Source organism: Macrobrachium rosenbergii, chromosome 50, assembly GCF_040412425.1.
Source record: "Macrobrachium rosenbergii isolate ZJJX-2024 chromosome 50, ASM4041242v1, whole genome shotgun sequence".
NCBI classification, from domain to species: domain Eukaryota; kingdom Metazoa; phylum Arthropoda; class Malacostraca; order Decapoda; family Palaemonidae; genus Macrobrachium; species Macrobrachium rosenbergii.
The window spans coordinates 24,869,701-24,991,722 of NC_089790.1; the positions used below are offsets into that span (position 1 = coordinate 24,869,701).

At 36.8% G+C, this 122,022-nt stretch overlaps 2 protein-coding genes across 2 annotated transcripts; one reads left to right on the forward strand and one right to left on the reverse strand.

The window, feature by feature from the left end:
- Window positions 1-21,390: 21,390 nt before the first annotated feature.
- On the reverse strand, window positions 21,391-69,236 carry LOC136832764 (FHF complex subunit HOOK interacting protein 2A-like). The gene is made up of 16 exons (XM_067094297.1): window positions 68,755-69,236; window positions 64,590-64,762; window positions 62,018-62,164; window positions 59,889-60,107; window positions 58,368-58,490; window positions 54,441-54,614; window positions 51,728-51,927; window positions 45,965-46,070; window positions 45,532-45,709; window positions 40,882-41,015; window positions 38,465-38,612; window positions 32,343-32,412; window positions 30,322-30,421; window positions 27,396-27,563; window positions 25,922-26,169; window positions 21,391-25,735 (listed from the first exon to the last, which is right to left on the reverse strand). The coding sequence occupies exons 2-16, from the start codon at window positions 64,713-64,715 to the stop codon at window positions 25,627-25,629; spliced, it is 2,250 nt and encodes a 749-aa protein (XP_066950398.1). The 5' UTR covers window positions 64,716-64,762; window positions 68,755-69,236; the 3' UTR covers window positions 21,391-25,626.
- Window positions 69,237-73,387: 4,151 nt separating this feature from the next.
- On the forward strand, window positions 73,388-119,262 carry Nup43 (Nucleoporin 43kD). Its single transcript, XM_067094304.1, has 8 exons — window positions 73,388-73,765; window positions 79,344-79,439; window positions 92,752-92,875; window positions 94,028-94,141; window positions 95,675-95,817; window positions 103,643-103,781; window positions 113,155-113,292; window positions 118,645-119,262. Exons 1-8 carry the CDS (start codon window positions 73,640-73,642, stop codon window positions 118,815-118,817), a joined length of 1,053 nt encoding a protein of 350 aa, XP_066950405.1. The 5' UTR covers window positions 73,388-73,639; the 3' UTR covers window positions 118,818-119,262.
- The last annotated feature ends 2,760 nt before the right edge of the window (window positions 119,263-122,022 follow it).

The following is a 122,022-nucleotide window of genomic DNA, read 5'->3' on the forward strand; positions in this document are numbered from 1 at the left end:
TCATTTAGAGCAATGAAATGTCATAATTTTTCATCAGCATACCTCACTTAGTGGATAATCTTGAAAGCGTTGACATTACGCCTCCTACTTTAAGTATTCTTACGAGTGCATTTCTTTATACCGAGAAAAACCATAATGATTCATCTGGGTTTTAAAACAAAACATATTACAATACATTATGAAGATTAAAATAAGGATGGAAATTCATTCTGATCACTGTTTTTTAAATTAAAACTTTTTACGTGTCTTGTGTTATTGTCACTAGAAGGACAAGAACTTAAAGGTTTATGACAGATTTTGTCAAAGTACGACTATGGATCTTCGTAATCTAATATGATATAACGTGCTGTTGGAGGTCGAGCTTATTAGGTCTTGATGACGTAATTCCAAAACTTTAAAGAGAATGCAGAGGGAGGAGCGAATTCAGAGAAAGGTGTCAGAGCGACTGTAGACCTAGTAGGCATTTCAGTAGTAGGCATTTCAGAGGGAATATGACCTAACCAGAAACTATTAAGTATCATTTGTGGCAGTACCAAAAGTATTTTGAAACAACAATGCATCAAAATGATGAATGATGAATCAAAGTTCCTGCACAAGCCATACATGAGAACTGCGGAAGTTATGACGATTAATGAGTCAAGATGAGTAGCTAAAATGTTACACGAATGCCTTGACTTGGAATTCTTCACTTTTTCATCCTAAACGTAGGGACTGCTTCATACCACATTAATAACTTCATTTTTTCATAAATAATGGCCGGTAATGAGTGAAGATGAACAGAAATAAGGAGGCAGAGTATGCACTCAATGCTCCATGATATAAAACAGTAGGCCTACATAAGAAGAAGAAAGGAAGCATAGGAGTTGGAATGAGCGAATAAGTGGTAGATCGAATAACTGATGGGAATGAGAGGAAAAAGATACAACTGAGAGAGAGAGAGAGAGAGAGAGAGAGAGAGAGAGAGAGAGAGAGAGAGAGAGAGAGAGAGATCCCAAGCTAGCTACAGGAATGCTTGCACCGACTTGCATGTTTACTTCTTCATCCTAAAACACAGGAACACTTTTTTTCCTCCTGCATCAATATTCATAATATATTATAAACAATGAGTAAAGTAGTGTAAAATTACCACATGAAGTTTTCGATTTTTTTTTTTACTCGAAAACCTACTTATTGCTTTCTATGAGTATTTGAGTGTCACGCTTCTGGTAGTAGTAACGCTACATATCCTATAATCAATCAATCACTCAGGTACTGATAACTACAATACATAGATTAAACATGATAGAAAAATTCGTGTTATGCAATCCCCAGCTAATAATAAAATAACTAGAAAAGACGTGAAATTATTAGACTTTTTACCATTCATTATCAGTTGGGGTAAGAGAAGGCTGCCGCTTGGCACGTACTACTTACACTCGTAGAATTGACAATCTTGTTACGATAAAAACATTACGTTTTCTGCGTTATTGTGCGACCATTCGTCTTTACAGGTATGCCACTATCGCCTAGGGACTGATTCATTAATCAGAATGCACACAACGATAGGCAAACGGAGCACAATATCACAAAATACAGAGATCGGATAAGCACAATCAAACACCCAGTTTGAAGGGAAACTGGGCTTGTCGCTTTGCTGTTTCCCTCCCAGATCAGTTCTGCTCTGCCTTGTGTTTAGTTAAGACGGCGTAACGCCCGTCTGCTGGTTAACTGGCTAGCTGGTGGAGAGCCGTACTCCTGATTGAGTGGTGAGTATCCTTTAATGCAAAACTCAAGTCTTATATTTGTTTTGTGGTTATTACGGCTAATAAGTGACCCTTACATTGTCGAATTTTTACGCGATTTGTAATACGAAAAGCCGATTATACAAAACTGCACACGACAACCAGCAATACTACTAAATTATATACTAGGAACCGTTGGCGCTGAAAAAGAAAGTAATTTCCTGAAGTGTGGTTACCAAACTGAAATATTTTCCGAGTTAGATATATTATTACGTACGGAAATCAATCTGCAAGCAAACATCATATTCTCAATATCTTGTTGTTTTTAGTAATATACCAAGCTATTTATCATAAGAAAATTATCTTAAAGCAACTTTCTCATTTCTGCAATGCCCGAGTCTTTCAAAAAACAAACCATAATAATTATAAAGGCCATATGAATGAACAACATGGAAATACATTAATCAGAGGGCCCTATGTACACTAATTTGGGGTTGCATTTGTGTTGCATACCACAGATCTTTTGACATATATTAGGCAGTTTATCATGCTTCTAACACCCACACCTACAAGGTATTCTCGTTATATTAATTACCTGACACATACTAAAATCATCTTCCATCTGATGAGCTTGAGAGAGAGAGAGAGAGAACGTTGAACTGGTGCTCCTACCGGTTACGCATGTTGTCATTGCACAATTTCCCTGTAATAAGTAACGAAAACGAACAGATGGGAAACATCACCGTGTAATAGCGTTTAGACTCTCACTTTCTCAACGAACGCTAAAACTTCACTGACAAGAACAGCGGTCCTTGTCATTTTACCTTCGACATGAGCCTTAGTAATAAATTGGAAATTGGAATATCATCTGTTTGTGTATGTTAGCATAAACCACAGACAATGTATTGTACTAGGCACAACTTTGAGTTTTGGCAGTTTATGTCCTTAATGAAAACTTCATTCGAATATTCTAAAATGGCCTGTTATGTTTCGCTGTGTTAACATTTATGACCTTAGACACATTTATATTTAGGCGTAAAACATCAATGTTTTCGTTTCATCTTAATAAGCTGAAAAATTACTGGGGCTATTAGATAAAAAAAAAAAAAAGAAGACGTCTAGGATGAGACTAGCATTTGTGGAAAGTTCAAACGTTTCCTCGAGAGGGATATAATGTTCAAGGAAGCAAAGTTATTCGGACTGTAATATCGAGTTCGCCTTCGAATTTTTTTTTTTTTTTTTTTTTTTTACATTCGTTTTGAAAGTTTTTGAACAGAATAGTTTCGATGGTACTTCATGTAAATACCCAAAATACTTCTTTCATCTGTCGATGATGGTATAGGTTTTCAATATACTTATCAGTTTTTTTTTTTCTCGTAACGCATTTGCAAGTTTTTGAATTATTATTGATCGAATGAGCGTTATCCAAGGGGAGACAAACATTACATAGTCAAATGCTCTCGCTGTCTCGAACTGATCGCGATTTCATATGAACGTAAGCATAAAATTAAGTGAATATCATAAATTTTATTTTGAAAAACAAAAAAATAGGGTAGTCAACGTATTCTTCACCATCCAGCCAACAAGTTAGTGTGTTTACAGGGTACTTAGGCTACGTTATAGGTTACCTCACCGATCGATTTGCGCTGAAGTTAAAAGCAAAGCAAAGCAGTGTAAATTTATTAATATTCTCCAACACATGTTTTTCTTTAAATGTCTTAATATATATATATATATATATATATATATATATATATATATATATATATATATATATATATATATATATATATATATATATATACACAGTATGTAATTCTAATAGCCTCCCAGCCCGAGAAGAACCCTAAAAGAGTTCAGAGGTCTGGTTAAACAAATCATTTATAACTAACTAACTAATTCTAATAGCCACAATGCCCTCTTAACCTTGTGGCTATTAGAATTACATGTGTCTGGTAAAAGTGACCAGTAGATTCTACATATACAGTATATATATATATATATATTATATATGTATTATATATTAATTATATATATATATATATATATATATATATATATATATATATATATATACACACACACACCTACACGCACATATATATATATATATATATATTTTATAAGACATTTAAAGAAAAAAATGTGATGGAGAATATAAGTCAGTTTATACTTCTTTGCTTTTAACTTGAGCGCAAATCGATCGGTGAGGTAACCTCTGACGTAGCCCAAGTACCCTTTAAACACGCTAACTTGGTGGTTGGATGGTGGAGAATGCTTTTGACTACCCTATTTTTTGTTTCATATTTTTTTACAGTAAAATTTATTATATTCGCTTTATTGTATGCCTACGTTCAGGTGAAATCGCGATCAGTATATACAATATGTGTGTGTATATATGTATATATATATATATATATATTATTTATATATATATATATATATATATATATATATATATATATATATATATATATATATATATTAAAAGATAAGGAAAAAATGAGATTGATAATATTAATCAGTTTATAGTGTTGCATATATATATATATATATATATATATATATATATATATATATATATATATATATATATTAATTTGTGTATGCGTCACATCTGTGATTGCTTGTGCGTATGTGTGCATTGTTGTCATTATCAATGATAACCCTAACAAAAAGTAGATGTAAGGTTATATTTGGATTGGAGTTATTAATAAGTGCGTGGGTGTTTGTATACAATTATGTGCGCTCATGTGATTATGTGGTGCTCTTACTGTTACAAGCCTAGACATTACGTGACAGTGTGTGTATTCAAATGTGTGTAATTTTACTTAATGCTTTTCCAGGTGTTTCTGCGGTTTTTGTTACGAATCGGTCAGTGATATTACATAAATAATCGTAGTTAGCTCAATGGAAAATGTTGATTAAGTGATTAAGCGATCTTCTTATGAAAGCAACGCTTGTATTATTATTTGGAGATTGGATCGGGGTAAGATAGAGTATCAGACAGGTAATCACTTGTCATCATGGCTGTTAAATATCAGAAAATATTAGAAAAATGGATGAAGTGATGAAAGAGGTCAGTTAAGCGACTGGAGATACAGTTAATAGTTTGTGAGCAAAAAGGGGACAGGTTCTGAGACCGACATGTGGAGTGACTGGCAAAACAATGTTGGTGATAATGAAGAAAAGTTGCAAAGAACGGTGAAATAGTGGAAGGGTTCTATAAATGGAGAGAGTGGGCATCGAAAGTTAGCAAGAGTAGATGGAATCTAGTATGATGGTATGATGTACGGATGTTATAGGAATGGAAGCGGGCGATTCGTACAGGTCTCAAGTGGCAGTGAAGCAGATGGCGGCAAATGAGAGAAGAGGTCATTCACAGAACAGGTGAAAAATCACGGTCGCTGCTGAAGACTTAGAAGAGAAGAGAAGCATCTGATGAAGTTAAAGTTAAGTATACCTTAGTTTAACCAGACCACTGAGCTGATTAACAGCTCTCCTAGGGCTGGCCCGAAGGATTACATTTATTTTACGTGGCTAAGAACCAACTGGTTACCTAGGACCTACAGCTTATTGTGGAATCCGAACCACATTATACCGAGAAATTAATTTCTATCACCAGATATAAATTTCTCTAATTCTTCATTGGCCGCCGGAGAATCGAACGCAGGCCCAGCAAAGTGCTAGCCGAGAACGATATCGACCCTTCCAACGAGGAACTATCTGATGAAGCAAAAGTTATGATGAACAAAGGTATTGCTGACCCACTTTCATCGTTGGAGATGAAGTGCGGATGTTAATGCGAGTGTAAGAGGACCGGAAGGAAGATTAATAAAGGTAAACGAAGAGCGGGTGAAAAGTTTAGCATAGTTGAAGGAAGGGTCATTGTCCAAGGGTACTTAGAACGCGTGGCGAGAAAGGGGTCGATAGTTTGATAATACTGCGGCCCTCGGCGAGAAAGGCCGACGACCAGTGACACTTTTACCAACGAATCATGAATGAATTTCCTGTGCAGTTGAATTATTCAACAACAGCAATTTTATACGCTTACAGCAGCGTGTCAAACACCATAAACACTGCGCCACGCACCTCTGTCTTGCACACACTATATATATATATATATATATATATATATATATATATATATATATATATATATATATATATATATATATATATATTATACATATATATATATTATATATACATATATAAATATATAAATGCACAGTATATGTGTGCATTAAATATTTATATATATATATATATATATATATATATATATACATATACAGTTATATACAACATATATATACGTATATTCATATATATACATTATATATGTATTTATTTGTGTTATACCTGTCGCCAAATACCCTACAAAAAATCTAAATAAAAACTAGGGCGCAGCGTCGATTAAAGCAAAAAATTAAAGTGAAATCCGCATTTTCCTTATGTGCATTTAGCAGTCTCACACAGGGTATATAAAAATCACCATAAAAAAGCGAATATCTGTTGAAATATGAAACGCCTTTCATTATGCAAAAACTTGAAAACCATTCTGAACTTTTTTTGTTCGCTAGAACGTCATCCCAAGCACTCGAAGTTAATTGGAATCCTCATAGAGAGAGAAAGCATGGGCAAAATACGTGGGAGTTTCCCGAGTCCCGTTCATTCTGGCAACAGTTATTCTGGAGAGTAGAATGTTTGATTCTGGCCTTGTCAAAAATTAGTTGGATCTTCTGAATACTTTATATATATATAATATATAATATATAATATATATATATATATATATATATATATATATACAATATATATATATGTGTATAAATCTATATCTATATAGCTGTATATATATATATATATAAATATATATATATATATATATATATATATATATATATATATATATATATATATATATATATATATATATATATAAATATATATATATATATATATATATATATATATATATATGTATGTATAAATATGAATATGTTCTATCTATATATGTATATATATATCTATATTTACATATTTAGCCTATAAATATATATATATATATATATATATATATATATATATATATATATATATATATATATATATATATATACACATACATATACATACACATATATATCATGCATTACCACAGGTAAAAAAAATAAGAGAAGGGGTGTAGGTCCCGACCAGTTGACTTTTATTTCCAAGCCACTGACGAAGGCTTCGTCAGTGGCTTGGAAATAAAGTCGAAACCGGTCGGGACTTACACCTTCTCTTATTTTTTTTACCTGTGGTAATGTGTGATAAACGATCCACAAGTTGAAGTTATATTATATATATATATATATATATATATATATATATATATATATATATATATATATATATACATACATATATATTATATATAATAAACATATATTATATATACATATATGTGTGTGCATATGCTTATGTGCGGGGAGAGGAACCACATGACAATAGCGGACTCAGTTCAAAGAGCCACTGCATAGGAGGAAGAAGGAAAAAGAGAAGGATGTGGCTAAGCGAAGAGAATAAAGACATGGGGACCGAATCCCGAAGGAAGTAAAGGATATGGTCCTAGATCGATGGAATAACGATTTAGGATATCCTTTCAAGCAATCAGTTGTGGAGGGAATTTTTTTGGAGCAGAAAATTAAATGCTACTTGGGGGCACAGATAAAAAAATACTGTCTCCCAGAAATAAATCGATTCAAATGAAAAAGCGTTTCTCTAACAAGAAAAATAATTGTCACGTGTTTCTTGGAAAGAGAAAATTGCTAAAAACGTCCATTTTAAAATGTTTGACCTTAAGATTTAACGAGAAAACATAAAAATCAAGACGAACGCAAACTGCAAACGAAAATGATCTACATAAGAGATTGATTATTAGAACAGAATACAGAATTTAGGCCAAAGGCCAAGCGCTGGGACCTATGAGGTCATTCAGCGCTGAAAGGGGAAGTTGATAGAGAAGGTTTAAAGGTGTAACAGGAGGAAAACCTCGCCGTTGCACTAGGAAAATATTTTTTAGAGAGGGTGGAAAGTCAGATGGAAGAAAGAGAGCATGAACGGAGGTACAGTAAAAGAAATGGGAGAGGTTGCAGCTAGGGGCCGAAGGGGACGCTGCAGAGACCCTTAAGTAATGCCTACAGTGCACCACGTGAGGTACACTGATGGCCCTAACCCCCTACGAGGGAGGACTGATTATTACCCACAAGGAAAATATCTCAGTCGTGTCTAATGTTAGCTATACAGTAGTCCTATGGGAGACCTTCCCCTCACAACTCTCACCAATTTCATTATAATTTGATGTAAGTCGTTAAATTAGGCGTCTTAGTCAAAGGCTGACACAGACTCACTAAAGTTATGTCGATGGAATGCTCCAAGTTGAAACTATTGTAAACCCCCGCTTCGCTCTCTCTCTCTCTCTCTCTCTCTCTCTCTCTCTCTCTCTCTCTCTCTCTCTCTCTCCATAAGGACCTAAGGTAAAACTATCCAAAAGCTCTAACTTTGACCATCAAAAGTTACAAAGCTCATCTTTGAGCACGTCATGTCTTCGAATATACGAGAGAGAGAGAGAGAGAGAGAGAGAGAGAGAGAGAGAGAGAGAGAGAGAGAGAGAGTTATCTCATACCACAAATCCATTACACGAATTAGATGAAACATCTTGTAAACGGTGACAAGCCTCCTTAACAACGAAGAGCGGAAAAATTTGACAGCTCTAAAATGAATTAGTCTTGGCTTTCAGAACCACAAAGAACAATTACATTTGATGTATTACAGCACAAGTATAATAATTGGGTCGTATATAATAATGCCTTTAATCTGGATTGTCCTCTACCACGAGGTAATTATGTCATATAATTCAGTCATAAATTCAAAGCAGTTTGATATAGTGTTGCCAAACGATACCGTTATATCGTAAGAGCGGATGATCATAACAGATCGTGCTAACACAAATATACTGTACAGTATATACATACATATATATATATATATATATATATATATATATATATATATATATATATATATATATATATATATATATATATATATATATATATATATATATATGTGTGTGTGTGTGTGTGTATTATATATATTTACATTTATATGTGTGTATATGTATGTACATATGCATGTATCTTGTGCACTATCTTCCATAAGCCTCCACTCATCTCCAGCCCCCGTCTCTTACTTCGCTCCAAGTAGGGCTGGGTCTTCTAACTCTTCTGGTGCCCGCAGGAGCCCAGTTGACAATATTATTTACTCTTCCCCCTGGGGCTGTGCGAAGGACATGTCCGAGTCATCAACATCTCCCTTTCATCATTGTCTCGTCGACATATGGAACTTGCGCATCATTTCTAACTCTGTCCTGCCATCTGACTCCTAATATTCTTCTCAAGCTTTACTCTCATATAGACAAAATCTTTTTTATACAGTTTCACTGCCATACCATGATCCATGTTCGTAGAGTAATACAAATCATACTAGACTTATGTATAAATAGTCATACTTTCGTATGTAAATTCATGTTCGTAGAGTAATACAAATCATACTAGACTTATGTATAAATAGTCTTACTTTCGTATGTAAATTCATGTTCGTAGAGTAATACAAATCATATTAGACTTATGTATAAACAGTCTTACTTTCGTATGTAATTTCATTCTATTTGATTTCTCACTGTTTGATTTACCTTTTTATTTTATTTTATGTATTTTTTTTTTTTTTGGGGGTGTCTTTCACTAACTTCCAGCTCACGAGAACCAGTACTGGATATCATTGTACCTAGATATTTAAAAGATTCAACCTCAGTAATCCTTTTTCCATTCGATATATTTCTTGCCTTTGCGCGTAGGCCTACTCAGTCCTCATTACGTCTGTTCTCAGATTTAATTTGGGTACAATTTCACTAGATATATGATGCACTCTGTCAAGCAAGCTTTGTAAATCATGTGTTGCTTTGCTAATTAAGACAGCATCATCTGCATATTCTGAGGCTGTCAAGATTTCGATAACTGCTCCTGCTCCGGCCGTTTTAGTCATTATGAAATCTGTATGAAGAGAAAACAGTCGACGTCAGGTAACATTCCTTTGTAGTAACCTAAAATGTACAGCAAATTCTCTTTACAAGACCGTATTAACATCACCTTGCTTCTACTTCGTCCGTTGATAATTTTAACGAGCTTTACAAATTTCACGGGAATGCCATAGTAATGAAAGACCTTCCATAATATTCTTCTGTAGGCGCTGACACCCTTCTCGTAATCGACAGAAACCATGAGAAGAAGAATTAAATTTCATACACTACTGCACAGTATGCCTTAAATCAAATATCTGACCTATGCAACTCCTACTTAAAAAAAATTAACCTCAAAGTTGTTTTATACAAATTTCTTTTCCATCCAGCTGGAGAATGAGCACGGAGAATATTTTCAGTACAACTGACGTAACTGCAGCTCTACAACAGTTGCCACATTCAGTCAGTTCCCCTTTCCTTGGTACATTAGCCATGACTTCCAATTCCCACTCATCAGGATTTATTTCCGTATTCCACTCTAGTTTTGTGTTGGTATACGACGTGTCATTTTAGTTTCAGCTAAAATCATCATAGCCTGAAGTTTTCCCCTCTCCCAAGTTTCTTTCACTTTAAACTCTGAATTCATTCATAAGCACATTCAAGCCTTCTTAATTTTCGGGTATATTAGTCTGTTGAACCCCCTTCACATCACTCATTCATCTCACAAAAGTGTCCCTCCCAGTGTTGTCTTCCTACTTCTTCGTCTGATATTATTCTTCGTCTCCTCCCTGAAATTTGTCAACATTTATTGACTTTTATATATTCATTTTAGTATCTCTGGTTTCATTATTTTGTTATCAACGTTTTGTCTTGTTACATATCTGATTACTTCTTACACAGAAGTGATCCACATACTTGAAGTTAAACTAGTCTTCGGGTGTGGTTTCTTGGGCTGTAAAAGTATTTCGACATTCAGTTGCAAAAACCTCTTGATGTTCATCTTCAAGAAGCTTTCCTTGGTTGGGCGCTTTTATTTTCAGTTCTAGTGTGGCAGTCACAAGTTGGTGATCACCGCCAAAATTTGCCCCTCTGTAGCTCCTAACATTCCTTAGTGTTCGCTCTCGATTAATAACTGTGAATGACCCCTGGTTTCTATGAATGACCTCTGAGGATGCCAAAGTGTATTTTACGAATGTCTAATTACCAAAGTACGTTATATATGTGTGTCTATACATACACACACACACACACTATATATATATATATATATATATATATATATATATATATATATATATATATATATATGCACCATATGCTCATTTACTCCTAGAAGGATGATACAAGAAGGTATTACCCTTTAGGTCCATAGCAAGAGGCTCGCAGACGACATCTTATCTTTCTGATGGTCACTCACTCCAACGTTGCTTAACTGCAGATCGGACAACCATCTCTCTCTCTCCCCTTGTGTGTGTGTGTGTGTGTGTGTGTGTGTGTGTGTGTGTGTGTGTGTATAAAAGCAGTAGCCACGAAGGGAAAAGTGAAACACGGAGTGGTTGCTTAGGCCTTTCGACTTACTGTCCTTTACTTTGCAGTCCGCTAAGCAAAGGACAGTAAGTCGAAAGGCCTAGCAACCACTCTGTGTTTCCTTCTTTTTCTTCGTGGCTATTGCCTTTATTTATACATTCATCACATTCCATTCTTCGTGATTCAGTTATACATACATACATATATATAAATAAATATATATATATATATATATATATATATATATATATATATATATATATATATATATCCATATGTGTCTGTGCATGTATCTGTCTGTCTTACATAGAGGGAGACCGTAGCCCCAAGGTAAATTACTGCACAATGGAAGAACGGATAATTGCCTTAATTAAAAGATATTTCAAGAAAATGGATACGGGCCAAACTTTATACAGAATTTTTTTTCATAACCAATTTCCTTGATCTTTAAACAAAAACTGATCGTCACTTATGGATTATTGGTTAATACAAGAATCTTTTCCAGCTCAGCTATTTCCATTTCGTTTACATGAATAAATATTTTGATGTGATGTATGCTACCAGAACTAAGATGCAATGGATCGTAAGTGTTTTGGATTATAATACTATTCGATAGATGAACTCTCATATTCATTCGAGACACACCTCATTACTGGGAAATGGGTTTAACTGTCAGTGCAAATTAGAACATTTGTTATGCAACATGAGGTTAAAATTAGCCCCAGAGTCTGACGAAGAAACGGAACACGCTGTAATCGAATCATTCTTGTTCTCGGAAAAAGGACAAATGAAGTACACTAGAATATCGGCTTTGCTCTAGAAAATGATTGCATTTTCTAGGAACATCGTTAAATGGAATTATATTTCTTCATATACCGAGTTCCGAATCGCTCTGCAATTTTTTTAGAATAATCTCATTCCTCCATGTTTTATGCATTAAATCAAATAGAGTATAATTTACATAGCCTTCAGGAAACCTTATGACATTCATTATGCGGGAAAAGTTTGTCACATAAAAAAAAGAATGTAAGACTTACAAGACCCTTTACTAACAAAGTGACTGTCTTCGAGTACGAAAATATTTTTCATGTTATTTATCGTTTAAATTAGGAGACTATTTATTGTATGGGTACATCTGTCAATTATGTATTAGTCAGTGTTTACTCACCACAATTATTAATGCTAATATTCATATAATTTGGCGTCGATAACCTATGGTGTTGTGACTCCAGTTAATCGTATTCATAAATCAACCACGTATTTCGTATACTGTACACCCATACGTGCAACGGTCATAACACATTTATTGTTTTACTGAGACTAATGACAGTTCCCATACTTAGCATCTGAGACACCAGAAAGACCAAACGATGTCTTTAGGGTCCGGTGAAGTTGTCTGACAAAATTTCCCTAAAACAGTCACATGGAGGTCATTATTGATAACGTTGTGATGAGCTCCAAATATGTTTATTAAAATATTTGCTGAAGATGGTAAATTTCCACGGCATCTTATTCGCAAATTCTCTGTAGGAAACTTACTTACAATTACTAGCCCCCAAGCGCAATACTTGAAAGTTGGCCAGTGATCTTTCAGCGTTCCATTATCTTCCAAGTCATCTATGCGAACTTCCATCAAGGCAGGCAAAATCAATGAACAAAACAGATTCGCATAAAGAAAACGCTGGAAATGAAGATACACAATACCTTTTCAGTTTACTTCTATACTCTAACGTTTTAATACTTGTTCTGCTATCGTGCACTCTGTCTGTGACAAGTCTTATGGTAATCTTAAAGAAATTGAGATTTACTGTGAGCAATCAACTTAAAACTCCATGACTTCTGTGCTGTTATGGTACAGTACTCGGAGAGTAGTAAAGCGAAATGAAGTTTGGAAGGGAAACTTCTTGATCAAGCTATCCTTGTCCCTGCCGGGGCTCTTGCTCTTGGATCAGCCGTATCAAACCTGCCCTTTATTGCTGTGGCCATCAATTGTACTTAAAACATATCTCAGTTTTTTAATTTATTCTTTAATAATTAACATGGTAACAGAACGCTCCATGGTTGGAATGGACCAAGTGAGACAGTATTATACCAAATGACAAGTTTTCGTCTTTTCAGGACAAGGTTGCATAATTTTCTTATACTTAACAATAGATCCATCGAATCAAAACTATTTCATTTGATAAAAGTGAAATTTTAAAATAATTTAATAAAGTTTACCATTTCTAATAAACTAGGCGAAACTACGGTTTTTTTTTTTAAGGCCCGTGGCGTATATCAGCATCATGAGGTGTAGGCTGTATGCTGTCATGTTCGATGGTAGTAGGCTATAACCCAAAGGCCTACTTCGTAAACTTAGTGCATGAACCACTTATGTTTCCGAACAGTTATTTTGTTTTTATATAGGTAAAATATTACTTTAAACCATTGTCGTATGGTATGTTTTAGGAGTGCGTTTATCAACGTTTCTGACGTTCGTTTCGTTGGCAAATGACCCAGCCAACCACACCTAACCTAACCCAGGGTACCCAGTCCTCACCCAAGTTCATGATATTAGTTTAAAAACATTCCATAAACTTACCTTAATCTGAATGAGAACTATCAGTGGAATTGCGTTTCTTGTATTTCATTCGCTTTTGTGTATTCAGTGGAATTACGTTCTTTGTATTTCATTCGTTTTTGTGTATTTATCCACCAAAAAATTGGCTTTCTCACTTTGGTACCCAGAATTGTAGGACATGAGGGTCGGGTCCAGTAACTCAAAAGGTGCTCATTTGCAAATGAAACGAATATCAGAACCATTCAAAACACACTAAAACAGGAAACTATATTTGTAAGTCCAAAATGCGATAGCGGTTTAAAGTAAAAAATGCATATATGCTTTTTTAGCACATAGGCTATTGTTGCTGCAAATTAATTTTTGTTTTCTGTCCCCCCTCCCTTATCCAACAATTATGAGGGACTCCAGTTGGAAACTGAAGTATTTGAGTGGGAGAAAGAAAAGAACAAATGTAAAAAAAACTAAGAAATGCATAAAACACAACTTAATAAAAAAAAAATACCTAGTTCAGACAAGTCGAGTAAAAATTTAAAAAAAATGTTTAAAACAAGAAAATCTAGTGAGGATAGTTACAAGGATGCATCTAAATCTAGCTTAATCTAGATAACTGGTTCTGTAAGGACTAGGGATTGAGCAACATACTGGCTGGGTGTTTATTGGTAGTTCCTTACTGAGATTTTTGTACATTGTTGTTTTAGATTTAGCTGGCCTTGTGCCAGCACGGGCTCTTGCTCCTAGAGAAAGTAGCGTCTACACACAGACAGGTAAAACAGATAAAAGATTCAGACACCGACAAAACAGATGGCGATATTGAGACACATAATAAACGTACGGTGTTAAAACATACATCAATGGAACGGCCAGGAAATTCTACATTTGGCTAATTGCATGAGATTCAAGACAGATTAATGAATACAATGCAGTAGCATAATATATGTGAAATGGCGAGACGTTTGTCGTCTTCACAAACAAATATACATACAGTTTGATACAGAAGATTCGTTGGAACATTATGAGTACATGATTGGAATGCTTGCATGGCAATGCAAGTAGTGGTGGTTGTACATACATCAAGACAACAATGGTTAGGGAGAAACAGACGGAAATATTGTATGGTTGAAATCGCGTTCCATTAGAGAAAGAAAACGAGATGCTCTTGTTGTCTTGTCCGCTCCGATGGACGACGAACACACACACACACACACACGCGCGCGCGTTTGGAAGAGACGGCGTCAGGCTCTTACAGTTCCTTACCTGGCCCTTCAGCCTAACCTGAACTACAGTGTCATAAATCACAGAGTGAAATTCAAGGTAACACCCTTGCCTCACCTTCCCTACACAATATAACCCCAGTTGCTGGAACCTTACCTGGCAGGGGGAGCCTTTCTTGGACCTCCCCACCCAACTTGACGTAGAAGGCCATAAAAAATATTGCACTGACTTACGCAATTGCATGAACACCAGCCATTTGCATGGACACTCACCAGTTACATTACATAGATATATAACATTTCTTACCTTAAGTCTGGGTGTGGGTACAATTTTGTGACCTCCAGCAGAACGCCCTCCCTCTTGTTCTTGTGAATTTATTAGCAGCACCAGCGGCACCTAGAGTCCCCCCATGAAAAATAATGGAAAAATAGTAATACTGAAGATTTAGATACTAATAACATAAATGAGAAATATAAAAATGGGAGAAAAATAAAATTTTGATAAAAAATAACTAATAATAATAACAATAATCCTAATGATAATAATAATGGACTCGGTATGTATGTATGTATGTATATATATATATATATATATATATATATATATATATATATATATATATATATATATATATATATATATATATATATATATATATATATATATATATTATAATTATAAATTGGTGCCCCCATGAAATTTTTCTGGATCCGCTAGTGTTTGCAAGATTTTAATTTTGTCATTAAAAATGTTTTAATCCAGACAAAATCTTGTTGCTAACATATATTTTATTTGGTGGATAAAGATGTAGCTGCATATACTGTATATTATACTGTATTTGGAAATATCCCTCCTTTACTCTACGAAGGAGAATGTTGCTGTTGTCACCTTGCCACAGGTTTTCAGTGTTGTGGGTAAATGTTTGTATTAAAGGATCCACAAAGTGCTGGTTAACTGTGAATTACTCATACGCCTCACTAGCTGAGCTCTGTGGCTCCTCCATTTGCCACTGTGCATTATGCTCCCAACCTGGATAAACCTCGTTATCAAGATCAAATAGCCTAATATCAATATTCCTGGGTTGCGCATGCATGGCAGTGCATGTGTGTGCCTGTACACCACATCCATTGCTAGTTCAGCCAACACTGTTCATGGAAGTTATCCTGATCGTTTGACCACAGCATGGAATTTCATTCTGTCTAACTTGAGCCGGCTAATCTCATACCTTTAAAGACAAGAGGTTTCTTCACAAATAAGAAGAGTGCCCAACCTGTTTTTCTTAGTGTGGTAGTGAGTGGGTGCACACACGGGACTTACAAGTGCCAGAATGAGCTGTTTGTATGCAGTCAAGTTGATCTCAGATCTGCTAGTGGTTTGTTACAGATCTGGAGTTGGTTTTATGTCCTCAAGTGGCCACACTTAGCTTATGGCTATGCTTCTCCTGAAGTCTACGGAATTGAAATACACTACCCTCTTGTTCAGTGTGTGCGTGGTGCTTTACAATGTGCATGCAAACATGATGTTTGCTGATTGTGTGTGGTACACCACTTACAATAGATGTTCTAGTTTGTTTATTAGTTTTACTAGTATGTACTTGCGTGCTAGCTCACCTGAACATGTTTGCAGCAGTTATTTGGTTATGAAAAATCTTACAGAAGTGAGGATTATCAGCCATGATGGTGAGAGGTTATGAGTTATCCTAAAACCCGTTACCTGTATTGAAAAAAGTCCATATTAGAGTGGGGTCAAGGCACACACTTTGGAGGGTCATTCATCTCAGGTGTTTGGGCTGAGACAGCCCTCTTATGAACATCATTTTTTGGAAAGGCAGTTGTCACTGTTAGCCCTGTAACTCCAAAACTACTTGACAAGTCAAACCATTGTTTAGTGACAAGAAGTCCATAGGGACTTACGTAAACAAGCAGAGGGGAGAAGACACTTTCCCTTCACCCCTGGCAAATGAAGACGTGAGTCACGTAAGTAAATGGCTTGCCACACCTTTGAGCTAACCAGAGAAATTCCAGATCGAGGAATGTTTTGACAGGCAAGTTCAACTTATGCTCCTGCAGAACCCATTTAGATTTGATATGGTCATTAAGTGAATATTGGAATGGAAATGACCACTTACCAATTCACTAACAATATATTAAAAATCCCCTATTGAATAGCCTCTGAAATGGAAGGCTGAGGAGGAAGATGAGAGCAAATTCAGTGAGTGTTGTGCTGGACTGAGAATTTGAATCTTTCAGTTTGCATGTTGAATCTTCACATTTTTTTAGTGAAATAACCTTGAAAAGTGCTCATATTGGTATACCAAAAACTAAAGGGAACCCACTCAGGGTTGCGGTTCCATGAGCCTGTACACGTTTATAAAAGTCTATCATTGCCTTCAATAAATGGGTTGATGAACATAGTTTTCAATTTTCAATATCCAATCCCACTGCCATACAATTTACTGGATGTAGATGTACTGAAGTATACCTATCCACTTTGTTAAGTTATTGTTGTACGTTGTGATAAGGAAGCAAGATAATTAGGCGTGAAATTTGTTTCTAGATTTACGTGGTATAGTGACATTTATGACCTGAAATTGAATACAGCATTAAGAAATCTTCATAAATATTTAAAAACGTTGTAATCTGGCCTTAATTGGGCAGCAGATAAGAAGTTATTACTGAGGTTGTACAATTCACTGGACAGGTCCCAACTGGACTATGGCTATCAGATAAAGTACACAGCCAAAGTATATTATTCTGCACGTCAAGCTACTGTAAATTAAAGGAACTTGTACGCAAAATGGACCTTAGAATATGCTCAGATGCATTTAAGACCTGTACGCAAAATGGATCTTACAATATGTTAGGTGCATTTAAGACCTTGCCTGTTGAGAGCATTTATGTGAAAATTAATGAATTGCTACTTGATTTCTAAAGGGAAGAGTTAGGGCTGCAGTAGGCTACTCGTATTTGTGTGGAATTAAATCTGCTCCCTGTAATGCTTCCTTTGAGGTCTTGAAAGAAGCTGGTGACAGAGATTATGTGAACCAAGGTCATCACATCCCACTTTGAATCATATCTGAAATTTCCCCTGTGCCCAAAATCTTACTCATAAAAGAATGTTCCCATAGAAGAGGCTAACTCATGATGCTCTTCTTAAAGATCACATGAAGCTACAGTATATGCAAATGGTTCAAAGTCAGAGAATGGTGTTAGATGCGCTGTACGTAATCCAAAAGTGTGAGTCATATATAAATAAGTTACCTTAATATGGCCCTGAATTACTTCAAGGGTTGGCAGTATTAGCAAAGCTGTGAAACTCATCATAATAGTAAGGAATAATGCTTTGTCATAGGATGGCATTAGATTCTCAAAGTTTTTAATAGTTTCCATCCTTTAGTTCTAAAAGTTCAAGAATGACTTTCCCATTTCTTGTTGGTACAAAACTTTTAATTTCTGCTGGGTTCCCTCTCTTGTGGGAATTCGTGTTAATGAGGTAACAGACAGGGAAGCATAAGAGTCCATTTTCAATTATGGTTATGCATTTCGCTGAATTTAGAAATTGTACAGTCGTGTGTGTTTTATGTAAAACAATAATGGCTTTTATGTTTTGTGTTGGTCATGCAGCGGAAATATACAAAACAATATAATATAAAAGTAATATTGCGTAGCAGCGCTGTCTCTATGTCTGAGTGGAATATTATAAAAAAAAAATCTGATTTTACATATTTGTTGTTAATTTCATTCTTTGCCCATTTCAGATCCTCAGTGGATTGAGGATATCCCCAAGGAAAACTCTGAAAAGGGTAAACTTGTCCTAATTAACCTGAGAAGTCATATTTTATGAATGTTGTGGTATTACCAGCATCATCTTTTGGACATTAAAGTTTTAGGTTTTTGGAAAGCGATGTTTGCTTTTTGGTGAAGATTTTTTGCATCATAATCAAATACATTGGATGACCTTCCAGAAATTCAGGTTCACATAACCTGATTAATATATAAAATAGAATGAGCAACACTAACACTCTTGGGTTTATGTTACACACATCAGATTGACTACATGGCTTGATATTGGGCTACATAATTTCATGAATGTCAATTTTTTACCCTTTTGTGTGATGTAGCTTATGGCATTTTGTCATATACATGCTTTTTCTTTTAACCTTGTGAACTAAAGGTTGATATCCAGTTTCTGCTTGTTATTCACAGATTATTACAGTTGGACATGTGCTACTTTTTCAGTTTCCATTAAATATGAATGTTTTCTTTCCATTTGCCCAGTTGTCTCTCCAATGAAAAAAATTTTTGGAGTTGTACTATTATGAAAAGGATTTTTTTACCTATGATAGGTCTCCTCTTGTTACGAGTCAGTACTGGGTTGACACTCATGAGCGATTTGCTGGTTCCCTTTCAGCTCATGGTTCACCACTGGCACCAGGGTTGGTGTCCTTGATGGTGCGCTTGCTCGCTCTTCTGTACTCCTCTAGTTTGGTTGACACCAATTGTATGGAGCCTTACAAATCAGGCGGCTTGAAATGCCATTCTGAGTGCAAGTTTTATGCAGCCTTTGGTGTTTATTTCTCTCAGGAGAGTTTTCTCCTCAGGTGTTGAGGATCTAATGGACAGACAGCCCCTTGCCACCAGAACCTCAACCAACTGAGTTGGGGTGGCTATTGTGAGAGATTATTACACTCATATATTGTGGCTCAACTTGTGGTTGAACATATTGGTGGACTTTGCTGTACAGGTGTCTCATTCAAGGATAAGATGGTGAAGTTTAGGTTACTGGTGTTGGGAGGGAAGGTGCTGACAACAGCACGGCGGTAGGTTCATCATTACTTGAAGCGTAGCAAAGAGAAAATCAGATTCCCAAGATTCTTCGATCCAAAGGGTATTCGCCTTCAAACCCTTCAGAGTTTCGAGAACAACTGAGCTAATTATTCTGGTGCTGCCAAGCCTTCATGATCTGGGTCAGGAAGGAGCCCTTTTCCTCTTACACTTAAATCAGTAGCCCAGTCTGCCTCCTCTAGAAAAGGTGGGGAGCCTTTCCAGCTTTTTTGCTCTCCTCCCCAAGCTTTGGCTAAGAAAGGAGGGGAAGGGAAAGAAGAGAGGAGAAGGATGCCAAGGTTGGTAATCCTCCTTCTCAGCTGTTATGAGTAGGGGATGCCTGATGAGCCACTGGGCAATGTGGCAGAGAAAGGGGGCAGAACCCTGGACAGTTACAGTTCTTCAGAATGGTTACCACAGGCCCTTCAAGTTCCACTGCCCCACCTCTTGGTCTCTTGCCAGTACTATTCCAGGTACCTCTCCCAATTGGAATGGGCAACTAGTAACTGGAGACCAGTCATCAACCTCCTACCTCTGAAAAAGTTTGTCTCACACTTGTTTCAGTATGGGAAAGCATGTTCAGTGTTCCCAGGAAAAATATGGTTCATTAGATATGAAGGACATATTTGAAATTTATTTTGTTGGGCTGGTATAAGACAGGGTGTTACAATGAATGTTAGTTTATGTATATAAGATCCCAGATTGGGAGATACTTAGCAATGTCATTAAAAATTAATGGCATTTTAATGAAATATGAATATAACTTATATATTTTTGAGTTGGTCAATGCAAAACTCTTTAACTTCAGTTTACTTTTATTAGTGGAAGCATTAGTGACAAGGCTCTCACTTTTTTCATATTTGATTTAACCTTTTTCTTCCTGTTCATTATTACCTGTACGATTTCAACTGAGGGGCAGTTACTGTTGGACATGTGCCCTGATATGTACAACCCTGCTATTTTTAGAGTTTCCTGCTAGATATATATTCTTTTCTTTCTTATTTTACCTTTCACTAAGCCTGTTCCTTTCAGTAAGCCCATTCCTTTATTGATGTTGCCCCTTTAAAATGCTCTTACCACAACTACTACTGAATGTCCATTATTATTAATATATTACCAGTTTTACTACTGTACTTATCATTTGCATTACTATTGCCACCAATGCTCTGGCTGCTGTAAGTGTTATTCCTTATTTTGTCTTTCACTTCTGCCAATGAAGTTATGGTTTTAGATTGGTTTGCTTGTTTGTATTTTTTCTTTTTTGTCTTTCCATTTGTTTGCAGGATTACTCAGATTGTGTCTGTTTTACACAAACCAGCAGAGGTTGGGCACATGTTTTGGGGTAATTAGGGATAAGTTACCTTGCCATGTTTCAGGTGGACAAGACTTTAGAAACTAAAACCTGTGCATCACTGTGCCTTACAACTGACAGACTTATGCCAAAGTATATTTTAAGGTTTATAATTGGACAAATAAAAAGCATTTGTTGTTGCATTATATATTTCTTTGCATACACTCCATATGAAAAAGTACATGGAATTATTTGTATATTGTAATACCTTCTCACCTTCACCAGTACCAAAATAATTCTGTTCTCAACCAGAAATCCATCTCATTTGACACTTCAATCAAACTGAATCATGTAAATATATGAAGTATTTCAGAAACATATATAATTCATAAATACAAAACATTTCATTAGTAAAGCCTATTACATTTGGTATGAATGGATGAAAGACTCAAGGTTTACCAAGAAGAAGAACCTGTTCATCCAGGGGCTAGAGATAATCTCAAGTGAAGTACTACCTCAAAATTTACTCACCCCCTTATGTAGTATATACAGAGCAGAAGGAGACAGGACCTTGATGAGGGGCAGTGGTTTTCACCGACGAAATAATTTATTTTCGAAGAATTTCTCATATGAAGTACAAACAGTTGCCTTAAGAGAGCAAATATTTACCTAAGCAAGAAGGTGACTGAAGCAGGGAAAAGTTCCCTGATTTGTAGTGCTGCTTCATAGGGAGGGCTAGCACAGATTATAGCATCTTTGCAACACTTTCATAGTAAGCATAATGGTGCATGCTGACATAAGATGGATTGTTCCATGGACAAGATGACTTTGGTGTCAGCATCCAATCATTCGTGTTAAGCATAGCATGACTCTGGTGACTGGCAGTAAAGAAATTCTTCAGGTCAACAACAGACCAGTGAGGGAGAGACATGAAAAGAAAAACTATTTCTGGGTAGTAGCAAAAGGAAGTAGAAATACAGATGCAAAATGGAATGGAAGAGCAGGTGAAATAAAAAAGAAATAAGCAAGGTTGCTGTGTATGGGGGGGGACTGATATATGCTTGCCTCAGAGAATCAATCTAATTCTGTACAGAAGACATTTAGTTTTTGTATCAAGATCAAACAAGACTTGAGATTCTGACAGGTGAGGAGAGGAGAGAGAGAGAGGGGGTGACCCATGAACTTCCCCTTGCCTTGTACTTTTTTAATATCTCAAACAAATGACTCCTTTTGAAATTTATCCACTGAAGTCAGATTTGCACACATTAAACCTGGAAATTAGACTATACAAACAAATTTGTAATCCTATCAGAATTTACCCTTGATTCACCCAGGGCTGGGCATTTCCTCAGCATAAGTAAGAGGTCAAACACAAGTAAATTAGAAGTGAATACATATGTAATTATCAAACAGGATGGACTGCCATTTAATGCAAAATCCAGGTTTAATTCACAATTATCCTAATTCACACACAATATGGATAAAACTGCAAGAGTAAAGTATTACATTAATAAAGGCTAGCCTTTCAGTGAGTACCAACCAAATTAGGTCTACTCATAAGTTCCAGACAAAAAAAAGGATAATTTTTAGAAGAATGCTATAATGCACAAGTATACTCAGGCACTAATGACATATGGGTAGTAAGATGGCCACGAGGGAATTCCAGAGTAACACAAAGGCCACGAGAGAATTCCAGAGTAACACAAAAATAGATGGAAAGAAACAGAGCACCAAAAATTAAAAAACTGGTAAAAGTAAGATCTATGAAGCATGACAGGAACAACTGGCAACATCCATAAGCAAAAGCCTCATACTGAATCAGGGCATTGATAGATTGACGATTATACTTCACTCACTTTGAGTGTCACTCATGTCAGAAGAAAATGGGATGCAATATAGTGTGAAAAATACAACTGAGTAAAGCTACTGAAGCAAGCTGCAAAAAAGTGCTTGAGGAATGGCTGAGAATATCTAGTAGTATTTATGAATTATCAGTTTGGCTTTGCACCAGGGAAATCAGCAAGCGTTAATAATGCACAGGAGCAACTACAGTAGTAGTACCGTGCAAAATTAAAACGTATATATTATATATTTTTAGATATTAAGAAGGCACTAAAAAAAAAAAGAGAGAGAGAGAGAGTACCAAGACAAGCAGTAGATGGATATTAAAGAATCAAAAGGTAAAAGGAAGCCTATAATATCACAAGATCCAGAATGCTTAGATTGACAGGTATATCTTAAGACTTTGAGATAGAGATTGGTGCCATAGATTACCACCAAGTCCTTTACTGTTTTATCATAATAATAGAGGAGGCTGCAATGCAAAAAAGGATACCCTGAGAGAGGGAGAGAGAATCAGAAATAAATACAGTACCAAGTACCAGATTTCACTAATGGTATTACAGGAGATGCTCAAGATTCCAAAATATGAGCAAGGTAGGAATTTATTTAGCCCAAAATGGCTAAAAAGAGCGAACAAAAACAGGGACAAGGAAGACAAAGTTGAGGTTAGTAGAAGGCAGGCCTTGAGGTAAAAATCATTTACCTTGGCAACAAACTGGATTGTGAAGCTGTTATTAATAAGACAGTAAGAACAAAAATACAGCTACAGATTGAATAAAGTGGAGAGATTTCTGGACATATAAAAAAAAAAGTATCCCATTGGCAAAATCTGTAATGCAAGAATAAGGCCTATACTGAAACCCAAAGCAGGGATGTTGGCATTTATAATAAAAAGAAAAAAAAAATGGCAGGTTTCAAGCAGTGTTGCTATAAATGTTGAGATTCACTAGAATTCATGTGGAAGATCATAATACAGGTAAATATGAAGATTCTGCCAAAGGTGGTGACCTAAAGCTGAAAAATAAAGAGATTTCACAGATTAAGGTGGTTTGTGCATGTGATGACAAAGGAAAATACATTCAATTAGATGAATAAATAGTAGATATGGAAGAAGGCAGACAAACCAATAATATCAGTCAGAAAGAGCGTGGACCAAGACTTACCAAAAGTGAATTAAGAAAGTGCACAATGTAAGAAGACAGTGAAAAGACCACATTGCACATTTAACTCCTAAAAATGAAAATATGAAGTAAAAATATTTCTGACAATGACTGGTAAATTTAGTCAGTCATCCCTCTATACCAAAGTGAAAGGCTCCAGTAAACCAAGAGTTTGTACTTTTTATGAATACTTTGAAATATGGCTAATGTAATCACCACTAAGGATTAAGCATTGATGATATTAGTTACAGTCTTTGAAACAAAAACCTATTTTGTTTCTCTAAATATATAAAATCAAGCAAAACCTGAAATAGAACAAAAATTTATCCTATAGAAATATACTATAGAAGCATGAATATAACAACAAGGAAAGACATTCTCAATTATTCAAACTTCAAGCAAAAAAAAAAAAATAGAAAATGGAATTGATGACCATGAGCAAGCACATAATAATAACTTGAAAGACAAATCAAAGGGTGAAACTAATAACTTTCAAAACAAATTCTGTTTTGTAATGCAAACCACAACCTTACATACAACCACCCAATTTGACCCTTTAGGATGGGTACCATTTATAGTTTGCCAATGCAGCAAACTTTAGACAGTACTAAGGTTCTTTGCAAAGACAATTTGGCACTTAACTGAATCCCTCTTTTCATGTTACTCTAATCCATTTCCCTGGTCTCTTCCACTTAGCTGTCTAACTTTTTCAGCTTTACCTTCCTCCAATCTTTAGTTTTCATTTAAGAACAACCTTCCAGAGCAGCCTTACAACTTCCAAGATGTGACTCACCAGTTTTGGAAAAAGAGATGTTTTCCAACAATTAATCACCCATTTTGAAGAGAATTGTGAGGCTATGTAAGGAAGTGATTTGCATATAAGCACCTAACTACTTAGTTTATAAAACTACACAATTAAATACTTCAAAAACCTGTGAATAACAAAATATGAATTATACATTAACAGTACAGTATGATCAATTAATTCGACAATATAATTCAAAAGAGCAAACTTCATCTATTTCATGGAAATATACACCGCATAATATACATAATATATACATTAGCAATAATATATTATTTGCATTGTGCTAATAAAGACCAAAAACAAAATCTCTAAATGTAATTCTAATATGGAAAGTTTTAAAAGTGGTAGTTAAATTAATGTACAAACGTTGCACCTGTGCTTCAAGTAAGGCAAACAGTAAATAAAAAGCATGGCTTGAAATATAAGAACAGAAAAAAAAAAGTATTTTTGAAATATCTTCAGAATACTCATTAACACAATTGGAATAGTTGCAGATTTCTAAAAACTAGTGAAAATAAGAGATATGCCCAAGAAGCCTATGGATTTATGTACAATTTGCCTTACACAACCATATCTCCAGTTCCAAGCTTCTGTATTATTTACAAATTAATACTTTATCATGATGAGCCTTCTATACTATATTTAGCATATGCAATAGATGCTAATTCCTTGGTGAATTCTTCAATAACAATCAGGGCCTCAAATTTACGGTCGTCACTGTCTCTCCTGTTGATAAAAACAGCACCACTAAATTGATGGTCATGTAATTAATATCTAATGGTACATTATTTTAGTGAATATACAGCAAAAGGGTAAAAATGTAACATGAAAACAATATGTCAGCACCTAAAGGACTTTCTTATTAAAAAGTAAATGAAAGCAGCACTTTGTTAAAAGTCATTCAGTACTTACTCAAAGTCCAATTCCTCCATGGTGCCTAAAAGGTGATATCTGGTAACTTTTAGGTGATCAAGGTAATCCTCTCTTTCCATAATTGGCTTCTGAATTTTTGATACTACTGATGACAGTACAGTGTAAGGGGTTCGAACACCTCCAGTCAAAGGAAGAGTTGGGTTCAGCAAATACTCATGCAAATGAGGATGAGGGAGCAATGCCAAGGTGGCTACCAAGGACGTTACTTGAAGATTAATGTCATAATCCTGGGAAACAGAATTTCACATTAAATTCTTATACAGTATATTGTACAGATTCAATCATCCTGAAGGGAAAAAACTAAGAAAATCAGGTGCTAAAGTACCTTGCAAATATTTTTCTATATTACACCATGGTAACTTACAAATGTATAATAAACTGCTATATAAAGAAGAATATTAGTTCAAGACAATAAATTTAAAAATAAAATTATCTTATCTAGTTACAAGTACTACTGCATTTACAGGTTTCAAATAAAACTGAAATCAACCATCAGTATTGAGTGCCGTGCAATAAACATCTACAGCCACAGCATGTATTTATGTTGCAAGGCATGGCCTAAAAATGTTAAATGCCACTGCTTCATCCAACAAAATTCTATCAAATTTAAAACAAGTACTCCAATCAGGAAAATCAGCATGAATACTTGAGTAAATTAACAACACAGCAATAACAGTACTGTACTGTAATACAGGAATAAATATACAGTACTTGGTGTACTTTAGTTCTTGTACTAGTCTATATATAAGATAAAATATCTGTCACTGAAACTAAATAAGGATCATTTTAAAACACATTAAGACCACCATTAGCAGAGTTCTGGATACTGGTAAATGAATATTTTACACAAAACTACATTTACCATTTAAAACAATTCAACTCATATATATAAGTACTTTATGCCTGTACTTGTGAACCACAAAATGTATAAAGTGCAAAACAATTTTCTCCAATGTTAATGTACAAAATAATCACATCTTAACTTTATGATGGACATACTACTAAAAAATTAATAAGAATATTAATGTACTTGGCAACATCTCTCATCACATTCAGACCGAAATCAGGTAGTGAACAGTAAACCAATAAATGGAATGTTGTCAAGGGTACCATGGCATGCATTGACCAGCAAATATTTTTGATGCCATTTATCATACAAAAGTAGTCAAATACTGTACTGTACTAGGATAATTGGCATCTTTCCATTTTGCCACATTATTGCATCTCCATGGCAGTTCCAATCTGAAAGCTTTAATAATTTTCGGCTTACTAACAGCTAGGCTTTACAAGACAAGAAGTCAAATTTTCCTTAGGCTCCTAATACAAACAAAAATTTTGGCATGGCTACATCATCCTCAAGAACTGTTGGAGGCTGCATAATTTTTCATTACTTGCACAAACCATATTTCTAAGAATTTATAATAAAGTGTTAACTACATAAATAAAATCTTACCTGCTCATCCAAATGTTCTAAGAAATTCATTAACATACTTAGGAGAGGACCCTCATAATATGTGTTTCCATCTGACTCTGGACGAGATTCTCTAGAGGCTGTAGAAGATGTGTCCGATGGACACTCAGGAGTAACAGCTTCTCTTGGCCAACCAAATGATGCACAAGACTGTAAATGGGGAGAGTTGTATGATACCTAACATTTTACAAATTTGGTATTAAACTGTAACAGAACTGGTATTCAGGCTTCATGTCTATCAAAATGTATGCCATTTAAATTTTCTACATTACAAACTCAATTTGTGGTCTCCTCAAATTTATCAAGTCTGTATCCAAATTAAAAGAAAAGAAAAGTATTATCATCTGGTTGACAGCACAGTACATGCCATCATATACATCCTAAGGTCCTGGGTAGTGAGGAGCCCTACATTTTGGGTATTTGTTTTATGCAATTTAAGCTTTCAAACCAATCACTGGGGCATTTTTGCTCATTATGTTTGTCTATCCTTACACTGACAAGGTTCCTGTTTCCAAAACAACTGGCCAATATAATGTTACTGGTAATTATTTCCCTTTTCCATATTAATTTGAAAACTTATTTTTCTTATTTTTATCTCACTAGTGTACTGAACGCAAAGTTATTCATGGATTTCAGATAGATATCTTTCCCATTGCTGGCTGAAATGTTTTACAGCCTTTTTGCTGACACCCTCATTAGTGCTTAGTGAAACACAAATATTATAATTCTGGTTATACAGTGCTTAGTTCAGTAACTACATACTTTTAAAATGTAATTTTATACTTTGCATATCAATTCTATAATGTCTAAAATGAACTTTTTTTTTACTGAAATACTTTCATGCAGTAAGCCTTAGCTTTGGTAAATCTTGCCTTGTTTCCAATGATGTTTATATAGCATTTCATCTCTTAGTTAATTCAGTAAAAATTTTCAGCTGTTTTAATTATTACACTTTCTGTTTTCCGGTTCTTGAAAGCTGCAGTTTGTCAGGTTACAAAATTCTGCATCTTTTGTATGTAATTTATTTGTACTTCCACATCCTCAAGGAGGTGTGCTGAACAGCCATGTAATTTATGTAGTGTTAAGTTTTGAGAGAATTAATTGTTTATTGCTTCCCTGTAAATTACAGGTGGTTTTATAAATATTTACTGAAACAGAGATTATTTGTTAGCAGTGTTTAGTTGGTGAGCACTGCAATATTCTTGCCCATCTGATCTTTTATTTTTACTATTATGCAATATGAAACAGTTATTGATGTCATCATTTGATGTTATTTGGTCATGTTTTATAATTATATCTTTTGCTTCTTAGGAATTTCTCCCAACTATCATACAGAGAAATGTACGAAATCAGTTGGTACCCAATGAGAGAGAGAGAGAGAGAGGAGAAATAAGACAAATAATCCCCCTGCACTGGTGCAAGCCATCACACCACTGAGGGGCATACCAGCAGAAATCCCCCCTAACCTTCCTGATCAATAAAACCAAGGAGGTCCCAATGTCTTGGGATGCAAGATTTTTAGCAAAACCAATCTGGCATCGTAACTGACCAGTGACAATTTGACGTGAACGAGCTTTTGCTAATCTTAAACCCACTCCCCCGATATATATACCTACACCTTTGCTTCCTATTCATTCTTTCTGTAGATGACCACTTGTTTGTGTATTCATCAATATTTAAGAGTTAGTGCAGTAAATAAACAATGAGAGTGGATATACCCTTCTATGTCCTTTGGAAATTTATTATTTCATATCATCTACCTGATGATGAGAAGAATGTAAGAAGAAAAAGATAAAAGACTCTATACAAGCTGAATGACATCAAAATGGAAACTGTTTTCAATAACATTGCCCTTAAAGAGAGACTCCTCCCCAATGATGATAACACTAATGGTAATAACGGGTAAAATGTTATCAAAAAGGCTATCCTAAGCACTATATGCATAAGAGAAAAACATGCCAAAGATGTCAGCATGAGTGTAATTAATTACACTGTTAGGAAGATGTTAAGGTCCTGGAATTATGTCTCAAGAGTACTGCCTTATATGAGACTTTACTAAGAGATTCTATAATTCATTAACTGTAAACTTGAAACTTCTGTTCCAGCCATAATATCCTTTTCTGGTTTGCAAGGCAAACTACTTTTTCTATATCTGTATAAAATGAATAACAAATACTCATGAATGATATTTCTACTTCAACTTAAGGTAAATAATTCCAACAACTGAATTTCCCCCACCCTCAAGAGATTTCCCAGGATAAATGCCAAATACTTGTAAGATCAAATACTGAAGATCTTATGGTGCATTTCTTAATATTTAATCTCTAATTGCACAATAATCATTATGGCCATGTTCTCTACACTCATCTGTACTGGGAAGCACTACAACTCTACCATGAGTTTCCCAAATCTTATAAGCAATAAAACATTCATGATATTGAATGCACAGAAGTAACTTGAAAGTTATAAAGTTATCAAACATCTAACTCACACCAAGAATGATATATAATTTACACCATGATCTTATGGGAAGTACTCCATGATGACTAATTTTTAAATTAAAACATGAACAAATCATTAGTTTTTAAGCTTTACCATTTATAATTTGCTCAATATTCATTCCCATAAATCTTAACAAACCTTCCAACATTTTTCCATCCTCTACCAACCAAAGAAATATGTCTGATATGTTATCTCTGCAGCAAATTACTCGTTGTCTGAGAACATATAAAATTTCATAAGAATCTTAAGAATGGTCTTGTCACTGGAATTACACCTTGTTAAGAGTATACTGTAACTGACTACTTTTGCTAAGGAAACCACACAATCCTAGCAAACCAGTTTCCATACTTGGTAGATTCTTATGCACAAATAAAATATCTTTCCATTTAAAATCTTCATAACTTACTCGGCATGTATCTCTGTACTGTCGTTGGGCATCTGCCATATAACTCTCAAAGTCATCCTTTTTGGTTGATCTCAGTTCTTCAGGTACCACCATCAAGAATCTGTTAAAAATAAAAGAAACTTTTTTGGCTTAAGAAATCATAAATGCATGAGATTTGGTCAACTTATTATAACAGAAGTGTAACAGCAAAGGTCAATATTAATAAAGTCCATCTTTCAGACGGTAATGAATCATGGGCTTGTATATTCCAGGGTTACCAAAACAATGTTTTCAGTCACTTTTCATAGGTTAGTTAAGGATAAAATATTGGAAAATAAAAAAATGTGCTTAAAACTAAATTACAATTATTACTTTTAAAACTAAACAATATTGTGCACATCACTACACAACCCCTGAAATTCATCCTCAGCCTCACCATCTTACCATAAGCAGTACCAACTGACTATAAAATAATATGAAATACTAAGAACATAAAAGTGGCTCCTTCACAAATACACTAGTAGGGATTTGCTTTTCCTATAAAAATTCTGTAACCACAATAACAATTAGGTCATGTGATAAATCCCAAGTTACCAAATCACAAAATAAAGTGTGAATGTCACTCTAGGGCCATTTGAAACTCCTTGTTATTGCAGCTCTTATTAATGAAGTTAAAAATCAAATGAATTCTGATTTGCCAGTGTGTTGGAAGCATCATTTCTAGAAGCACAATGTTTCTGTTCCCAACATAATCATGTATTCTTCAAAAAAAGCTGAAGTTCCTTACAGCATAGGTTCAAATGTTATGACAGAAATATTGTCAAGATTACCTTAATATCTCAGAAAAGCAAAAGACACTATATTTTAAGGCTTATGACTGGCAAGTGTTCAGCAAAAATACAAGCTCCCTGATAAATTAATTTGTATTATGCTGCAATGAAGGTTTGCAAATCTTAATTGAAGAGATAACATGATATAAAGGTAAAGTTGCTTGGTTTCAGTTCTCCACCACCTTCAAGTGCTCAGGCAAATGTCAGCCAGGTTCCCCTAGTCCCCCACCACAGACCTCACACTGCAGCATGATACAGAGCCAGTGATTTTTCATTACCTTATGGGGGCCAACAACTCCTGACATACAAGTAGGATTCCAAGACACTAACCACTCTACCAGTGACTATGGGAGTAAATCCCTAGACTAACAACAAAATTCAAATACTGTATAAATGGTACATGGTTACATCAATTTCCAAACAAAGAAAATAAAACATTGAACTATTTTTCCCAGTTTGCTGGCATGTTGTTGTGGGGAAGTATATTAAAAATTTTTTTAACTTTAAGCCTCAAAATGTTTAAGATTAATTTGAAGTTTTGCATTAAAGAGAACAGAATGTGAAATCCTGTGGCTATGTTGGTGATGTCAACAGTGATAAACTGACAATGACCCCTACTCAAGCTTAAAAAACACCATGCAGATCCTGATTTGCAGGGTTACTGTAGCATCATTAAAAACACAAATCTGTTACTTTGATCATTAGGACTGTAAAAATTTCCAAAATATTTGCAAATTTCATGTTATGTTGGTGATTATAAACTAATTTATCAGCATTACAGTATATACAAAATCAGTTAGCTTCACTGCCTACAGTGTCTTACATCTCTTGGAGTAACTTCTGGAAATGACACATTCATTCAAAATGAAACGGAATGTAAAATTCAAACTAAGAGCCAAGCAACGGCATTTGCAAAATTTCATTGGAGCTGTTGCAGGAACAGTGCAAAAATGGTGGAATGATAAGATTTGTAACAATATACATAAGAAAATTAAATTCTTATTACTTTTTCATAAATAAAAATCTTTTTGTATTTCAAAAATACTACTAATACCTAGAGTATGTTCAAATTACAACCACAAAATAAAACAAACACCTAAAGTGACAGACCATTTTCCTTTTAACTCGAATTGTATCAGGTGTCCTATACCAAATCTACTTAAAAATGTCAACACTTATTGCTAAAAAAAAATGAGACATTCATTAACTTACTGTTTTACAATTTTGTTAATGTTTGCTGGAGCTAAAGTCCTGCTTATTGGTGGAGACCCTGAAGAATCCTCTGAAAATAAAGTTTTTGTAAGCTCACAAAAAAGATGATAAAGATTATAAAGATATATAAACATGACTATACTATAAAACAGTGCACCAATCTGCTTGATCTTTAAGTTACATAGTAAATATGATCCATCCAAATATCTAGTTCCTAAAAACAAAATTCATTTTTTCACACCAACATATGGACCCATTTATTTTCATTTTATTCTGAATTAACCAAGTACCAATGCTGGAACTGCTTAAACTTCTGCACTAATACTTATCATTACAATAATCAATTTAACAGCATTTCCCCTATATGCACTACACCCGTGACAGCACTTTTTCAGAGCAAATGGATACATGCACGCACATACTGTATGTTCATTAAGGTCAAGTACAATAATGTACAGTACAGTACTATAATAACAAACTTCACTGTACAGTTTTTAATTTGCATTACAACTGATCATAGCAAATAGAGAAAAAATGGTTCAAGCTTCGTTGTCCATATATTAATTTGCATAGCACTGGATCACAAGAAATGAAGAAAAATGTTTGAAGCTTCAATGTGGATTTTTTCATTTGCATGGCAGTTCATCATAGGAAACAGAGGAAAAATGCTTCAAGGTTCATTGGAGAGTTTTGAATTTGCATAGCTAATGATCATGTGGGAAAAAACTTGAAGGATACTTAATAGATCATCATGAAAATTCCCAATGTGATAATATATACATATACCTTGTAGCATTCATATTTTGTTTTGTAGCCAAGAACATCAGTATTTTTGATAAAGTATATGCCTTAAATAATTTTTTCAATGTTTGCTGGTAAGAGGCTTGAACATACAATGTCTCGGTCATGGCTCCTTCAGTATCATAAGCAAATGCAATGGTTTGTGGGACTGAACTAAATATGGTTGCTGAGAAATGCAAGGCAACACTCAGTTCAGTCAGGCCTCTGAAGGTTGGCTCTTCCATTTCAAACTTTTAGTAAGAAATTATTAACAGTAGGGCTCATGGCAAAGATAATGACAAGAAGATGGTCATATTAGGTATCATTTTTAGTTTTCTGAAAAGAAAACTATTGTGCCTGCTTTGTCTGTCCGTCTGCAATTTTTTGTCTGCAGTTTTTCTGTCCGCCCTCAGATCTTAAAAACTACTGAGGCTAGAGGGCTGCAAATTAGTATGTCGATCATCCACCCTCCAATCATCAAACATACCAAATTGCAGCCCTCCAGCCGCAGTAGTTTTAATTTTATTTAAGGTTAAAGTTAGCCATAATCGTGCATCTGGCAACAATATAGGCCAGGTCACTACTGGGCCATGGTTAAAGTTTCATGGGCCGTGGCTCATACAGCATTATACCAAGACCACCGAAAGATAGATCTATTTTGGTGGCCTTGATTATACGATGTACAGAAAACTCAATTGCGCCGAAGAAACTTCAGCGCATTTTTTACTTTTTTTTTTTGCCTCCTATAATGTCTATCATTCAATCAATGGACACGAGCACTGTATTACTGTCGGCAGCTGATCAAGGATCCTACATGAAGAGATGGTCATGTTCAAGGATGAGAAGGAGCTTCATTTGGATCCTTGTGATGAGTGGACTCTACAGAACCTGAGAAACTACTCCCCATCAAGTTAGCAACCCACAAATGAGTTCTTACTTGGAATACTGTCTCTGCTCTCACCTTTGAGAATGGCTGGCATAAGCTGTATGCAGGAAATGAGTGCTATCAATTTCTCAAAGTTCAAGGTTGTGGACTTCTAACAACGCTTCAGGAAAGTCAAAGAGGATGTTCAGAAAGATGATACTCATGACTGGTTAGATGAGGATGATAGTGATTCTGGGTATTAGACCATGTCTGATGAGGAAATTGCCACTGTTGCCCCTGCTACCCAGGATGCTGAGGATGACAACAGGGACTGCACCATTCCTATGACACCCAGTTTCAGCAAGGTGTGCAAAGCACTTAACAAATTGACCGAGTTTTCCAATAACCCAGGTTGCATGAGGGAATAGTTAGCAGAGGCCTTGGTCAAATTCCTAAGTATTGCAAGGAACATCATTAAGCTTCAGCAGCAGTAATCCTACTTTAGAGCAGACACAAGAATTTCTTCACAGTTGGCTACTGCAGCATCCATCATAAGCCACACCTAATTCCGAACAACAGTCAAGTACATCTGTTGTCGTTCTTATGTCAAACCCTTCGCCCAGTTCATTATTCATCCTAAAGTTAGACAATGCACTTTGCCTGCACTTAACACCTGACGCCTTAACATTTTCACCTGTTCCTACACCTGAAAGTGATGACTTGGGTTACTTGCAGGAACTGAGGTGAAATATCACTCGCCACATGGAATAAAGCTTCCAGGTATGCACAACAAGCTGTCAAATTTGGTAAGTCTTAGAATTACTCTCCTAGGATACCATTCTGAAAGGTGTACAAATGAAAGAGGGGGGCATGAACATTGTGTGGTATATTCATTTAAGTTTTAGTCTCAGAGCAAGAATTTTATATATGACCATAAATGTTTCCTCTATAACAAGTTTTAAAGTACAAGTGTTCACCTACGTATGCACTGTACATAAAAAATAGGACCCACAGAAAGTGTAAGTCTAGTAGCATCACAGTTACATTGTACACTACAGTTCATCTTTTGTGGTTAGTCCAGTCATTATGCTTTATTTTTTCTTATCTACTTGTACACAGCACTCATACATACCTGTACATTACATACACTACCTATGGATTGCATGTACAGTTACTAGAAGTAGCTGGGGCAGGCTAAGTTACAGTCTCAAAGTTCTTGAGTGAGACATTTTACTAGCTTAAGTGTCACAATTTTTGGGGTGTTTTGTGTGTCATACACTCTTATTGTAAAAAGACAATATGAAAAATTCTTATTTCTTTGGATTCTACTATACAGTATACACTTTTAGTTCGCATCATGTTTGCATAAGCTAGACAGGGTTGCTTAGGATTTTGGGATAGCTTAAAGGCAGCTTGTCCTAGGTTGATATTCACCATTACCATGTGGCAACTTTTGGATGTAACAACACCCCTCTTGGACCTAACATGCCCATTTTCATTTTTCTTTCATGATATTCCTTTGTAGTATTTGTCTTTATATGTAGTTAATAGTGAATACACTCAAGTTGTATTTCAGCTTGTTTTATACACTATGGTGCACCTGTATATTGCTGATAGCATTTCCATCAAATAACATACAGTACTGTACCTATACAGTATACTACATAGAAAAACGTACAGTACAGTACTGTTATATAAGTACAGTACAGTATGTCCACACCAACAGTGCCCACTTGATAATTGGGGAATATTTTCCCTGAATACATAAATGGGTAAATATAAGTTAAATGAATCTTGCTGTCTTTGTCATATGATATTATTCATCATTCTAGTAGGCAAAACCATTTTACTGATACAGTAATATTTCAAAACATCTTATCTACAAGACCCAGACCTACTTAGATGAGGACTATGAGGGAGGGAAGCTGGAGATGCATGGAGATGTGTGGAACATAAAAGCTCAGGAAAGACATGAGTGCAGAATTTCACAGAGGCCTTTTGCACCACACAGCATTGGAGATAAAAAAAAATAACTTCAACACAAAATATCTGTTGATCATAGACTAGTCTGTTTTCACTTGATTTGTATTTGTTTATTTAAGTTGCTTAAGTCATATGGTACTATTTCATTTCAATTTGAGTTAACATGCTTAACCTACTTGCTTTCTTATAGAGGGTTGTGCTATGAAATGCATAAGAAACCCCTTACTAATATAAGTGAATCATCATTAGGAATGCTGGAAAAGTAGATTTTTGGAAAAAAAAAAAAAAAAAAAAAAAAAAATTTCATAGAATATCAGGCTGCTGAGAATTTGCTATCCAATCCAAGATATTTCACATCTCAAAATGTTAACTAATTCATTCTCTGTTATTGCTAAATAATGAAAGCTTAATAAGCAAGATGCAAAGTATGATAACAAATGACAACTGTATCTGTATCTATGTGTCATATCATATTATCTTCAAGTACAATAGCAGGGCACAAACTATTTTTATATACTATTATAAATATTATACCACCATTGCCTCTATTCCAAGAATCCACAAAGATGGAGTCTCCTTGAATAGAATAGCTAAGACCAGGGGTGAGGTACACCCATGGAGCGACTCACAAATGGAGAGTTTTTGGGTGTAGTTTCGAAAAAGGTCAAGCCAGGTAGTAGGATTTAGTAATTCATTGGGGAACAGGCATACTAGTAGTCACTCTATAGCCTATCCTTGTCCCAAGACCTAAATCCCTGTGCACTCCTTTTGCTGGTTCTTAATTGTTTTCCCAGGAATGCCAGCCGATCCCTCCTTGAGACTCACCATTTCTGTGGCCTGAGGGTTTATAGGACAAACAACATCCAAAAAATTGGCCGAGAGAAACCAGTTCGCGCTCAAACTCACTAGAAGAAAGACCTCTGACCTGCTAAGTCCCAAATCTTGGGCCATATCTTTTGGCGGCTTGCCATCCACGGTATTGGGTCACAAGCAACCCAGACTAAAAGCAGTCCCCTCATTTATTAACTGAATACACAGTGGATCGTCTAGCTACTTTACAAATGTGCACTTGCAATCTGGATTGCCCGGTAAGTCTGAAATTAGCAATTGAGTACCAGTATACTGTTCTCTCATTAAATCTTTCATTTCCTTTTCACATAATTCATCTCCCAAAGTAAATCCCTTGGTTAAAGTTAAGTATACCTTAGTTTTACCAGACCACTGAACTGATTAGCAGCTCTCCTAGGGCTGGCCCGAAGGATTAGACTTATTTTACGTAGCTAAGAACCAATTGGTTACTTAGCAACGAGACCTACAGTTTATTGTGGAATCCGAACCACATTTATTGCGAGAAATGAATTTCTATCACCAGAAATAAATTCCTCTAACTCTTCATCAGCCGGCCAGGGATTCGAACTCCGGCCCAGCGAGTGCCAGTCCGCAGCTCTACCGACTCACCCAACGAAGAGGTCAAATCCCTTGCTGATAACAAGGTATTACTAACATGTGTGTTTCCCACATGAACTGAGTTTATTTAATGAAATAATCCTTTACTCAGGGACATAGAATTAATCACCCCTCCATTGTGATAGACTACTGCAAGTGAGAGAATCTTCCATGCACGAATCCTTATCTGGGAAATCTATTTCCAGAGAAGTGTTATCTTCTCCCCTCGTGTTTCTACTATCGACCTACCTGTGGGATGTTGCCTTGGAAGACAATTAATTCAACCTTACTACAAGCAAGCCACCTGCTTCTGCAACTGTTTGCAAGCTATTAACTGGGTATTCACGAGCCAAGGACTCCTGTTTGTGTTACTAATATGTAAATATTTCCCTTCTTTCTGATATCCAGTACCGTACTGTGAAGTTGTCTTAATTTTAGTGCTGCATTTGTCTTGCTGGATTGCATACCAGTCATGATTTATTTCCCCTGCTTGAACTATGTGAAATAGAGTAATTTAATGTAACTGCAGCTTTCAGGTGGCCTTTCCTTTCGTTTTAGATGTAACTCTGAGGTCAGTAATCTTGTGTGTTGCATTATATTACATATTTGGTTCTGGGCAAGTGGCCCTTAAAGCCAAAATCCCATCCCATATTCATTTCATTTTGCCATACCCAGACAAATATGTAACAATACCATAAGTTATGTTTCAATATATTCAGGAAGGATTATATGGAGCTTATTCTGCATGTAGTGGACTAAATAAAGCTTCACTACTAATTGTAAAAACCCATGAAAGGATCTAGGGCAGTAGACTAAAGTTTTTCAAAATAAAATCCATACAGGGGAAAAAAAAGGGGGGGTTAACAAAAATTGGAAAATACTTCTGGATCCCTTACCCAATTCACAACTCTGTTGTGGCTCAAAGTTAATTCATTCTGTGAATATAAAAAGCAAAAAAAAAAATGCTAAAATGACTTACAAGTAAACAACCTGACACCTTAAATGTTATTACATACTGTAAGTAATACTTAAAAATCTCTGAACTTACCATCTCTGTGTTTATATCTTTCATCCTCTTCATCTGACCAAGAACTCTGTTGATACTCTGCTGCAGAGGAATCATGGTAACCTCTGGTCATTACATAGTTCAGTGCTAATGACTGTGCAGCTAAACTTCCAGGTTTCTCAATCATTATCTGAAAATACATAAAAATGGAAAAGTAAGCATAGCTTGCACTGCCGTGGCAATGCATTACTGAATGAAATACAATTAGTAATTTCTGTTAACAAAAAAAATTGGGTACATTTCCCCATCCAGCATCCAATAATTTTCCCCCACAAAGATTGAATTTGCTAAAAAAACAGATTCAAGGCCTGAAATTAGCTTTTGGCTTAATACATCATCGATCTGTGAAGGGAACCCATATATATCCATCATCAACAGGAGCTCATATATAATATTCCATAAGTACTTTTGACTACCACTAACAAACCAAGCTTTTATTCAAAAATGAAAAAAAAATTTGGGCCTGGTCAGGATGAATAGTTCGGTAGTTAATGCACTATTGAGACTTCAGTAACCAATTTTTAAAATTATTTGTACACAGCTATGATGATACTAAGCATACAGCATTACTGTATTTAATAAATTTCTAGAGGGACATATTTTGACACAAAATCACTGAATCTGATGTCAAATTCCATTCAGTTAATCAGTCATTCAACCTTTCATGGAAACACAGATCCAGATATATACTAAAGGATTACTTAACATTGTGCAAATGACAGCGTATGTCATCAGCCAGAGATAACTACCCTGCACTCAGGAGTTGGGGTAACTAACCTACTGTCTTGAGTGCTAACATCAAACCACAACTTGGTTTGACTCATCACTTTTTCTCTTCCACTTAATACAGTACTGTTCATATTTTCAATTTACATTCTTTACAAGTTCAAAGCCATTATGTGCAGTATAGCAAAGTTTTTTAGTAAGACTCTTAGACCTTCACTGCAACTGATTCTGACTAGCAACAGACTTTCCTCATATTAATGGTGTTTATGTTTTTTCTTTGTTACATTTGCAACATGGTACTGTGATTAACTACTAATGCATCTTTCATCAGTGACAGATTTGGAGTCCTTGTTAGCAATTATATTTATTCTAAAGGTTGTTTGCTTTTATTTTACACCACGGGATATGAATCTCCCCCTTTTTTGGGTACAGTATTTTAACTTCAAGGGCTCAATGTGGGTTCTCAGTATAACTGAACTGACTTATCAAGCAATTTGAAAAGGTGGTTCCTTTTGGGTCACTCAAACCTCCCTCTCCCTGGACTTCAGAAATCTTATGATACCTCCATACATGCCAGTTCCAGAAACTTCTTTGCTGGATTTTGCACTGAAGATAGTCTTTACACTGAAATTTACAGAATGCTGTTGCCAAACTTTGACATTTAAGACAAACACAAAATCAGAATGCAGGACCCAAATTCTTGACATTTAAAAGAGGATTAACATCAGAATGCTGGAGCTGTGCTTGACACTGAAAAGAAACTTGAAATTAAAGCTGTAGTCAAACTTTTGATATTTTAAGAAGCATAAGACCAAAATGCTGAAGCTGAACTCTTTACCATGAAAAGAGAAATGAGATTAGAATGCTGATGCCAAACTCTTGAAATTTAAGAGAGACCTAAAATCAGAATGCTAGAGCTAAACTCTTGACATTTAAAACCAGTACCCAAAGGCACCTACCAAGAGAGTAAAGTAGTTACGTAGGGAATAGGCTGTCCGACAATTAAATTGCACAAAAGTCCAACTAAAAAGGTCATTATACAGTCAGTATTTGCTTTAATAATCATGCAGGTAAATCTCCCACTGAAATTATTATTTTAAAAAAACTGAAAATCTGGAGAGGAAAACTGGATGATGACAGAGGTAACTAATGGAAGAAGAAAAAAATAGTAAGTAAAACTTAGGATTTGAGAGATACTGAAAATTTATTTAGTTAACCCTACAGTATATGCTATGTAGGAACCACAGACAGGAAAGATTTGTATCACAGTTCATTACCATTACCAAATTTCATTCCTTGTATTTTTCATTTACTTTTTCGTGCCAACTAGCTTTAACTTCTACATTCATCCTATGGCATGTTTACAAACATCTGAAGTGTATACTTGTCCCATGCATGCTGCTACTTTGCCACTCTTTGAATTTTAGTTTCCTTTATATGTAAATTTCTTTAAACCTGTTGCCATTTTTGCTCTAATGGTTTGACAAACTACCATAATGACTTTTGTTTAGTTATAAGCTTAATTTTTGATGTCAAAACATTCATATACCAGTGGCTATGTAAAGCTGAAGAAAATACTCTAAATGGAAAGCAACAAGGCAAAAGTCTTGATTTTCAGTGAAGACTCAGTGTTGCAATGAACGGAAAATTGATGTTAAAAATATATATTTCACCTGTAAAAGCCTCAAAGCTTGAATTTGAAGATGATGAGGAGGTTTACAACAATAGGCCATGATATGTTGTCTCATACAACCATCATTCCCAACTAATTCTGTTTCATGGTCTTCTGTCAGCCATGAAATTATATCTGTAAATAAGGAAAATATAATTACATTGTAAATAAAAAATAAAATTATTATTACCAAGCCCATTTTAAAACATCAGAGCCACTCAAATTCCTGACACAAGGACAAAAGCAGGGAAACATGAAATACCGTGCTGGAAATTACTGAAAATCCATCTAATTTGACAATTCTGGCTGTCAGCCAATAACAAGCCTTCCTCCAAAGTAATTTTTTTATTATATTTACTGTAAAGCTCCTGTGTTTCCTGTCTGTATTCTTAGGACTGAACAAGCAATTTCTGTATTATTATTATTCACTGGATCACCAAGTCACTACAGTATTGACTGCTCTCACTGAGTAGGGTAGCTAAAAAAACTTGCAAATTTGAATATCCTTCTCAATTACTCTAATTTTAAGAGTGAAATAATTCACTACATTTTTAATGGATAAATAAAGACAGATAGGGTTTAGAAGAATAAATCAGTTGATGTAAACATATATATATATATATATATATATATATATATATATATATATATATATATATATATATATATATATATATATATATATATATATATATATATATATATATATATATATATATATATATATATATATATATATATATATATATATATATATATATATATATATATATATATATATATATATATAATATACTGTATATATTTATTATATTTTATAAATATATATATATATACAGTAATATATATGTGTGTGTGTGTGTGTATTGTGCACAAAATTTATATAAAATCCCAAATCCATGAAAAATTAAAAAAGTTCAAATTATGTAACTGATTTTTTATTACACTGTCCCAAATTTACAACATACTTAGTCCATCAGTAATAATGACCATAGAAAGTTCATAATAAATATAAAAAAAGTGTAAAAAAATCAATCCGTTATTCCTTTAATAGCACAAGAGAGCTGTAGTACATACTAATTTCTGCAAAAGAAAATAAGGTTGTCAGCAATGGTTTACATTTACTTTGTTTCATAACACAATTCTTTCTAAATATGGCCCAATCTTGTGTCTCCACAAAATTTCAGAAACATTATGAGCTCTTTGGCATTCAGTAGCCAACTCCCCCAGTTCTTGTCTCTTCCCTCAGTCCCAGTGTTTGCATGTTTGATTTTTTTTTCATTTTTTACCATTGCATCAGTGGAGTTTTTCACAGCCTCAGTCAATGTTAAGGATTATATATATGGCAATCAAGTTACTGTGAGTACTTTCTGATTTTCCCAAGGGATGCACTCACTTTGTAGCTCCAAGCTGACCTTTCAACAGGAAACATATCTACTTATTTCTATATTGCTTCATTTGATTTCAAAGCCTACTCATAAGTGGTTGCTCTATGTTTTATCTATTTAGTATCTATATTCTAGCTTTTTCTAGTCTGCTTTACTTTGTCAATTTTCATTCTGCCAGACTTATGAGTAAACTGTTATCCTCTGGGTTTTAGTTTTATTTTGTTACTGTATACATAGTGTGCAGTTATCTTTGCAATGTACACTGTACATTCTGGCAGCTTTTTTATGGATTTTATTATTATTCATAATTTTACTTTACTTTTGTATTCTACCTTCCCATCTTTGCTATACTGTACTGTATTCATCAAACAGATGCTAGAGCAAAGGTGTGCTACATGGCTTATATGCCATTAAATAATGAAGGTATATATTTCCTTCAGTTTTTCAGCAGTTCTTGGTGTGAGGTTATTTCTTCAGCCCCACCGTTTAGCTCTAGTCATCTTCCCAGAGGAACTGGTTTTTGCCTGGAGCCATTTCTAAAGGCATTTTATCAACAGTGAAGTTGTTAGCAGCAGCCAGACAATCTGATTCTCATTATGATACTGAAGTTCATGGCATTGACCTCCATTTGCTGACTCTCACTTCTCCCCTTGATTCCTTGTAAGTCCTATTGCCTTCACAATTTCTTCTGCTCCACCAAGAAACACTGTTCTGGCTCATGACCCTTCTTCAGGCCAACATCTTGACAGAAGTCACACTGCCAAACAGGCAACAGAAGTAGCTGCAACTACCATGGAAGTAGTGCTAGTAAGGATTTTTTGGGCATACTGCTTCTTTCTTATAATGTTGTGCTTGAAGGTCTAGCTGCTTAAATGGGCCACGTTTCAGTCTCTTTGATTTAAGAATGTTTACAATAACATATATTTATATATTTACATAATGTCGACAACAAAGAAAAATATGCATACACTCAAAATCATCACTTCTTGCACACTAGTCTCATCACAGCACAATGTAAAACAATAACATCAATACTGTCATAGAGAAAATATGAAATAGTAAGCTATTGCACAAGATGCTAGGTAACTTTTTGTGGTATGAAGCATTTCATGCTCACCACTTGGAAAAAATGACCAAGATAATCTGATTATTACATTTTGCCAGTGTCAAGAGTAGCCATACTGTATTAAATAATCAAAGATTTTTAAAGAGCAGGCCTCCAAATGTAATAATATCACCAAAAAGTTAGAAAGTTACCCCTACTAGTTTCTAGTTTTTGAATTTTAGACAATATATAGTTCTACAAATATATGGTTCACGATCCCTTAATACCTAAACCTTTTGCTTGCACTGCGATGGAGGAGCCGAAGGATGCATAGGTGATTTTTTCTTACCCACACAGCTTTGGGTTGGTAGGCAAACCTCCTCCCAGGTTAGGGGTGGAGGTGACTGAGACGGAAGTGCTGGGAGGTACAACCCTTCATCCTTCGGCATGATTTGGTACACAGGCAAACAGCTCTCTAAATAAGTCACTGAACTAACACACAGCAATCCAGAGCCCACTCCTGTAAGGATGGGGCATGGGCACACCCTCTCACAAGGTTATGGAATGCAAAACAATTGGTAAAGAAGAAAGAAAAAAATGAATATCCTTATGCACAAGAAATGGGAGGGTATACACATGGGTGGGTAGTTTTGTCAAAGGAGCGTTCACCAAGAACACTACCTGACTAAGTCTACCTGTTCCTCAAATACCTATTTCACATCAGAATAAACAACTTTCTTTTCCTATTTGCTTCTATTCTGCTCCTGTGCTTAATATACTGTTTCACAATGTTCATAGGCCAATCACTAGATATGAGGTAGCAATCTGCAATGCCACATGCTTTACCGATACACATCACACATTGTGAGTGGCTGTCATGCTTAGTCCACGATTAAAGGTTCCATAATGATTATTCCTCTAATATCTAACTTCAGGATTTGGCTTACTATACATTGAGGACATCCTAACTGTAAAAAAAGGTAGAACTATACCAATTTTCTAGCTCAGCACAAGAAAAACAATCGAATACTTTCCAACAACTAGAGTGTACTGCCAGTGACATCACAGGATACTAAGTTGCTCTCTCCTTACCTACTGGAGGGAAAGTAAATGGGAAGACAAGATAGGCTGATAAAACCAGGGACACCCCTCTATTTTCTTTTATTTTCCCCCAACTGCTGAGTGAGCCAGTGGCCTGAGACTTTAAGGCTATATGAATATTAGGTGAGATTTATAGATATAATAAATTTCTTGCAATTTTTCAGGAGCAAGGAAGGCATAATTATTAAATCCATGTTATAAGGCACTTATTATAAACTGGATCACTTACAATCTATTTTTGAAGAACTTACCAAAAGGATCACCTTACAATTTATTTTTGAAGAACTTACCACAATCATAAAGTGCCTGTAGCTAGCAATGTCACATGTGCCTCTTTCCCTAACTCTAATTATGTCTTCCAAGGATCTGGCATCTTCCTCAGCCGTCTTTCTTCTCTGCATTAAAGACCCTGAAATTCCTCCTTGCCATACCTATTCACAAGTAAAAGCCTTCTCGTTGCATATTTGGTTCATTTTACACCTTTCAAAGAAATTTTCATCTTATACTTTCTGTACATGCCATCTTGTAAATACTTTATTGTTAAAGAGCTTGGAAAGTGAATCCCTGCACTTTGGGCTATTAAGGTGAAAATATACTTGGAAGGATAAGTTTGCCTAACAAAGTTAGATGTGCTCTTTTGATGCAGCATTCACAACACTTATAAGCAGCTTCATTTTTATTCAAGACTTATCCATCCTTTTCTGGGATTATGTTATCATGTCTGTATAGAGAGCTTTATCAAAGGTTGTCCGTCTCATTAATGGCCTAGCTTTTACATTACATCTAACTTGGACTCACAACTCCTATGCTGATTTCAGTTTGTTATATATCTATTATTCTAGGAATTGTTCTTTAAAACTTACTGACTGTGCAGTCCCCACTTCCTAAACATACTGCACACACCAGACTTTTCCTCTCCATAAATATTAGGTGAGAACTGGAACTTGGCAGCAAAAATTTTAGATCACTTCTTTGTACTTTTCATAACAAAAATACAATGGGCAATAAATAGTTCTTATTAAGGAAGTGCAGTTTAAATCAAGTACTGTATGGCTGACCACTTTTACCAACTTCAACAAAAGGACCAAAGAATTTAACAAAACACAAGAAAACTTACTATTTACAAGAAGTGGAGAAGACACTGCCAAAACTATCTTGGTTGTCAGAGCAATGTATAGAGATATCATGTCTTCATTGTTACTTGTAAGAGAATGACGAAGAATGCCCTCCAAAAATACTTCTCTTACAGTGCTACAAATAGTTGAGCCTAACACTCCATCACTAGCGCTTACCACCTGAAATAAGCATTACAGTATACTGTATATGATTTTGTTAAAAAAGAAAAGAGCTTTTTATATAAATTCACTGTTTATAACTAGCCCATTCCACACTCCAAAATTCATTGCACACACTAAGTCCCACTTGCTTGTTTAGTGTCAAAAAGTCAGTTTCAACTAAATAACTGGTTTAGACACCAACATTAGTACTGTTAAGGCCCCTTTATAAAACAAAAGTTTCACCCCTCATGTAATTACAAGATAATTAATTACCTTATCACAGTAAGTAAGCCAATGCAAGAAGGTGACTACTTCAGCCCTGCCAGGAAATTCTCCCAATTCTTCTTCCTCATCACTGTCACTGTTTTCACTAGCCTCTCTAAAAAACAAAATACTGTACCATACAATGATAGAACTAACAAAGGCCATATACGTAGTAAAGAATGTTATTTGCTATTGTAGATTAGGTATACTTCATGTTTTTAGTTAAATTAGTGGAAAATGAAGTAAGTGTGATATAGAAGTAAAAAGTCACAACGCATTCTAAAATTTAATCTTCTCAAAGCAAACCCAATACAGTATGTTAACATAACATCTTTATGCAATGCAAGAAATTCCAGACAACTTATTCAATTGTAGAAGAAAAAAGATCAATTTGACTGGTTCACTGTGGTTTGCTGAGTCTCTCTATGTAGTCTGATTCAGTTACTAAAGAGTCATGAGGATGGAGCTCCTGGAAATAAGAGGATTAAAGAATTCAAAGCTCCAAGGGGAACAGTGGGTCAAGCTTAAAATATGGACTGAAACCCTGTTAGAATATGTGATATATGGCTGTAAATTACTAAGCAGCATTAACATTAACCTCTATCTACTGTATAAGATGTTAGTTAGTTATAAATGATTTGTTTAACCCTTTAACGCAGACTGGACATATTTTACGTCGACGAAAATTGTCTGTCGGGTGCTAAGTGGACGTAAAATACGTCGACTACAAAAAGTTTTTTTAAATATTTGCGGAAAAATACTTATAGGCCTAGTTTGCGAAAAATTTTAAATCACGCGCCTTGAGGGATGCTGGGAGTTCACACAACACGCTGTTGTTTTGTTTACAAGCGTGATCCAGCTGCGCATGTGCGAATTTCATTCTTCTCCCACTAGAAAGCATCAGCGACGCATCTCAGAAATTATTTCGTCACTTTGTCGTAATTTTTGCACCGTTTTAAATTAGCCGTTACATAAAGTTTTATATGTGAAAATGTGTGCAATTTCATGTAGAATACAACCAAAAACAACCCATGGTTGTAGCTTTTATCGGTTTTGAAATATTTTTATATAAATCACGATAAATGCCAAAATTTCAACCTTCGGTCAACTTTGACTCAACCGAAATGGTAAAAAAAATGCAATTGTAAGCTAAAACTCTTACATTCTAGTAATATTCAATCATTTACCTTCATTTTGCAACAAATTGGAAGTCTCTAGCACAATATTTCGATTTATGGTGAATTTTTGAAAAAAACTTTTTCCTTACATCCGTGCGGTAACTCGGCCGAAAATCTCAGAAATTCTTTCGTCACTTTGTCGTAATTTTTGCACCATATTATATTAGCCATTACATAAAGTTTTATATGTGATAATGTGTGCAATTTCATGTAAAATACAACAAAAACAACCCATGGTTGTAGCTTTTATCACTTTTGAAATATTTTCATATAAATCACGATAACTGCCAAAATTTCAACCTTCGGTCAACTTTGACTCAACTGAAATGGTCGAAAAACGCAATTGTAAGCTAAAACTCTTACATTCTAGTAATATTCAATCATTTACCTTCATTTTTCAACAAATTGGAAGTCTCTAGCAAAATATTTCGATTTATGGTGAATTTTTGAAAGAAACTTTTTCCTTGCGTCCGCGCGCAGTAACTCGGCCGAAAATCTCAGAAATTCTTTCATCACTTTGTCGTAATGTTTGCACCGTTTTATATTAGCCGTTACATAAAGTTTTATATATGAAAATGTGTGCAATTTCATGTAGAATACAACAAAAAATAACTCATGGTTGTAGCTTTTATCAGTTTTGAAATATTTTCATATAAATCATGATGCGCCAAAATTTCAACCTTCGGTCAACTTTGACTCGACCGAAATGGTCGAAAAACGCAATTGTAAGCTAAAACTCTTACATTCTAGTAACATTCAATCATTTACCTTCATTTTGCAACAAACGTGAAGTCTCTAGCACAATATTTCGATTTATGGTGAATTTTTGAAAAAACTTTTTCCTTACCTCAGCTCGCGGTAACTCGGCTGAAAATCTCAGAATTTCTTTAGTCACCTTGTCGTAATTTTAGCACTGTTTTCTATTAGGCGTTACATAAAGTGTTATACATGAAAATGTGTGCAATTTCATGTAGAATACAACAAAAAATAACTCATGGTTGTAGCTTTTATCAGTTTTGAAATATTTTCATATAAATCACGATAAATAGAAAAAATTCGCCCTTCGGTCAACTTTAACTTGACCAAAATGGTCGAAAACTTCAATTGTAAGCTAAAACACTTACAGTCTAGTAACATTCAATCAATTACCTTCATTTTGCAACAAATGGGAAGTCTCTAGCACAATATTTTGATTTATGGTGAATTTTTGAAAAAAACATTTTTTTTACGTCCGCTCGTTACGAATTCATGCATCATTTTGTGATAATATTTTCTCTGTGTTGCTTTGATTATTTTACAATTTGTTATATACCAAAATCATCGCAATTTAGTGTACAATACAATGAAAAAAAAATAACTCATTAGCTTTAACCGTTTTGCTCACAACGCGATTTGTACGTAATTATATATGAAATTTTTTTTTCGCGCTGTCATATATTTCAATATTCATATATGATAATATTTTTTTCATTTCTGATGGTTGCATACTAAACTTCAGGCAATGAAAAAAAAGGAGCCAAAAATGAACTCTTAATCTTAAAAACTAAGCTTGCTGTGATCTAAAAAAAACAAAACTTTTTTTCCGCTTCGGCGCTAACTCCCGAACGCCGCCGGCATACGGCGGACACTTTTGTAAATAGAGGCTCGGCATTTAAGGGTTAGCCAGACAATGTATAAGATGTAACCACTGAAAGTCATAAAGCCTTCACATCTAGCCAAATTGCAACATTTAATTTGACTGGAAAAAACTCATATAAGCAAGATAAATCATGTACTTTTAAGTAATCATGGCAGAGATGGTGAGAAAACTTGCACAGTATATACAAAACTAACTTGGTCAGTTCAACTTCCAAGGTGTAGTCAAAGACCAGCCAGTCAAAGGGAGAAAGATATCTGTTGACTTCCATAGCAGTCTGTGGGAAGGGTCACCAAAGAAAAAAACTAACTGCCTTGATTGGTCAGGGAAAAAGTCTTTCTCATTCTTGCCACAAAAGAAAGGGTCAAAAAGAAACTCAGTTACTTGAGGCATGAGACTTAACACCCAAATCCATAAAGAATGGCCCATAGTCTTGCTGACAAAAAAAAAAAAAAAAAAACAGTCTTTTAATGGATGGCTGAAGGGAGACTTGCATAAAAATTTTAACGAAGAAAATCATACCTCAACACCAGGGTAAAAGTCTAAAAGAATCTGATAAGCACTTCCTAACAAGCTGCTGGAATGAAGTCTTTTACATAACTAAAGTAACTAGTTTGAGGCCTCATTGCCTGGTGGTCCAAGAAAAATGTTGACCTGAATCATGAACTGAAGACACACAGCCTCCTCCACTACCAAAAAAGATGACCAAGGGACACTGAACAGACAAAAAACTCCTTCTGCTACAAGAAATCCATTTTGAAAAATACACTGATAGTATATATTATTAGGTCAGGAGATGGTCTCGAGCATATCAGTAGATACTACCATCTCCAAGAGTACTTCTAGGAAGGTCTCTAAACATGAAAACTATACTTTTCTAAGTGATGATTGAAAAAAACTGGTGCCAAAGTTGGCCCCATCTACAGAAGCTCCTGAATGCATGCAAAATGTTGATTATTTGTTCCATGGGATGTTGGTGCTAAACAATAATCTCAACTGGATGCACAAAATGGTCCCCCCTGCATGCTTGTCAAAACTAAACAGCCGCACTTGGAGAGGGACCTGGCCTCTTCTACTGGAGGCGTCTGCTACTACTGAAAGCTTACACTGAATGAATTTGGCTTAAACTATCATTCCTCCAGGCAAAAGTGATACCTGGCAGACCCAGGTTCCTGATTTTTTACTCCACTGAACTGTTGGTTAGAAAGCTGTTGCTGAAATGTCTGACCTAATGCTGCTCAGGTCCAAGAGACTGGCATCAAAATGCAGAAGAATCTTCAGAAAGAGGTGAGGTGCAAGAAATTTTCTCTTAACATATTGGAGACTAGTTGACAGAGGATCCTTATGAAAATTTTTAAAATTTCCTCTAAGTGAGATGTTACTGATCCAAAACTTGTTGGCCTGTGGAGTGAATAAGATCTGAAAAAGACTGGGGAGGACTAATTCCTTAGCAAGAAGGGCTGGCTGAAGACATATTGCTACCTCTTTACAGAAGGAACTGAATTTGAATAGTGTAAAAAAGTTTTCCTCCCATTAAGTAGACCTGGTTACTCATCGACCCTACGGAACTTAAGTTCCATCTGTAGATGTATCTTCATATTTGGAAAAATACTCATCTTGGTGCAAGTGTATGAATATCTGTAGAAATGGTCAAAGGTCTTTCACTGAAGTGGTTATAACATGCATGTCATTCAGCCATCAACAGTGCTTGAAGTCATATGTTCTTCCATGCAGTTAATGGCATACAGGCCTTAACGGAAACCTGCAGAGCGGTGGCTAACCTGAAGAAAGGAACATAAAGTGGAACTCATCCTATTACTCAAAAAAAAATTGTTTCCCAATTGCTGGGTGGACTGCAACTGATGTGCTATAGTAGGATGTTAGATTACTGGTCACCAGAATAAGAGATCCAGCGAAGGCATTTCTGATTTCCATGGGACCCAAAACTAGGTAAAGCATTTATTCCAAGTGCCTAAGGAGACAAAAAACTGACAGAATTCTGATGGGCAATTCTTCCTGTGACTGTGACTTTGGTCTCTGATGACCAACAGAAAGAAAACACCTGTTTTTAGGTCCAAATGTAAACAGCATGACTGCTAAATGGGTTTTGGACATAATATGTCATGCAGGACGTTTTTCCTTATATTTTATTGCACACTGCAGCTAATTACACAACTACAACAAACATGTAATTATCAACATTTCCTAAAAACAAAATTCTACTTAATACTTGAAATTGACAGATTATACAGTACAGTATATGAAACTTTATAGAGAGGTAACTTATAGAGGGGTAAAATGAAAAGCCACCAATATCTTGATGCAGAAGAATGACTCCAATTGATTTCCTTGGAAGTTGTTCCCTGGTTCTTTGAGCCTTTAAAGCAGTGTTACATTAATTTGATTGGCCCACTGTGGTTACGCTGTATCTGCAACTCAAAAGGTGCTTTGGCTTTTTTTCTTAGGCACATAAGCAATAACAATAGGGTGCACAGATATCAACAACCAAGGATTTAATGATAATCACGACAGATGATATAAAGAGCACAGAAAGGAAATGCTAAAATACAATAAAATTACAAAGAAATTACTAATCCTCAATGCTTCCAAAAATCTTGGAATCTCTGGGAACTGCTGACCAGTTGGCACATACACAAAAAAATTATCAGTCAACCCAGAGGGTTCTAAGGATACTCTGAGCATGTGCTAACCTACCAAAGCCAAATCTTCATCTCTTCTCCTACAGCTAATGAGGTGTTTTCAGTTTTCAGCAAAATGAGGAGTAGCTTATTTGAAAGTACAGTAATGGAAGTGCAAAGAAACAAAAGGAGTTTATAATAATCTCAAAATCCTAATATATAAAAGTTTTACTAAGAAAATTAGCCAATAAAACAAAAATTACTGATAATTAAGCATGTACAAATTCCATATCTATTTTACTGAATAATTTCCACAAACCTTGCTTTGTCTGACATTGGTATATCTTCTATAAGAGCTGGCTCTGAATCGACAGGAATTTCTTCTGCTGACGTCACAAGTCGTGTAGCCAAGTAATGAGGAAGCAGTGTATGCCTTGATATTGTGCTACTACTCTGACTTTCCCTGACACTGGCAATTCCAATAAGACATTCGTGTGCGCTGTTGGCTATTTTGCTGTCCTATAGCAAAACACAAATTTAGTTTTTAATGATACTACCCTCAGTTTAAAAAGAAAGTACAGTACCACGGTATCTGAGTTAAAAAATACAGCATTTATATCTTTAAGCTAGTGTACATGCCATGGAACTCTTGAGGACTAATGAGACTTTTATTCAAAAGGTGAAGGGAAATTATGTACATAATCAGCCATTTTCAAACTTATACCAGAACTGCATATTAACAATAAACAATTCATATTAAACCAATGCTTCTTGGCTGAAAACTACAAAACAAAAACAATTAAAACTTCTGTTCCATAAAAACAAACCTAATTTTTTTCCCACCTTGAGTTTCAAAGAAATGTGTTAGTATAAGAAATAAAATTTGTACAAAAGAATTACATTTATGAAACAAATGTAATTCTTTTCTACAAATTTCATTTCTTATACAAACTCATTTCTTACAATGTGAGAAATAGGATAAAGGTATAAGATAACTAATGTCAGGTTCAGTGCTCTGTCTGCTACATTCTGCACAAATAGCATTTCAGGTGTAAAAATCATCATCATAAACATATTGTTATGTCAGATTTTCAACATAAGGGGTTAACATCAATCTTAAACCAAAGAAATGAATGAAAGGAATAATAACAACTTAATTCCTTTGCCATGTACAATGTTATGAAATATAATATATATAAAAATGCTACTGGCATTGCACACAACATTTTCTCCAAGAATCTTCACATGGAGGTCCCTGCAACTCAGATAGGTAGTACCGGTTTTTAAAATCTGCAAGACTGGCATTCAGCTAGCAAATGCCTTAAAGTCAAAGGAACCAGCATGCATAGCAGTGCGGCTGATTCCCACTAGCCATCAAAAACCCATCACTGAAATGTGTGTCCTACACACAAATGGCTGATGACAGTTTCCCATCCCTTGGATAAATTGATGTGGTGTGTTTCCAAGGTGATACAACACTCTTGACTTGTTTCAATTTGTTCTGATTTACCAAATCTTCAGAAGTAAGATTCTGGCTTATGAGAAAAAATAATTACATGGAAGTAAATTAGTTCAAGTGCAGCTTGCTTTGCTAGTTTATACCACGTGTGAGTTCAAAAGTCATGAAGGGTATGGAGAACTCTTCATTTATTAAATTCAAAGGTTTCTTTAGTAGACAGATCATCCAGTCGCCCTATCTTATTTCCCATGTACTCCAATGTATGCTGGAACCCAACAAAATTTAATATGGACTTAGAAAAAACGATGAAGTGAATAAAGTGCCACATCATGCATAAAAAAAAAATTTCAGAGTCCATGTACTTACAGGGTACACAGTTCAATAGTAACAAAATAGTTAAAGAACTAACAGAACCAAATTTCTCTTGTTAATTGATTTTATGAAATTTTGGCTGTCAACCCAAGTACTGGGGTTCTTATGGCCATTCAACACCTACGATAGTGAAAAGGAGTTGCCATGGTTGGACAGCAAGATAAAGAGATTTTGAAAGTAAAGGCATAAAGTTCAAGGATGCAAAGGTGAAATTGGGCCAAACAGCCAGTTGCACGAAGACACAACAGTTAGAGAGGTTCAACAAGCAAGACTGAAGATAGGAACTGGGAATGGAAGTAAAGCAAAAGGCTAAAAGGTGGGTACAACAAGGGGCCAAAGATATGCTGCAAACACCCTTTAGTAATACCAATAGTGCACCACTACTGGCGGCATTAGCTTGCTATATAATTTGTTTCATTAATATAGAGCAAAAATGCAGATGGGCAAAATTGTCTACAAGGCAACCTAATCCTAAATCATCACAAACAATACTTAAAGGTAGTAATGAAATTCATTAAATATAACTTGTAAGAAAAAAGTAACAGCTTTTCGTTTGCTAATTAGCTACCACTAATCAATACCAATATACGGGCAAACTTAGCAAAAATAAACAATAACTGAAGTATATGCAGAACTGAAACTATGCTTGAAGTGCTAGTTGATCTACTCTTTGACCAAAACAAAAGACAATTGTATACATAAAAATGGGGCCATTATCCACCCATTATTATAATTCCCTTAAGTGTTCCAAAACTGACAAAAAAATATGCTAATAAGCATATTGCCTCTGAGCAACAAACATAAAAATAGCAATGGAAATGAATAACAGATAAAATTAACAAAGAATCGCAAAAGTGAAACATCTGAGGGTTTCACACCTGCAGTGAACACTTGCAGACACCAGCATAATACCTGCAGCTGTCTGGCTTCCTGAATGTCAACAAACTTGCAGTACTAGTGGTTGGCTGCTATTTCCATTACAGTATTATTTTTTAAAAAGTAATGAAGCACCAAGGATGGTTTTGGGCTAATTATAGGTACTTAATGGGTTTGACTTGAATAAATGCAAATAAAAAAGGATGTATTAATTGAGAATGAGCACTATTCTTTCATCAATTATGAAATCAAAACTAACAGAAATGGGTACTAGAGTACTGTATGACCAAAACTCATGTTAAAAAATATATATATAAGTACTTACAGCGCTATGGCACAAATTGAGTAAGGCATCTACTAAAGGAAATTTTGCCTGTAATTTATCTGAGGGTTGCTGTTGACTACTAGATGTTTCAGAGTTACTGGTATGAGTCGGTGTTTGGGGAAAACTATCTTCTGGGGTATATCCCGTGTGAACTCTTCCTGTTAGTGCAAGGGGCTGTAATGCAAGATAAATGACTGTTAATGTCCATAATATTTTTGACATAAACTCTAACACTTTTACACCATCAAATCACTTACTTGCTAGAGCAATAACCTACTTATCTACTTAATGAGGACATTATATACACAAATATATGTATGTAGTACTTTTTTTAGTAAAAGTAACTAAAAATGCTAGAAACAAACTCCATTCTCACTGAAACATGATTACAATTACTATATTTTCATCTATCATAAAATTTTTGTCATAAGGACAATGCTGCAAAAATTAAGCTATACTGTACAAAATTAGGAAAATGAGAAGAGAATATTAGTGAACTTTTCATCTTTAATACAGTACTGTATTGAAATCTAGCACTGCAGGTGAATATATAACAAATATACCAAACTCTGTTAAACATGATATACTCTAGTCAAAAAACCCAACCTTCCATAAATATGAGCAATCTCCTATCCACCTGATTACAGATTATACAGCAGTGAAATGGATTTTATATCACATCTAAGTCATATAAAGGTGCATGCAGTACTTTACAGTACTTTAAGACCACTATACTATGAGGTATTCATAGCTAGCACTATATGCTGCTACAGCACATAAATCTACAGCATCATACAAAATGTACTGAAACAAACCACAGCATGATAACATTTAAGCAGTGTTTGTTGGAAGAAATCCATTATTAATGATTAGCCTTGTTCATTATGAAACAATCCCATCCACAAGGGCCTGAAGAGCTGAAAAAAGTAAAGTTCCACCAAGCACACCCAGCTCACAGATCACTGTTAGCAAATCATATGTATGTGTGATTACAATGGCATCATATGTGTGCTATGCTCCCCAGGATCTACAATCAGTTCTTTACCAATTATTTCACTCTTTCGTTCCTTTCTTTATTAAGTGATGTACTGTGGTCAAATATTCTCAAGCACTGTAGTTCACTTACATCTTAACTCTCTTTGATATGTTATAAGGGTTTCAAAAGTTTTGGCTTTTCTCATGAGTACCTGCCATTTTCCTTTTGGTCATGAGTTATTCTAATTTATTCAGTATCCCTGCTTAGTTGCCTCTTTTGACCAGCCTTTTTTGTTGCTTTTCCCCTATTGGAGGTATGCATTACTCCTCCAGTAATTTCAGTCATATGTCTGATATCTCCCAAATTAAAAGCATAAGACTTTCCACATTTATTTACGATACTGAACCATAAACATGAATTTGCAGGGAATATGCTTTTTACAAGTTCGGAGAATAATTAGTTTTGCATATTAAGTTTATTTTGCAGTTCCAGTAACAGCTGCCTTGCACTGCATTTCTACTTTATATTAATTCCTATTTAAATGCTTTAATTTCTTATGACTGTTTTTGTTGTGCTTCCCTGAACCTGTGCTGAGTCTGAAGAAGAATGTTATTCTAATTTATGTATACTGAAATCTGTATACTATTTAAGTTTGGATTTTTGGGATAATTCTTCTTTATACAGTAATCATAACATATATTTTTTGTTATCAGTAAGTTTTGCTTTTGTTTGGTCACAGTAGCAGTTGCCTTATGCTCTTTTGCTGTCTTCTTACTAATAACACTCTATTTTCTCCATTTCTTAGCCCCTGGACATTAAAGTTTTTTACTGTCTTCTTACTCATAACACTATATTTTCTCCATTTCTTAGCCCATGGACAATAAAGTTTTTTTACTATGTTTTTGTTTCACTTCCTCTGCTGCTGCTGTGCTAAGTGTTGACATGTCTCATCATTCTCCCTTAGTAAAATGTTATGGGCTGCAGTTTTTTCAGGATGCCCTTGATACTATAATATCCTTGTGCTAGTACTGTACAATCAATTTTCTCTCAGCACGGGTGGTGTGCTTGTGGCACCACGCTAGACGGTTGGCACCTCTGGTCTCCTCCTCTTTGGTATCGCGATCGCCTTGTCTTGTGTCACCCAGATCTTACTGAAGCTTCCATTGTTATTTTGAATAAATGATTACCGACTGCTATACAGTGCTCCCCCACTTTTTCGCGGGGATAGGCTCCAGAACCCACCGTGGATATGCAAAATCCCCTCTAAAAATGCTTATACCGTAGCTGCTTATAACTGCCAAACACTTTGTACCCCTTACACTAAAACCCTTATAACTGTCTATTTTAAAAGTTCACTGCCTAATTTAGTAGTTCAAACAAAAATATATCATAAATTATCATACCAAAACAATTGAATATCATTCAAACAAAAATGCATCCCACACCATCATCCCAAACAGCCAAGCCATCTTAGATTAGTATCCTTTGACAACTGTTACTCTTATGTATATACGCCCCTAAAATGCCTATAACAATGATTTACTAATTTTAAAATATCAATATTAATGTAAACAGAGCAAAATATCTTAAAAATGTTTAATACAAATTAAATAATTCTTTAATACAAATTTAATAAATCTGTCTTACAGAACGTTTAAAAACTAATCAAGTTACCTCTGTATACATAAGCATAGTCGTTTACTCTCATTGTACTGAAGTTGTCCTATTTTCTTTATGTATTGGTAAAAACAATTAAAATTATCACTACCGTAATTCGCTTTTTTTCATAGAGCAACACTGTTTATTCACTAATTACTGTACTGTATTTTTTCATTTGTGTTCGTGACTAAATACAGATTTTTATGATAAAAAAATTCACAGTGTACTTACACTGTAGTAATGTTATCTACAAAATCTGTGAATTAGTGAAAGTTCGCCTGCGGAAAAGTGAATAATGTGTTCCACAAAAATACGCGACAAAATGAAGCACGAAAAAGCGCGGTAGCACTGTACAGTAAAACCTCGCTTTAATGGACCCGGAACCAACGGACACTGGATTTAATGGACAAAATCTGGCCAAGGGTAGTGGCTGCTGTTGTTTACATTTACTCATGCACTAACCTTAGCATTGGTGCGAAACTGGAACTTATCGTATATTTCTGTGTACAAAATGACCTTTAGATAGGACGAGGTCAAAAATTATGGCAAATTTTCAATAATTCAACTCATATCTGTGGTATAAGACAACTGCTAAATTACAAAAGAAGATGTTATTACAAATGCTGCTTTTTTACTCTATCCTTAGAAATTCAAAATAAACGAAATAACAAAGCTGATTCTATATCATGGTTTTCCTACACATGTCGCCTAAAAGGGAAACACTGTTTTGTTTGAATTTCATTGTCAATCACAAACAATCCTTAACAATTCGATAAATGTATGATAATTATTGTACATAACTATCATTCGTATGATTGAATTGTTCTAAATAGTTATTTATAACCAAAATGATAATGAATTTTTAACGAAAAATGAATATTATGTTATCCTAAATGTTATTACTACTGTAATTACACTACCATTAAAATTTCTGAAAGGTTACCAAAAGGTAAAAATGGTTTTATTACCTTTATCATCAGTTTATTTCACAATGTGAATCTTTTCATGTAAGTCGGTTCTCACGCTTAGGCCGAGGCTAGCCTACCGATAAACACCACTTAGGACGCAAAAAAAAATGCTTCACTTTAACGGACAATCAGCTTAACGGATGACCTTCCCCCCATATTAAGTCTGTTAAAGCGAGGTTTCACTGTACAGTAATGTCATTCTTTGAGAAAATAAATTTACAGACACCTGATCCTTCCTTTCTTTTCCAATTGGGTGCTTATTCAAACACTGAAGTAGAACACACACAAAACCAAAATATACATGAGAACCAAATAAAAGCGTACCTGAATGTACAAAAGAATTATTGTGCAGTCCTGACGTATCTTCTCACAAAGAGTAGACAAAAACTCCATTTCTTCTGCTTCATATGGTGAGGCCCGCATTTCACAAACTGCTCTAACCATTGTCTGCATAAAAAAGTTATTACCTTTTGTTGGTTTTCCTTATACAAAAAGAAGAAAACAAAATATTAGCTTCCACATCCCTTACATCTAATAAAAGTACACAGGTGCCCACATGTTTCCTGTCATATATTCAACTCCTAACCTGTATAACAGGTTTCCATATCTACAAACCTAGCAACAAATTCAATACACCACAGACCTTTTAAAATTACATTTACTGTACTGTACTTTTAGTCAACTCATTTCATGAACACAAAGTTGTCCTAAACAGCTACTTCTTCAGATTGGGTTAAAAAAAGTTTTGAGATTACTGTAGTATTGAAACTTTAAAAGCTTCAAGTGATTTAAATTAAATAAATGCTTTCAGAAATCCAATAAAAATCAGTAGCATTTGGGGATTCATTAAGGTAAAGCATAACTGACACATAAGGTAGCCAGTTTGCTTCTTGACCTAGAGATTAGTATGTACATGTGGTCTTATCTTGTCTGTTAAACTAGAAAAAGGGAATGTCTGAGCCATCTTTAAGATGGTTCAGGCATGTGGGCAAAGTACTGTAATAGGTATACTGGTTGACTGAAAGAAGCTCACAGTGCTATATGCTGTACTGTTAACTTTTTAAGTAGTTTTAACATTGCTCTAGATTTTGAGACTTCATAACTTTAAAAATGGTGAAATAACCTTCAAACTACAGCCCTAATTACTGACTAACGGTAGAGCCAGACAGACAATTTTTTTCAGGACTGGTGATGCTACACTACCACCTAGACCACCAAAGAGGTTATACTCGTATTGTCAAATGGCAGAATAATTTTCTGTCATAAATAGGCATCTTTCTTACTTCAGGGAGCAGTCACTATACATACAAGCAAGTAATGTATTGGACACCATCCATTTTGTATATGAATTTATCAATTAGAACATTATGCATAAAAGACAACTGGTAGTTTTTCAGAGGAACTTGAAAAGACTGTAGCCTACATGCTATAGGCTTCCCTTTATAACAAAGTAATTAAAGGAATACTTCATTTCTAGATTATGTTTTACATTATAACTCACAGTACCAGTTAATCATGCTATTAAATGGATTTAAATTATAATGTCTTCAGTTAGGAACATAATGGATTAGCTATCACTTCCATGCAAACAAAGGTGTTGATATAAGGATGTTAAATGAAAAACGTGCTGCCACTCAGGGTTGATCTTCATTTACTCTAGCAGCAAGATGCAAGTGATAATGCTCATAGTACATACTGATATTCATAAAAAGGTAATTATAAGTGAAAGGCTAACAAAGAATAATTATAACTGGCCATATACAATACTGTACACAGTACGTATAGAACCTTTATACCTAAACCAATAAAACTATGGAGATTACTACCATGATACACTTCCCTTACCTGCAATGGCTTATGAATAGGGGCATGATGAAGGTGTGAATGGTGGAGATGATTCAACACCCCTACCAAGAAAACATAGGCATGTTGGCGTATTCCTAAGGGGCGATCAGCTCTGGCATATGAGGCCAATGTTGCAAGCACCTTTTCTTGAACCAAATATTCCATGCATGGACTGAGAGGGCCACCTAACTTTTGCTCTTGTTCTTCTGCTACTAGCAACTTTGAAAGAGATAAAAAAAAGTTTCCAGTAAGCTTTAATTTATAATACTCTGCACATTCATCAGCACATTATGAAGCCAATAAATTCTTATGATGCAGATCTTACAAATGGCTCCCTTCAATAAATATTTAAAACTTATACATATGCTAAGATAGCAGTTAAAGCACTATCTTATGCAAAATTTAGAAAAAATTATCCAAAGTGATTTATCAAAGTAGTACACAGAAAATGTATCATATTACAACATAATACTGTACATAACTTTCTTGGGAGCAAGACCAAACTACAATTTCTTAAATCCATACTCAATTGGTTAAAAACAAACAGTAATAATCTGTCTGCATTATTTTATGCTACTCAAAGGACTTCAAAGATAAGCGAATTCAAAGTTAAGTACAGTAAATAACAAAGGAACCCTACATATTTTCAGCTGAAAATCTGCATAGAAGATAAATAAGAACAAGATACAGACAAAGGTTTTCTTTTCATTTCTTATCTCTCCATTTTCTTGGAATAACTTTACTTTTGTGAACAAATTTAGCAAAGTTTTCTTGTACATTTTTATACAATATCAATTCTTTTAAGAGCAAAACTAATTTTCTCATACAAACTGATCTCTCATATACAGGCAGTTCTCGGTTATCGGCGGGGGTTCCGTTCTGGGGGTGTGATGATAACCAAAAATCACCACTAACCGAAAATCGGCGATTTCTGGCATTTTTTCAGCGATTTTCAGGCTTATCGGTGCCGAAAAGTGCCGATTTTCGGTTATCGGCGCCTCTGTTAGGTATGTATTGGCGCCAATACCCAATTATCGGCGCTGATAAGCGGAAATCGGCAATTTTTGGCATCGAAAATTGCCGATTTTTTGTTGCTAGAAAAGCGCCATAAAACCAGATCGCCATTAACTGAGCCCACCGTTAACCAGGGACTGCCTATATATATATATATATATATATATATATATATATATATATATATATATATATATATATATATATATATATATATATATATATATATATATATATATATATATATATATATATATATATATATATATATATATCTTCAAGTGCCCCAGACATCACAGTCTTTTGTTTTATAAACAAAACAGCAAGCAAAAAGTAGTTCACCAGATGTACCACCTGAATCCACAGGTACACAGCAATTACCAGCCTCATACTTCGTACACTCTGAGTGAAGGTTATGACTTGAATGAAAGAATCAATTTGATTTAAAAAAATGACATTTTTTTAATAAAATAAAGTTTTATATATACTTACCAAGTAATTATATAGCTAAAGTTATAGCCATGTAATTACTTGGTAAGTTACTTATATGAAACCACAAAGTAATCACCGATAAGTGTATACAGTACAAGTGTAACCTGAATTTAGGAGTGAAAGTTCAAGTTGATGATCGTGATCTGTAGGATATATTAATAATAGAAATTTTTGTGAAAATACTTCTATTATTCTCTAATTTATCAAACTCAAATTACTACTGACTCCTCCTATAATATTACTAAAACTGGAACTTTTCATGACTAAAAAAATCTGTAGCATGAAAAATTATATTCTGTGAAGAAATATGACTCTTCTCCAAGAACAATTTATGCTGATAGCAGTCTTCATCATACAACAGGTGTTGTATGGTGATCATGCAGTGTTTAATGTCAGTAATTTTAATCTTAACAAATATGCCAAGGGTGGTGTTTAAATTTTTTCTAGAGGTGAACTTATGAAAAACACTTACTTTCCTTGTAACTACCTGTACCAACAAACATTCTTTCTCATAAAGACTTACAAAATACAGAAAATATCAGTGCTTCTCATATGGTACAAATATCAGACTAATCATTACATAGCAGAAACTGAGTTACTAATGACTATTCTAGCAAACTAACTTTCAGCATTTGTGTCAAGTGTCGTGGGACATGTGTTTCTTCCACCGCAGGCGCCTGTCCTTCGAGCTCTCGACATCTTTGGCACACGATTGTTAGCTGTGTCCAGTGGTATCTCAAGTCTTCCACACGTGGACAAGGAGGAGCAACCTAATTTAGATAAAAGTAAAGGAAGTGTTATAATGTAACAGGATGAACATACAATAAAAATTCCTTATTCAAGAGATATTTAAATTAAGAACACATGCAATATGATACTTTACAAAACACTGATCAGTACTCTAAGGGGAAAAATTATCTTCTCAACTAGATTCCTAGTCAGAGTTACTGTTTTTAATGCCCCTCAAACTGTTTCTATCTTGAACCGCACATTTCAAAATTGGTTTGGCAGATGTTTTATAAATGGATAACCTTCCTGACTCCAACTCTTCCTATGTACCCAAACTTGGGACTGGCACTGAGTTGGGCTGGCTTGCCCCAAGTTGCTAGGTTTTTAAAGGGAAAGACGATAATCTTCCAAAACAAATTATTTATTTGGTAAATGCAAACCCTTGCTTCATTCGCTGCAAGATATGTTTAGACTGAAAACCAAAATATCCTTCTTAAGAAGAGGGGCTGTTAGCAAATATGAAGGTATTCCTTGTTAAAATTAACCTATTTAATCATGGTGTGGTCCCAACAATACATTCTACATTTTATGCCCCCGTTCAGTGAGAATGAATGAACACTTGTTCAATCAAAAGAGATCAAATTAACACTGAGCTCTAAAAATAAGATGGAAATTACATTAATATGGTACTTATGTATTGATAAATTACATTAATACAGTACAGTAATTGTGTATTGATAGCCAGTGTAAGTATTGTAAATGACTGATTATCAAAAATGCAGGGGGAGTAAATTACTAAAACCTAGATGACTAAAGAAAAATTGAGGGAATAAAAGTAAACAAAGGCACCAAAACAAATAAGCTCATTTGTTCCATGAAATAATACTGTCAAATTACTGTAATATGTAAAAAGATTGCCAATAAAATTCTCAATACAAAATGTTTCTACATAAATACATTATATGAAAAAATTATTAGCTAAAGTGGCTGTGACAATTTTTTCATGATGAGATCTCTGGGTTTTGTCAACTGGGCAGCACTTTTGAATACTTTGGTTGCCATGGTCTTTCCATTGCCAGACCATAACAACCAAAGTGTATTCAAAAGTCCTGCCCAGCTGACAAAACTCAAGAGGACCAAGCTAGAATCCACCACTTTGGTATGAATGTGTAGAATTACATTGCAAATGTGTGGAGAGGTCTGGAGATATGTTATTTCTTGGCAGATGTTCTAGTTCCTTCTCTGGCCTTTAGTTGGCTTGGAGACTACCCCAATGAAGGTATCTTAAAAGACTGGTCTAAATTGTCATAGCCACTTTAGCTAATACGTTTTTCATATAGTTTATTTATGTAGTAACAGTGCCCTAGGAAATAAAGAATAAAAAATTCACTGAATCTGAGCAAAAACTGTTTTCTAAAACACTGTACAGTATTTCTAATAATAACGTTTCATAGCATAATATCAGAAGTTCACATCTATAATTCTATACAATAAAGATATAAAACAGAAACGGACTCTCTCTCTCTCTCTCTCTCTCTCTCTCTCTCTCTCTCTCTCTCTCTCTCTCTCTCTCTCTCTCTCTCTCTCTCTCTCTCTCTCTCTCTCTTTTTTTTTCAGGGCAAGCAGAAGTAACTATCTCTCCCTCTCAAAGCTGCAAGTGTTTTACCATGAACAGCTGCACTGTAAAGACTTGAGAATACAACATTACTTTTTCCACAGGGTAAATCCTAATTTTAACCCCCTTGAAATATATAAACAAACATTTCCATTATTAGTTGTATGTTGTATGCATATGAATCATTCTTACAAACAAGTACAAACTCAAAATAACAGAAGTGAGCTATCTCCCTCCTTCTGAATAGTAAATGTTTCACCATGCAAGAAACATTAATATTTTACTGCAAGGTAAACAATAATTTTCAGCCTTCAATATACAAAAAATTTACATTATTCTATGCTGTGTGCATGTTAATTACTCAAAAAAATAAACACAAATAAGAAATTAGATAAAATCACCTAACTGAATCCCAAAGATTTGAAACAAATGAGGAAGCATTTCTTTTGAGTGGGCTACCCTTCTCACTTCACAGCAAAGACTAGTGTCCCATTTCCAAATTAATAAGGTTATGCTCTATTTCTTCTCTCATTTATAATTGACTATACAACCAGGCTATATTTTACCCTTAAGTGTTGAATCCCCACTGTGCACAATGAAGGACAAGACATGGTCTTAAGTAGACCATAAATGGCATATTTAAATAATGGACTGTAAAAGCTTACCAGGAAAAGACTGATTCACTTCATATGAAAACAACAGAAACAGATTCATGTTTAAAAGAGAAAATTACTGACAATGTATTGTACACTTAAGAAATCTGTAAACATAAAACATGACACTAATCTACTAACATATACTGTATACAGCACAGCATATTATATACAAAATGCAATGAATACTGCACTTACAACATCAGCTGCAGCCTGAAGAGCACCAGATATTCGTGAAAACATGGTTGGATTGAATTTGGCTCTCTGTTCAGAGCGACATAGTGCTTCGCTTATAACAAAGCCAATGATTTCACTACACGACATTAGTCTGAACTACTGACGCCATGATGACCCAAAATCAAGTGAAGCACCTGAAATAATTAAACATTAATAGTATATTATTCTTTTTTATATTCTGCATACTGTTATTTTCATTTGGTACAATACCTTACACTAGCTAACTAGAGGAAGACAAACGAAAGCTCCTCTTGTAATTATGAAGCTACGACAAAAATCACTATTTATGGGTTACTGAAATTCAGAAACTGGTTGAGGGGCAACCTGTATATAAAAGATTTATGTATCACAGACTACTAACAAGAAGAGTAGCATTATTATGATGTCTCTAATACTTCTAATATATATAAAAATCTAACTAAACTTAAAGAATTAACAAAAAGACATACACAAAATATTCATAAGTTAAAGGAGATCAGAATGCTATACAGTAAAGGAAAGTAATATAGCACTTATAAGATACATGGTTAGGCTGTTATTGTACTTATGTATACTGTAAATGCTTTGTGCTTAACCTTTGTTTACACAAGGAACTTATTAGGATAGCGTTTTGAGTAAAGTAAACTACACTGAAATAAATCTCAGTGGATTATAATACTGTATTTAAAATACAAGAGCATAAAGGAATAATCCTAACTTGTAAAATGGCAATACAGTACAGAAATTTTAATGATTCTTTGAACAATTTGCCAAAAAGGTATAGTACTGCATTTATAATAAGAATTTACAATATTTTTCAATGTTGATACATATTTATTGGCTTCCATTCTCTTGCTGATACAGTAATACTGAGGTGCCGTAAATTCAGGCAGACATATAAAGTAAATGGAATTAAATGATACTTATGGGATGCAACAAGTACAGTAATTGACTGAATGAAAGCTTATAAATTCAATATGACTAAAAAAGAGTTTGGATAATGTAGGTACATTTTAAATACAATTTTCACAGTTTCTACTTTTACAAATATCTGCTTAAAGCAAGCAAATTACTGCCTTATAATATCATACCAATTGAAGAACTGCTTTGGACTTCAATTACTTGTCAAAAATACTGAATTAAGTATTCAGCAATATAAGGCAATGGTTTGGTTGATATGAACAAAGTGAACTGATTTTGTTTCTACATGCAAAATAAAGCTCTGTACTGCCCTATTTCAAGTCCTCTTCAAGCCTGAATAGCGATTTAGGAGGTAGGATTCTTGTTGATACAAATTTTTGTAAATAGGGTGCTGGAGAGGCATTCTGCTGAGTAAATGTGATTCAGAAATAAAAGTTCTTAGCACTAACAAGGGGTATGAATTAGACTGGTTCCTTATTATAAAGGCTTTAGCTTTTACTCTCCTTTAAGATTTTGGCAAAAAATATGATACACTTTTCCTTTTCATAAAGCAAAGCCACAAGTACCCCAAGGAATTAAGGGATAGAGTTATGAAAAAGTGAAAAGAGACTGAGAGTGGTTGTTTTCCCTTTAGGGGAAAATCATACAGTACTTGGTCCTCAGATACCATGGGGCCAATGGAGTAAAAATCCACAGATTTGTAAGACAGGTCTCTCGGGTAAAACTTAACAGAATGCACAGGAGACCTACATGAAGCAAAAGTAGAACATGTTGCTTCTGCTTCCATATCCCTCTAAACAGTTAAGGATGCTGAAACAGTGCAAATCTCATGACCCCTAACTTTAACCTTGGATGCCTGCACCTTAGAAGCGTTCTTTTATGGCTCCTGGAATGAGCTGTTTCCATCTTGAACCAAGCCCAAAGTATACACTCGTTCATACCAGTCTTTAAACTCTGATTGATTTCTCTGTGAAGAATATGAACTATAAAAGTGCAGACACAGGCATCTATGGCTTCCAACACATTCTTCTCCCACATCACTCTCACATGGGGTAGGCCAGAAACAGTACTAGTACCGGAGGGAGTGGAGTGAAGTGGTTGTTGAAAAGATATATGAGACTGACTACCCATGGTACTGCCAATTACCCAGTAGCATGACAGGCATCCCTTACTCATGGCAGCTGGCAGGGGAGACTGTCTCCAACATTTCCAATACCTCAAGCTGAAGCTGGAGAGGAGGTCTCCCTATTGCATTAGGGATGAGTCTTAGTCTTCCCAATACTAGGCACAGAAAGTATGGTTACAGTTCCTTTCATTGCCCCAGAGGGCATCGATAAGAGGCTGCATGGAGGATCAAAATGTCCTGGCTACCAGAGCATCTCTTTTCCATGGCTAAAAGACATTCTGCAGATCAAAACCTTAATTTTGTTTTTGCTGGTTCCACTAACATACATGACATGAACTAGCCAAACAGCTTCTCACAACGCTTACATCTTTAACTTTTCCTCCACTGAAGAAACTAACACCATGCATACAGTGTTAACTCCAAGTCAAGAAAAGCAGATGCTAACACATCCACACCAAAAGATAGTTGTAGAAAAAGTGCTGGCTTCTGGTAGGTGACAATCAAGCACCTTCTTACAAGTTTCAGCGACCACTGAGAAATACTTCTAAGTAAAAAGCTCAGGTTTGTAATTTCATGGTCAAAAACATTCTTTGAGGTCCTACAAAGTTACTGCAAGAGAAAAAAAATCTTCACAGCTTATTTCACTTAATAAATTGCCAAATTAGTGAGGTAGCAACAATCAGCTGGTTGATGGTTGTTTTAAAATGTTAAAGTAAGCTCCTAACGAGCTAAACTATTTAAAGAAAAGAAATCTAGACTATATAATATGCATAGCCTAGGCTTGGATAGGGTAACACTGTGATGTTCTCAATTCCTCATCAAGATGGAATTTAGCATTAGGAATGAGAGAATTAGTTATTTTGCATTTTTTCTAGATGGGATATGAGAGCTAGGTTGATAATAAGATACAGACCTACTAATAAAAGTAAGAAGACTTACATTGTATTCTAAATCCTTACTACTGTTTGAATGTATTCCATTACTTCTCTGACATTGTTTAAGAAGTGGTAGACATTTGCACTAAGTGCTGAAGATCATAGGCATTAATATCCTTTATATGCAATTCCAAGGCATAAAACGGCTCTATTCATCTGAAAGTAATCCTTCCCCTAATCAATGCCTCTCTTCCACAAAACAAACTGTTTAGCTATTTGAAAAATTCAATTACTGGGACTGGGACAAGAAGAAATGCATGCCTTCTTAATGTGTACCCACCAACCTTAAGGGAAGGAATATGCTATATGCAATGCCCATGTGGAGATAAAGGTGGCCCCTTTCCTAATCAGATCCTGGTTTTCAAAGTTAGACTGGGATGAATTTCTGTATTTCTTTTTCGTGATTTACAGTTCTCTAAGTCACATGAGGATGGGGGATGGGGTTTAGGAGGGGCAAAGTCAACCCCCAGTCAGTGCCCCAAGGTAGGCTGACGGACTAAGCCTAGATGGCATCCTTTGCCTATATTTTACTCTAAGACCTACCACATTCTATGTTAGGATAGGTGGGGAGAGGATGCAGTTCCCCAGTCCCTTCAGGTAGACCCAGTGATCTAGCTTAGATTAGGGAAGGTAAGGTTGGGATGCATCCCAGAAGTGGGAATTGTGACACCTTCCTTTAAAAGTTTTGTAATTTATACAGATTACAGACATGAGCCATGTATATTCCAGTGGCTCATCTTGTGATTTATGCACATTAGACAAAACTCGCTTGTGGCAATCAATCATTTTTGGTTTCCTCATCAAAATAACAAGCTTCCAACAGGGGTCACCCAAAAGCCTAACTGTTATAGGCATTATATAATATGGAGCTACCAGTAAGGAATACAAAAAACGAGAGGCTTGCGGCAGCAATTATGGTCAGAAATGCATAGAACACGAGATAAACTGAGGAAAAGACACTTACAAGCTATGGTTCGTCTAGTCTGATGAGAAGTTAAATGTTCTTAATTTGACCTAATACATCCTTAATGGCCTAGTTGACTAAGCTTAACCTAATTAAAACATCCGAGTAGAAATTAAAAAGTTAAAAGGAGTAACTCCAAAGATAAGGCATTATGCCCAACCCGCTGGAAGATGCGGTGGACATATGCGTATTTTAATTTACCTTACTATATGGCCTGATTTGTTTACACTTCCTTGTATGCTAGCCTACGGTTCTCTCACTGACAATTATCCTGTCAGGCCCATACCCTTCGTATTTTAGGCAATGGTTTCTTCTAATGACAGTCGTTTATTGTTATCTTCCAAAATGTTGCAATGTCTTTTTCTTAATTCTTGGGCACTTACGTTTACTTTGAAATACACTGTCAACTACAAATAACTCACTAAATCAAAACTGTCACTATGTCACTTCTGCATTCCTATTTCGTCTGCTACGTGGACAACGTTCGACTACCAACACTACGCAACCATTTTAAATGATAATATTTATACGATGAGACAGGATGGCTAAATTCCGTAAATTACTATTTCTATCGTCGCATAGAAATACAATACGCTAACTTTACTTTATTACTGAAAAATAAAGTACGTTAAGTGAACAGATTTTCATGGTAGTTAGGTACTGGAATCTTCCTCTATTTTGACAACATAATATTAAATAAAGAAGTAATTTGTCCTTCCCAGAATGCGTTCGCAGCGATATAACGTATCTTCTCAACGAATCCGACAACACGGGATTTACACGTGGCTTTTTTATATTCACAAATATCAAGCCACAAATATCATTTGATATCGAATTCATTATTAACTTACAATTAAAGGGAATCACATTGATTAGTACATCTACCCCGGCCCTGGTTCCAATATAAATCTAATCCTTCGGGCCAGCCCTAGGAGAGCTGTTAATCAGCTCGGTGGTTAAACTAAGGTATACTTAACTGGCAAGTGCAGATTGCACTTTTTAATTATAATTTCCTTTTGAGTGAATGTTATTCCCAAACTAAAAGGAATCACACACACACACACACACACACACACACACATATATATATATATATATATATATATATATATATATATATATATATATATATATATATATATATATATATATATATATATGTATGTATATATATATATATATATATATATATATATATATATATATATATATATATATATATATATATGAATGTCTTTTCCTGTAATACTACAGTGTAATATGAAAATAAGAAGGCCCATAAAACACTATTTAAACGTTGAAACCATATATTTCAGGCACTTGTTTCTGTGCCCCTGTTCACTGGCAGAATATGGACAGGTGGAAAGTTACAATGGTATATATACAAAAACATGAAGGTGTGGCCTTAGGCCTCCGATGTTAAGGAGGTGGCGTTTCTTAAGAAGGAGGAGATTGACCAAATTCCCTAGTGGTTTTTGGCCTCATTAGCTCCCGTTTGGCGATGGATCTGGCGGTCGCGTTTCTTGGGTCATCTTCTTCAAAAGGGGTCCGAGGATTAAGGTGTCAATGGCGTCCGATTTCCAATGTCCTCCTGACAGGTTCATATTGTTGGTTTGATTGATGATAGCAGATTCCAGCATCTTTCTTTTGTACGGACAGCTACTCTTGAAAACCAACTCCGCCCCACTCCAGTTAATGACATGCCCTGTATTTCTAATATGTAGGAAAATTCCCGAACTCTCCGAAGCGTAACGTACTGATCTTTTGTGCTCTGTTATTCTTTGCGAGAGCGATCTACCTGTCTCGCCTACATAGATGTCATGACAATTACTACACGGTATCTTGTAAACTCCGGCTTCTTCCCTTTTGTTATTTAAGTATACGTTAACGAGCGAACTCCGATGGATTTGGGATAATGGAAAATGAAAGGATTATTAGAACTGAGTTGCTCGGTGGCCTTTTGGATGTTTTCATCGTATGGAAGCTTTATTTTGTTGTTGAAATCTATTTGTCTGTTGTGAGTGGGACCTCTGTAGTATATTTTATTTGCTTTACTAACAGCCCTCTCGATAATGTGTGGTGGATAGAGCAGTTGCGTTAGGTGTTGGCGGATCGTGTTAAATTCTTGATCCAGGTACTCATTTGAACATATCCTAAGTCCTCTGAGGAATAGGTTGCACCCTACCATGATTTTTACGGAGACGTCGTGGTAGCTTAAGAAATGAATGTAGGAGACAGCGAAGGTGGGTTTTCTATATACTGTAAATGCATACCTGTTCTGTTTTCTTATGATCAGTACATCTAGGAACGGCAGTTTTCCGTCCTTTTCCCATTCTGTTTTAAATTTTACGGTCGGAACTAGCGAATTTAGCCTATTAAAAAATTCCTTAAAGTCCCCCCAGCTATTGTCCCAGAAAGTAAAGATATCATCTACGTATCTAAGCCAGATCATATTGATAGACGACAAAAGTTCTGTTTCGAAATATTCCATGTACAAGTTTGCTAGAAGGGGTGATAGGGGACTTCCCATGCTACAGCCAAATTTTTGTTTGTAAAAATTACCATTGAAAGAAAACACGTTGTTAGTTACACAGAGGTTGATAAGTTTTAAAGTTTTATCTATGCCGAGAGGAAAATGGTCTTCATATGGTTGTAACTTCCTCTCTAAGAAAAACAACACGTCGGCAATCGGGACTTTAGTAAATAATGAATCGACGTCTAGACTGAGCAGTTTGATGTTGTTTGAGGGGATGTTTAAACTATTAAATTTTTGTATGAAATCTTCTGCATGTTTGACGTGGGAGGATGAGAAGGTTCCTAGAAAGGGTGATAACAAGTCTGCGAGCCATTTTGATAATTTGTACATGAAAGAGCCCCTGCTAGATATTATGGGGCGTAAAGGAATCCCATCTTTATGTGTTTTCGGGAGGCCGTAAAAATAGGGAGAGAGGGGTTGATTACCTTGAATGTCTCTAGTAATTCTATGTCTTTTTATTGCCCCCTATGGTTCTAACTGATTTGTTAAACTGAGCAGCAATATTTGTTGTGGGATCTTTCGTTAATTTGTCGTAGGTCTCGCATCGTTTAGAAGTTCTTGAACTTTATTGATGTATGTCTCCTTGTCTAACAGAACTATTTTCCCGTCTTTGTCAGATTTTGTGATGATGATATCCCCCTTTTTCTTAAGCTAACTAATGCATTTTGGAATCTTTTCGGGAGCGAATTTTTGTTGTTATTTTGCTCCAAGACATTTAGCAAAATGCCTTTGAGGCATGGCTCTTTCTTGTCATAGTTGTTTTTTGCAAAATGTTTATCAAAAGCAACTATGAAATTAAGATTACTCTCGGGACCAGGTTTTAGAGCGAATGAAACTCCAAGATTTAAAACGGTCTGTTCTTCTGCAGTGAGGGGATGGTTATAGAGATTCAGCACATTATTGGGAAGGCCAAGATTATTCCATACGCTGTTCCTAATCAGTCTTTTTAATTTGTAGCACAAATTTCTGGAGTGGGACTCACTGTTTTCAGTAGCACCTGATAGCACAAAATATGAAAGATATCTGTACATACCATCATCCCTGCACATGAGGCGAAGTGACGTGGCTAGCTCACTTATTTTTTTTCTAATCACATAGATGTCTTGGTGTGTGGCTTGTATTCTGTCTTGGAGGAATGTGCGGATGGAGTCCGGAAATGGGTCTGACGCCGATGTCCAACGCGTGAAACCGTACATTTTGGGAGAAACTTGTTCCTGTAGGCATTCTTGTAGAAAACAAGTACCTGGATCAAGAATTTAACACGATCCGCCAACACCTAACGCAACTGCTCTATCCACCACACATTATCGAGAGGGCTATTAGTAAAGCAAATAAAATATACTACAGAGGTCCCACTCACAACAGACAAATAGATTTCAACAACAAAATAAAGCTTCCATACGATGAAAACATCCAAAAGGCCACCGAGCAACTCAGTTCTAATAATCCTTTCATTTTCCATTATCCCAAATCCATCGGGAGTTCGCTCGTTAACGTATACTTAAATAACAAAAGGGAAGAAGCCGGAGTTTACAAGATACCGTGTAGTAATTGTCATGACATCTATGTAGGCGAGACAGGTAGATCGCTCTCGCAAAGAATAACAGAGCACAAAAGATCAGTACGTTACGCTTCGGAGAGTTCGGGAATTTTCCTACATATTAGAAATACAGGGCATGTCATTAACTGGAGTGGGGCGGAGTTGGTTTTCAAGAGTAGCTGTCCGTACAAAAGAAAGATGCTGGAATCTGCTATCATCAATCAAACCAACAATATGAACCTGTCAGGAGGACATTGGAAATCGGACGCCATTGACACCTTAATCCTCGGACCCCTTTTGAAGAAGATGACCCAAGAAACGCGACCGCCAGATCCATCGCCAAACGGGAGCTAATGAGGCCAAAAACCACTAGGAATTTGGTCAATCTCCTCCTTCTTAAGAAACGCCACCTCCTTAACATCGGAGGCCTAAGGCCACACCTTCATGTTTTTGTATATATACCATTGTAACTTTCCACCTGTCCATATTCTACCAGTGAACAGGGGCACAGAAACAAGTGCCCGAAATATATGGTTTCAACGTTTAAATAGTGTTTTATGGGCCTTCTTATTTTCATATATATATATATATATATATATATATATATATATATATATATATATATATATATATATATATATAAAATTTTGGAATTGTTTTAAAATACAGGTTTTGCACACATATACATTAGACTCTGCTGAATAATACATTAGTAACTGAAAATCCCAAACCCCGAGCCAAATGGTCTATATTCACGAGAAAGTTTGACGGTGAGACATTGCCCAAGTTGGAGGCCCGACGCATTTAACCCTAAAAACTCTTGCTAGCAAACAGCGGTAACAGCACTTTTAAGTATAATTGAGCTATGCATTATAATACGAGAGGAATGTTAAACTGCCAAAACTATCAAATCAAGAAAATGTAACAACGAAAACTGTTGTAAATGACGTAGATGACAATAGTGAACAGTGCTACGAACTACTTCCTTGCGCTTGTAAATATTCGTAAACATGGCGCGACCTCAGGGGCTGTCCAAAAAGTATGTCTCGCGGAAAATCAAGACTGTCCGATGGAAACCCCCAGTTTCAGAATTTGGTCGAACTGACACGTTTGTCACGGGTAGCTGGGATGATGCGGTTAGTATTTAAAATTAGCTAAAAGTCATAACAACGCTGTTTATTGGAGTACCGGAAAGTACCTTAGCCTAGCCTACCTATCTGTGCTTGCTCGGATGGTCGTAGGAAATCATCAGGACGACAGAATTTCTTGTTAAAACTTTGAACCCACAGGCTATTCTGGCGTTTAATTTCAGGCGTAGCTAATCGTAAAATTTTATGAGTTGCTAGTATAAAATAATACCACGTAAAATATGGGGTGGTTACTGGTTACAATTTTACCGTATTAGTTATGGAGGGGGCAGGGGGTTGGTATTGTTATACCTTATGTCATAATTTGATATATAGAGCTCTTTTAAAAAATGTAGGTTACAATTTCATATCGTGTATTGACAACTTATAAAATAATACCCTAACTTCTTGTAAAATTTCAGTTTAAATTATAGCATTCTTGAACTGAAAATGTGAATTTCTGTATTGGAGTGTGTGCAGTGGTCTGTAAGTCTCCATAATATGCTTAATACACAAATCATATTGGATTTTTTTATTCTGTGGTCAGTGAGTCTCCTTAATATGCTTAATAGGCTATGCAAATCATGATAAAATAGCCTATACTACAAATTTAATGTTACCAAGATAGGCCCATTTACCATCTTTTGTGTATGTTTAATGCTAATATTTATATATACTTATATATAAATACATGTAGCCTATACTGTATAGCCTACATAGGCTATGAATATTAATTATATATACATAGAACCTCGGTCCTCGACGCTAATCCGTTCCAGAGGAGGTGTTGAAATGCAATTCCGTTAAGATCCAAATCAATTTTTCCCTTAAGAAATAACTGAAAAGGGATTAATCCATTCTTGATTACCAGTCATTACCGTAACCTTGCCTTTTTATACAAAACATTAGGGTAAACGTTTGGGCTGTTCACTTGATATTTAATTGGAGATATAAAAAAATTAAAAATATAAGAAAGCCTTTCAAAAGATTGAAGCTTCATTAACAAAATGAGCTATAGGAAACTGCCATAACTGCCATACGAACTAAAATAAGCATGTGAAGTCTTCGTAAAATAGGTTTTGAAGGCAATTTGGAATCCAATATGGCATCTCCCCAAATACTGAGACAAAAATGAGTGGCGATTGGACACTTCCTTCCCAGCGCTCATTTAATGGTGTACTGACACTAATTGTGTATATATGTAATGTTTATAGATATTACTCAAGATTTTAGTTGTAATCAACATGATAAAACATTTTGTTGCCTATACTAGTGAAATTATGAGACATGGAATTCCCGTCTGTCATATGGTTGAACTGAAATGTGTTTTTACCTATAATCCGTGGTTTTATCCTGACTGACACCACAACTGAAGCTCCAAAGTGCTTATTTGATTGTAATTTTCCACATTTTGTTCTTAATTCACTCACAGTACCACTTAAAATATGTGAGAATGTTTGTTTACAGTACTTTACCCCATCAAAGTAGCAAAACTGTGGCGGGAACAATTTTCCAGCCATATTGTACATCTGGCTGCCACAAATATCCGTGATCGGGCGATACGTTAGTGAACCGTTTACGATGGAAATGTAGTATTTTGTTGTTAGTACTTTTCATTTATTTAAGTCCATATTACTATGTATACTTCTGAGACATGTAATGTGTACATATGAGTGTTACCACTTTGGCAAAAAATGGAAGAAAGTTGGGTATGACAATTTATCTAGAACTGGTACGAGAGTCAAGATGCCATGAAGTCAAAATACAGGACTGAAATAAAGGTTTTAAATCCAAAATTATTACTTAAAACACCATTATATTTGACAAAACTTACACTGTGTATGTGATATATATATTACACTGTATGTAATATATATTAATAAATTTAAAAAATATGAAAATGCAAAAAATAGCTGCATCGTAATGTTCACAGCAAAAGCGTTGAAATTTGTCTCAGGAATCTGGTTTGCTCTAATAACAAATATTTTCAATTGAATTATAATGAACACATAATACATTTACTGTACTCAATTTATACTCAATTTATAACCTTATTGTGGTGTTTAGCTACCTAGTTATGTAAATATTATCGAGAGCTCTGGCATCCCGAAAATTCGCTAGAGCTCCCCGTCCAACCCCCAAAGGCACCAGTGTTTACCACTGATGTCAAGGAAATGGTGTCAGCATCTATGGTTACAAATATTTTGCAGATTTGACACAGGAAATGGGCAGTTTGCTTACACAAGTGACACGGCAAATATCAAGATGGTGTCGCTCGTCCACTTTTAAAGTGTTTTAAGTAAAAGTTTCAAGAGCATCATGGCCGGTAAGTTAGCATTGCGCACGACCAAATCTTAACAAACCTCTCTTTAATCGGAAATATGCCATTATTTCGCAATTTAGGAGAAAGCTGTTACTTTGATAGGAACGTAGAGGTCTTGGCGTGTTGTGTAGAGGGGGCCACAAGTCTCGCTGATGCTGAAGGAGCGCGTTCGAATGCATTTTCTGGAAGTGTCCAAACAGCGAAGGAATGTCGCAGTGTCTCACGTCCCGAGCATTTACCCTGCTCATGTATTAGTTAAATAAGTTCAGAGTTGAATAACTTACTGTATTAGACACACTTTTTTTATTTTTAAATGTATACTGTATCAAAACTGGCCTACGTCCAATGAGGCCGTATTACCGATGTTTGACCGAGCGCCATAGACTAGCCACCAGTATGTACTATAACAGGTAGGCACAAAAACTGTTGCTAATAATAAAACATTGAAAAACAAGCCTAATTATTACAGGATATTAATAAAATATTAAAAATAAGCCAAATTATGTCTGGTATCACAAGCTTGAGAAAAATTGCCTAAGTTATGTCAGCAGCTTGTGGCATGGGTGGGATTCTGGTTTGTTGTTCGAGCTCCGATGCAAAATTTACTCGAAATTTCGGATCAAAATCCGATTGTGTCAAGTTCTGACATGGTCGAGGACGGGGGTCTACTATATATATATACAGGCAGTCCCCGGTTTACGACGGGTCTGGCTTACGATGTTCCGAAGTTACGACGCTTTTCAAATATATTCATCAGAAATTATATCCCGGTTTACGACACATGTTCCAGGGTTACGACGTGTCGTACGCCGATCCGTCGGAAGAAATATGACTCCAAAATGGCAGAATAATCAAAATTTAGAGATTTTTTTTATGAAAAACTCAATAAAAATGTAGTTTACATCATTTTCAATACACCCAAAGCATTAAAACTAAGAATTTCTTAGGATTTTTGATGATTTTTTTTCAGTTCACAACAAAGGAATGAAAGGGGTTGCAGCTCAGGGCCAAAGGGAGTGAACCTTAAAGAATTCACTATTAACCAAGATGAGCTGTATTATAAGGAAACCATGTGTATATTGATGAATAAAATGTTGCAGAAACGGAACCCTGCCGATAACCGGGGATTGCCTGTATTCCTTGAAAATTCGCCCATTCACAGTATTTTTCACTGAGAAATATTCACTAATTACTGTATTTTCATCTCATTTTCATGACTAAATGCACTTTTTGTGATACTATTAAAATACTCAGGTAGTGCTCAAGTTATGATAATTCGATTTTGCAGTGGGGTAAGCAATTAATACCGATATGACAATATTTATAAAATATTTTTAAAGTTTGCATGGGCGCAGACAGCAGCATACAATCAGGCAGCGAGAGAGACCAAATTACAATAGACCAACTTCTTTTCCTCCATCTCTTAATCCCATCTTCTAGTTAAAAAAGTAAAAGAGAATGATAAAAGTATTGTTAGTAACGTTATACTCTTGCATAAATGTGTACACCATAAACAACCGACCGAATGCTCAGCTTGATTAAGCTGACCTTTTATAGCCATTCTTTTCTCACATAGGCTAAGTACATTAATAATACAACTCTTTTTTTAAACAAATCTTTCTGCAACATTTTATTCATCAATATACACATGGTTTCCTTATAATACAGCTCATCTTGGTTAATAGTGAATTCTTTAAGGTTCACTCCCTTTGGCCCTGAGCTGCAACCCCTTTCATTCCTTTTACTGTACTGTTCATGTACTCTTTCTTCTTTTTAACTTTCCACCCATAGTGCAACTACAAGGTTTTCCTCCTGTTACACCCTACAGACCTTTTTACTGTCAATTTCCATTTCAGCACTGAATGACCTCTTAGGTGCCAGCATTTGACCTTTGGCCTAAATTCTATATTCTATCCTATTCTAATGTTCACACCTGCTGGAGTTTTAAAAAGCTGCTATTCCATTACCCTCCCTGCCCAGTGAACCATAGGCGTATGATGTGAATTGTATTTAATTTTTTCAAACTAGCAATATATAGTACAAGGAAGGTTGTTATCAAAGAAGGACAATGACAAGCATGCAACATTTGGACTGGAAAGAAATCTTGAGAATTCTGACCAAATCTTTTGTGCTTTTTCTACCATTTCAATTATAAAAATATGACTTATCACATAAACAAAATTTAATAAAGAAAAGGCGTACTGACACGTATGCTAGACACTTGTAGTATGAACAGGATGTATACATCTAAGAAATCATAGCAAACTTATGCAATGACTCGAACTTTAAGCACTGTTTCCTGTTAAATAGGTTGTATAGTTGCTGTTAAAAGAAATATTGTTCAGTCAGGTCTTTTGGCATTTTTACAATAGTTTCATACTTTTTAAAGGACTCCGACATAACACATACATTGATGAGAGTGCAAACTGCCACATTGGGACAAAAGTGACTGCAGTTTAGTTTCAGCTGAAGCTCTGAATCCAAATGTCAAATTAGATTCTTGCAGCATGCCTCTATCTCTGGATGTTTGTATACATTTATAAGTTCTATTTCTTCCTGGTACAGGCAGTCCCTGCTTAGCAGCATTGGTTAATGGCGTTTCGGTCTTAGGACGCTTGGCTAACAACGTCGTTAACCAGATTTTCGGTGTTGGTAAGCGATTTATTGACGTTGGTAAGTGGTTTATTGGCGCCGATCAGTGCTTACGGTGTCATAAATGCTACTTATTACCATAATTACTCTGATGTTCCAGTTATTGATGATTTTTGGTTATTGGCGTACGGCCGGGAACGGAACCCCCACCGTTAAACGGGGACTGCCTGTACTTAGTTTTCATGCCGTAGCTCAAAAGAACATATTGAAGTTGTTTTTGCGTTATTTTTTGTGTATACAATATTTTGAGGAGGTATGACTACATATTGCTGAGATTTATAGTTGGAGTGCGTTGGGAAACTTACTCTACCAATAGTGAAGTTGTTAAGAGATTGGTGTTCAGAGGCTGGAAAATGGACAGAGATCTCAAAGACTAAGGTGGTTTTGGCACGTTAGAAGGGAAGATGAGATGGAGATAGCTTTGATTTAAGACCTGAACACTATGGATATTAGATGAGGGAGTGTGAACATGAAAAAGTGGACAGTTAGGTGATTATTGCTATTACAAATGTTGTTATTTTACTGTGAGCAGTTGAGTTATATTTCATCAGATTTTATTTTAAAACTTTGATATAGATATTGTAAGTAATTTCATTGTATTTCTTTTTGTAGGAAAACATTCTAGGTGTATGGCATGTTCCAGAAATAGATGATGATCCTTCATTTGTATATCAGTTACACCATCCAGATAGTGTCAATGATATCCAGGTAAGACATCCCATTCTTCAGTGTTGTAAAATAGTTAATTATACAGGTATACTGTGAAAGGCTGAAGCTTATTTTATTGGTAAAATTTTATGTTCCTTTGTCATCCTGTAATCAATACACTTATTTTTTGGCCATTTGTACGGAGAAAATCTTGTAGGTTTTAATAGAAATTATTTACAGTAATTGAGTAGATTATTCCAACATTATCTTTAGATCAAGGAAATCAAGATAGATTGTTGTCCACTGTATTGAAAGACCATACCAAGTACAGTACAGTATCTTCAGTGAGTAGTAGTACTGCATAGCATTCTTCTTTTAATGGTGTATGCTCTTTTTTATGAATGTTTTTTTCCCTTTTAGAGAAATATTTATAACAGCATATGTTTATGACAAGTGTACCAAGCTTGAATAGTTTCTCCATGCCCCCTGGAAGAAAAAAGATCATCTTGGAATAATCTTAGTAGGTTGTTCTGTGAAACTAGTGATATGTTTCGTGTAAGGCAAATAATGAATTAATTTTTTTATATATATATTAATAACAATTGATGATATTTGAACAACACAATACATTTTGCCCTAGAAAACAGGATAAGTGTCACTGCGTTTTTTTATAAATAACTTACCAAGTAATTACTTAGCTATTAGTTCCTAACTATTGCAGCAGCTTAAATTTTGACATTTTCAGTAGCACTTCTATTGTTTTGGTATAGGTAACTAGCCCCGCCCACTTTCAGGGAAGAATAGGTACAACGCAGGTGAAGAGCTCGGTTCATTTCTGCCAGTCGACAACTGAACATTGGTTGTTTGAGCACCTTTTTTTTTTTTTTTTTTTTTTTTTTTCACCAGGTGGTTGTGGCTATTGCCATCTTTGGTGAAGTATTTATTTGTTTTGGTAGCCTTTGTGCTAGTTACAGTTAGCTTAGTTAGATTTGACAGATTTTTTCCTGACTGTGACTTTTTTTTACTATGTCTGACGCTAGTTCGACTAATATCGGGTTTTGCAGCAAAGGCTGCAATACCAGACTGACATCTGCCAAATACGACTCACATACTATTTGCTGTCACTGCAGAGGGCAAATTTGTTCTTTTGATCTAACTTGTGAACAGTGTACGGATTGGGATCAGGGGAAATGGAAGACTTTGAATGCACATCTTGACAAACTTCAAAGAAATAGGCAGAGAAAGGCAGCTGCTAGAGCCAAAGCTAGATGTTCTGCTTGCCTGGTTTCTTCTCCTGATATACCTGTTCTGTCTATGCTTGTGACTATTTTTTCCCCCATTACCAGCCCTCCAGCTTTTCCAGCAACTCCGTTATCTGGCTCCCAAACTTCCGAACCCAATGCCATCACCAGCCTTGAAGCCAGGATGGACCAGAAATTCAGTCTTTTGATCAATACTGTAGTTCAAATTGGGGCTTCAGTCAAGGTCCTTATGGATAAGATGAGTGCAAGTGTGGTGTCAGTGGAGGAGGTGACTACTTGTCCCACCGATGCTCCTAGATGAAGGTTCCTGTCAAACTCCCCTAACCCTGGGAGGAGGCAAACCGGAGGTCCAAGGGAGGTCGGTGGGTTTTGCCTGTGGATAGTTGTCCCCTCAGCTGAGCCTGTTGTACGTAAATCGCAGGACTCGGTGGACAGCCACTGGAAAGGCATCCAGGTGGAAGTGCATGCATTGTCATGTAGTGGTTCGGACTCCAGTACAGGCAAGGAGCATAGTTGGTGCTTTTTTAGTGTTTCTAGGCCATTGAAAAGGCATGCATCCACTGTTAAGCGCACTTCCTCTCTTCCTCGTAAGGGACCCAGAGAACAGGAGCATAGTCCTAAGCCTACCTGTAGCTTCTGGGACAGTCCCATTTGTTTGTCTCCTGAACCTACTCTTTAAGAAGCGTTCCAAGCGCCTGGTGGGATCCAAGCACCCAATGGGATCCGAGCGCCCAGTGTCTGAGGGTTCACCTGTGCATACGCTTCCACCTATGTTTATGCATCCACCTGTCCACTTGGTGCCAGCATCTGACAAGCATTCGGCGCCACATTCCGGGTGCCAAAACTGCCTCTTCAGTCTGGCTCTGCTGGTTTGTATACCCCTGTTGTTCAGGATCTTTTGTTGGAACCTGTCAAGCCATCTGGACAGTATTTTAGATCTCTTACAGAAGCCTCCTACAGTGACTCAGAATCCACCGGACTTAGCTCCTTCTTGAATTTCATCCATTGATGAAGACATTGAGCAGGAGCAACCTACTTTGGCTTACGCAACTGTCTTGAAATGCTTCCATTTTTGTTATCCAACCTTCTTCACTCCAGCGGCCCTGACGTCCCCTGGTTCAGCTTTCATGATGAGACAGCCTGCAGAGTCTTCCAGGCTGCCCAAGATGGTCCTTTCCTCCTCATCAAGGAAAGCCTTATCCAGCATTGATTGTTGGTTAACAGAGAAGAGGGATCTTGACAAGGCTGTTTTTTGCGCCCTTCCTTCTCACCTGTCACAGAAGAGGTATCTTTCGTATGCCACTGGGGAAGCTCCTTCCTTGGGAGTTTCTGCCTCCTCCCAAGGGGACTTCTCCAGCCTGATTGATTCCGCGTGTAGGTCAGCGTTTTCCTCCGCCAAGATCATGTTTACATCATCAGAACTGGACCATTTAGTTCGTGACATAGTCAAGGTCTTAGAAAGTCTTCAGTTTCTTAGACTGGACTGTAGGGGCCTTAGCTAGGAAGCTTGAAGACTGTGCCACTCTTCAAGAGAATTTTTTTTCAGACTGGCTGGGAGTCATCTTGTGCAGATAAGGTGATTAGGGATGGCTCCCAAGAACTGGCTGCCTTATTTTCTGTGGGAGTTCTCAAGAAAAGGTAATTGTGGTGTTCGTTTACCACAAAAGGGGTCACTCCCTCCCAAAGGTCGGCTCTCCTGTTTGTGCCCTCAGACCATTTTAGCTCCTGTTTGCGCCCTTGGACCATTTTAGTTTGTTTCCTCGTGTTACAGTGGAACACATAGCAGCAAAATTACAGAAGAAATCAACTCAAGATCTGCTGGCACAGTCTGCCAAGTGCCTCAAGGAGTGAGGATGTGGTTCTATGGTCTCCTTTAGTGCAAGGACAGTCTCCCCACTTCAACAGCAGCCCTTTTGAGGCGGCAGAGCAAAGTTTCAGCCTCACCCGCGCAACAACCTTCGTTCAGTCTGGTCCATCAAGAAATCATCTCCTAAACCCTCCTCTCACAAGTGAGGATCCTATCCTCCATGTTCCTGTGGGAGCCAGGCTTCTCCATTTTTGGGGCAAATGGGAAGCCAGGAATGTAGAGCCATGGGACTTGAAAGTCCTCAGCGAGAAACCTCCTTTAGTGTCATTGCCTATCAGCTTGACAGCCTACTCGGTAGGCTCGGAGAGGTTTTCACCCGTCAGAAGAGGTCTCTTTTCTGCTCAGGAAGAGAACTGTAGAGGTGGTCGAAGACATAAGCACGGAAGGTTTCTACAATTGTCTGTTTGTCTTCCCCAAGTCTTTGGTGGGTTGGAGGCTTGTCCTGGACATCAGCACTCTGAATTTCATTGTTCAGACAACAAAATTCAGGATGGAAACGAATCAGTCAATTGTGTCATCCATTCGCCAGGGAGATTGGATGGTGACCATCGATATGTAGGACGCATACTTCCATGTCCCAGTACATCCAGACTCCAGGAAGTACCTGAGGTTCGTGTTCCAAGGCAGAGTTTTTCAATTTCGGGCTCTGTGCTTTGGCCTCTCTACAGCTCCTCAAGTATTCACCTGTGTTCTCGCCCCTCTGGCAAAGTGACTCCATCTTATGGGTGTCAACGTCTTCCTGTATTTGGACAATTGGCGTCTACGCTCCCCCTCAAGTGCAAGATGCACAGAGGACCTTCATAAGACATTTCTCCTTGACCAAGAATTGAGCCTTTTAATCAACCTGCAGAAGTCACAGTTAGTCCCGACTCAATCGACTATCTGAGTTTTCGGGCTTTTCCATCCCACAAAAGAGTCCAATCCTGCCTGCGGACAGTATGAAACTTCCTCTCTCTCCTATCCTGCTCGGCCAATGAATGGATGAGTCTACTGGGCACTCTCTCATCCATCAAGAAGTTCATACCTTTAGGAAGACTCCACACAAGAGTATTACAATTCTTCCTAAAGGCCAGTTGGCACAGGAAGACTCTTCCAGACTCCATCGTTTTCCCCATCACAACCGAGATCAAGGAGGACCTTAGGTGGTGGCTTGCTGAAGGAATGTTTTTAATAGGAAAGTCGCTGCATCCTCTGATCCCCAGCACAACCTTATGCTCAGACGCATCGGATCGGGGTGGGGAGCTCCTCTAGAGAATATGGAAGTTACCGGGATATGACCTCAGGATGAGAGAAAGCTCTGCATCAGTGTCAAGGAGCTGAAGGCAGTTCATTTGGCCCTCCAGCCTTTTGCAGCAGCGACATTCGACAAAACAGTTGCAGTCCTTTCGGACAATACAACCACGCTGGCTTACATCAAGAACCAGGGAGGTACTCACTCCTTCTTCCTTTACAAAGCTGCCAAGGATCTCCTCCTCTGGGCGCGAGGCAATCGCACCAAGATTGTCACACGCTTTATCCAGGGCAAATTAAACGTCCCAGCAGATGAGTTGAGTCGTTGCAGATGGGTTCTACCTACAGAATAGACATTGAATCCGCAGGTGTGCACCAACCTGTGGAAGCAGTGGGGAAAGGCGTCGATAGACCTGTTTGCAACGCCGAGAAATCATCGCCTTGGATCCTCTGGCATGGCCAACAGATGCAATGCTCCAGGACTGGTCGAACCTGGACACCTACACCTTTCTGCCATTCAACATGGTGAGAGAAGTCATAAACAAGTTTCTTTCCCACAGCAACATGTCAGTGACCCTTGTAGCTCCATTTTGGCTGCAGAAGGAGTGGTTCCCAGACATTCTCAGGCTGCTGGTGGACTTCCCAAGACTTTTGCCACAGAGACGAAGTCTTCTTAAGCAGCCACACTTCCATCATTTCCACCAAGGCTTATCTGCTCTTGCTCAGGCTTCAGCCTGTCAGGAAGCTTGTCAGAGCAAAGGGCTTTTCAAGACCAGCTGCAGAGGTGATTGCAAAGTATAGAGACATCAGTCTTCCTCTAAGGTCTACCAGGCCAAGTGGGCAGTCTTCTGCAGCTGGTGTCCGAGATATGATGTCTCTTCTGAAACCTCTCTAGCACAAATCTCAGACTTTCTGCTCTTCCTGAGGTCTTCTCGAGGCTTGGCTACATCTACCATCAGAAGTTACAGAGCTATGCTAAATTTGGTTTTTAGACATAAAAGTTTGGATCTGTCTGCAAGTCAAGACATAAGTGACCTGATTAAGTCTTTGGACACTTCCAAGCAAGAGAAGACAACTTCAGTCTTCTGGCTTTCAGGGCCCCCATTTGAGCCCCTTCACTCCTTATCTCACAGGGATTTAACAAGAAAACCCCCTTTTCTGGCTGCTTTGGCTATGGCCAAGAGGATTAGTGAAATGCAGGCCTTTGATAAGAAAGTTGGATTTCACAGGGAGATGCGGTCTGCTTGTTCACTCGGGTTTTTGGCATTATCTCGAGAGGCCTAAGAGGATCAGAGGCCCCTCTCAAAACCTCTGGTGCTCAGTCAAGAACCCTTCCCGTCCTCTGTCCAAGAATGCTTTGGCTTTCTTCTTGAGGGACATAATCTCCAAGTCACACTCAGAAATTTGAGAAGATGTCTTACCTATTTTTGAAACCAAAGCCCACGAAATAAGAGCAGTCTCCATTTCGCTGGCTTTCAAGCATAGTTTATCGCTATCCGTGAACCTTCAATCCACCTAATGGAAGTGTAGATCAGTGTTTGCTACTCATTATTTACATGATGTGGAGACAATGTGTGGAAACTGCAGTACCTTAGGTCCATTATCCGTGGCTGGCATGGTATTTGGGGACGAAGGATAGGAGGTATTCCTTCTATTTCTCTATCTCCTCACCTTGATACAGTTTGTTGAGTTTTGGGAGGCTTGGGGTACTGTGCAACTGGAGCACCCACCAGTCATTATTTTTAATGGATGGGTAGTGGTTATTTTATGTGATGCGTAGGTAACAGGGTTATCTGGTTTTTTGTGGTACTGCACCGAGGGCAAGGGTACTGGTTTTTATTGTAATGCTTTGGCAGCCTTCGGAGTACTCCTTCACTGCAAAGCTCCCACTGAAGTAGAGGTGCTCCACGGCTTTACCACCACCCCACTACAGGTTGAGATGAGCTCCAACTAGAGGCAGTATCTTCCTGCTGTAGCTCTCTCACAAGGTAAGGTTACAATAAGCATTTCAAATTCATATCCATTACAGAGTGTTTTTGAGTAGTATATGTCCATGTATCCCACCACCTGTCAATGTGGGATTCAGCTATGTAATTACTTGATAAGTTACTTATATAAAAATGACATAGGACACAAATGAATTTAGCTCTCCAGCTGTGTTGTGCGTATTCTTCCCCGAAAGTGGGCAGGGCTGTTACCTACACCAAAACATAGATGAACCACTGCGAATTTCAAAGTTTAACCTGCCGCGATAGTTAGAAACTAATAGCTATGTAATTACTTGGTAAGTACATATAAAACTTTATTTTAATATAAAAATGTCAATTTTGTACATGCAACTTACCCGTCAGATATATACTTAGCTATAGTCTCCGACGTTCCCGACAGAATTTCAAAACTCGCGGCACACGCACAGGTAGGTCAGGTGATCAACCATACCCGCCGCTGGGTGGCGGAATAGAACCATTCCGTTTTCTAATCAGATTTTCTCTGTCGCTGGTTCCGCAACATCTGTTGTTGGTTCCTCCTGCTTTGATTTTCGTTTTTCGCTTGCTGAGGATCTTTTTGGCCTGATTTTGGTGACGTATTGGATCTTTGGTTTGGCATACGCTATTGTGGACTGTTTTTTGATTTGCTTTTGAATTGTTCATTAAGATGTCTGACGTTAATGTTTCGCCTGTGTTCCGTGTGTGTGCTAGGCAAGAATGTAAGGTGAGGTTGCCGAAAGCTTGGTAGACCCTCACACTGTATGTATGAGGTGTAGGGGAATGATTGTTCTTCGGACAATAGGTGCAAGGAGTGTGAGAAATTGTCTGATCAGGAATGGAAGGTTTTGTCTTCTTATCTGAAGAAGCTTGAAAAGGATAGAGTTAGGAAGGCTTCCTCCAGAGGCTCAGAGTAGGTCTCGCTCTGCTGAGCATGATTTTGAAATTAACCCAGTAGACTCTCCTAATCCTTTGGTTTCAGCCCCTTCTCCCTTCATCGAACCTGTGGATTCGTCCTCTGAAATGGCTGCGATGAAAGCGGAACTTCTTCGTGTGAAATCGCAACTGCGCGCGATGAAGGAAGGTAAGAGTGACAGTGATATGTGCAGTGTCCCCAGTGTTGTGGAGGGGGCGTCTGATCGGCTCCGCATTGCTCCTAGGCCTAGACCTCTTCCAAACTCCCAGGACCAGTGGAGGAGGAATGTCGAAAGCCGCAGGGAGGATGTAGAGCATCCCCAACGATCAGGCATCCCTTCGGCAGATCCTGTTGTTGCGTCCCAGGCTGCCTTGGATCGCCATAGAAAAGGCATCCTGAAAAAGTGTTTCTCGTCGTCTGACGCGTCTTCTCCGAGACGTGGTTGGAGTTCGGCTGAGGAGTCGCGCCCTTTGAAGAGATCTTGGAAGGCTCCTAGAGTAGAGCGTTTGGACTCGAGCCCTGAGCGCTTCCCGGAGGATTCTCCTATTGTCAGGAAGAGAGCTCAGAGATCCCCTCCTCCTCTCCATCAGCGGTGAAGGATTGACGAAGAAGATTTTGATCGGCCTCCAGGAGCAGTTATCGGCGCTTGTTGGATCTCTTGCTAAGGACTCCTCTTCTCGTAGGAAGGATGACTTTCTTCCTGTCAAGAGTTCCAGGAAGCTCTCGTCTTCAACTCGTCGCTCTTCTCCTGCCAAGCTTCCTTCGTCCAGCAAGTTTTCTTCGTCTCGTAGACGCTCTTCGCCGAACAGGCGCCAGTCTCCCAGCAGGCGCACTTCTTCCAGGCGCTCGTCATCGGAGAGAAGCGCCTCTCCTTCCAGGCGCATTTCGCCTCACTGTACTTCTCCTTTGGGCAGGCGCTCGTCGTCTTCCAAGCTCCCTCCTTCCGGCAGGCGCCGCTCTCCTACCAAGCGCCCTCGTTTTAGGGCCTCCTCTCCTGGAAGGCTCTCATCAGTGGACAGGACCCCCTCTCCTGACAGGCGCCCGTCCGGGGTCAGGCGCCATTCTCCTGGTAGGCGCCATTCTCCTGGTAGGCGCTCTTCGTTGGACAGGAGTGCTTCTCCTTCCAGGCTCGCTTCTCCTGATAGGCGCTCTTCTTCTCTTAAGCCTTCCTCTCCGCCTGCTGCTTTGGAGGAAGTTTCAGAAGAGGATTCTCCTAAGGACGCTGGAGTTTCGGATTACAAACGGTTGGCTTCGGTTTTAATTCAGGAGTTTGGAGATTCTCTTTGTCATGCTGCCCTCCTTCTCCGGGATCTTTGTGGGACAGCACCAAGTCAACTAGACCCTCTTCGTTTGTCAAGATGCGCCCTACGATTTCGATGAGGAAGGCCTTTAAAGGAGTAGGGGAGTGGATGCAGTCTAAGAAGGATGCAAGTAAGACGGTTTTCTCTTTCCCTCCTTTGAAACTTTTGGGAAAATCAGGAATGTGGTATGAGACCAAGGAACCTATGGGGTTGGGGCTCCCCACATCTGCTGACGAGATTTCTCTAATCTAGTTGACTCCTCCAGGAGACTTTCCTTGCTTCAGCGAAGGCGACTTGGGGAATGAGTGAAATGGATCATCTCCTCAAGGGTCTTTTTAGAGTTGTGGAGGTCTTCAACTTTATGGATTGGTCTCTTGGAGCTTTGGCCAACAGGACTCGGGATCCCGAATTCCTGTGTTTGGATGACTTCGTGAGTGTTTTGTCTTGCTTGGACAAAGCAGTGAGGGACGGTTCAGTTCATGAAGTCGCTGCCTTATTCGGAGCTGCTATTCTGAAGAAGAGATCAGTATTCAGCTCTTTCCTCACGAAGTCTGTGTCTCCTCTTCAGAGATCCTCTCTTCTGTTTGCTCCTTTTTCTCCTCACCTTTTTCCTCAAAACTTGGTGAAGGAGATTTCGCTCTTTATCTGAAAAGGCGACACAAGACCTTTTGGCCCAGTCTTGAAGAGGGTCAGACCTGCCGTCCCTTTCGCCAAGAAGGAGAAGGCTCCCTTTCAGGAGCCCTTTCGAGGTGGTCCTTCGTCCAGACCCTCCTTCAGGAGCAAAAGACCAGAGAGGAGAGGAAGGTCTTCCTCTCGTTCTATCAGAAGGACCAAATGAAGAACGAGTACTCCAGCGACAGTGGGTGCCAGACTGCTACAATTCGCCGAGGTCTGGGCACAGAGAGGGGCGGACGACTGGTCCTCTCCATTTTAAGAAGAGGCTACCTTATCCCCTTCAGGGAAAGTCCTCCTTTAACCTCAACTCCCAGGGAGTTATCCGCCAGCTACAGGGATCCCATCAAGAATCAGGCTCTTTTTCTAGCGGTGGAACAAATGTTAGAAAAAGGAAGCAATAGAACCGGTTCAAGACCTCCATTCCCGGGGTTTTACAACCGTCTTTTTCTGGTTCCGAAATCCTCGGGGTTGGAGACCGGTTCTGGATGTAGCGCCCTGAATTTCTTCATAATCAAGACGAAATTCAAAATGGAGACTACCTCCTCGGTTCTTGCAGCTCTTCGTCCAGGGATTGGATGGTCTCCCTGGACCTGCAGGACGCTTACTTCCACATTCCCATTCATCCCTCGTCAAGAAAGTTCCTGAGGTTCGTGATTCGGGAAAAGTTTTTCAATTCAGGTCCCTGTGCTTGGTCTTTCGGACGGCCCCACAAGTGTTCACGGGCATCTTAAGGAATGTGGCACGCTGGCTTCACTTAGAGGGAGTGAGGATATCAATGTATCTCGACGATTGGCTGATTGAGCTCAATCAAAGGACAGTTGTCTGGAGTACTTGTCGATCACCCTAAATATGACACAGTCCCTTGGACTATTAGTAAACCTACAGAAATCCCAGGTTGTTCCGCAGCAGAGCATTGTTTACCTGGGGATTCTGATGGATTCTCGGGTTTTTCTAGCCTTTCCATCCCAAGAGAGAATAGATCGCTGCATAGAAAAGGTGACAGTTTTTCTAAGGAGAAAACATTGTTCAGCGAGGGAGTGGATGAGTTTGCTGGGGACCATTTCCTCGCTGGAACAGTTCGTCTCCTTAGGAAAACTTCATCTGAGACCTCTTCAGTTTTTCCTAAAGGAGAGTTGGGACCAGAAGTCTCAGGACTTAGCAACTTTGTTCCAAATTTCGGACAAGATAAAAGAGGATCTCAACTGGTGGTTAGACCCTCGAAAATTATGCCAAGGACTGTCTCTTCAGTTACCGAGCCCTACCCTAGTGTTGTTCTCAGACGCCTCGGAGTCGGGATGGGGGCAACACTAGGGTCGAGAGAAGTGTCAGGCACCTGGGAGGGAGACCAGGTGAACTGGCACATCAACAAGAAAGAGCTATCAGCAGTTCATTTGGCTCTCATCAAGTTCGAGTTCCTTGTCGCAGGACAAGTAGTCCAAGTGAACTCAGACAACACGACTGCCCTGGCTTATATAAGGAAACAGGGAGGAACACACTCCTTCTCCCTTTACGAAACGGCAAAAACGTTGCTGTTATGGGCTCAGGAGAGGAGGATCAGACTCCTCACCAGATTTGTACAGGAGAGAGGAATGTGAGGGCCGACCTTCTCAGCAGGAAGGATCAGGTCCTTCCCACAGAGTGGACTCTCCATTCAGAAGTCTGCGAAAGACTGTGGAACCTGTGGGGAAGGCCGAATATCGACCTTTTTGCAACCCACTGGAATGCAAGGCTAGAAAACTACTGCTCTCGATATCGGACCCGAGAGCAGTTGCAATAGACAGTCTTCTCCTAGATTGGACAGGATTAGACGGATATGCCTTTCCCCATTCAAGATCCTAGGAGAAGTGGTAAGAAAGTTTGCATCATCGGAAGGCGCGAGACTGACACTGGTAGCTCCGTTTTGGCCAGCTCAAGACTGGTTCACAGAGGTACTGGAATGGATAGTAGATTTTCCAAGATCGCTTCCACACAGGAACGATCTTCTCAAACAGCCCCACTTCAACAGATTCCACAAGAATCTCCCCGCTCTCAGTCTAACTGCCTTCAGACTATCGAAGGTCTGGTCAGAGCGAAGGGTTTTTCGCACAAAGCTGCGAAGGCTATTGCAAGAGCCAGAAGATCCTCAACCCTTCTTCGTCTACCAGTCGAAGTGGGAGGTCTTTAGAAGATGGTGCAGGACCAATAAGATATCCTCTTCCAGTACCTCTGTGACAAACATTGCTGATTTCTTTATCTTCCTGAGGGAACATTGCAACCTCGCTGTATCCACAATTAAGGGATACAGGAGTATGTTATCTTCGGTTTTCAGACACAGAGATCTGAATATCTCGGAAAACAGAGACCTTCATGACCTTATAAGGTCTTTTGAAACGTCAAAATTCAGGACTTTGAAACCTCCCAGTTGGAATCTAGACATAGTTTTGAAATTCTTAATGTCTAAAAATTCGAACCTCCTCATCAAGCTTCCTTCAGGGACCTCACCAGGAAGTCACTTTTCCTCTTTGCCCTTGCCTCAGCTAAGAGAATAAGTGAAATACAAGCCTTAGACGGCAAAGTTGGTTTTAAGGGAGGTTGGCTATATGCTCCTTTAAACCATTATTTCTAGCGAAGAATGAGAATCCTTCTAAACCGTGGCCAAGAACCTTTGAATTAAAAGGTCTTTCTTCTGTGACGGGACATGAGTTGAGAGGACTCTATGCCCTGTCAGGAGCCTTAAATTCTACTTAGAAAAGAAGAAATCTCTGGGAGGATCGGTTGAAAGTCTTTGGTGCTCTGTCAGGAATCCTTCACGAGCGATCTCAAAGAATGCGCTGTCATTTTTATTAAGGACGTCATCAAGGAAGCGCATATCTCATGTGAGGATGAGCACTTTAAGCTCCTTAGAGTGAAAGCACACGAAGTGAGAGCCATTGCTACTTCCTTGGCTTTTCACAAGACGTTGTCTCTCCAGTCTATTTTAGAGGCAACCTATTGGAGGTGTAATTCAACGTTTCGCATCTCATTACTTACGAGATATTAGAGTAACATTATGATAAGTGCTTCTCTCTAGGAGCGTACGTATCTGCGGATTCGGTGCTGGGACAGGGAGCTGAATCAATCCTATTTAGTTTAGTTAATTTAGTTGTTTTTTTAAGCTTGGTGGTGTGTGTTTTTATGGTTGGTTGAAAGAGGGTGATGGAATTATGCTTCCCCTTTCAATTCTTATCACTAACAAGGTTAGGATTGGTCAGGTGGTCGGGATTGGTTGTCATGTTCCTTGTAATTTGTATGGACACCTAGCTCTGTCATGTAAGAGGATAGCCCCCATTGATACTGATTCAGGTGTAGGCTCGGTCATGTAAGTGGGTCAGCCCCCTTTGACACGATCCGCTATAGGCTCGGCCATGTTAGTGGGTCATCCCCATTGGCACGATCCAGAAGGGCTGTCAGTCACAGGTCACATCCTCGCTGAAGCTCCTGAGGCAAGCAGACTCATAGACAGTATCCATGAAGTCTTCTGCCCAATCAGGTAAGAACCATGGTTTTTGTTTATCCTACAACATATGTTGTTTCCCGTTTTTTTAGTTATTTTCTGTCTCTTACCCTCCTCCAAGGGGTGCCATTCAGCTAAGTATATATCTGACGGGTAAGTTGCATGTACAAAAATGATATTTTTATGATAAAATAAAGTTTTGTACATACTTACCCGGCAGATATATACTGATTGATGGCCCGCCCAGCCTCCCCTCAGGAGACAGGTGGAAGAGAAAATCTGATTAGAAAACGGGAATGGTTCCTATTCCGCCACCCAGCGGCGGGTATGGTTGATCACCTGACCTACCTGTGCGTGTGCCGCGAGTTTTGAAATTCTGTCGGGAACGTCGGAGACTATAGCTAAGTATATATCTGCCGGGTAAGTATGTACAAAACTTTATTTTATCATAAAAATATCATTTTAGGATGCATAGGATAGGGTGTCCTCACTGTGTACTCTATGATGAATTATATTACTTCAGATCTCTTTGTGGGGGAAAAATGAATAATATGCTACACTTGTAAGCTTTCTTTTGACAAGTATTTACCCTCTTATAATTGTAAGCTTTCTTTTGAAAAATATTTACCCACTTATTTATAATTGTATATTTTTTTCATTTCAGTATATAACACGTGACACTTTTGCCTCTGGTGGTAGTTCAGGGAATGTCAGACTTTACCAACATACTTCAGCTGGCCAGTTAGAAGAGAAGTTTGTGTGGGAGAAAATTCACAAATTCATCGGAGGTTTGACTGTTTTTTATTTATGGTCACAGTGATATTTTTATGTAGAAAGGTTAGATAATGTACGTATTTCTGTTTCTGTGAGAATATAAACCATTGCCTTTTATGTAGGACCTTTCCTCAGCATGAGGTAGAATAAGTCATTGGAACTTGGTAACAAAGTTCTTAGTTGGTGGTTAAGGGGGGTGAGTTGTAGGAATACTCTCACTCACCTGCTGTATACTGAGCACTTTTTCTTTGGCTGTCATCTAGTGTTAACTTCTGAGTATGCTCTATGCTAGATAGAATTTTTGAAACCACCCCTTTTCCTTTTGTGTTTCTTGATATTGTATACTTTTTTTATTATTTTTTTTGGGCGGGTAATAAAAATAATGATAAACAAATACAGGCAGTCCCTGGTTAACGGTGGGCTTGGTTAATGATGATCCGGTTTTATGGGGCTTGTCTAGTGACAAAAATCGGCAATTTTCAGCGCCGAAAATCGCTGATTTCCCCTTATTGGCGCCGATAATTGGGTATTGGCACCAATACATACCTAACAGAGGCGCTGATAGCCGAAAATTGGCACTTTTCAGCGCCAATAAGCCCAAAAATCGCTGGAAATTGCTGATTTTCGGTTAGTGGTAATTTTTCGGTTATCATCACACCCCCAGAATGGAACCCCCGCCGATAACCGAGGACTGCCTGTACTGTACTAAGATGCGAGGGACTTGAGGGCATGTGGGGGCACTGTGAGAAGTGTACTGAGTGGTGTCCCTCACAGTGGGAAAGGTTTAGTGGGGAGAGGGATAAAAACGTTCATTGGCTTCCTTGTGGGCAGGGAGTGGGGATACTTTCCTGATGACAGGGTCAAACCCCTCTAGTTCTTTCCTCCCCACCCCTCCCATGCCTGCCTCTGCACCTCTGCTAGTATGATTCCCCCTCAGCTTGAGGAGGGTACATGTAGTAGGGTGGCCGACTACCATGCTGCTGATGCAGAAAAGTGCCAAACCATGGGAGTTGCTGGACCACAGAGTGCTGGATTACAGAGGTCAGACTTTATTGAGTTGATTTAGTAGGAATTTGAACAAAAAATTTTTCATTGTACTTAATCAGGTGTGATATTCAAAAAACTATTTTTTTACAGAAATGAGTGCACTAGTATATTTCTTTCAGGTACATGTCCATGCACAGCATTAGCTAGCAATGGCGATCAAATTGCTTCTGTCGGAGAAGAAGGCAAATTAGTTATTCTTAACCCTTCTCAAGAAAGAATTTCCAGAACTATAGGTAAATAACAGCTGTATGGTTATCCTTTTAAGATAGTCAGCTCATTAGCTAGTAGTAATGGCAATCATATTGCATCATTAGCTAGTAATGATGATCAAATTGGTTTTGTTGGTAAAGATGGCAAGTTAGGTATTCTTAACCCTTCTCAAGAAAAAAAAAACTCCATAATTATGGGTAAATAAAAATCTTTTTGGTTTAATCTTGTGAAATATTGTCACCTCATTAGCTAGTAATGGCAATCAAATTGGTTCTGTTGGAGAAGATGACAAATTAGTTTTTCATATCCCTTCTCAAGAAAAAAAATTCCAGAACTGTGGATAAACAAAGTCTTTACAGTTTAATCTTGTGAAATATTTTCATCTTATTAGCCATTCATGGGAATTAGATTGCTTCTGTGAAAAGTGTATTTACCAAATGACAAAGTTAATTTTAATAACATCATTGTAGAGTTGCCAGACCATAGCTTGCTGTAATGTGTACCAAAATTCATGAGGCTAACAATACCTCACTTGAGGGGTTATCTCACTCATTGAGAAAACATCACTGGTAGATTAGTTGGCAGTCATGCCCATGTGTCAGAGGTTTTAACAAATTTGTTATGCTCTGCACTGATTCATAGGTTATTGGTTAGTCATGGAAATATTTAATAAGAAGTTAGGTCTGAAAACTCTGATTAAAAAGCAGGGGAAAGATGCGGAGAAAGTAGATCCCTTAATGATACAACCAAATTTAGGAATGGAGTATATAGAACTGTCAACTATAGCAGAAATTGAGCAGTAAGCTAGTAGGACTATGAATGGTTAAGTATACAGTTATGCATTGGTAGCTACTAGCATCAATAATACAGGTAGTCCTTGAGTTATGATGTTTCAAGTTGCAATATTTCAAAGTTATGTTGGTGATACCATTTACAATATTTTGAAGTTACAAATAACGATACCGATAGTGTGTGATTTTTGTCCATTTTCAACTGTGTAAAATGCAAATTTGTGTAAGATCAGCATGTCTTCCAAGCACCCATGTGAGTCTCCTGCTGGTGGTGTGTTGAAGAAGAGGGATTCCATCACTTTGGAGAAGAAAATAAAAAGAATTAACAGTACCCTGTACAACACAGTATATGTATAGATTATATAGTGTAGGCTAGGTTCCTTCCGAGTTATGATATTTTCGAGTAACGATGAGGTCTTTGTAACATGCCCCCATCATAACTAGAGGACTACCTACTGCAAATAAATGTTATTAGAAGGTCAAAAAGGTTAGGAAAATGATTTGTTAAGTAATATGATAAGCATAAGAGTTGGTGAGAAAATGTTTAATCCAAGGAATTTCTTTGTAACAAGCCATAATAATACATTTTTGGGAACTTGATGCTTTGAAGACAAAACTTCAAGAACAGGAAAGTATATAATTTAGATCATCGACTGCAGCAAAACATTAATTTTACTTTTTTTAGTGTGGTTTTTGCTTTTTTCTGAAATCTGTCACAAAATAGATTTTAGGAATTAAAATACTGTCATCTTGTTTATCTAACAGAAAGTGTTGGTGGATGCAGTATATATGCTGTTATCTATGTCCGTGCAAGTGAAGTTTTGACGGCTAACATGCAGGGCCATTTGAAACTTTGGGATCTTCGTGCTGACCAGCCTTCTAAGGCAACATTGATTAGTCCTGATCAGGTGGGTAAGAATTTTAATGTCATAACCAAAAAAAATTGGAATTATTAGCATGGTAATTGAGTTCCACATAGGTAAAAAACCCTTTATCCAAAAAAATATATCAACTGTCTGTTTTGTAGGAGTAATCTGCTGCCAAGCTGGTTTCAGTTCAGTTGTTGAGTTTGTTGACAAGGTAAATAAAGGATTGAGTTTAGAGGGGAGGGATGCAGTATATATGCTGTTATCTATGTCCGTGCAAGTGAAGTTTTGACAGCTAACATGCAGGGCCATATGAAACTTTGGGATCTTCGTGCTGACCAGCCTTCTAAGGCAACATTGATTAGTCCTGATCAGGTGGGTAAGAATTTTCATGTCATAACCAAAGAAAAATTGGAATTATTAGCATGGTAATTCAGTTCCACATAGGTAAAAAGTCCTTCATTCTAAAAAAAATATACCAACTGTCTGTTTTGTAGGAGTAATCTGCTGCCAAGCTGGTTTCAGCTCAGTTGTTGAGTTTGTTGACAAGGTAGATAAAGGATTGAGTTTGGAGGAGGCAGGTTGAGAACTCTCCTACTAATCTGGTTTTATACCCTTTTTCTTTGGCAGTTTTCAAAATAACACATCTCCGTTGCTGCACATTTCATCACAGAACCTATACTTCTAGTTGCTGAGCTGTCACCAGTGTGCATTCATCCTTTTTTAGTATATGCATATTGAACTTGTTATATCTGTTCTTGGAATGTCAATAAGAAGCAAGAACAGCATAAATTTCATGACCCTGTGTATGTTTGTTTTCCAGCTATCTGCTACTTATTCCCGTACACCCATCTACAGTATTATTTTGACTGTCCTGTGGAATTCTTTATTTATTCATTGAAATCAAGCATTGGGCATGATGCATTCTGGGTGTCTCTTTTTTGGTTTTGGCTTCTCTCCAACAGCACAAAGCCTTCCGTAATTTAATTCCTTATTTCTGTTCACAGTGGTATCATGATTGGCAGCAGCATCAGTTAGCCACTAAGGGAACACTCCCGTGTTCATCTTCATTCATTGTCATCTTGACAGGTTCCCTCTGTATTGTGCTAACACAAGGGTATTTACTCTGAGGTTTTGTAAACCCCAGTTATACTTCCAGCCAACAGCCTTTTTTCTCCCAGGCCCCAGCTCACTTGTTCAGTGCACCCATTACCTGTTCAAAACTAGACAAACATATTAGTATAAATGCAATTGACTATAATTCCCGTCTTGAATAGGTAAGAGTTGATTTTCCTTGAAATTTATCTATGCCTGGTTAATTCATGTTGCTACTTTTTATTACTCTTTTAGTTAGAAATTAGGTCATAAATTAAACATTGTAAATCATAGCAATAGTTGGGCTTCCAACTAGTAATAAGATTTTACCCAGGAACCTGAACCTCATCCCAAAGTTAGTCTTGGGTAAATAAACTTACCTTGTAAAGAAATATTTCTTATTTATTCTTTAAGTGCCTGGAGATTTTCCCTAAAATCCTCAATTTTGAAAAATTAAGAAATAATGACTTTTTCTTACTTAACAGATATTACTGATTCTATTTATCTAAAATTTAAGCCAAAGAGGGTATGATAACAGCTACTACTGCTGTCACACCTTTGGAGTGATTATTTGCTCTTGGAAAAGGCATTGAGGTCAACTTAGCCACCCATGACTACAAATATATACACAGAAATAATTGTGGAAATCTGCTAGTAGCTAGCCAATGGTTCCTCAGTGGATTCTGCCCTATTAACAGAATTCAAAATTTAAATATGGCCCCCATCCTTGGGCTTGCTGGGATTACAAGAATCTCAATTTATAAAACTAAGGATAAATTGAAAATAGAAATGTAAAAACCCTGAATCATATTAGAAAGAAGGAAGTGGTAGAAAACAAATTTAAGAAATATGGAACCTAGGAAAACTGTTCCTGTGAGTTCCACCCTCAAACCCAAAAAGCCTTAGTATGACCCAGAGCCATACTAGCTCCATTTGTCCCCAGAGGGTCTTACCAGCAACAAGAGAGGGGGAAGCAATGACAACAGCATCCATTTCATGGTGAACAGATGTATTTCTATTGAGAGAAATTGAAAGCAACTCCTGGAATACCCATGAAGGGCAAGGAAAGAGTTGGATCCCAGTATGGCTTTAGAGGTTGGGGATCATCTGTCAGTGCACTACATTCAGTAGAAGTCCTCCCCTTACATGAGTATCATCTTCAACAGGCTGGGGTGGTAGTGGTTATATCTGTCCCACCCCACCTCTCGTGGCTAGTCATGTCTCTTCAGTATTTCCAAGAACTCCATTGAACAGAGGCTGATCCTCAACCTGTCAAAGCTGTATAAGTATATCCACTCATTCTGCATGGGACCTGGACTGTTGTCATTGATTCGAAAGACACCTACTGATGATATGTCCCTATTTTTGTTCCCTTTTGCCCCTTGTAGTCCATATGGTTCCGGATAGGGAGAGACATGTATGCGCTCTGAATCATGCTCTTCAGCTTAAACATCACATCAAGGATCTTTTCAAAATTGGCAGCAGTGATTGTCAGAGAGCTCAAACAAGGGGGATTTTAACTAATAGCCTACCTAGACGATTTGCTGGTCTGGGGGACCATCATAGAGGAGTGCCTACAAAACCTGTGGTAAGGGACAGACGCCATCAAAAGGTATTGTGATCAACTAAGACAAGGTATGCCTTACACCCAATGGGTGTTGTGTGGCTGGGAGTCCATTGGGATACCCTTTGTGGCTGGTTGTCTCTTCCCAGCCAGAAAAAGGAAAGATTTTCAAGGTTTCCTGGCTTGATCCAGGGTTTCCTGGCAACAGTTGAGAAGGGTATTAGGCCTGTTACATTTTGCATCTTTGGTGACTCCAATCCTCAAGGTAAGCCATATGTGGACTTGTAAGGGTACTCACCAAACAGGTTGATCTGACTCCCTGTTGTTCCTTCAGTTATACAAATGGATGACTCCTTGACAGATTGGGAAGGCCATTGGGAGGATTGTCAGGTAGCTATGAAATGGTTTTTAGTTTTAAGGTGTCACAAATTTTCTTGAGCTGATTGCTATCTTCCAGTCTCTCAGAAAATTGAAGCCTCTGAGGGGTCTCCCACAATATGACAGCAATAAAGTATATCAAGAAGCTTGGCTCCCACTCAGCTCTGCTCAGTGCAGTTACGTTGTCTGTCCTATGGATGTCTTGATAAATGTGACAGCTTTGGTTGCTTTGACCAAGTGGATGTTAGACAAATCTCTTTTCAAGTGATTGTCAACCTGCTTCCACATTCAGAAATGGGCTTGTGTGTCACAAGGAGGACCACTCACTTCCAGTGCATGTTTCCTCAAACCTGGACATTCAGGCATTAGCAAGAGGTGCCTTCCTAAAGGACTGGAACAAATGGAGGGCAATCTACTTCTTTCCTCCTATATCCCAGATTTTGAAGGTTTCGAACAAAATGCTTACCTGCAACAGAACGTCTACCTAATGGCCTCAAATTGTTCTAACAGTCACTGGTTCATCTTGTTACATCAGTCATAGCTGCACCCTATTTACTGAGCCATGGCCTCCATGTGTCCTTTTCTAAATCTGGTTTACTGTGAAGATTATTCATGCAGCATTGCTACATACCTGGTGCAGAAACTATGGACTTCATCCATATAACAGTACTGGTCCATATGGAAAGTGGTGGGATTGCCTACATACAGGAAGCTTGGTTGTAATTACAGTTGAAACTTCTAAATTCTTTTATCTACCTGTTTAAGGATAACCTTGCTGCTACCACAGTTATGATGTACAAGGTGGTGTTGTTGGAGCCTTTGCTTTATGGGGGTGAATTAGTTTCCAATATAGAGATTTTAGCCCCCTTCCTGCCATCCTTTGCACTGCAAAGAGGTACTCCTTCAAGGGCTCCTGGTATGAACACAACCCACATCCATCAAAAGATGATCTTCACACTTAGATGGGGACAGTGCCTCATTGCCTCTAGCCAAGAATGAGGACCCATTGGAAAGAACCCCCCCCCCATTCTTCTGCCGGGACTCAGTATTACGGAAGACATTATTCCTCGTCCAGTCACCACAGGCTTACTTAGATTTCACACCTAACATCCTAGATGATCTTTTCTTACACCCTACCTCTAACAATCTGCTCTTACTGCATGGGCTGAGAATTATCTTAGCGTTTCTTTTAAAAAAGCGGATGTCCACTCCTTCACTAAGTTGCATGATGTCTGGAAGGTGGGCCCATTTTTGATTTCAAACATTACTGTCATAAGATTGAGGAGGTTTGTGTCTGTAAGTTGTAGGGTAAATCGCAGCTCCTCTGATGCTGTGGTATATCTGAGATATTTCTGGGACAAAGCTGTTATCTTGCATCCCTATTATAAGGTTAACACATACAAGCTCTTAACACCTCATTATTCATGGTCAATCCCTTGCAGGAACCCAAATAGAAAATTAGAGGTGTTCCCTCATATGACTTTACCATGGACCATTACTTTTCATCTGAGTAGTTGGGATAGGCCATTTTGTCACCTGTCAATTTTCTGCTTTGAGGACAAGCAGAAGATACACTATGAAAAAACAGGTTTTGATGCAGGAAAACCCTATTTTTTTTATAGCCAGTTTGAGTCCTCAAATCCACCTGCTTTTCCTTATGAAAAGGCATGGGATCCTTTGGTGGATGTTTCTTTCACAGACCTGGCAAGCAGTGGCAAGGCTTGGCTGACCTGTGCCACGGTTGCCACAACAGCAGAAGAAGGGTGAGTGGTAATCTTGCAGATGATGCTGTAAGGCAGGATAAAGAGCCTTCCTGCCTTGAGTCCCTTCATATTCCATCACCATACCAAATGTGGCACTATTCCTGCCTAGACCAGCTGTCTTTTGGAGCCACAGTGGGGCAATCAGCAGCTTCCAGACATAGGTTTCTCCTTTGTCGAAACCTGTTTTATTCAGAAAGAGTAGATGGCATTGTTAGGAGAAGAGTAAGCATGATCTTAATGCCAAATGATGACTGGAGAGTAGTGGGCTGTAGTTTTGCCACTTGTCAGATTTAAATTTGAATTGTGCAGCATTAGAATTATGGTGTGCTCTGCACCAACAAATGAACTCCCTTAGGAAATAAAAGATGAGTTTTGTAGACCTGCAGAATTGTATAAATGATATATCAGAAAGAGCTATAAGAATTGTTGTTGGTAGTCTGAATATAAAAGTTTATAGGAATAAAATGAAGGTATGGAGGATGGAATGGGCAAGGAAAACCTGGGAGAAAATTCAAACAAAAATGGGGAGCAGTTGATAGTTTTGTACTACAAATAATTTGGTAATTGGAGGTATTCATTCCACCACAAGGACATCTGTTGATACACTTGTACATCTCCAGATGGTAGTCATAAAAACAGCAGACTGTATAACCATCAATATAGAATATAAAGAGGAAAAAGAGCACAGGAATGTAATGAGCTTTAGAGGAGCAGATGTCAGTGATCACTAACTTGCCATTGCCACAGTAAAGAAGAAATTAAAAGTTAAAAGTACGGTATTTTGGTATAGTGCAAAAAAGGTTCTTAAGTTAAAGGAGAGATGAAGAATTCAAAATAAAACATGTTAAGTATAGAAGACTAGAAATTGAAGTTAAAGTGTGAGGAGAAGTAAGAGAATATGTGGAAAAACAGGCAGATGATCTGGCTAAGCAATAAAACAAATAAAATAAGCTAAATACAGTACACAGCTATTACCAGAAAAAAGAAAAAGAATACCAAAATTTAAAACTTGAGAATCTAAGAAATGTATTTTTCACTCTACAACAGACAACAGCCCCATAGTGAGGTAGTACCATCAGTGCGCCTCAAGCAGTGCACTATAGCATTACTTAAGGTTCTTTTCAGAGTCCCTTTGGCCCCTAGCTGCAATCTTTTTCAGTTCTTTTGCTGTACAGTATCTCTGTTCATAATCACTTTCTTTATTCTTACTTTCCACCCTTTTCTAACAATTGTTTCATAGTGCAAATGCAAGGTTTTCCTCTTGTTACACCTTTGAAACCTTTTCACTCTCAGTTTACCTTTTAGCACTTAATGACTTCATAGCTCCCAGTGCTTGGCCTTTGGCCTAAATATCATATTCCGTTCCAATAGACAACGCTAATCTAGAGAAAAATTGACTTTTAGTGTAACAGCTACAGTATATGAAATTATGTAAATCATTTAAACCACAACATACATGAAACACATGAATTTTAAGCTGAAATGGAGAAACACTACAAAAAAAGTCACTTTCTCAGAAGATCAAAAAGGGTGATTTTATTCTCTAATAGTTACTATCTTCTTCTTCTGACAATGAGACAAAAAGATTTATGATCCTTGGGACACTGTGGATTGTAATATAGGCATATATTTGATGAATGGGGGTTTAATGAAAGATAAACAATATTTTTTATACAGTGGGCTAAGTTAATAGGATACATCAGGTATGATGGCCAAAGTAGAAAAACTACTATTACTCTATGTACAGAAGCGTAGGTAAATAATACATAGGTGATGATTGATTGACAGTAAAAACTTAGGTAATAGGTCATTGAGGAGCTACAACAAAAACAACATGAAAGTTTATAAAACTGTCTTGTCAAAGACCAAGTACTCAATAAAGATGCCCAAATGCGGCTAGCCTATTTGAAATTCAGGATTTGTTGAGGCTAACAGAAAATGAAACAAGGCAAAGGTTTGTACTTCTGTAAAAATTGATGGTATTTATGGATTTGTGCCTTTGAATTGTTTGTCTCTATATGTTTAGCATAATCTTTGCATTTTTTAATGGAAAGTCTTCTAATATAAAATGAACTGCATACAATACAGTACAGTTATACCTCGGTTCATGGACTTAATTCGTTCAAGGACACAGTTCGTGACCCGAAAAGTTCATGACCTGAATAAATTTTTCCCATTTGCAATCATGTAAATACAAATTATTAATTCAGAACTCAGAAACGCTGATTTTTTTTCAATTTTATTATGTTTTTCTGGGACAAAGAATATATGCTTGAATTAAAATAACCTTAGTTATATACAAATACAGTAGCGCACAGAGATAACGGACCTTGTATATTGTACTTACGAATATATTAGTGCGAAATGGAAATATCGATCTGAGGGTTTTCCCCTTCAGATTGAGCGCCAAACTGTTTTTCCAAATAAAAATCAAATATGTTTTTATTCATCCATCATGCAGTGGAGGTGTTAAGAAAGTATGCCACTGACTGCAAGCAACAGGTATTATAGCTGTGGCTAAAGAAATGAATAATGAACAGACTCCAAAACAATTTGGAAGCAAAAGCAATGCCTGAAACGACAAAATCACACACGTACTTCATTTAATTCACTGCATTTATAAATAAAAGTAGTTGCAATTTTTAAACCCAGATTTGATAATTTACAAAAAAATCAATGAAGTAAGCTTCGTTTGGCAACTAAAGACTGTGATGATGTCACTAAAATGCAGTCAGCTGATGATTTTCAGAATGTAAACAAAACCAGAATACAAGTGGCACTGTACTTATGATGTTGCTCCATCCTCCACTAAAAAAATTGGGGCGCTTTCAATGGAACCTTTTGGAGATGTGTGTGCATTCGCGGCCTGAAGCACTGTTTGCAAACCGGAACAAAAATTTTTCTAACATCTGGTTCGTAACCCGAGTTGTTCTTGAACAGGACTATCCATTAGCCGAGGTACCATTGTTTATTAATATGAAGATGGTGTAGTTATTATATTCCTTTAATAAATAAATGCTAATAAATACTTCTCTGTGACTTTAGTGAGATCTTGTTTTTTCCACAGATTGCAGTTTGTAATTTAGCAGCTCATCCAAATCAGCAACATATAGTTGCTTCTGGAGGAGAGGATGGTGCCCTGACTTTGTGGGATATGCGAAATATCAACCAGCCTATAACTGTGATTGCAGCCCACTCTGGCTCAAGTAAGAAGCTAGTGAATCATCTTACAACCTAATATTCTTTTAACACTGACTACTGTAACTGAGAAGCTGTTTAATGGTAAAAAGTAAAGCATTTCTTCTTCTTTCAACCCTATCAGTCCCACTGTATAACAGGGCTGGCCGCTGGAGTCAACTTTCTCTATCTATTTCTGTCCCTTGCATCTTCTTCCCCCAGTCCCACCTCACCCATATCCCTCCTCACCACATCCATCCATCTGATTCGCTGACGCCCCACACTCCTCCTCCCCATCACTGGAATGTTCTTAGCTCTCTTGATTGGTACCATCTCCTCTCTTCTTATTACATGGCCATAATATCTCAGACAAACTTCCCTAGCCTTCTCCTTTACAGTACATATACCACATATTCTCCTTATATCTTGATTCTCCCTCCTTTCCAGTGGTGATATTCAAGCAATCCATCTCACCATCCTCATTTCAGTTCTTTCCAACAGTTCCTCCTCTTTCCTCTTAAGTGCCCAAGTTTCTGTCCCATATAATAGTACAGGCCTGATAACTGTCATATAAATCTTCACTTTGAGCCTTAATGGCATTTTCTTGTCTAAAACAACTCCAGTTACTTCTCTCCATTTTTGCCATGCTCCTTTCACTCTCTGTCTCACTGCTTTCTTAGTACCTCCCTCTTCTGCTATTATTAATCCCAAGTAGTTAAACTCATTGTTCTGTTTTAGCACTGTACCATCTTCCACTTGAATGTTTACTTCTTTGTGGCCGTCTTTACTACTAATCATTAGCTGTCTTTCCAATGTTCACTTTTAATCCTTTCTTTTCTAGGGCTCCTTTCCATGCTAAAAACCTTTCTTGCAGTTCTTCCTCAGTGTCTACTATAATGACTAAATCATCAGCAAACATCAGTTCCCACAGTTCTTCGTTGTTCCTTAATTCTGATGTCAAAGTGTCTATAACAACAAGGAACAAGAATGGGCTCAGAGTTGATCCCTGATGGAGGCCAACCTCCACAGGGAATGCCTGTCTCCCCATATTTTGTCTGTACACTGGTTCTTACCCCCTTACATCATCTTCACTAACAAGTGAAGCATTCATCTGTGCTAAAATAGAAATTTTAAAAATAAACTTAAAGAGGGAGGGTAGTGCCGTCAGTGCATCTCATGCGGTGCACTGTAGGCATTACTTAAGGTTCTTTGCAACCCTTTTCATTCCTTTTACTGTAGCTCCATTCATATTCTCTTTCTTCCATCTTGCTATCCACCCTCTCCTAACAGTTATTTCATAGTGCAACTGCGAGGTTTTTCTACTTTTACACCTTTCAAATCTTTCTTATCTCAATTTCCCTTTCAGCGCTGAATGACCATGGGTCCCAGCGCTAGGCCTTTGGCCTAAATTCTATGTTCCAGTTCCAGTATATCAAGGAAATATTAGGTCTTCATCAAGTCTAGTTTGAGATCTAGAGCTGATAGGAGTTCAAGCAGAAAGTACATAAGACACAGAGGAGTGAGAGAACTTCTTTCTTGTGTAACCCAGTAAAGGGAAAATCTGTTATGAAACTTAAATGAAAAGCGTATCCTGCACTGTTTTCTGTTGGTATGTTCTATTAATGTGTACTCTTTGTTTCACTACAAACACGTTACTTTAACATAGCCCTTATTGGTAACTGAGCAAACTCCAGACATTTCCCTCCAATGGCTTTGGTAGGTTAGTGGCTGGTCCATAAGTTTTCTTGTCCTAAGTGGTTAACCCTTAAACGCCTACTGGACGTATCATACATCGACTAAAATTGTCTGTTGGGTGCCAAGTGGACGTACCGTACGTCGACTACAAAAAATTTCAACCTTCGGTCAACTTTGACTCAACCGAAATGGTCGAAAAACGCAATTGTAAGCTAAAACTCTTACATTCTAGTAATATTCAATCATGTACCTTCATTTTGCAACAAATTGGAAGTCTCTAGCACAATATTTTCGATTTATGGTGAATTTTTGAAAAAACTTTTTCTTACGCCCGTATGTAACTCGGCTGAAAATTTCAGAAATTCTTTCGTCATTTTGTCGTAATTTTTGCACTGTTCTATATTAGCTATTACATAAAGTTTTATATATGAAAATGTGCACAATTTCATGTACAATACAACAGAAAATAACTCATGGTTGTAGCTTTTATAAGTTTTGAAATATTTTCATATAAATCACGATAACTGCCAAAATTTCAACCTTTGGTCAACTTTGACTCGACCGAAATGGTAAAAAACGCAATTGTAAGCTAAAACTCTTACATTCTAGTAATATTCAATCATTTACCTTCATTTTGCAACCAATTGGAAGTCTCTAGCACAATATTTTGATTTATGGTGAATTTTTGAAAAAAACATTTTCCTTACGTCCGCGCCAGAAATTCTTTCGTCACGTTGTCGTAATGTTTGCACTGTTTTATATTAGTCGTTACATAAAGTTTTATATATGGAAATGTGCACAATTTCATGTAGAATACAACAGAAAATAACTCATGGTTGTAGCTTTTATCAGTTTTGAAATATTTTCATATAAATCACAATAACTGCCAAAATTTCAAGCTTTGGTCAACTTTAACTCGACCGAAATGGTCAAAACACGCAATTATAAGCTAAAACTCTTACATTCTAGTAATATTCAATCATGTACCTTCATTTTGCAACAAACTGGAAGTCTCTAGCACAATATTTCGATTTATGGTGAATTTCTGAAAAAAAAAAACTTTTTCCTTTCGTCTGCGCGCGGTAACTCGGCCGAACATCTCAGAAATTCTTTCGTAATGTTTGCATCGTTTTACATTAGTTGTTACATAAACTTTTATATATGAAAATGTGCGCAATTTCATGTAGAATACAACAGAAGATAGCTCATGGTTGTAGCTTTTATCAGTTTTGAAATATTTTCACATAAATCACGATAACTGCCAAAACTTCAACCTTCGGTCAACTTTAACTCGACCGAAATGGTAAAAAAACGCAATTGTAAGCTAAAACTCTTACATTCTAGTAATATTCAATCATATACCTTTATTTTGCAATAAATTGGAAATCTCTAGCACAATATTTCGATTTATGGTGAATTTTTGAAAAAAAACATTTTCCTTACGTCCGCGCGGTAACTCGGCCGAACATCTCAGAAATTCTTTCGTCACGTTGTCGTAATGTTTGCACCGTTTTATATTAGTCGTTACATAAACTTTTATATATGAAAATGTGCGCAATTTCATGTACAATACAACAAAATATAACTCATGGTTGTAGCTTTTATCAGTTTTGAAATATTTTCATATAAATTACGATAAATAGAAAAAATCGACCTTCGGTCAATTTTAACTCGACCGAAATGGTCGAAAACTGCAATTGTAAGCTAAAACACTTACAGTCTAGTAATATTCAATCAATTAGCTTCATTTTTCAACAAACGGGAAGTCTCTAGCACAATATTTCGATTTATGGTGAATTTTTTAAAAAATTTTTTTACGTCCAGCAAGATTACTTAATTCATGCATCATTTTGTGATAATATTTTCTCTGTGTTGATTTGATCGTTTTACAATTTGTCATATACCAAAATCATCGCAATTTAGTGTACAATACAACTAAAAAAAATGAACTCATTAGCTTTAACCGTTGTGCTTACAGCGCGATTTGTATACAATTATGTTTTTTTTTTTGCTGTCATATATTCCAATATTTATAAGTGATAATGATATTTTTTTTCATTTCTGATGGTTGCATACTAAACTTCAGGCAATGACAAAAAAAGGAGCCAAAAATGAACTCTTAATCTTAAAAACTAAGCATACTGTGATTTTTTTAAAAAAACTTTTTTTCCGCTTCGGCGCTAACTCACCGAACGCCGCCGGCATACGGGAGACGTTTTTGTAAATAGAGGCTCGGCGTTTAAGGGTTACTTGAATCATTTTTTGTGTCTGCTGACTTGTCAGCTGCTCCCAGAGATTTCCAGGGTTTAGAACTGTTCAGAATTATTATGTCATTTACATATTTAATTCTTATATTTTTCCTTTCCCTTTTTTTATTATATATTTTTCATGACATTGTGTAATAAATAATAGTAATTTAAGCAGAATTTTAGTTTAGGTTTGTAAACAGCATTGATGGGTTTCCTTCACTGAGTTAGAGTTAGTTCCAGAAGTTTTTGCGAGCAGATATTTTATAATTTCCTTTCTAGGTATGAAGGTCTTCATATTTTTTGCTCTCTAGAGTTGTTTGCTATGGTTCTACCAACAGTTTATTATTACTTTAGAGCATAAGTGTTTATATCTAACAAAAAATGAGCTGTTAGCTAGTTGGCCTTTGTTTCAAGTTAGTGACTAAGTATGCCTCAGTAACTATAAATTTGGTATGATTCTGTAGGTAAATTTTTGATACGGTTAGGTGCGAGTTAAAGTGTTGTGTTTAGTTTTAAGTATTTATTAAGAAGTGTTTAAGAAAAAGTTCTGTTCCTTACTAGTTATTCAAGGAGAATATTGTATTTTGTCTTATCAAGTCCATCAGTTTCATGTTTTTTTGTGCTGTGTGTGTTTGATGTATCCATTACAGTAATTTTAGTGATTGGAATTTTATACAGTATAGATTTTTATAATGGTATTTTTGTATGTATATGTGTGTTTTGTTCTACTTTATAGCTATGTGTTTTGTCTTGTAGCATAATGATTGCTCTTTTCCATTCATCACTGCTGTACACTGAGTTTTCTACAGATGTTTTATCAACATGGTGCCATAGTTTATTCTTAATGCACTGGACCCTGTGTTTACTGTAGACTTGGCATAATTGTTTTTAACTGAATTGGATCTTGCAGGACTGGTTGAATGTTTTTGCAAGATATTTTTTTGTATATCACTTTGTTTTCTCTTTACCCTTGTTTGCCCACCACAAGATGGTGTATTTGCTTGCCAGATAGGCAGTGTGTTAAATTTATGTCTGATCTGACAGACTTAAAACTTACTGAAAAGTTGTGCTGAAGCCTTGTGATAGGTAAGAGGACTCTCGAACTACTGGAAATTCTTTTTTTTTTTTTTTTCCATTTGGAATCACAACATGCTTCAGTGTTGTCTACCTAATGAGCATGGATATGAAAAGGTATCACATTTGGGATTGGGGTTGGTGTCCAAAACTAATAGTGAGACCTGTGGTAGGATACTCAACCACCCAGCAGTGTTTAGACTCAAGATTTATCTGAATGTCTACTCATATATTTCAGGGCTAGGATACTTCCATGAAACTGGCCAATGGATTTCAGCTGTTGGCTGGCTCTTGGGATAGTATTCTAGGTATTCTGTTAGGTTTGTTGATTAAGGTGATTAGAGTGGGGATTATTGTATTTTTGTAATAATTTCAGTCCCATCACATGAGTAACTGAGTCTAACACTGTTGTAAATTTTACCTTATTATATATTTATACTGTCTTTGCATAGATTTTGAGTGCAACTTTTTTTTTTTTTTGCATAGGAAACTGAATTTATTTTAAAGGAGCTTTCCTTATATTTTTAAATCAGCTAATTGATAATTTGTTATTGCAGAATAGAAAGAACTGATAGATAAAATGTCAGTGCTAATACATGTTGACAACTTTACAAATTACAGAAGGAATATAACAGCAACACTCATAAAGTTTTTGCGCTTTCACTAGTAGTACCTCAGTGGACAATTACTTATAAGTAATGGCTGGGGTGTGACATCAAACACACGGACTGACCTAGGCTATTTGTGATAGTAATAGGTCCAAATCCTCATACAATGTTATTAACCCTTAAACGCCAAGCCTCTATTTACAAAAACGTCTCCCGTATGCCGGGGCGTTCGGGAGTTAGCGCTGAAGCGGAAAAAGTTTTTTCAAAAAATCACAGCACGCTTAGTTTTTAAGATTAAGAGTTCATTTTGGCTCCTTTTTTTGCCATTGCCTGAAGTTTAGTATGCAACCATCAGAAATGAAAAAAAAAATATCATTATCATATATAAATATTGAAATATATGACAGCGCAAAAAAAATTTTTCATATATAATTTTATACAAATCGCGCTGTGAGCAAAACGGTTAAAGATAATGGATTATTTTTTTTTTCTTTGTATTGTACACTAAATTGCGATGATTTTGGTATATAACAAACTGTAAAACAATCAAAGCAACACAGAGAAAATATTATCACAATATGATGCATGAATCCGTAACGCGCAAACGTAAAAAATTTTTTTTTTTTTTCAAAAATTCACCATAAATCGAAATATTGTGCTAGAGACTTCCTGTTTGTTGAAAAATGAAGCTAATTGATTGAATATTACTAGACTGTAAGTGTTTTAGCTTACAATTGCAGTTTTCGACCATTTCGGTCGAGTTAAAATTGACCGAAGGTCGATTTTTTCTATTTATCGTAATTTATATGAAAATATTTCAAAACTGATAAAAGCTACAACCATGAGTTATATTTTGTTGTATTGTACATGAAATTGCGCACATTTTCATATATAAAAGTTTATGTAACGACTAATATAAAACGGTGCAAACATTACGACAACGTGTGAAAGAATTTCTGAGATGTTGGCCGAGTTACCGCTGGACGTAAGGAAAATGTTTTTTCAAAAATTCACCATAAATCGAAATATTGTGCTAGAGATTTCCAATTTATTGCAAAATAAAGGTAAATGATTGAATATTACTAGAATGTAAGAGTTTTAGCTTACAATTGCGTTTTTCGACCATTTCGGTCGAGTTAAAGTTGACCGAAGGTTGAAATTTTGGCACTTATCGTGATTTATGTGAAAATATTTCAAAAGTGATAAAAGCTACAACCATGAATTATTTTCTGTTGTATTCTACATGAAATTGCGCACATTTTCATATATAAAAGTTTATGTAACGACTAATGTAAACGATGCAAACATTACGACAACGTGTGAAAGAATTTCTGAGATGTTCAGCTGAGTTACCGCGCGAGACGTAAGGAAAAAGTTTTTTTTTTTCAGAAATTCACCATAAATTGAAATATTGTGCTAGAGACTTCCAGTTTGTTGCAAAATGAAGGTACATGATTGAATATTACTAGGATGTAAGAGTTTTAGCTTATAATTGCATTTTTTTACCATTTTGGTTGAGTTAAATTTGACTGAAGGTTGAAATTTTGGCAGTTATCGTGATTTATATGAAAATATTTCAAAATTGATAAAAGCTACAACCATGAGTTATTTTCTGTTGTATTCTACATGAAATTGCACACATTTTCATATATAAAACTTTATGTAACGACTAATATAAAACGGTGCAAACATTACGACAACGTGACGAAAGAATTTCTGGCGTGGACGTAAGGAAAAAGTTTTTTTCAAAAATTCATCATAAATCAAAATATTGTGCTAGAGACTTCCAATTTGTTGCAAAATGAAGGTAAATGATTGAATATTACTAGAATGTAAGAGGTTTAGCTTACAATTGCGTTTTTTGACCATTTCGGTCAAGTCAATGTTGACCAAAGGTTGAAATTTTGGCAGTTATCGAGATTTATATGAAAATATTTCCAAACTGATAAAAGCTACAACCATGGGTTCTATTTTGTTGTATTTTACATGAAATTGTGCACATTTTCGTATATAAAACTTTACGTAACGGCTAATATAAAACAGTGCAAAAATTACAACAAAATGACGAAAGAATTTCTGAAATTTTCGGCCGAGCTACCGCGCGGACGTAAGGAAAAAGTTTTTTTCAAAAATTCATCATAAATCGAAATATTGTGCTAGAGACTTCCAATTTGTTGCAAAATGAAGGTAAATGATTGGTATTCAGTGATATTTCAAAGAAATAGAAGTAGAGTGGAATATAATATTACATCTGATGAGTTGAAGTTGTAAGAAGTCACAAATTCACAGAACATACATCATGACTATTCATCTTTGTGGTGGAAAAAGGAAAGAATGGGTGAATGTGGGTCAGATCTTGGGCATATGAATGATATTAATCAGGTGCATTCTGAGTGGTTAGATTTATTTAGCCATTACACTTAGGGCATAATCTGGGTCTCCAGGCAAACAATTATTGGATGGGTTCAAATTTCCTGAGACTAGGTCAGGGCACCACACTACACTAGCTTTAGAAACTAGGAGGCAAGAGGAGCAACACTGAGGCCATCTTAAGAATTATGGGAGTGAGGTACTGTGTGACAAGGTTCATGTCAACTCAGGACTTTGAAAAATTTACTCTTCCATCATAAAATTGGCAGACACAATTTAATGGAAATCAACTGAGTAGATGGTGTTTTAGGTAGTTTCAAACATTGAAAAACCTTTATTCTATACCTTTTTTCATTTAGAGGTAGTGGAAAGGAAATATAGCCCTGTCCCATTGTTCTATAAACTATTTCCTTGGATCTCTTAGTGCAGATAAAAGAGATAATACATTTGTACCTTTCATTGACATGTAAGGCACACATCTCTTAAACTTCAACAAGAATTCTAATTGTTATTTTTAAGAGACATTGTGTAATCTGTGTATCCTCGATAGCCTTTACATAACCAACATTCTAGATATTTAATTGGGTTCTAAAATAAAAGCATAAGATGCCATTGTAATAATAATTGTATGCAGGATAAGTAAGAGAAAAATAGGAGACATGGATGACCCTCTGTGCTTTATTGTGATGTTTCTGCTCTCCACACTCACTTTGCTACTGTATTATGGTATTTTATGAATTGTCAAGAAGGAGTAAATAATGAAAAATCTCAATATGAAAAATAAGTGAGGCAACTAGCTAAGAAGAAAATGCTATATTATACAATACCATATCTCTATTCTTTTTAAAGGAAATTTGGTGGATAACTGAAGTTGTATAAGGTCATCTCTCAGTTTTTTAGCCAATTCCTTAGTGGTGGAATATGAAACAAAAGGGTTTGCTGTTTCCTTACAAAATTTTAGTGTTAGCATGATGGAGGACAGAACAGCTGCATGAAACCGTGATTTGTTTTCTTGTATATTAATCTGGGTATAAGCTTGCTTTTTTTCATGTACCTCTAATTGTACTGAGTTTGGCTGTTACATATCTTTCCATGAGTTACACTATTCATCAGGTATTGCTTTTAAAAGGCAACTTTTCATTAATATTTATCTAAAAAAAATCCTAAAGCTTATAAGGGCTTAGTTCCCCAGCAGAAGTGCTTTTCCCACACCCTCCAGTATTGCCAGTTTAGACTCCTCACAAGTTATGATTCATTTTCATTAATTATAAAACAGAAAGGGTTCATATCATGCTGCAGGTATGTTGTTGTTTGGTATAGAATTATTTTAGGATTCTGATCTCAGAATGAATTCGTGGTTGAACAGTCAGTTCACTTCCGATACTCATATATATTTTTATTTACAGTTACTTCAGTCAAATTTCACCCAGCATCTCCTGAGCATTTATTTACTTGTGGGACAGATGGTCAGATTCTTCACTGGGATGCTTCTGCCAATGATAGACCTTCCAGCATGCCTTTCAAAAATAGCAGGGAGCCATCAGGTTTGTTGATTTAAAAAACTTTAATTATGATTAAGGTCAAATTAGTATGTTGATAACGTGTCTCCCAAACTAATTGATTGTTTAGTACAAACCCATAACCTATGTATGCTATTTTGTTTGTCACAAAATGTTTCTAGAAAAACCCTCTGTGAAGGAAGATAAAGAAGACTACCAATATATAGCATGGCACTTCGACCATCCTGAAAAACCAGTACCCCCTTCGAGTGGTCCCAGCTCTCTGCCTCTTCATTTTGAAATGGTGAAGATGTACAGACAAAATTCCGGAGCTCCGCAGCAACATGGAAGTACTAGTCAGTGGCAGAAATATAGCCATTCATTTCAGCCACCCCTATATCTGACACCTACACAAAGGAATGGTTGGATTACCTCCACACAGAAAACCTGGTTGAATATATGACTGAAGCTTAAATTTTTCGATCTACCTCAGTTGAGGCGTATGAGGCTGAGCTGTCTGACCCCTTACTTTGTGGGTTTAGCACAGACTCCATACTGTAAAGACATGCTCCTGCAAGGGTTCCTATTTCCTATTTCTGTTATTCCTATTCAAGGATGAGGACCCATTGCAGAGGGAATCCTCCTTGTACCCAATTGATCTTCTTTTCTTACACCCTACAACTATCAAGTTGCTCTCACTGCACGGGTTGAGAATAATCATAGTGCCTCTGATTACAAAGGCAGACCCCCCACTTCCCAATTCCCATAACATCCAGAAGGTAGGCACCTTGTGGCTTTCTTTAGAAATGTTTCTTTTGAAGAAGTTGTGAGTATATGAAGTGGCCATCAGAGTCACAGTGTTCCTCAAACATTACTGTCATGAGATGGAAGAGGGTCCACTGCACTGTTTGTCAGTAGGTGTCGGGGGTAAGTCTTGGCCTCATTATACAGTCGACCCCTGCTTATTCATGGTTCAGGATTTGTGGCTTCACCTATATGCAGATTTTTCTGTGGAATGTATTTTTCAATAAATTGTGGAAAATTTGGTAGTTCGCGAATTTTTTTCGTAGGGCAGTATTCACTAATTGCTGTATTTTCAGGTTATTTTCATGACTAAATACATTTTTTATGATATAAAAATGATTTACTAATTTTCAGATATTTAATATTAAGATTAACAACATTAATTAATAATACTGTATCTGTGATAATACAGGTAATAAGTACTAATTTTGAAATAATAAGATTAAATAATAATAATAATAATATATACCTATAATAATAGTAACAAGATTGAATAATAACTCGGAGAGAGAGGGAGAGAGAGAAACATATTTGGAAAGAAACAGATTTTAAGCTTTGACTGGTAAAAAACTGGTTCTCTCCCCTCCATAGGTTCAGGAGAGACCCCCTATAGTGCCCGAGAGAACTCCTTATAGCAAACCCTGTTGGTAGCTAATCTCCTAAACTGGTTTTCTCACCGTTATAGATACAATGCTCAGAAATGATACATATTGAAATGATAGTAAAGTGATTGAAATATTAAAATTATATTAAAGTGATATTGAAATTATATTAAGATATTAAATTGTTGCAGGATGATGGTTTAAGGTATATTTGGCATTTGAACTATTAAAATAGGCAGTTATAAGCATTTTTAGAGGGGGTCTCTGGTGTTTGAACGATTAAAATGAGCAGTTATAAGCGATTTTAGAGAGGTTCAAGTATTCGCGGATTTTAGCTATTTAAAGCTGGTTGTGGTCCCTATCCCCCTCGAGTACCGGGGGTTGACTGTAATAGAATGCAAGAATACCCCTAGATGCTGTGCTACTTCAGAGATATTGCCAGGACAGAGCAGTTACGCTGCATTCCAAGTTAAGTCACTTCTTTGCCATATGGATAAGACACAGACAGGTTTTTTTTTACCCCTCATTGTTAATCCGTCAATGGAATCCTGAACAGAAGCAGATGTGATCCCTTATGTGACTCTACCATGACCTCTTGTCATCTAGGTAGTTAGAATACTTTTCTTAGGAGCTAGGCCATTTTATCATCCATCAGTGTCCTTGATATGCTCCTCTAAGGACAAACAGAAGCTATGCTGTCAAAAAACAGGTTTTGACATAGGAAACCATATTATTGGTAGCCACTGTGAACCCTCAAACCCAACCACTCTCGTTGGTGAAAAGGTGTGAGAATCATTTGTAGATGCTTTCTTTCAGAGACCTAGTGATTAATGGGAGGGCTGGCCAACTTATGCCACTGTTGCCACATTTGTGGAAGAAGGATGTGTGCTGTAACAAAAAATTATACAAATTTACAAAACATCATGGAGCAGGCAACGCTTATGAGTAGCAGCCACAGTGATGCGTATAAAGCAGGCCTTGCACTATAAAACCTGCATATCCAGCATGGTATATGATTGTACAATTAAACAATTTAAGAAGGTTTGGCTAGATTGGAAGGATTGACTAACAGTTTGGTATTCGTCTATATAAAATATTTACATTGGTTGTACAGAGTACACCAGCTGTAGTCTGTAGCAGTGTACAATAAAAAATGTTTGATAGTTTGTGGCCTGCCTAACAAGCATGAACACAAACACATCTGCTTTCATTTCTCTCTCTCTCTTTCTCTCTCGTGCTATCAAGAACAATAGCTGTTATTTGCGCTTCATTTACTGTTTGAAAAGCTTTTAATAAGCCACAATATTTTGACAAAAAGGACACTTTCATCTTCAACAATTAAGCCAGCCAAAAAGGTGAGAAAGCTTTGAATTAAAAATGAATGTGATTAATCAGTATGAGGAGGAAAAATAATAAAGACAAAGCACGTGACCTAGAAATTCTACATTCAACAATCAACAATTCTTAAGGATCAAGAACACATACGTGAAGCTGTTTAAAGATTTGCTTCAATAAACTCTACTATAATTACGAAGCAAAGGCAAGTGCCAATCTGTGAAATGGAACGGTTGTCACGTGTGGATAGAAGACCAAATGTCATTAAGCCTTATTACCATTCAGGCAAAGGCTGGAAGTCTGTTTCAGACCCTGAAGGAATGTGCAGGTGATGACTGTCAACAAGAATTCATCGCAATTACTGGATGGTTCGGTAGGTTCAAAAGAAGATTCAGTTTGCATATTGTTCGGGTAAGAAGAAGGCAGCAGGAAATTTTGTCAACAGTTTTGATGAATTCATAAAAGAAAAAGGGTAAAATATTACATTTCCCATGCAAAATCTATCGGTTAATTATCATTCTCAGAATAAACTTAAAAAAAGAAAACCCGAGTAAATGTGAATGCATAAACATCAAATGCTTGTGCTCCACAGGTAATACAGGCAGTCCCCGGTTTACGACGGGGGTTCCGTTTTTACACAGCGTCGTAAACCGAAAAATTGTCGAAAATCATAAGAAAACCTTACTTTTAATGCTTTGGGTGCATTGAAAATGATGTAAACTGCATTTTTATTGAGTTTTTCATAAAAAAACCTTCAAATTATGATTATTCTGCCGTTTTGGAGCCATATTTCTTCCGTCGGATCGGCGTACGACGCGTCGTAAACCGGGAAATAATTTCTGATGAATATATTTGAAAAGCGTCGTAACCTCGGAACGTCGTAAGCCGGACCCGTCGTAAACCGGGGACTGCCTGTACACAAATTTCATAAAAACATTTTGTAACATTATGAAATGGAAATTGGTTGAGATCAAACAATACTGTACAGAATTACTATGGAGCAATATTCATCAGTCAACTGAAATAAGGTTAAACAGGTTTTTTTTGGGATACAGTTACCACTGGCTACCATCAGAGCACATGAAATGTAGATGTAAATGTGGGGCAAGTTACAAAACATTGAGATGAATTGGAAGATTAATTAGTTAAATGAAATATAATATCAACTGATTAAATATTCTCCTGTATATCCCTATACAACATTTCTTAAAACAATAAACTAAGTCTAGTCTACAGCACAATATGAGTGACGCAATACTCGCTATTGTAATTTATGGTAAGGGAGCACAACAATGTAAAAAGGCAAATTTACTGAATTCTTAGTAAAACAAATGAATATAATCATTATCATAAAGATTGATAAGAAAGTTCTTCTTCTGCTTCTTCTTTTAACGTGCTTTTTTCCCATTTTTGTATGGGGTAAGCACGATGCCTTCTTTTGAAGGACTTTTGATTTGGCTTTGGGGTAGACCTGTAGTCTCGATCGGCTGCCCTGCCTGACATCGCTTAGACCCCGGTAGCGTATGTTTCATGTATCATACCCGACCCAACGCCCTTAAGAAAGTTATGGTATAAAAATATACTCAAGGTGATAAAACCATGGTAGGTATATATAGGCTGTGGGTAGCCTATATATACCTGTAGACTAAATTGTAAACCAATTTACGTTAAAATTGACTTCGACATGCATGCAACCGACATGCATGCAAGAACCTAACCCCGTCGTAACTCAACGCCTACCTGTAAAGAGCCGTCCTATCTTGGGTCTGATTATATTCCATAATTGTACTGACAATACACTGTTTTGGGTAGACCAACTATGAGAGAATTCTTTATATTAGTTGGTATGTCTTGAGTGCCACTTGGATCATAAGGGTGGGTATCTCCCTTAAGGAATCGCTGTGTCTACTAAAAATATGATTTTCCCTGCTGTCAAAGCTTGTTTTTACAGTAAAGGCAATCTAGCTCTTGGTGCTTTTATTTTCATGGTGAGGTAATGAGCTTCATGCCTTAGTTACTATATTTGTAAAAAGCATAAAAAATTTGTGAGCACTACAGTGCTATTTGCCTTTTCATACTAAATACTAGTACTTATGGTGGTATTTGTGGAGAATTTGGGAGTATAGAGAAGGCATTACTAGATTTTTTCTTTACACACAATGAACTGGAACACAGTCAAGAAAAGGCATGTAAGTAGTATGACTAATAAACTTAGGTTTTAAACTTGTTACATTCTAGAGAGTTGTACTCATAGTCTTCCACCATTTAGTTCTAGGCCTCTCAGCATCTGGGGATTTGCCAGCTCAAATCCTCACCACCTAAATTGAGATTTGGCATGCATGATTTATAGGTTTTTCCAAATCATTTATAATTTGTTATAAAATACATTGGTAAATTAATTTATGAAAACTGATGACTTATACATAATGGCTCTGGTAAATCAACTTATGAAAACTGATGACTTATGCATAGTGGCTCTTCTCTTTTCCTACACTCCAGTGGTCAAAGGCTGACAACACAAAGAATGAGCAGGGTTTCATGATAAATGAATAGCATGCATATTTTATCAGTTTGTATTATAAAACTTATTTTATCTTGTATTTTTATTAAGTTTTAATTTCATTCTACATTATTAGATGTTTTACTCTTTTTCCAGGATCTAGCATAAGTGTCTGGCTAACTAGTGACGTTGCTCAAGGGATAATTGATACAACAAGCATTATCCCTCCATCGCCACTACCCATTAACTCAGTAGATGTTGAAGGCTCTGTACTCATTGCAGGTTCAGATAATGAAGCGGTTTTTACCATAAGGAATGTGTTTTTGTGAGATACAGTCAAGGTAGAATTTTTGTAGACAAGTGGTTACCTTTAATACTATTTTATGATTACAAATTTTTCTAAATTTTCATGAAATTCAGTTAAAATATTTTTTAAAATGTGCTTACAACCTCACCTGTAAGTATTGGATTGCACTGTAAAAAATAACTTGATTAGTCTCAGTTCATCTGTGTATCCATCGTTTGATGCATTCAAGTAAACAATTCATTGTTAAATTAAAGTGTTATACTTGCCTTATTAGTCCATCATTCATCACCATCATTAATGTTATATCAGGTTTTCCTTATTCAGGGTTAGGACGTGAAATGAGCTGTATGGAATAATACTTTTGATATTTGGTGTACTTCCTTTTTCATGCTTGAATTAGTAAAGGGAGGCATTGGAAGGAGGTCTCTTTCAATAAAGTAAGAGGTTTGTATACTTGAACCATGAAAGTTAATTATTTTACATGTACCCACAACAAAGAAATTTTAGATACTGCATTACTATACTCAATTGCCATTTAAGCAGGACACTATGATAGCAGCTCTTTTTGATAGCATAGCCGCTGTGCTCCCTCAAAGAAGTTACACTCATGGTCCCCCCTGGGCTCCATAAGACAGACCAACCAATTTACAAAGAATTCTCTTATAGTTGGTCTTGGCTAGAGTAGTGCTTGTTGGCACAGTGATAGAATATAAAGGACTCAAGACAGGAGGGCTCTATCTCCTGTCCTACAATGATTACCTAGGCTCTACATCAAACACAGATATGACAACAACAGCATAAGTCGGCGCCATCTTCAGTACATGCCAGGTCTGTGTTAAGATAAATGTTCACCCGAGTCCCATGACTTTTCGTCAGGGAAAGTGGATGGGTTTGAGAATTCACAGCGGCTACCAAAAATAGTTTTTCCTACATCAAAACCTGTTTTTTGATAGCGTAACCACTGTCCGTCCTCAAAGGAGCTTACAAAAGAAATTGACAGGTGACGAAATGGTTTAGCTCCTAATAAATAAATCCCAACAACCCAGATTAATTTTTGGTCCAAGGTATAGTCACAGGTTATTAACCATTTTATTCTGGATACCCATAGGGTTTGGCAATAAAGAACAGGGAACAACACACGAACCAATATGTATTATTTTTGTGGTTTGAAGGTGGTTTACCTAATTTTTAGGTCTGGCTGTGGGATTATTGTGCCTTCCCCAGCAGTATCTCAGCATGACCACCACTCTCATGGTAGTAGTGTTTCAGGAATTTTTTTTTTTTATTCGGGTCCAGCAATAAAGAACAGGAGACACATGAACCTATAAGAGTATTATCCTTTGTGGTTCTACTGTGACTAACCTAATTATGTCGGGTCTGGTTGCAGGATTATTGTGCCTTCATAAGTTCAGGAATACTGTTTATAGTAACCACTATGTACACTCAAAGACTTTTTCAGAGGAAACATTTCCGAAGAAAGTTAACGATGTTCCACCAGTGCTGCCTTGTATGCCATGATTGTTAAAATAGCAAGGTGCTTGACCTCAAAAGATATGTAAAACTTTTAAGATTTCAACTGGGCTCTCAGTGTGGGTGTAATCTAACCACATTTCCCATATGGACATATGGGAAATGTGGTTAGATTACCCCCACACTGAGAGCCCAGTTGAAATCTGTTAAAAGTTTTACATTTGATTATCTTTTGAGGTCTGGTATGTTAGACAGATGAAGTCTGTAGTTGCACTAGATACCTAGCAATGTTAGGCAAATAATCTTCACAGCAGACTAGATTTAAAATTCCATGTGAAAGTCACGGAGAAAGGAGGATGCATAGATGACTTCCCCTACTTCTGTCTGGGATAGAACAACAGACAGCAATGGAATCTATTTTGCCTGTTGTGGGAGAAATAAGGAACCAATTACCATTTGGCTAATTGAGGGCTACTAGGCAAGCAGTTCCATTGAAAGCTAGTAGATAGTTCAAAGCTTTCAAAATCTGGGACAATGAAGGAAAAAGGTATATTGTCCCCTATTGATTCCAGTCTTGTAGGAATGCATCTCTTGCTATTGCCTGAATGTCGAGGTTCAGAGACACATACACTGGAAGCTGATGGTTCTCGCATGTGGCAAACCGGTCACCTCCAGATTGTGGAAGCATGTTAACAATTACTGACTTGAGAGGAACTCAGTATGAGCCTAACCTCTTTATAGCAGACATTGCAGTCATATTATCTAGGATGAACAAAATGGGTGTCCCTTTTGGAGGTTTCAATTCTCTGAGAGGGAAAGTCAGCAATTAGCCCAAGGAAACTGGTATGACACTCCCTCCGAGCAGGTGACCTTCTTCCCCTAACTGACAATTCTCCCAATCTCCCCCCCCCCCAAACCTGTCCAGAAGGCAGCCATGTTATCATCACTAGTACAAATGGAGGAGTTAGGTCAGCCTGTTTGCCAGAGACCCCTTTCAGGTCTATGGACAGAGTATCTCCCCAATCTGAGATGAAGGTATCAGATCACAAAGCCTTTTACTGGCATGTGAGAGCCAGACAATGTTACATCCTACTGTCAGTCTCAGGATTAGATATACCATGGACCCAAACTGTAACAGGCCCAGACTTCGTTCCAATTGTCGTATGGAAAAGCTGGGTTGTGAAAGGAATCTACTAAGTCCTTCCATATTCTGGTTTGAGTACTTTGAGAAGAGACAGCTGGCCGCAAAGAGTAGCCCAACAAAGTCCCAGCCTCAGAAAAAGTCTGCTGGATGTAAGGTGGGATTTGCATCTATAAAGAAACCTTTTGACTTGAGTCTGTCAACTACCACTCTCAGGTTTCATCAGCATTCTTCTCTGGTGGCCCCCAGATTAGCCAATCATCTAGGTAGGCCACCCGTTCAAATCCTTTATTCCTGAGCTCCCATAAAATAGGTACAGTATATATAAAAATTTATGCAATCAGTATCTTTGTTCAAATTTGACTGGTCAAGGATCACCCTTTGTTCAAAGGAATGCTTCTTGGGGACACTAAAGAGTGGTGGCAAATAAAGCCATCTTTCTCTATGGTCCCCTTTTAAGAGGGGGTCTGGTTTTTGGAAAAATCTACTTTAGAGGAGGGGAAGGTGAGATCATCTCTACCCCAGCCCATTGTGAATTATACTGGCCCCCCAAGAGGAGGACTTCCACTAAATGTTATGCTGTAGAAGACTACCCCAACCATGCAAGTCCTATGGG

Bases quoted from the DNA above. Each gene is read 5' to 3' on its own strand.
- LOC136832764 (XM_067094297.1), bottom strand. From the start codon at position 64,715: ATGTCGTGTAGTGAAATCATTGGCTTTGTTATAAGCGAAGCACTATGT. The intron at 26,170-27,395 runs GTAAGATTTTAT...TCTGTTTCCCAG, and splicing joins TAGAACATTTGGATGAGCAG to GATTATGACATTAATCTTCA. The intron at 25,736-25,921 runs GTAAGTACTGAA...TTTTATCAACAG, and splicing joins ATGGAGGAATTGGACTTTGA to GAGAGACAGTGACGACCGTA.
- Nup43 (XM_067094304.1), top strand. From the start codon at position 73,640: ATGGCGCGACCTCAGGGGCTGTCCAAAAAGTATGTCTCGCGGAAAATC. The intron at 94,142-95,674 runs GTAAATAACAGC...TTTATCTAACAG, and splicing joins AAGAATTTCCAGAACTATAG to AAAGTGTTGGTGGATGCAGT. The intron at 113,293-118,644 runs GTTTGTTGATTT...CTCTTTTTCCAG, and splicing joins AAATAGCAGGGAGCCATCAG to GATCTAGCATAAGTGTCTGG.